This window comes from Neovison vison, chromosome 8 (genome assembly GCF_020171115.1).
Source record: "Neovison vison isolate M4711 chromosome 8, ASM_NN_V1, whole genome shotgun sequence".
Taxonomy (NCBI): Eukaryota; Metazoa; Chordata; class Mammalia; order Carnivora; family Mustelidae; genus Neogale; species Neogale vison.
Genome location: NC_058098.1, coordinates 86,057,142 through 86,201,320, shown reverse-complemented (window position 1 = coordinate 86,201,320; position 144,179 = coordinate 86,057,142). Strand labels below are relative to the sequence as shown.

The 144,179-nt window shown below is 38.0% G+C and overlaps 1 protein-coding gene across 3 annotated transcripts; it reads left to right on the top strand.

Moving 5' to 3' along the window:
- The first annotated feature begins 82,889 nt into the window (after positions 1 to 82,889).
- On the top strand, positions 82,890 to 140,461 carry PELI1 (pellino E3 ubiquitin protein ligase 1). 3 transcript variants are annotated; one of them, XM_044264086.1, is made up of 7 exons: positions 82,890 to 83,194; positions 126,521 to 126,660; positions 129,827 to 129,956; positions 132,719 to 132,820; positions 137,064 to 137,261; positions 137,357 to 137,545; positions 138,026 to 140,461. In XM_044264086.1, exons 2-7 carry the CDS (start codon positions 126,590 to 126,592, stop codon positions 138,590 to 138,592), a joined length of 1,257 nt encoding a protein of 418 aa, XP_044120021.1. In that variant the 5' UTR covers positions 82,890 to 83,194; positions 126,521 to 126,589; the 3' UTR covers positions 138,593 to 140,461. The 3 variants fall into 3 exon arrangements, with proteins under 3 accessions (XP_044120021.1, XP_044120023.1, XP_044120022.1); XM_044264088.1 differs by lacking the exon at positions 82,890 to 83,194 and adding an exon at positions 110,985 to 111,105; XM_044264087.1 differs by lacking the exon at positions 82,890 to 83,194 and adding an exon at positions 113,429 to 113,508.
- Positions 140,462 to 144,179: the final 3,718 nt, after the last annotated feature.

Genomic DNA, 144,179 nt, shown 5'->3' with positions numbered 1-144,179 from the left:
ACAAAGCTGTCATCATCAAGACAGTATGGTACTGGCCAAAACCAGACACACACACATCAGTGGAACAGAATAGAGAACCCAGAAATGGACCCTCAACTCTATGGTCAACTAATCTTTGACAAAGCAAGAAAGAATATCCAATAGGAAAAAGACTTTCTCTTCAACAAATGGTGTTGGGAAAATTGGACATCCATATTCAGAAGAATGAAACAACCATTTTCTTATGCCATACACAATAATAAACTCAAAATGGATGAAAGACCTCAATGTGAGACTGGAATCCATCAAAATCCTTGAGGAGAACTCTGGCAGCAAATCCTTCAACCTTGGCCGCAGCACTTTCTTCTAGACATATTGTCAAAGGCAAGGGAAGCAAAGACAAAAACAAACTATTGGGACTTTAAGATCAAAAGCCTTTGCACAGCAAAGGAAATAGTCAACAAAACCAAAAGGTAACTGACAGAATGGGAGTTATCAGATAAAGGACTAGTATCCAAAATCTATAAAGAACTTAGCAAACTCAACACTCAAAGAACAAATAATCCAATCAAGAAATGGGCAGAAGGCATGAACAGACATTTCTGCAAAGAAGACATCCAGATGGCCAACAGACATATGAAAAAGTGCTCAACATCATTTGGTATAAGGGAAATAAAAATCAAAACCACAGTAAGATACCATCTCAAACAAGTCAGAATGGCTAAAATTAATGTCAGGAAATAACAGATGTTGGTGAAGATGCAGAGAAAGGGGAAACCTCCTGCCCTCTTGGTGGGAATGCAAGCTGGTACAGCCACTATGGAAAGCAGTATGGAGGTTCCTCAAAAAGTTGAAAATAGAACTACCCTATGACCCAGCAATTCCACTACTGGGTATTTACCCCAAAGATACAAATGAAGTAATATAAAAGGGCACCTACACCTCAATGTTTATAGCAGTGATGACCACAATAGCTTCACTATGGGAAGAACCCAGATGTCCCATGACAGATGAATGGATAAAGAAGATGTGAGATTATATATATATAGGTAGATAGATAGAGAGATAGATAGATGGAATATTATGCAGCCATCAAAAAAATGAAAACTTGCCATTTGCAACAACATGGATGGAACTAGAGGGTATTATGCTAAGTGAAACAAGTCCAACAGAAAAAGACAGTTATATGATCACACTGATATGTGGAATTTGATAAACAAAGCAGAGGATTATAGGGGAAGAGAAGAAAAAATGAAATAAGATGAAACCAGAGAGGGAGACAAACCATAAGGGTCTTAACCTCCAGAAATGGACTGAGGGTTGCTGGAATGGAGGGGGCTGGGAGGGATGGGGTGGCTGAGTGATGGACATTGGGGAGAGTATGTGTTGTGGTGAGTGCTGTGTATTGTGTAAGACTGGTGAATCACAGACCTGTACCCCTGAAACAAATAATATATTATATGTTAATTTAAAAAAACAGGTAGGATACAAATTATTAAAGGCTAGGGAGATCTGGATCCATTGCAACAGTAATAAAGCTGTATTTCTGTACATTTAATTAAATGAAGAAGCAGAAAACAGGGTCAGTAGAATAAGGCCAAGTTTCAATCTTTCGGTAGCTGGCTCCAGACAGGGTAAACTCCATCCCAAAGTTGTTTATAGCATACTGTTATATCTTGGGTTGAGACAGAGTGCAAGGAAGATTTGGCCTGGGGATCTCAGGCATTTTGTATTGCAGGCTCATGGATGCACTTGGCAGAGACCCCCCCCCAAAGACCTGAAATTTCCACGGCCACTAGTGATATCATGGTGATATCCTGATATCATGGTATCACTATTGTAAGACCCAAGGTTAGGTCTGGTGCCATGTTTGAAATAAAAAAGGGAGAGTATGCTGCTCTGAGCTAATAATGCAGACTTGTATGAACCATGCCATGCTCTGACCCAGAAAAATGTGATCAGCTTAGCAGAACAGGAAGAAGTCATTTTCCATACTGGTTGAATTCCAACAGAATTTCCTAAAGGGCAAGAAGGAATCATGCTATGTTTCCCTGTAAACAAAGTAGAGTGGGAAAGAATGATTAAGTACTCAGGAGTGAGTTTTGGCACACAAAGAAATTTTAAAAACATGTAGATGGAGATATAGGCATTCTTAGAGGTGAAATAGAGTCTCACAGAGATGCAAAATGAAGGAGATGTTTAGAATAGAACATCCACAGTTCAGGAACACCAAGCCTCTACTTGCTCTGTATATCACAGACACTCAAAAAATGCCTGGTGACTTGAATTAACGTGCTTCATAGTTCTTAAATGTAGTCCAAGGCCTAATTAGCTAGTCCATGCAAGCCCTCCAGAAAAAAAGTCATTCTTAATGTACCTCCATTTTATATTTAGAGAATGAGAGACATGAAATGGTTAAGTGACATCTTCAGGTCACCCTATGATTTAGAGGCAGAGTCAAGACAAGAGCCCAGATGCAAAAACACCCACCAGCTACCACAGAACTGGCCAGATACTAACAAGGCCATTTGCTGAGGGGGCAGGAACTCTAAGATAAATGAACTCTAAAGTCTAGACTCAGAGAATTTTTAGCTCCCTCGACAGATGAAAGAACTTGAAATTAACTCATCAAACTCTCCCAATGCTTGGCTCAGGAAATTGGAGCTTCCAAGTTCAAGTGAGAAGTTATTGAGGAAGAATTCTAAGATGGCACAAGGAAAACTAATTGACAAATGGCAAAGTCTCGCAGAAAGGACATGAGCTCTGGAGGCAGACAGTCCCGGCTTGGAATCCAACTCTACCACTCACCACCCTTACAGCTGTGACCTGAAGCAATTTATCAACCTCTCCAAGACTCAGTCTCCTCTTCTATAAAACAAAAATTGTAATAACCATCTTACAGAGTTGATGTTGAAATTGAAGGTATTTTATAAGCTCCAAATATGAACACTAGTCCATGATAGGCACTCAAGACAAATCAATAAACAAAATGCCAGTTACAACAATGATTCCATTAAGAACAGCAGATCATTATACATTTAGAAGATGTGTGAAGGTTTCCACCAACCTGATGAAAGGAAACCTAAAGCCTAAAATAAGATACATGGACAGGGAGGCACTCAGTCTAAAGATCACAAGGATAATTTTTTCCATCTGTGAAAAATGCTATGCAGCAACTCATGAGCAGATGTCACCCTGGAGTGGTGCCCTTGACACAGAGCGGGCTGACTTTCATTATCTGTTCTCTCTCTTACTCTTCCAATTATGGTTTTAATATTTGATGTTCATCAGATACACCACATACTGCATGGTGGTATATCCATATGCCGTATAGATTATGTTTCTTTATTAACTGAAGTATAGTTGACAAAATGTCACCTTTCAGGGCGCCTGGGTGGTTCAGTGGGTTAAGCCGCTGCCTTCGGCTCAGGTCATGATCTCAGGGTCCTGGGATCGAGTCCCGCATCGGGCTCTCTGCTCTGCAGGGAGCCTGCTTCCTCCTCTCCCTCTCTCTGCCTGCCTCTCTGTCTGCTTGTGATTTCTGTCTGTCAAATAAATAAATAAAATCTTAAAAAAAAAAAATGTCACCTTTCAGATTGTATTTTTAATACAGAGTCCCAAGATTGAGGAAAGATGTAATACATGCTTAAATTTTCCCAAAGACTTAAAGAGTTTAATTACTTAATGTTGTATCCAATGGCAAGATTTGTGGCAGAATTGGCTACAAAAATGGCCTTTGGGGATTCTCACCTCCCAACCAAAAATTACATTAAACCAACATAGTGAGGTGCATTTAGAATTTTATTTGGCAACATAATGGTGGATATTATCTATATCTCTGCATTAAAGGGAAACCTTTCCTTTCACATAGAACTGATTTCAAGAGGAGTTACATTTTTGAGAGAGAGATACTCAAGAGATCTGTACCTGGAAGCCTTTGAGACTACAGATATTAAATAGTATCAGTGTTGAAAGAACCTCAGTGGTCTGCTGAATGCCTTGAAATATATACCAATTACACACACAACTGCCCTCCAGGTGCCATCTAAAGATCTATGGTTGTACAGTGACCATTTAGAGTAATTTAAGAATTATCTCCAAAGAGCAATCACATTAACAACACAAAACAAAGCAAAACAAAACAAGATAGGGAAAACAATGTGATTCCCATTAAAAAGTTAAAAATCCTTGTAACTTTCTCACTTCTTTAGGCTGATATAAGTCAGAAGACTTCGGGTTAAGGTAAGCCAGGAGTATAAAATCCAGGGTAGGTTTTTAAATTAAATTTACCAATTTACAGTTTCCTTTAACATGATCAAAGCCAAACTTTTAGAGGGACATTTTCCCAATGATAAAGTCTAGCAAATTCACCTTCTAAGACATTTTCATGTCTACTCAACAATTTTAAATTTAATTTAAATTAAATTGAGTTTCATATTTGTAAATTGTGATCAACAAACGAGTCTTAGTTTCCCAGATTTCCTGCTCAAAAACTGAATGCCCTACAGAGGTACTATGAAGTCAGGGAAGTTTGTATGGGATCTCCTTTGTCTGTCTTCCTCTGAATGTTGGAATTTCACTAAGTTCTGTTTTTTCATCTTCCACCCTCTTCTTATCTTACTTTACAGACTCTCCCTGGGTGATCTTATCCACACTTCTCCCTACATGCTGATGACTTCAACTCTCCACCTACCTCTAGCTCAGCTCTCTCACTTGAGCTTCAGACTCCTACCTCTAAATGCCTTCTGGACATCTCTGCTTGGATAGCCCATTCTCAAATTCATCATGCACATCATGAAGCTTTTCTTCTCCAGAAAACCCACCCCTCTTCCACTTTTCTTATTTACCTTACTGATGTCAAGATTCATCTAAGCACTTAGGCCAGAATCCCAAACACGGTGCTATAAGAGCACAGAGGAGATTTAAAGTATACTAGCAATTTACTGAAGGGTAGGAAAGCAGGGGGGCATTCCAAGTGACATACTGTAACACCAAAATGAGAGAAAGCATGGCATGTGTGTTATTAGTTAGGATAGGATAGGCTCTGCTGAGATGAGAAATAAACCCCGTAATCTCAATGATGCTTTATCTCATTTAAAAAAAAAATATCTGATGCCAATTAGTCAGTTTTCTTGCACTATAAACTCAGGGCTAGTCTGTTCTGTCTTGCAACCCACTGTCTTAGACTTCTGCACTTCCTGGATTATAGAGAAGAGCATGATGAACTCACACACCCTTTTAGCTTCCTTGAACCAAAAGCGTCCTATCCCTTCTGCTCACTTTTCTCTTGTCAAGCATTTGATCATTGTCCCAACCCAACTGTAAAAGAAGCTGAGAATATCTTCTCATCTGCCCAGAAAGATGAAATGAGGTAGCAAACATACCATCTCCACCACAACGTGTTTAGGAAAATATAAGAAGAGTGGCATTATCTGGAAATCAATGGGGATGATGAGTGTGGTATGTGTTGTGGGGAAAAGGTGCCTAGACAGTGCCTGGAGAGCCAGGAAAGTAGGTAAGGCCAAAGCCAGCAAAACTACCTAGAAGGCCTGAATGGGGTCAAGAGCCTGAGTGCCATGCTGAGGATAATGGTATTTTAAGGACAAGAATAGTGCAGACACTATTTGTGCTTGTACACAATGTAGTCAACAGAGATGTAGTCAACAGAAAATCCTCAAGCTCAAACTTCCTGACCTGAGGCACCCAATGTAAAGGGCCAGCTCCTGCTCCCAGGGCCAGCCTAAGGTTCCTACTGCTTTAAGAATCAGTGGAGTCCAGACTGGACTGGTTTGGGATTCAGTCTGAAAACAAACAAATGAAAAAGCTCCTGTGGTACTATGATCATTATCTCTGGACATTGCATGATTCTTCCATAAGGGCTTGGTCCCCACACTTCCCCGTTGCTACTCCCTTCTCAGCTGCATTGCAGCTCCCAAAGCAGGTTCACCTCCCTGTTCTCTCTGGGTTCAGTGACTTTCTTTTTTACTTTGGTGGATGTGGTTTCTTGCCCCCTTTGCTTCTGAGAAGGCTCCACCTCCAGCAGTATTTTCCCCAGCTGATTTCCACTCTGTTTTAAACTCAGTTGTTATCTGTCAGTCTTGTCTAGTCAAAAGACAAAATAAAAACAGTAACATTTACTGAGTCTTTAATATATGCCTGGCACTGTTCAAGCATTTTATATACATATGATACACACACAGACATACACATATATAAAAATACATATGATCACCATCAATTAATATATATTATATATGATTAATATACTATGTAATGTTATAATATCATATTATATATACATATGTCAATATACATGGTGTATGTAGATCATTTCATTCTCAAACCAAGGCCATGAGACAGATGGTATCACCTCCATTATGCAGATGAAGAAACTGAGGCTAAAGAAATTAGTTAACTTTCTATGTTCGTGCAGATTTTAATTGATCAAACTGGAATTTTAATTCAGGATTCCTGACTTTTCACCACTCTACTATGCTACTAACTAAAGGATGATGGAGAGGAGGGGAGATAGAAACAAGATGGCTTGATGATGCTAAAAATGAATGAATGAATGAATGTGACTGGCCTGAGAAGGCAGAAGAAAGAGTCTCCATTGGAGAGAATTGCAAAGGAGGAGGTGCCACCAGAGGATAGAAAGCCTACAATTATTCACACAAGGGGTGTTTGTCTTCTTTAAAAGGGACAAACTCCTGAAGAGGATAATGCCTGAATTTTTATCAATGGAATTTCACAAGCGTGGCAGGTGGGAGGCAGGGAGATTTGAGCCCCTCGAATTACAGCTCCTGGGCCCAGCCTCAGAAAAGTCCATTCGTCTTGGCAGAGCCCCTCCCACACACTCACAGTGTGCGGTCTCGGAGGCAGGACATCTCCTCAGCCCAGCACACAAAATGCGAACTGTTTTCCTGCGCGCAGCTGGCGCGCCCTTTCAGCTGGTCCCAGCTGCCTGGAGCAGCGCATGCAAAGAGACCACGCCCCCAGATGAATATTCAAGACTGCCTTGTGCTCCGAGTCTGGAGGATCCAAGCCTCTAAAAGGATTAGAAAGACCGCGGGGGCTCCCTGATAGGGAGTTTGATAGAAGGGGGGAGGTAGGCTTTGTCAGGATTTGCTTTTGAGGACTACAAAGAGGCGGGAACACTTGGAAACTGAAGCCTTCCGTTGCTAATCCAGGCGAGGTCAGGTTTATAAAGGAAGCTTGGTGCTCCTAGTAGTTTATCAAGTCTTTCAATGTCCCTCCACACCAACAAGAGCAACTACTGCTGTTTCATAGACAAGCTCTCTTTTTAGCCCTAGGAACCATGAAAACCAAGAGTAGGCTTTAGCTTTATGAAGTGCTGTTTCACAACTCTTACCCAGGTAAAACTCTGTGTTAACAACACACGTCTCTCACAAAGGGTCCTGGTGCAGTTAGGTTAATTTGTGCAGTCTTACTATCTAATCTATGACTTCTGTATGGGTATCAGTCTACGTCAGAGGCTAGAAACTTTTAATTAAGCTTTTAGAATATATTTACTCTTAGATCGAGCTGGGCCATAATTAGGGAGTTAACCATACCTATTAATACTTACATTTGGCTCTATTATTTTTATTAATGGAAAAATGTCCTAGCACAGATCATCTGAAAGAGTCGATGGTTCCCAAATGCCTTTCATTGACTTATAATACCAGGTAGACTTTTGGGGAAGTACATTCAGTCTTCTGTTGTTGTTAAGTCCCTTAGGAATTCACTTTAGAGTTCACTTGGGAGAAATCACAGGGAACTTCCTTAAGTGTATCTTTCCATTAATCCTTCCATTAAGAGAGAGAACTCTGCTTCTTACCTACAGATTGGAAGTGGAAGAAATAACATTACTGAGAGGAAACCAAAGAATAAGACAAAGGAATGTAGTGTGAAAGCACTTGGCTACTTTAAATGAGGACAGACTCCTCCCCCATCTCACTTCCATCCCAGAGAACTGAACACACAGGCAGATGTAAGGTACGACCACTGTGAGCAGCCATGAGAACTTTCGGGAAGTAGGATGGGGACCAACATAAGGATGCAAACAAAGGTCCCAGTAATTGCAGATTCTGGAAATTATAGACTGATAAATTTACCATTAATCCCCAGCAAAGTTCTATATTGGATAGCTAAACAGGCAACTAGTGAGCACTTAAAAAAGACGACCTCTAGGAACCAATGAGATTTTACCAGGAACTGGTTAAGCCAAAGTCTATTTCCTTTATATGTATTTTTTTTGTCTTCCTTTGAACTTTTTTTTAATTTAATTTAATTTTTTTTTCAGTATTCCAAGATTCATTGTTTATGCACCACACCCAGTGCTCCATGCAATACATGCCCTCCTTAATACCCACCACCAGGCTCACGCAACCCCGCATCCCCTTCCACCCCAAAACCCTCAGTTTGTGTATTTTTAAAAATGAAGTGCTTGACTAATACATGAAAATGCCAAAAACAAAGAACATCTTGACAAAAGGACATTCTATTTATCTTCCCCCACCTTTTTTTTTCCCCCCAATATTTGAGTCAGGATTCAAAATGAGCAAACTGAGCATTTGGCAGCCAAAAGAAAGTACACTATAGAGCCAGAAAGAGTTGGGTTTGATTCTAGGTTCTGCATCTTCCTTATTATGTGACACTGGGCATCTCTGAGTCTCAGTTTTTGCAACTATAAAATGGGAATAGAAAAAAAAAATGGGAATAGAATATGTACTTGACAGATAAGAAAGAAAATACAAACAGTATGCAACAGTGGTACTTGAGAAAGGGCAGTTATTATTATGATATGTTGTAAAACGTAAAAATTCAAATATAATAAATTCAGGAAAGAGAAGGACTAAATTGAGTGATTGATACAAAAATATTTTTTTTAATTTACTGGAAGTTCAGTGTGAAATAACCAAGTAATATGTTTTAAGTGCAGACTGAAGCTTATTAATATAAGTATGTGCAAACCCAAAAGGAAGAGTCACTTGATCCCAGTTGGTTAGATCCTATCAAAAACTTTGCACTTTTCTAAGGAGGATACTTGAAAGGTAGCAAGGAGACGTTAAACAACATTTGGGATAGTGGAAGACCCAGAAACCACAATATCTGAAAAATAGTCAAAAAAACCAGTGGTGTTTATCTAGGAGAAGAGATTACTTGAAAGCTATCTTCTGAGATTTGAAGAGATATGATGTGCAATAGGGTATAACCTTGGTCTGCACAGCTCCAAATGGTAGAATTGGGACAAATGATTGGAAAATGGAATGAGACAGATTTTGGATTCAAAGTGTAAGTTGTTCAACAATGTAAGGAACATTCTTGAACAATAACAAGCTCATAATTACTGAAAGTATTCCTGCAGTGGGAAGAGCCAGCTCTCAAAGATAGTGTAAGAAGAGATTTTTGCACTGGTGAAGAGAGTGGCCTGGTTTTAGATTAGTTAGTAATACACCATATATAGGCCACCCTCCACCCAGCCGTGGTAGACATAACTAATCAATGATAGCTTTTTTTTTTTCCCCCTGTTGAACAAACTCAGCCTGGTAATCTTTTTCCATGCATGCTCCAAGCCGTTACCACTAACTTAGTTTATCAAAATTGACAACCCACCTAACCCAGATGATCCCTTAGTCTTGAAGACCGAATAACTTAGAAATCTCCCCCATATTATAACTAAAATATGTCTGTAAACAAACTAAAAGGAGAGCCCCAGTTAAGTGCAAACATATTTTCATATATCTATGTATGTGTGTGTTTATGTCTGTAAACGTGCCTTTGTGTGTACGTATATGTGGGATAGATCATAGACGATTACACAAAACAGGAATCACGAGGGAAATAAGTCATTACCCACAAGAGCGCTTAAATAGTGAATCCCAATTGAACCACGCAACCGTTAATGGTACTGTTTTATGAAAACCCATCTCTTTATTATACATAAAATTCAGCCCTTTTCTTACCCTCTCTCACCTCCTATAAAATTTCAAACTCACTTTGTGAGCTGTAACTTTTGGGACATCGATGACAAGTTGGTATAAAAAGAGAATTTGAAAGGTTGGTGGAGATAGGGCTGGGGTATTAGTAAACCCTCAAGAAAAGGGGGGGGTTATTATTAAGCAGAAGTAACCAAAGAGGTCAATAAGAAACTAAATTACAGTGTCCAGGGTTAGAGTGACCTGAGAGTCCAAGCTAGTGGGCAGCAGGAGCCTCTCAGAAGGGGTAGTAGAAGACAGTGGTAGCTCCTATTTTCACTTCCCTAGCTAGCAACAAGGAGGAAGAAAGAACCCAGTCAATCTAACTTCCAGAAGAGGGACAAACGTGCAAAGACATTTAGTTAGAGTAAAGATAATCCTTTCAATAAATAGTGCTAGAAAAATTGGGTATCTTATATACAAAGAATAAAGTACCTTGATCCATACCTTTCACCATATGAAAATACTAACTCAGAATGAATCATAGACCTACCTATAAAACTTAAAACCCTAAAACTCTGTGAAGTTTTCTTTTTTAAAAAGATTAAGCTATTTAAATTTTAAAAGTGAGTCTTTTTAAAGAAAAGTGGAGTAAATAAGAGTATCTACAGATGAAAAATAAAGTATCCACAGATGAATTGTAGATACGCAAAACCCCTTTGCGATAGCCTCCTTGAGCTAGGGAGGATGTCATAGCCCCATCCAGGCAGGATGGTATTTAATACAGAAATCCAGTCTCAGGAGGAAAGTCAGCATGCAAACCAGGAAACTCTACCGGAACTCCTGTCATGTGTGCGTGGGAAAATCATGTTGGAAGAGGGTGAAAGGAAGCTGCTGTTTGCAGACGAGCGCTCCCCAACACCCAGATCTCAAGTGTAGGAGACAGGAACGTGAATCCCAGACTAGTCAACGCTTGTGTGGCTACTTTAGAGCAGCCTGGCCTGCCAAAGTGGGTTCAACTGGACAAGCCAGAACATGAAAAGTAGAATTAGCAACACCTGCCGCTAAGAGAGCTGAGAAAGGTAGGGGCAAGTTGTCTGCTGCTCATCTCATGTCATAAATTCTTGGTCGTGAAATTATGACACCAGTTATATCTTCCTTTATCAGGATTCAAACTCCAGTATGTCACAAATTATAAAACAGCTATGTAACAAGTATTATAACACACCAATTGATCTTCTAAGGAAGGAACAAACAAAGTATTCCTTCTTCACCCCTAAAATTCTTCTAAAAACTATATACATTGTAAGGCTTAAAAGCATTAACTATGGGGTGAAGTTATGTGGGTTTGAATTCCAGCCCTATCTTCTATTCAACCTGGAAGCTCAGCCTGAGCTCTGAAACTTTCTGAACCTCAGTTTCCTCTTCTGTGAAATGGGGATGACCAAATACAAAAACAAAACAAAACAAAAAACGCCTTCCAGAGGATCAAATGATAATTCACAGGAAGATGATTCTTTCATGGTACATTCGGCACATAGTAAGCACACAGACTTGTGGAGCCCAGAGCATCTGAAACCTCCTGCCTGCTGTATTCGCAGAGCAAGGCGCAGAGACATGGCTGACCTACCCAGTATCCTACTGCTCCATGAAGGGCAGACTTGCCTTTCAAAACCTGAAGGGCTGTCATTTTTTACTTCAGTTTCCTTTCCTCTCTTGGTTCTTGAGATCATTTTCCTTGTGCCTCTTCTTCTCCCAGCCTTATAACAACTTGCACCATATTATACTCTGATTTCCCATGGCTTCGCTGTGACCCCACATTCTTTTAGCACTCCTACATTGTGAGAGCTGCACACCATCTGTCATTTGATGAGTGTGCAACAGTCCCTCAAGAGCTTAGTAAATGCCTTTTCTATGAAGCATCTTTCCATTTTAAGCATAATGCAATGTTATAATTTAACTTTCAAGATCCACTTGGGATAGAAGGGATGATAAGATGGGTCCATACATAAACATTGTCCCCCGGGACAGCATGACTATAAATATACAGGGATGTGCCCTTCTTGAGCTAACAACAAATTACCTAATGATCTTCCATTTCCAAGCTTTTAAGAGCCCTTCTTTCAGAAAGAAAAGATAAGAGTGTATGGTTGCGACCTCATTTGTTCATATAATGGGCAAGGCTATTACTCCAAACTCATATAATGGGCACAGGCTATTACTCCAAACTCCAAATTCTAGTCACACGAACTAATACAGGTGCAAATCTCCTTTGCCTTCTCATATTCTCCAAGTCTATAGGGTAGAGTCATAAACTACAGCAGGTTTTACTAATAACAGCTCACCAGAAGGACAAGCTATTTGGAAATTAGGTCACATCTTAGGGCTTTCTGCCAGACTCACACACAGGAATAGTAACATTATTGCCAGAAGTATCTTTGAACACAAAGAACAATGACAGATAATGTTGTTCTGCTGGGAAATGCTGAACCGGCTGGATTCTTACAGGGTCTCTTGGAGTAAAGTTTCCTGACAAAAATAAAGGGGTTGTGGGGAATGCTTTCAATGTTTGCCTTTCCAAAATAGACTACTTCTCTATCCAGTTTCTCATTATATTTTATATTCCCTGTGCCTAGAAATGCCTGGCATGGAGCAGGGGATTAAAATGTACCGAATACAAGAAGAACAATCTCTTTTCTTTCTCTTCCTCTTTTCCCCCATCCCCATATTGCCTCAGAGGAACACCTACGTAAGACAAGCTTTACCAGTGAAAAGTTAAGACTCTCCCTTTAGGTTCTGTTCATGAAATCTGTGGGACATTTGGTTAGGGCCTTGTATTATCAAGAGGCCTTTGAGTGCTCAGCACACCACCCTTGCCACACCACCTGTCCTTCCTACGTGGGAAAGTGGTAGAACTGTAGAATCTCAAACCTCTGCGTGTTAATGCGGTCCACAAGGGACACTTGTGCACACATTCCGGTTTGAAAAGCACTAATATAAAGCCTACTTAAATGACGGATCCTCCAAATACACACTTCTTGCTTGTCTCTAGAAATGTATAGCCTCAGATTGCATTTCAAGTAGATAATTGTTTCCAGAAAGGAAAAAAAGACAAGGAGCCCATCATCCTTCCGGTGCTTGCAAACTGACAGCAGTCCTTGGATACATAGCGAGGGACAGAGCATCTGTTTCCGGGGACTAAAGCTCACAGTTGGCATAGGCGGGCAAGTGACATTCACTTCTGTACATCTCAGCGAGAATTTGAAACTAGCCAGGGCCTCTCATTCTTTTTCTTCTGTGCGTTACATAGAAATTGTTACCAAAGCATTTCAAAACTTAAAATTAGGGATGCCTGGGTGGCTCAGTTGGTTGGATGACTGCCTTCGGCTCAGGTCATGATCCTGGAGTCCCGGGATCGAGTCCCACATCAGACTCCCAGCTCCATGGGGAGTCTGCTTCTCTCTCTGACCTTCTCCTCGCTCATGCTCTCTCTCACTGTCTCTCTCTCAAATAAATAAATAAAATCTTTCAAAACTTAAAATTACAACGGATTGCCTGGTTGTCTATGAGAAGAATAAAGGTCTTGGAAGAAGGGGGCCACAAATTCCCATTCCAGAAGAAATGATTTAGAAGTTTTAATCTGTCAGTGATTAATTATTGTATGCATTGATTTCCGTGGCTTTTAGGGCTTTTAGCAGCAACAGGGGAAAGGCTAATTGTTCTAGAATGTGTGTGCACATGGAGCGTAGCCCCAGGGAACAGGGAGCTTGACCATTAGGCAAGAATGTGTTATAAACAAATTATAGGCAAAAATTCCTTCATGTGACAGAATCCTCAATTGCAGCAACTCTTTGGCATTTATAAGGCAGACAATACCAAGGATAGAACAAATGTTTAACAGCCATCAACTCTGCGTGTGGAATTGGACAGACGGATACACATGCAGCCTGATGCTTTAACCTTCACTTAAAATACTGCCAGCACATTGTTCAGTGAAATCCTCTCATCAGCACAAACTTGGAAAACATGCTGTATTAGTACTCTGCTCTCACACATAACCGATAAAGGAGGAGAGAAAATACTGGAAGCATCTATGATACGTGTTCTGTTCTAAATAGAACTTCACCTCCCTCTGTTTGTTCATGGAGTTCCTACTGCCTACAAGCTGCCCCCATCCAGCTCCATTGGTTCAAATTCTTCATATATTCCTCACAGAGCTCGTCTGTGGAACTTTCTCAGGGCTTGCAAATTGGAGTTCTCTTGCTTCCTCCATGTTCTCATCGCAAGTTATGTGATCTTGGAACTCCTTCTACCTTACCTTATAGTTATTTGATGTGCTTTATCTCTGCTACTACACTGCGTAGTTCTTCGAGACTCGCCTTACTAATCTCTGTGGCTTTCCATCCAGCACAGTGCTTGTTACATGGTGTAGAGTCCCTCAGTAGTTACTGACTTGAACAAATGATGGTGTAATGAGTACTCATTATCTAGTATCCCATATCCCAGTGTGACCACAGAGCAATCAATAAGGAAAGCAAATATTCCGGGAAAAGCAATGGGACTCCACTAGAGCCTTAATTCTCTTTTGTCAACTAGTCAGCAAATATTTAACTAGCACTTACTGGGTACCTTGAAAGAAGAAATTATGAAACAAGGAGGAGAGGTTACACAGACGAAATTTTCAGGGCAAATACAAGGCAAAGATATGAAGCAGGCAAAGCTTTCTCTATCACCTTTTCTATACCTTCTGTCCTCCTTCCTCTGATTTCCTGCTGTCTTCCCTCTCTTGTCTCCTTTGCTACATCCTTGTAAGTGCATCTAGTGTAACTCTTATCACTCTATATTGTAATTCAGTCTGGAAATTAAGTTTAAATTTAGGCCATAGTTAAGGTTCATATATTATCTATTTCCCAGCAATGACCCAAGAACAAGGCCTGAGTTCTTAGAAAACAGAGCTGAGAGAGAATCTGAAAAAGGTTGTGATCACCTAAGACTTTGGAGGAGAAGGGGCCCAGATCCTTCTGCATCAGCACCCAGAAAACAGACGTAGCATTCAGTGAAAGGGAGGGGCATTCTCCCCATGTCTGCATGGATCGTAGACAATTGGATTGCAGTGAAACAAGGACTGAAGGACTAACTATATTTTAGCATGCATCCATTCAATGTTCACATGTCTTAAGCTGCTAGTAGATGGTGCTGTTCTAGGCCCAAAGAATACAACATTGAATGAAATGAACATAGCTCTTATCCTCTTGGAGCTTATTCCTGTTATGTGCTGACTAGAAGGTAGTGTCTATGAAAACATATGTTCTTTTAAAATCTACCCCAGGTGCCTGGATGGCTCAATTGGTTAAGCGTCTACCTTCAGCTCAGGTTATGATCCAGGGTCCTGGGATCAAGTCCCACATCGGGCTCCTTGCTCAGTGAGGAGCTTGCTTCTCCCTCTGCCTGCACTCCCCCTGCTTGTGCTCTCTTTCTCTGCCAAATAAGTAAGTAAATTCTTGAAAAAAATAAAATAATCTACCCCCCTAAAAGGAGGGGCAGCTGGCTGAGCTTGGGAAGAAAATACGGTCGCAGTCACTCTCCTGGCCCATTTCCTCCTGTCTTTTACTTCTAAGTTTGCTTAGTGGGTTAAACTAGACTCTTCCTTTTTGGAGCAGTTCAGACTGGAAAATCATAAGAATTCTCTACTCTGAGCTGTTCTCAAGACACTAGCTGCCAGTCAGGCTGCCTACTACAGGGAGGTATTCCCTGAAAAGTTGTTTTCTAGAATTTTTTGAAACCAATGTGAAAAGCTTTAAACCAGTATAACAAGTCATATTGTTTTCCTCGGAAGTCAAAGGGCAAGAGAAGAAAAATGCCAGACTCCTGGCATCCCTGAGTCTGGAAAGTGGTAGATCTCAACAGGCAGGAGGTGAAATGGGAAAGCATAAGTAGTCAGTGTGGGAGACCATGAGAAAAGCCTGGCAGGAGGCTAGGATCCCACGAATGTAAGCAGGGCAAAATCTGGGTTCTTTCTCTTAGGAAGATCCTATTTGTACGTATGGACTGGTGGAGCCTAGACAAATTTGGGTTACATTAATACTTATTTACTTACTTTCTCCCCTTTCAAACTACAAGAACATAGATAATAGGGACTTGATGTCTCCAGCACCTCGGAGAGTGATGGGTGCTTGTTAGGCATAGCTCAGTGCTTAATAATTATGTGAGAAAGGAGAGAGAAAAAGAAAATTCTTAATGATTGCAAACATTTAAGATGTTTGTTTGGTTTTTTTCAAATGGCAGGAATCCAGAGTAAGCCTGGTGACAATGCAATAAATCTCCATTAACAGCAGATATTACAATAAAGTGGGGGAGATTGGGGGAATTCCAAAGATACTTGGAGGCATTTTTGGAATATAACTTTCAGTTGCAACTGCATTTAACGAAACACATTGAGTGTCTGAGCAGCGGCGTGTGTGCTAAAATCTTTCTGATACTTTATAGTCACACCTCACATGTCAGGTGCTAGATTGTGTGTTATTGATCATAAGGCCTGAAGGAATTTTTTAAAAAAGAGCTCATTATCACAGAAAGTTTGCATCTATCCAGTTTTTAAAAGAATCAGTATCGCAATCTTGGCACTGACATACTGAACTTAAGAAATGAAGAACCAGGGGCACCTGGCCGGCTCAGTCAGTAAAGTGTGCAACTCTTGATCCTGGGGTTGTGAGTTCAAGCCCCATGCTGGGTGTGGAACCTACTTAAAATAAAATAAAATTTAAAAAAAATTAAAAAATAAAACAGAGATAGAGAATGGAAAGAAAGAAAGAACACAAAACTGATCAGCACCTCAATCAAAGATGAGGAAAATGATTAAAGGAGTACACAATGTAAAAATCTAAAAAGAATGGGGAGGATGCTTTTGTTTACAAATAACAGAAATGAACTCAGGCTGGTTTAAGTAATAAAGGGAACTTGATAGAACAATAATGGCAGAATGATAGCCAACCAATTCACCCTAGATTGCCATCTATGTGTTTGTGATTGGTTGGTGTTCATGCTGTACTTTTTGTTAAATATTTTGGCCACCAGCTCTGGACACTGGAGTTCCTCACGGACTCCAAGGGCTAGAAGTAGTCAGCTCTCAAAAATGGACTAGAACCGTGAATCATACATGGTAATTTTGGCAACAAGCAAGGGAAAACTTGGACTCAAACTGGCATATAACAGCAGCTGGCAAACGATAACCTGTAGGTTGGACACCTGCTGCACAGGAATGCTTGTGTGGTCACTCATCTGTGTATTACATAGAGCTGCTTTAGAGTTACAATGACAGAGTGGATTAGCTGCAACAAAGACTGCATAGACTACAAATCTTAAAATATTTACTATCTGGCCCTTTAAGAAAAAGTTTGGTGACCACAAACTTCTATAATATTTATTTATTTGTTATTTGCTATTTATTGTCTAATATATTGATTCAGTCTGAGGTGGGCTTAAAATTGCCATCAAAGCCTCAGGCTTTTTGGAATTTTTTTGCTGCCATCCTCAGTATTTCCCTTATCCCAGGATGTTACCCTCATGGTGTTAAAAGACAGGACAATGGCAATTAGGACTATGTGCTTCCTTGTTTGTCTCCAGCAGAAAAAAGACTAACCGCCTCCCCCCATATAGAATATAAATTTTTAATCAGATTGGGCCAACTCAGGATGCATGTGCATCACTGGATCAATACATTTGCCAGAGGATTGCCGTACACATATTGTCTTAAACAAGAGTGGGTGCACCCAGAGCATGATCAGCATTGCTTAGAAGAGAAAAAGTAGAGAGTAGATGTTATGTAGGCAAACAACAAGCAATGGCCAACTATGGAGAGCTTAGGAATCTTCCCACCCCTCCACCTCTATATCTCTGTTTCCTTCTTTGACCCTGATTCACTGTTCTTTCTCATTAAGCCTGTTTCTTCTACTTCTCCCAAAACGTGGTAAAAAATACAGCTGTCAATAGCTCAGATATTAAGTATTATGGTCTTATACCTGAAAGAAACAAATCTCTATTCTCCATCTTATTTTTTAGTTCCTGGAGAAAGATTCGATTGGCCCAGCCTATGTCAGAGGAGTATCTTTCAAGGTGAGAACATGTTCTGGAATTGGAAACTCTCAATAGAACCAAGTGGACAGTGGTAGAGAGAGGGTCAGGTCTGGAAAAGAGTGTTACAAAGATGAGCCAACGGGTGTCTGCTACAGTATGTTCATGTATGTCAGATTAAATAATCCAATACTAATTATAGGTGGTTATATACATTAGGATTATTTTTAATTTTGAGAAAAGCAGACCCCAAAGAGCAGTCATTGGAAACAGGATAGTTTCCCTTTCTTTCATACCAAGTGGCAAAAGTAGACAAGTTGGTATGGCGCATCTATCCACTCATCTGCTGTGTTGCCCTTGTCTTCATGATCAGGATGGATGGATGGAGGAAGGGATGGGGAAAGGCAAGAAGTATACAACAATTTCCATTTAAGGAAAGCCCCAGAAGTTGCCATATAATACTTTCACCTAGTCCTTTGCAAGGGAAACTGGGAAGTAGCCTTTTTTTTCCCCCCCTGGACAGCTGAATGTCCAGTCTAAAAATCAGAGGTTCTATTACTATGGAAGAAAGGAGAACACATATTAAGTGACAAAGAGTAGCGTGATCATAGTCTCTGCATAGTGATCATTCATTTTTAGAATACACAAGACTTTTGAGCTAAAAGGGTTTACTTTAAACTCAGAAAGAAAAAGAAACAGTCATAATTAAGGAATTTAAAGGAGAGTTTAATAATACAACTCCTGTCTCGTACTCCCATAATTGAAATTTAAATGCATTAAAGGAACAGAAAAACACACAAAACACAGCCATTGTTTGCTTATGCCATGTATGGCCTTCGAATAAAGACATTGCTGTGTTCTAGTGAAGAGCTGTCTTCCAGACTATGACAACCCATTCATGTCATTTTAGACAAAATTCTGTGGAATTCTGTAGCTGCTGTGGTGTAAAAGGAGACAGACTAGCATTCCTTAAATTCAGCCTCGGACTTAGAAATATGAAATGCTGAAAAACTATTATTTAAGCCCAAGAACTTCTCCTACTGTCCAAGCTATCAAACTGAAAATGTCCCTAATGACCAGGTGTATTTGCTGGTCATTAGACCAAACAAGAAAAATCCAAACACCACCAACAACAAAAAACTAGTCTCAGTTTTATTTGCTCTAGTGATAGCTTGAAAGGCTCCATCAAAGGATTTGTAACTTGCTTTTCAAATTCTGATTTGAAAGTGTAGGTTCATCAACCTACACTTTGCACTGCCAGTTTGCTATGGAAAGACGATTCAAACCATATTCTCCATGCTACCCCGTCACACCTTAATGGTGACGGTACGAAACTGACTCTGTCCATTTGGATATAGAAAAAATAGTAAAACTCGGGTCTCTTGCCTATGAATGAATGGAGAGTAGAGAAAGGGATTTTTTTTTAGCACCTGGAAAGTTCCAATAAAACCAAGCCTTTCTGCAGAGGGTGTGTCAGTGTTCAGGGCAACACCCTTCCTGCAGTCAGGGAGTACAAGAGCATGTACTCAAGTATTACTAGGTGACAAGAATAGAACATTATTCTGAGCAATAAAGTGTTACAAAGATGAGCCAACGGGTGTCTGCTACAATATGTTCATGTATGAAACAAAGTACACAGATACTGTAACACAGTAATTATTCTAAGAGTGTTTCATTTAGAAATTATCTAACCTTTCCGGTTTCTATTTTTTATGATATTTGTAATATAAATTAGCAACAAACCTGTGTCTCTCAAGCTTTTACATCAAACTTCAAACCTGATCTGCAATTTTATTGTAGTATCAGTGAACCATTTACTAGTGCTCACTCTGTTTCATAGTCTTAAGGCCAGCGCAGGCCCAGGTAATTTGCAGATGAAGGGTGGAGAAATAAAATCAATGAGTGCTGTTGTTTTCAAACAAGGCCAACTTGGACTTTGGACTGTCTCAATCTCTCTGTGCTGCTCCTAGAGATCTGGGCAGAAAAGAAAGTCATAGAACAACTGATGTTTACCAAGTATTGGGATTTCGGCCTCTTGATGCGAATCAACAAAATAATCAACCCAGTGTTGGTTATACTTAATTAACTCTTAGATCCTCTGCAAATTCACTTATTAATCCATTCTTCTGGCAATAATTTTTTCAAGTACCTTCTATACCCAGCCCTGTGCTACACTGTGGGTATACACACAATGATCAGAAAGGGTCTCCATCTCAAAGGGTTCCCACTACCATATGGTGACCCTGATATTCATTTCAGTCACAGGAATAATCAACATGTTTATAGAAAGTGATTAACAGGAAATATTTACAAATGATCAAAACAACTAGATGGAATTACAAGTAATTTGTTAAATTGTCCAAACTTCCTATAATGTTATCCTATTCCTATAATGGTATTATACTCCTCTAGTGCTTTTAATAAAAAATACGTCAGAAATTTCCAAACCCTGGTGTTAAAAATTGAGCGATGAATTTTGATCAAAGTTACTTTAAGTAATAGAGCTGCCACTGTAGATCAGTTGCTTTTTTAAAACAAAAATTAATTATGTAATTATAATAACATTCTAGCTATCATATGCATAACAATTATTACAGGAAATCCACTTAAGGGTTCACCGGAGTAGGGAAAAGCGCATGGGTGAAAACTAGAGAACAAAGTAGCTTTTACTGGTTTAGTCCTTCTGATGAAAAGGACAGTGAGATGGATAACCTTTTTTAACCTCTTTGCCAAGCATGTGTCACTTAGTAAGCACCCATGATGTCATTAGTTAAGCTTACCAGAAAACACTCTTGAGCAGCCTCAGAAATTTTGTCATTAGCACATGTAGTCCACCTTATAGTACCAAGAAAAGTTCTTCTCGAAATGTCTCAGAGAGGGAAGTATTCATATAAACACGTAACAGCTCTTGTGGTCATCAGACCTAGACCCATGGTGTCATTGGTTTTACCCACAAACCAACTTGCTGTCAGAATCCTGCCCACTTTCAGCTGAGGATGCAGGTCACATGAATCCAAGGCCCCTCACAGTGCTATGAATACCAGGTGGATGATCCAGACAGGGCTGTGAATATTATCCATTAAAGATGGTGTAGCATAGATACTGAGTTTTGACCAGGAAATCTGATGAATTCAACCCTTCAACTAAATGCCTTTCCGATGCCTTCAGAGCAAAAATACCCAGGTTATCTGAGTATTTAAAAGGAGGCTTTACCACAAAAGAAGGGATGGCAGGACAAGATGCTTATCAAGTTCTTCAAAAGCAACAGTTGAAGTGAACAAACTGTTGTGGGTGCTTTTACTATGTGAATTTACAAAGCTGTATGCTCATTTCTGGCATCAGGAAGCAAGAGATTAAAATCCCTTTTAAAATCACTGAATCAACACAGATATGATCTTTACAGATTTTTTTTTTTTCATTTCTGTCATTCCTATCTCTGAAGAGTTGAACTTTTATTCATTCAAAAATATTTACTGATTTCCTGTGGCATGGGAGGCAATGATCTGGTGCTTAGAATGCACTGGTGAAGAAAACAAACGGCTTCCTGTCCTTATGGAGATTACATTCTAAGTAGGAAGCTGAAAATAAACCATAAACACAGTGAGTAATTTCAATAGACATTAGAAAGGATACATGTTATTGAAAAGGTAACATTAGACCAGGGTAAGAGGCTCAGGAGTGCTGGGTATGGAGAAGGAAGGCAAATCCTGTTTAAATAGGTGGCAAGGTAAGCCCACTGAGAAGGCAACAACCAAGCAAATGTGTGAGGGTGAGGGAGAGGGCCCTGTGTCTGTTCAGGGAAAGCATTCCAGGCTGAGGGAATAAACATGTCCGGGTGTTTGAGGAACAGCAAGGAGACCCGTATGACTGGAGTGGAATGAGTCAAGGTAAAATTAGCAGGAGTTGAGGCCAGAGAAGTGATGGGGGAGTAGGTCTCCGAGGTTGCATAGACCTTTATAAAGAGTTACACCTACTCTGAATGAAATAGGACATCACTGTGAGGTTTTGAGCAGGGGTGTCACATGATCGGATGTGCATTTTTGAGTGTCTCTCTGATGTAATTCTTGCAGCTAGGCTGTCGTAGGAGTGAGGGGTAAGGGTCGAAGCGGGAGGCTGGTTAGGAAGTGATTGCAATAATCCGAGAGAGGTGACAGTGGCTCGGACGAGGGAATTAGCAGTAGAGGTGGTGAAAAATGGTTGGATTCCAGATATATTGAAGTAGGAACCAACAAGATTTGGATGTGAGGAAAGAAAGAAAGTAGTCAAGGATGACTCCCAAGGGTTTGCTCTCAAGTAATTAGGGATAGAGTTGCCATCATCTGAGGGGGTGGAGCAGGCTTTAAAAGAAGAATGAGAGTTCCAGTTTAGACTTGTTAAGTTTCATACATTGAGTAGGCAATAGGATAAAGGTCTGGAGTTTAGGAGAGAAGTCTGAGCCGGAGATACACATTTGGCAGCTTATAGATAGATAATATTTAAGGCCATGAAACTGGGTAAAATCACCAAGGGAGTGAGCAAGAAAGAGAAGAAGCCCAAGGAGAAAGCCCGAGGCCCTTCAAGATTATAAAGTCAGAGAGAAGAAGAGGCACTAGCCGAGGAGACAGAAAAGGAATGCCTAGTGAGGAGGAGGAAAACCAAGAAAGGGTGTGTCCTGGAAACCAACTGAAGACACTGTTTCAAAGAAGAGGGAGGAGTCAGCTCTGTCAAATGCTCCTGACACACACCTAAATTGTGGACCAAGAACTGACCTATGGGAAGTATAGATCACTGGTATTTTTGGAGAGAGCAGTTTCAATGCAGTGTTCATGGGAGAAACACCTGTTTAGAGCAGGTTAGAGGCAGCAAATATAAATAACCCAGTAGAAAAATGTTGCTTAGAAGAGAACAAAGGAATGCGGCGATAGCCCCCATTTTTCTTAAATGTCTTCTTCATCTGTTAATATGAAAAACTACACAAGAAACAACAAGTCTTGGTGAGGATGTGGAACCAAAGGAACCCTCTTGCATTGTTGGTGGGAATGCAAACTGGTGTGGCCACCACGGAAAACAGTATGGAGATTCCTTAAAAAAATAAAAATAGAGTCATCATATGATCCAATGATTCCACTGCTGAGTATTTACTCAAAGAATATGAAAATGCTAATTTATGCACCCCTATATTTATTACAGCATTATTTACAATAGCCAAATTATGGAAGGAGCCCACGTGTCTATTGATAGAAGAATGGCTAAAGAAGATATAGATATATACATATATCTATATCATATATATATATATATATAATGGAATATTACTCAGCCATAAAAAGAAACAAAATCTTGCCATTTGCAACAACATGGATATATTTAGGGTGTAATCCCAAGTGAAATAAGTCAGTCAGAAAAAGACAAAAACCATATGATTTCACTCCTATGTAGAATTTAGGAAACAAAAAAAACTGAACAAAATAAAAAAGAGACAGACAAAACAAACAAACAAACAGAAAAAAAAAAAAAAACCCTCTTAACTATAGAGAGCAAACTGGTGGTTACCAGAGGGGAGGTGAGGGGGGATATGGGAGAAATAGATGATGGGGATTAAGAGTGCACTAATTGTGATGAGCACTGAGTAATGCATAGAATTGCTGAATCATTATACTGTACACCTGAAACTAATTTAACACCATATGTTAACCAACGGGAATTTAAAACTTTTTAATAAATAAATAAAAATTAAAAACATGAAAAATTAATAATTACCAAATCAATGCCCTATTGTTTTGTTTTGTTTTTTAGGCAGACAAATGTGTCCTAAGTAGTTATTTACTATGGAGTTATTTAATAAACTATTAATACTGCATTCTGTACAAGGTCGTTTCAGAGATTACAAAATTACCCCCACTATAAAAGCTTCTTTATGCCAAAGAGACCTTCTCCAACTGATATATGTTTTGGTATTTCTTACTCCCATCCCTTCTCAAAATGCTACCATTCATCTCAAATGGAATACTGCAGTGAAGCAGGAGGACAGCTACCTTTGCTACTTACACCTAGGACCTTGGCAAAGTCTCCTTGCAGCCAGTGCCTTACTTCTAATAGTGCAAGGGAAAAAGGAGTGAATTAATGTGCAGGCACTGTGGGTGTTGGGAAGACAGGGGAGAAATAGTATCTCTGATGTCAGATCTAATTCTGATAACCAATTTTGCCTGCAATATTGGTGTTTTGTTTTAATAACTAAGACTAACTTCAAACCCAAAGGGTTCTGTATGCATGCACATGTGCATGCGTGTGTGTGTGTGTGTTTTAAAGGTTTCCTTTCTTTTGGAGGGATGGGAACAGCAAGAACCCTTTGCCATTCTGCTCTTTTCCACATTCAAACTATTGTCACTGTCTAAACCATATTATGATTACCTAAGTCACACCCAATATTCTGAAACTCATTTTTAAAAACCTGATTTAATTTAGGGAGCTTTGAAAGCATCCTCAAAAAGAGAAGATAATGTTGAATAGTGCATCCCCAATCATAGGTAAAAATCATCTCTAGTGAAGGGAATATTTTATCTTATACCTTCTCACTAACATGAATCATTTCAACTCACCTAGCTATGTAAGCAGTTTCATTTTATAAAAATAAATATTGAAATATTATTTACTATCTTAAGAGAAGAATTTATATTAAATGGCAATTTTTAAAACTTCTAATAACTACTCAAGTTTCAGAATCAAAGGTGTCCTAAAATACTATGAGGAGAGTATTGCTATCATTGCTGTGCTAATAGCTTTCCAGCTGGGTGACAGAAAGTAATAGCACTGGAGCCCACAGTGACTTTGATGACCTGCCAACGGGCAATGAAGGAGAGGGCACCCCCCACTTGAGTCCACCCGGCACAGCCCAAGGTTTTTATCTAGGAGGCAGCGGCTCCCACGGTGGAGGGTCTGGAAAGACAGATCATCAGGAGGATAAAGGGCCTTGGACTCCCATGCAGCACAGATGAAGTGTGGGCAACTAGGACTCCAGGCAGTGGAAGCTCCAGTGCATGGCATGTTGCCGTGCTCAGGTCATGGTGACCCGTAAGGTGGAGAAAATCCAGGACCAGCCAGTCTGGTGCACCTGCATCACGACAACAAATCCAGCGACTTGATGGATGTTGGGAGCAAGTATTCAGATGAGCACATAAAAAAACATATTACTTCCAACATCAAAAATATAAAGGGTTTTCTCCCTCATTTGTTGGGGAATGAGAAATTTTGCCTACAGGGCCAGCAGGGATGGGAGCAGGAATCCCTTGAAAAGAACGGAACATTTTATCTTTTAAGCAAAACTAAGAAATGACAAAATCAAGAATTGCAGCAAGTTTAAGTAATACGTTAGTTGTCACTGGATGCTTGGCTCCATTATGCATTTTAATCCCTAGAACTGGAAACAGAAGAAAGTGATGCTAAATCTTACATGAGGGCTAACACAAGATTTTTCTAGAGCACAGATTTCATGTAATGAGAGTTTGTTTTGGCACTATGGATCTCCCTTGTCACACCAAGCCAGAGCCCTCTGAGCTACCAGATTGCTGTTGGTAGATGGGTAGCAATGGGCTGGCAGCTTCCCTTAACGTGCCTGTGGTCTGGTGCGGTTTGAAGAAGGGTAGCTGTGTTTGTTGCCAACCTCCCATATTCCAGCAGTACCACCACACCATTTTTCATTGACCATGAAGCAACAGCCATGAGATTATATCTAATGTGAAGAGAAAGAATATTTGGGTGGTATTTTTGTTTTGCTTGGTTTTATATTATCATTTAAGGGACTGAAATTAAGATGCAGAGCTAATGGAGGAGTGGTCAAGATTAAAGCTTTGAGAGGCTCCTGATGGACGTGCCTTTCTTTTTTTCTTTTTTTTTTTTTTATTATTATGTTCAGTTAGCCACTGAATAATACATCATTAGTTTTTGATGTAGTGTTCAATGACTCATTTTATGTATAACACCAGAACACATCACAACATGTGCTCTCCTTAATAACCATCACCCTGTTACCCCCTACTCTTAGCCCCTCCCTCTGAGACCCTCAGTTGATTTCCCAGAGTCCATAGTCTCTCATGGTTCATCTCCCTCTCTGATTTCTCCACTTTCAGATTTCTCTCTCTTCCCATGTAGACCTCTGTGCTATTGCTTATGTCCCACTTATGAGTAAAATCATATGATAATTATCTTTCTCTGCTTGACTTGCTTTACTTAACATAACCCTCCCCCCCCATTTCTGTCCATGTTGACGCAAACAGTGGGTATTCATCCTTTCTGATGGTAGAAAAATATTCCATCGTATATATGGACCGCATCTTCTTTATCCATTCTGGTTGTGCCTTTCTTGCTACTAAGGCATGGCTCTGCTTTTCTTGAGGTTCCTGCTCTTCACATCTTTCAGCCTGGCCCCCACATGATACGTGAGGGGCACAAGTCACATGATTTGGGAAGCAGAGCTTCCCTCTCGCCAGCTGCCGTGATAGCCCCTGAGCCTGTCTTCTTCTGGGGTTCTGCAGGAGAATGGTAGGAAGGGCAGTGACACTGCCCTCGAAAAGAAAGGGGATTTGAATTATAATACGTATCAGTGTCTGGGAACACACAGTATAAGTTGGATTCTTGGCTGCTTAATTAGGAAGAGTTGTAAAGTACTGAATTTGGGAAGACCTGGTTGTTTTGTTTTGTTTTTCCCAAGCAAATGGAACGAGAATCTAAATGTGGCAAGCATTGCTTATTTAGCCCCCTGAAATTGCAGAGCCCCTGCAAAGATGTCCTGGCAACAATGACCATAAGGAAGATATGGATCCCTCAGCTCGAAGGAGGGGCAGGATTTCCTTTATCAAACACCACTTCCTGTCAAGCCAGAGGCCTCTGGGCTTTGCCATCATCCTTCCTCAGCACTTACATCATGCTGATTAGAATCTTGTTCCCTTTCTACTACCTATTACTTACAATAATAACATAGGCTGTATGTTTGATGTTTCAAGCCTATGCTATATTTTCCTAGTGATTAAAAAATAAATAAGGTTTACTATCTTCTCCTCCAATAAACCTAACTAGGAATCAGTCCAGTATTTGAATCCCAGCTCCCCAGTTTACTAGCTAGGTAGCTTTGGGCCAATTATTAAACAGCCAGGGTCATGGTTTCCTCACTGGTAAAAATGAATAGGAATCATTTTGCCAAACTTCATAGGTAAGGAGCGAGTCATTTAATGCAGATAAATCACTTGGTAACCAATAAACTCCCAACCATTGGTGGCTCTCAGAGTTCACTATCTGGATGAAGAGGATATGGTTAGGAACCCACTTGGATAGATCTAGGACAGGAGGACCTGCAGCAAAGTATGCAGCGGTAAAGAGAGTCGATGCGGCAGGTGTGTCTCCTGTTCCTTGGGAACTCCCAGGAACTGTCACATCAGTTCTGGTGCTACCCCCAGTACCCTCACCTGTGCTAATAACTTCTTGGTAGTACTGAAAATACATAGAGAACTTTGCGAGGAAGTCAACTGTGGCTAACTGTGACTAATTATCTATTCCCCTGAGAACCCCATACTGCAAAACACACAGACACTGATCTGACTTCAAAGCAATCAAGAGTCAAAAGTTAGGGCAACTCTAGAACACTATTTTCCTTGGGCTAATGCAGAGTCAGAGATATTCTGGAACCTATCTTCAGGGTAATTATTTCTAAGAACTTTGATAAAGTGTACAAAGCCAGATTAGGAAGTAGCCACATGAAAGCAGTGGTTGGAGAGAAGAGTTCTCTAAGAGAAAGAACTAATTAATTGGTTTGACTGGAGCTTCTTTTATATATTGATTCCTACTACTTTCTTGCTCAGCAGCTCCTTCCAGGTGAAGACAAAATGGTGAACATACAGCAAAAAGGCCTGGCAGGCCCACAGAGCTAAGCTAACAAACATCAATATTGCCCCCTAAAATATTTTTGCCCCTTGTTTTTGGGGAATGCTACTTCTCAGGGTCCTTCCCACTACTTTCCTGGTAATGGCACCTAAGAGAATATGAAACAAATCCCAAATCTGGGTGAAATTTATAGCTGAAAGAATATAATCATAGGCTTTGGGGTGTCACAGAATTGGACCTCTCCTATACTGGCCCAGAAAATTGACTAAGTTGCCTAACCTCTCAGAACCTTGGTTTGCTCATCTGTTAAATGAGTCTTTTTTAAAAAAAAAATATTTAGTTAATTTATTTATTTGACAGAGAGAGAGATCACAAGTGGGCAGAGAGAGAGAGAGAGAGGAGGAAACAGGCTCCCTGCCGAGCAGAGGGCCCGATGTGGGACTTGATCCTAGGACCCTGAGATCATGGTCTGAGCCAAAGGCAGAGGCTTAACCCACTGAGCCACCCAGGCACCCCTGTTAAATGAGTCTTAATAAGGTCACTTCTCTAGGTTGTCACCAGAATCAAATGAGAAATGTATACGAAACCCCCAATACTGTACATGATACACAGAAAGCACTCAGGAAGTGGTAGGGCATTATCATTAAATAAAAAGAGTAATATTCTTTAATGGCTTCTTTTAACATGAATGTTTCTATCCATCCCAAATACAGGAGAGCTATTCTAATAAACCAATCGTTAATGGAATTTGTGATTACGCTGTCCAGCCCCAGTTCCTGGGAATGCTGAGTGTAATCAGTCTGAAGCCCTCAGCCAGGTCCCTGGGCCTGATCTTTAAATCTAGTATCACTATGGCAAAGAACTGGAGGAGGGGAGAACAGCACCACTGTATCAGATAGACCCCCCCCTTCCCTTTTTCCCTAAAGCCTGTCTGCCCCCTTCTCTTGATAACTCTTCAGTTCCCAGGGAGCAAAGACTCTTGGGAAACAGGAAGTAGCAAAAGGCCTGTGAGAAAATCCCCAGATGAAGATCAGCAATAATCTCTCCAGACAACAGTTTGGTCAGAGGAGGGAAATTCCCCACAAGCCCTCAAAAACAGTCCCTCAAGAAAGCTGAGGGAAGGTTAATTTGGGAAATCCCCTCAGAGGCAACAGAACAGAAACGGAAATCTGCCTCTTCAGAGAAATCTAAATGGAGTAAGACAATTAGTGGCTGCCTGGGGCACACTCTGTTTGAAGTCACACTGCAGCTCCTGCCTACCTTCCTCCTTTTCATCCTGATCCTAGGGTAACCCCGAAGGTTTCCAGTTGCCAGAGCCACTTGATACCCACTCTTCTCCAGGCTCCCAATGCAGGGGAATTAATGGCACAATTCTTAGCCTCTTGACATGAGCTGCTGCTAAGCCAGATTCACTTCCAGTTAGGACCTTCTGTAAACCCTCCCTCCTTCACTCCTCCCCCTGCCGCATGGTAGTCTATCTAGCCACAGTTGTCATACTGCAAGTTTCCCATCAGGTTTAACAGAGTTCTAATCTGAATGTGACCTCCGGGTCACATTTCTGAGCTGCTGCTAAGCTCCAGGAGGCAAGGAGAAATCCTTCCCACAGGGAAGGGGAAAAAAAATCACTAAACCTTGTTCAATGAAGGTCTGAGAATGGAATATGCACTGCTGAGCTGTAGCAGAGAAAGTCTATAAACACTGTAAGAAGGGAACCTGGGGAGGGGGTGGGGGACTGCTGGCTCCATGACTCCCCCATCTCCATGTGCAGCTGAGGCCCAGGTCAACCAGGTCTTCACAAACCATTCCTTTCCCATAGGACTTCTATGCAGTGTTTTTTTGTTGTTTTGTTGTTGTTGTTGTTGTTGTTTTTGATCTGTGACTTAAAATGACAACTTTAGGAAGACGACAAAAATGAGATTTTAGTAAACAAGAGAGAAAAGTAATCTTCGTGACAGCTGAAATTTCCTTTACTGTACTTACCCAAAATAGGTATCAAATTTTGGTAAAAAGGAGTTTTTAAGGGAGGAAAGTACTCTGGGTTTCAAGTCCTAGAAAATATTGTGCTCGACTAGAGTGGGTGCCCTTTTCCATAGTCAGAACCAATCACCGTGTGATTCACAATTACAGATTGTACTTTCATGTATTTTTTGACTCCTAGAGAACAACCTTGCCAAAAATCATTTTCCTGGTACCTTCAAACAAATATGGTTCTTACTCCAATTCATGTGGCTTTGTTAAGATTCTCTTTCTGAAAGTTGTAAACATTCTCAGCCACCTACTTTTCCCCAAGCTTAGAGTAAGCCAGAAAACTCCAGCCTCGGGTTTGCATGTTTCTAAGCAATTAGAATAGTCTTTAAATTCATTCTGTATACACAAATAATAATTACAATAGTTACATTCAAATGACTATCAAAGTCTCCTACGCTTGCAAATTCTAGACAGATCATCAACATACCCTCAATAGGTATTATTCCATTTTTCATTTGAGAACCTAGGAGGTATTCAGTTCACAGTTCTAAAAAGACCAGGGAATATTTCTGATTTCAGGGGAAAATTATCATGTGCTTTCAGCTCTACTGTAGTTATGAATGTGAAATCAATTAAATGATGATGCACACTGAAAGAAAAAAGAAAGAAAGATAGAAAGAAGGAGAAAGAAAGAAAAAAGCTCTTTAGTGCAGGCACAAATGTAACAGATTCCAACATGGGTCTGAGAGTAATAAATAAACTAATAAAAAAAGAAAGCATGGAGCAACTTTGATGGAAGTAAGCTGTTTGCCTTTGCCCTGGAAAGTTTATAGTGTTTTAAACAATTGTAAACATGTCAGTATACATGGATACCGTTTCCATAGCAGCATAGCAACAGTTAAGAGTTTCTCCAAACATACCCAAAAGGAAACTAAAAATAGCTTGTCTTCAATATCAAAATACATACATATACATATTCAGACAACAACACAGAATGATGTGTAATTAAAGTTCTGCGGACACCAACTTTTCACAAAAGCCCAAGGCAGGTAGCTTTAAAAGCCAATGAGTTTTGTATCTTTAGAAATGGGGTGGAGACCGAGGAGTCCAAGGGAGGGAAAGGCACATGCCAACTTGAATTCTAAGATCAGAGGCTCTTGACCCTAAATGCCTCCAACCATCATTTTGTTGCTCCCCCGTATCTCTTGCAGCCAAGGGCCCTCATTCTCACATCCTGTTCACTTCAGTCTCATACCAAAATTGGAGTTGAGGGTAAGATACATGTTCTTACCTCCATGTATTGCACTGTTGTCTCATCTTCTTAAGTGTTCTAGCCAACGTTCTCCATCCTCCTGATAGAAGGAGAATAGTAGTTGCAATTTAAAAAATAACATAAACCCAAATGCCATACTTTCCCAATGAACTTACTTCACCTGACACACAGTGACAGAAATAGTGATTCTGAAATCAAGACAGCATGTCAGTAGATTTGGGGCCTTCACTATTTGTGCTTTTTATTTATAGCCAAGTATTACAAGTAGTTCAAAAACATCATCTAGAGGGAAATATTATTATATTTATATAATATATATAATAATATAATATACATAAGTAATATATATATTATATATATAACTTATCACTCAAACTTGGAAACTTTTTAGAGTGAAAGGGGGGGGCTATTTATAATAACACTGGGGAAACAGTTATACCTAAGATAGACCAGGCAGGTCCAGACGAACAATCACACAATGTCACATACAAGTATAAATGTCTTGAGGGCAGGGATGATGTTTTAGTTACTTTTGTATCTTCAGCACTTACTACCATCCTTTAGGCCTAGAAAGAATTCAATAAATGATCATTAGATTAAGAAATTCTATAATTAGGGTTTGGTTTTATAAAACATACACACTTTTAGAAATACTTACATGTAATACTACTGTAAACCATGAGCATTTTTTTTTTTTTTCAGTCCACAGACCATGTGCTGAGGTTAAATAAAATCCCACGGAGCACTACGGGATGAATCTTACTTCATCATCTAATCTCCTTGAAAGTAAAGAGGCTAAAAATGGAGACGCAAAATATATCTCTGAGTCACAAAGAAAATAATTCTATCAGTCTGGGGTGGTGTATGAAAGCACTAGAAGTGGGTTGGAGTATGAAGGCAGATAAGAAGCAATTTCATAATCTCTACAATGATTATTATCCTGGTTTCATTTTCTCTGCCAGGAATGTTGGTCCCTGGGGAGAAATGCAGATCAAGTATTGGATGAGTACACTCCAGCTGGGAAGAATGCTATTTGTCTTTCATGAGGAGGAGTTGAGAAGAGTATTAGCCATTGGTGAACTCCCAGGAGTGAAGGTAAGAGCCTCTTTACTTTCTGCCTAGATCTCCCAGCAGCACAAGGGAATGTCTTACGCAAGTCATTTTCCCATTTGATGGACTGCCAGTTCTTGGTTTATAAGCTGCATCAAAGGATTGCCATGGGAAGTAATCATTACATTCAAGAGAAGCACTTAGCAGTCCTCCTATGAGAAGCACTATAAATCTCCCTACCACTCCGTGGAGAGGCCACAGAGTTTGGGAGGTGGTGTGGCCTGTCGTTATCTAACTCTGGAGTTCTGCTGTTTGTTTGGGTTTGCAAGACATATCACCCTACAGGAAGCTGCATCAACTTTCTGGGCCCCCATTTTTTCATCTTTTAAAGAAGGAAAATAATAATTGTACCTGCATGAAGGATTGTTTGTGAAGCTTAATGATATTCGTGTGAAACACCTAGAACATGAATGTGAGCTATTATTCTTAGCCAGCTCTGTATTTCTTTAGGTGTTAGGCAAGGGAAATATTGGAGACAAATTTTTAATTAAAGGCAGAAATTATGCTTTTATTTTTCCAATCCAAATCAACCCGAATGTGTATATCTAATGCCAAGAGGAACTGTCTAGCCGAGGCACCTCTTATACCCCTCCCCAGAATTTAATTGCTTGTCACTCTAACATCAAGGGGGCTTTGCATTTATGATTATGATTATTATTAATTAAATGTCATTAGATTCGAGCCCGTTTATGGGCTGAGCTATAACTAGCCACTCCATTTCAGGGAAAGCTGAAAACCTGCACTAAAAAAATAATATCTCTTTTGAAATATCTAATTTAGAGGTTAGGAAAGCTCCAGAGAATTGAGGGGTTTTTTTTCACAGAATTATGTAAGGTTTTATATTTAATGCATCTCTGATGTCTGAGCTGGGGGGAGGGGGTGGGAAATAGGCCCTTTATAAATATCAAATCATGTTGTTATCTATGAAGAGTGTGCCAGTTGGTTACATAGAGCCAAATTCTGTTCAGTTTGATAATTACTGAATTTGACATTCATAGAGGTTCTTTTTAAATTCTGGAAATAAGAAATTAAAAAACTCACTAAATTATGAAATGTTTCAACCCTATTTTCCTAATATAATCACCCCATGGGCTACACTGCCACAGGAAGTCTTTGGGACTGCTCCCGGTGTTTGGAAAGTCTCAACAACAGGGATTCAATTCATATAAAAGCCACCACAGTGTGGTTTTAAAACATGAAACACCTTATCCAAGGTTATAGTTAATTACTCCAAGGAAAGATATAGTTACTCATGCCCTACACAGAGTCTTCTGTCTTACAAATTCACACTGGTGTTCAAATAGAAGGACAAGAACCCCCCCCAAAAAAAACCAAAAACCAAAAACCAAAAAAACAAAACCTGTTTAAGAATACCAAGGGAGAGGAGAATTGACCACAACATCCGTCTGTTTCTTTTGAGTAGTAGTAGTAGTAATAATTCATTTACGTAGCTATATTGCCGTTTCTTCCTTAGCCACATCAAGGGAAATCTAATTATTTCTCACAAAATAGGAGTTTCTAATGAATCTTTTATTATCTAACACATTTAACAAACAATGAAGGTCTACATAACACCTAGATTTTGTCTTTAGAAACCCTGTCTTCATGTCCAGCTTAAAATATTCCTGCCCTAATAAATGGAACAAGCATGGTAGAAAGAAAGTACTTGTGACAGGGAGTCAGAATTCTGTGACTTATAGCACGGACATGGGTGAGTCACTCAGTAATGAAATGTTGGACATTCACATAGTCTCAAAATATCACCCCATGAAGTACTTCTTCATTACAAAGGGGAAAGATGCATATATAATGGACATCACCTAGCCTAATGGTCAAACTTCATCATCAGTAATGGGCAAACTGACATTATATGAGTTCATCTCATGCCCATAGCAGGTATCATGAATGGTTCTCAGCATGGTTTCCCATGAAGTCAGGTCACAGCCTCACAATCTTTCTTGAGACTGATGGCATCCTTCTAGAGAAGGAATCTGAGACCCTAACATGGGGCTGATGTCATCCCACTTTGGCCTGAAACACTAAACACAGCATAAAGTAGTGCCACTTCCAACAGTCACATGGGCCTCTGAGACATCTCCCAGGTGGCTCTGAGATCCTTGGTAGAGGAAGGATTGTAGATCCCACAGCCTTACAGATAGTCCAGTGAAGATGGCTTTACTTACTGAAGAGAAAAGAAACTGTGTGTGTGTTTATTTTTAAGCCAAAAGCAAAAAACAAACAAACAAAAAACCCCAAAGCCCAAAAACAACAACAAAAAAACTCACAAAAATAAGCCAAAAAAGTGAGCTGCCAAGTGAGACACAATCTATTCAGTATCACAGATTATTTGTGATAACTGTTATTTTTTAGGTCACTTTGCTGATAAGGATCACACTCTCATATCCTACAGAAAGATTGCTGTGGGAAAAGTGAGTTCTGCTCAGTCCATTCAGGTTTTAAAATTGTCCTCCAAAATTAAAGCTTAAAGCTTACTCATTTGAATACTCCCAGTGGACACCCTTTTAAGCCGAATTCCTGAGTAGATGTCCCTTTTCCCATCTAATAAGCTGGTTTCTTCTTGTTACTTCTCAGTTCAGCTCCTTATCTGTTTCTGTTACACCATTTATCCCAACTGGCAAGTATTTTTTACATTTGTTTGTCAGCATGTTGTTATGGGGGTGGTTTTGGTCTGTCTTTCCAATTACATCAGCTCCAACTGAGCAGGGTCCGTTTCTGCCTTATGCATCACCGACTCTTCAGCTTCTAACACACAGCCTGGCACACGGGGCAGTCAGTGGATTTTTACTGAATAAATAAATCAATAGATGAATGAATAACTGAATAGATCTGATTTTTTTAATATCTCGAGTTACTTGGCATTAAGTCTATGGAGGAGAAAAAGAAGTAATCAACCTTCTGTGACATGGCTAAAAATTTAGATGAAACACTACATAGTTCTAAGTGATTCACAAACCCTACCCCTGCTTATAAAGGCAACTCTAAAATAAAAAGTTTCAAAATGCTTTGAGCAATGGTGTCTTTGTGAGAATAAGTATATGTCTCCCAATGTGACTCCGGGAAGGATAATACTAATTTGAATGTATAAATTGTGTCATTTTTTTTTAGTTGTGTCTGTTTTTAAAGCAAGTTTTATTCATTGCCTCAGAGTCCTGCATGCCCCAAATATCTTACATAACACATGGAGAGGAATGTTCTCACTATAACCCTTACTTTAGAAAACTCTCTGGTTGTCAGCTGAAGCCCATGAACAAAGTGTTCTTTCAGTGCTGAGCAAGACCACAGCTGAATAGCAGATCAGATTAACCAATGCCACCATAGCTGTAATGACATCCTTAGAAACACGACAGTCCTCACTAAAAGAACAAAGATCAATATTTAGTTTCTTATATTCCTTCTGGGCGTTCCATCACATTTATGGCCTCCTGTTCTGCCACTTCCCTCATTTCAAACTCTATATTGCTCTTCTGGGAAAATGAAAAGGCCAGACTAGAAATAATAGTCAGACAGATATAAAAACACTTTCAACAAAATGTAAAATTAGATCACAATATTTATGTTTTGTTAACACCAAGGTTTGTCTTTTTTTTCTAAATACATTTTTTGCTGATATATTTTCAAACCTTTCTGCATATTTTTAGTACAAGCCAGATGGACTTTACTCTTGATTAAGTCTCAGGTGAAAGGAAGAAGTAAAAGTAATTACCTAATTATTTTATATCCATTTTATTCACTGAACCCCACAATCCTAAGCATTGCAATTAAACCCTTGGCCTCAACTATTCCCAGATATAGACTTTACACACTGCTGCCAAAGTTCCAACTCACGCAATATACCAACCTCCTAACTTTCACACATTTAATTTAATTTTTTACATGGGCTGAAAACATTCTTTTATTGAAAAACTATATCCAGACATATAAAAACTATATATTTATTATAAACACCTTTCACTTATGTGACATTACATAGTGTAATCCATGAACTGTGCTGCAAACACATTTTTAAAGAAATAACACGGCACTTATTCATATCCAATACTACCTACCATCCTTATCAAAATCTGGCATGAGCATTCAGATAATCTTAATTTAATTTTTTAATGCAACAAAAAAGTTAAGACTAGTTTTGGAATAATAGACTTAAACCATCCATCAAAGCATTTGGGTTTGGAGCTGATGGTACAGTGGCGGGGTCAGGGGGTTTGCTGATGGCCCATGTAATGTGACATAATGTGCCATGAGGACCTAAGCCTGGTCCTGGTCACCATCCACCTTTCCTGTTTAGAACACATGAAATAGTTCTGAGACTCAGTTTCCAATGGAGGAGGGGGTTTCCCCCTATATCAACAAACAATTCTCAGACAACCTGCTGGTTGTCAGAAAATCCTGACACTACCTACCCAGAGACAGCATCAGATTCCACAGGTGAAGGATTTAGTCCCACAAGACCACCCTCTCCCCCACCTCACTTGGGTGGCAAGCCCAAGTTGTTACCTGTGCTTCTGACCGGCTAACTATAAATCAGAAGTTCCATGAACCCCTCCTTAGGTTCCATTAACTTGGAGAAATATTTATTTTTAATGTTTATTTTAAAAGGACATCATTCAGGAAAACCAAATGGAAGAGATGCATAGGGCAAAGTATGGGGGAAGGGGGTGGAGATTCCACAACCTCTCCAAGAGCACCACCGCTCCTATACCTCTGTGTGTTCACCAACCCAGAAACTCTCTGAACCCAGTTCCTCTGGATTTTTATGGAGGCTTCATTGGTGGTTAATTCAACCACTGAATTAACCAACCATTGGTGGTTAATTCAGCTTCCCACCCCTTTTCTCTCCCAGGAGGTGGGAGGGGACTGAAAGTTCTAACTCTCTAATAATGTGGTTGGCTCCACTGGCAACCAGCCTCCATCTTTAGGTAGGGTCCAGAAGTCACATCATTAACATAAAAAAAGACACTTTTGTTGTTCTCATTGCTTAGGAAATTCTAGGGGTTTTAGGAACTGTGAGTTAGAAACCATGGGCAAAGACCAAATACATATGACAAATATATTTTGGTCATCCAAATGACCCAATATGTATTTCTCATAAATCACAATATTACACAACATTTCCATTAACATCATCAAGAGTTTCCCAGGGTAAAAATAGAAGTTGTCTACCAAACAGAATATGTTGAATGAATGACCAATACCACCTGAGCAAGGCTACAGCCAGAGGGTGATGAGACAGGGCCAACTAGATTTTCAAAAGACCTGACTAACACATAGCCCTGAGTGTGACAAGACTTCTCATCCCACATTCTTGTGGCAGATGTGGTGGAGAGCATGGAAAATGGCAGAGCTAATGGTTGCAACGTTCTGCCTTCTGCAACTCAGTCAGACATCACCGTGGATGTTTTTGTTCTCTAGGTGGTGAATAATCGTTTTTATGCCTTCATTATTTTCCACACATTCATCATTTGTGGAAATAAATTCCCTGGTCATGATAATGAGATAAATAAAAATGACGGAATTTTTTTCAACCTACTGGATCACATTTCATTTTTTTTCTTATGACACAATCCATTTTTATGTTTTTAAATTATTCACTTCTCAAGAGCCTAACCATCCTGTTGAGCAAGAGAGAGATAGGGTTCCTTGTCCGAGGTGCCCAGGCATTAGCTGATTGGGCCTCTGGGCAATGGTACCACTGTAGATCTGACACAAACTTTCCTCTCCACCTCTTCCCACAATGCCCTGTCCCCACATACCAACCCAGTATGCTTATCTCGGAGGGCTTTGGATCTCCAAAATGATCTTATCTTTTTTTTTTTAAGGCTCATACAAAGAGGCCAGCCATGTGAAGGGTCCAGCCTCATGCAAAAATGAGAAGTTGAAATGTTCCTTTGTTTCTATCCCATCTGCCCTTCTGCCTCATATCCCTCTCCTCTGACATTCCAACAAGGAGGAGGAACAGGGAGAGTGAGGTGGTCCTGGGGTTGCAAGGAACATAGACTCTTAGTAGGATCATCTCTTTTTTTGGGTCCCTGTCTACCTTTTCAGAATCTACCAAAATTTTCTTTTGGCTGGAGGAGTCAGATAGCTCAGTGGAGCCAGAAGGTGGTCCCACCGGCTTAATGATTTGTTATCCAGTTTGTGTTTAAAAATTAATTTATTGATTTGCAGTTTCACTGGTTGTGAGTTGCCAATTAATATTTAATAAGACTTTTAATTCTATTAGAGTATTTCATGTTTAACCATACTTTAAAAGAATATTTTATATTTTGTTCACTGTTGCCCTCTCTCCAGTTTTCCACACACTCAATTCTCTCAATTTCAGAGTATATTAGTTAGGGTAACACTAACGCTATGCTAGATAACTATCAAAATGTCAGTGGGTTAGCACAATATATCATACGGCCTTTGCTGGGTTATTCTTCCATGACAATCCCCAAGTCAACAGCCAAATCTTATTTTTTGATCATGGTATATGTTGACTGTGTGTTAGTTGCAGCCCTGCCCCATACATCTTCTTCATCTGGAACCCAGACTGAAAGCCTCTAGCCTGAACGAGCAGCTTCTACATGATGCTTGCTGTTCTCAGGGCAGAACAAAGAATAATAGTGGAGCCATGCCTCAACTCTTGACGTTCTGCTCATGTGTGGTCTATATCAATTCTGTTGCATTTCACTAACCAAAGTGAGTCATATGGCTGAGTCCAATATCAGTGAACAGGAAGTACAGCCTTTCTCAGAGAGACTCACCTACATAGACCCCTGCTATACAGCAGCAGATAGTTGGGAACAATAGTACAATCTATCAAACAATAGAATTTTGTTTCTCACTCACATAACAGTCCAGTACCAGTATTCCTGGTTTGTAGGCAGCTTTCCTCCTCGTGATCATTCAGACTCAGGCTATTTCCATCATGAGGTTCCACCATCTGTATCCAGCCAGCAGATGGGGAAAAAAGAATGTGAAGAAACTCCACTCACTTTTAAAAAGCCTGGCCCTAGAAGAGACACATATCCCTTCTGTCACATTTATTGATGACCACCCAGATGCAAGGAGTCAGAGAGATGGGGCCTGCTGAAAAATGTAGCCTCTGCCTAAATGACCACCTCCCACAACTCCACTGGGGACGGAAGAGGATGAATTTTTGGTGATCTCTTCATCATTTCTGCCACACAAAATTTCAAGCTTCCTATCCTGGACATGCTTAGGCTTTGTTTCTAGATCTATTTTTGCTGAAACTTGAATGGCCAAAAAATATTCGGATCTTGTGGTTTGGTTTTATTTTTCTTGTTGTTGTTGTTGTTGTTAATATAGATCTTCCTCAAATAACAAAGCTTCAGCTACTTAGAAAACTGCTGTTCCTTGTCTAAGAGAGACATTAGTCCTATCTATCATATTCCAAAGACCAGTATAGCAGGAAAATATTAGTAATAATTTTCACAGATTGCCCACTAATTTTCCATTATCACTTTGGGGTAACACAACCACTAAATGGTTGTGTTTGTCTCCAAACCTCTGAATTTGCACATGCAACTACTCAGTTGCTTACCTACCCAAGTGGAAAGAACACTGGTTGGTTATTTACAAGACTGGTGAGTAGGAAGAGGGGACTCACAGAATCAGCGATGCAAATATATAGACTAAAATTGAAAATTGGCCTCAATGACCACAAATACCTTGTTAAAGTAGATGCTTCTGCAGTCAACTGATAATCTCTTTATCACTAAATCCTCCAACTAACTGCAGCTCACTCCCTAACGAGCCGTCTACTTTGGCCTTCTCCAAACCTTACGGTAACCCAGATGTATAAGATATTATTTCCAGAGTTCTTTGCAGACATAGCCCAGGACTCCCAAAGAACTTTGTTTTTACTTCTTTAACAGCATAGTCACATTCTGTCTTGTACCTTAGTGGTTTGTATACAGCCCTTCCATCTCCTTCTAGATAATAAGCTTCTTGAAAGCAGGATCCATACCATGTTTAATCTCCCTATTTCCCACAACTCTTACTGGCACATAAGCAGTCCTTAATGTTTATTTGTTGATGTGAATTAGGTCAAGTTATAGATTAATCCAGGCCCAAACCTGCAACAGAGGCCATGTCCAGATGGTGCTTCCGCTAATTTAGCTGCTGGACACCCACATTGCATTTGCTAGGTTGGGGGCCTTCAGGCTGCTAATTCCCTTCTTACATACCCTCCACTTCTGTCTTCCTTTTCAACAAAGATGCTGATGTCACTGAATCTTGCTTCTACAGCTTCACGTGTAAAGAAGAGGAACTTGAGAAGGAAAGGGAAATCTTTGTTCAGACCTCATCCTTAGCTTCCTTTTTTCCTTTTTTGGTTTCCATTTTGGTCATGTGACAAACATAGGAAAATGTTTTAGGGTTCTCACTATAAAGTTTCTGAAAATATAGAGAAGACTCCTAAAACTCTGAGCCTCCTTTGTGGTCTCTCCATACCCTTACATTCAGAAGCCAGGTCATCCTGTCATCTTGTTTCCTTCAATTCTTTAGAAAATTGGAATCTAAACCCAGCCAGACCTTTCAAACTTCTCTACTATGAGACTTTACATGTCTCACTACTATCTGTGAAGAGACCAGAATCCAATGTTACAACAAAGGAAAGGGAAGGAACCATGGGAAGTAGCAATGACATGATGGAAAGAACCATCTAGGCAGGAAGGAGAGGACTTTAGGTTTGATCTCTGGCTCTTCTTTTTTATCTAGCTAATTCTGGACAAACCAAGTCACCCTTCTGGATCACACTCCTCCATATAAAATAAACAAGTTCATTAGGCTACCACTACAGTCCTTCCCAGGCTAGGAAGTAGGAGTCACTAATTAGGCAGATGATGGCCATTACACTGGACCCACCACCTCCAGCCTACCAGACCGAGCGCTTCTCAAGCCAAGCATCCGCCATCTGTCTTTTTGCATGTTGGCTGCCAACCCATCACCTGACCTAGACGTGAAAACTTATCCTAGAAATTAAGTGACTTTTCTCCCATTTTCCATTTAGAAGAAACACAAAAATATACATCTCATCCCAATAAAACAGATTTTCATTTTTTAAAAAAGCGTGACTAGTGGAACAAGACCTTCCCACCTGATCGTATCTCTTCAAGCTGTTTACTCTGGTGGGACCAATAACAAGGCCTAAACTCCCTCTCTTCTGTATTGAGCTCAAAAGTAAATAATGGTCCCAAGCAAAGAAAAAGTTTTAATTTTTGAACTCTAGTTGGAGCAGGGGGTTCTGTTGTTTGGCAATTGTTCAAGTGAGGTTCTCACAGTGGGAGTTAGGGCATTATCTTGGCAACAGGAGAAAGGAACTGAAAGTGTTCTACATAAAAAAATGTAAAATTCTATCTCCCTTGTGGGCACAGGGATTTGGGCATATATGTTGTATTTAAAAGGGAAACAAGGTAGGGGGTGGTTCTTACTCTTAATTTGAATTTAGGTTACTCAGTCTCTGACAATTGTTGCACTTGCACTGATGTATGTGCTTGTGGTGTGTGTGTGTATTGTGGGGAGGAGGAATAGAAAGGAGAGAGAGTCTCCTGTTCAGTCATTCAGAGCCTGCACAGAGAATAGGAAACATCTGTACATCCCAACAGTGAAAGAAACCATGGAGAGAACCTTTCCAGGAGGGCCATGGCCTCCTACTGACCTTCCTACAGAAGTTCCCACAGGGCTGTTCTTAACTGAATAACTCACACCTTGGGAAATGCTGTTGTGGCATTGTTAGACTACCTGGTCAGACAAAAGGAAGCATCTGGTAGTCCATTTAAATTGAGTTTCCGCCTTTGGTGGAGAGTTTCACCCCTCAGGCCAGCTCGTAGAGAACTAAGAAGGAGAACATAAGGTTATTGATTTCTTGGGTGGCGTTACTGTCTCTCTTTCCATCTCACACCTTTTAGACCTGAGGGGGAGAAATGGGAATGGGTTTTCCTAAAAATAGGAGGGTCAGGGAAAAGCTGGACGTAAGCTCTGGTAAAAGTAAAGAATGGACCCCTCTCAGAGAGAAGAGACAAGACAAGTGCTTCACCTTGAAACACTAGAGCAAGGTAAAGAACTAAAGTGTGCCCACGAAGAAAACATGGACAGTTTAAATTGCTTTAGTAATTTTACCTTACTCTGCTAGAATATGCATCCTTTAGCAGGGGTGGTACCACCCCAAGAAGACAAAATTGGTCCTTGGTAGAGATAAAATCTTGGTGTAAAATCTTAGGTATTACAGTGGTTTAAAAAAGGCTACAGTAAATAAACAGATGTACAGTGTATCATAGTGTTTAAATTTCATGGGCAGGGATGAGGAATGGGATGGGGTGTAAGTAGGAGGAAAAAAAGGACTAAAAAGTCTCCTTAGGGGGCGATAATGAAAAAACGCTAAGGAACGGAGTACTAGAACAATCATACTTACCATCAGTTTCACATTATCCACTTCTGTTTGTAATTTCCCTCCTATCCTTCCATTAAAAAACACACAAGTCTTGTATTAGGGGGGTGTGGGGAAGTGGGCTCCATTCACATGGGCTCCCAGCAGGGACACGTAGAGGGAGCAGTTAGAGGCCAAGGATCTCAATGCGGACATGCAGTGATAGAAGCAATGGCCCAAGGCAGAGATAAATGATGATGGGGGGTTGGTGGAGAGAATATTATGGGACAATTCAGGAGCTGGCTGACAGGAGGCCAATTTCCTCTATGGTTCTCAAAGTACAGTCCCAAGATGGTCAACATCAGCAATCACTGGCAAATTGTTAGAAATGCAAATTCAAATTCTCAGTCTCACTCTAGACCTGTGAAACAGAAACTCTGGAGGTGGGGCCCAGCCATCTGTTTTAACAAGTCCTCCAAGTGAGTCTACAGTGAGTCAAATTTGAGAGCCCCTGAGCTAGAGGCAAGTGACCCAAGAGAGTGGAGCCATCCTTTGGGTGATAGAAGAAAGTACAAAGTAGGGGCTCAGTAAATGAAAATGTTCTAGTCTCTAGTTTTTAGTCATCTTTTAAAATTTTCTTTCAGGTTTGATTAAAATAAACATTGCTCATTTTCATAGGCAAGGAAGACAACTCTGCAGTCATATTCGCTGAGTACAAAATGGAGGGAAGTCTACACGAAGCTGACTCATTAAGGCCACTTGATTAGTTACGTAATCAAGGCAAGCAAGTCAAGGACAATAAATCTCATCTGTGACTTGTTCTGCTGTCTTCACTGATCACCCAAACTGAGTGATCAGCAATCGCTTCTTTATTTTCTGCTATGTAGACATTGACAAAAAACATTCAGAAAGTATTTCTAATTTATAGCAGAAAGATTGAGGTTTTTTCTCAAATCTCTCTGTAGGGAAACTAAGTTCCCTACTCAGGATCACACCATCCCTGATGGCAAGATCCAAAATTCTGATTCTAAACTTGCAAAGTTATCAAGTTGAAATTTTTTCTTTCCCTTTTAACTCTTTCCTTCTTTATGAACTAAAAGAATTTAATGTATAGCTCTAATTTGCTCTGTTTATGAGACATTCATCGTCTTTGTCCTGAAAACATACTGCCTTTTTAATAAGAAGTAAACTAAGGTTGAATGCAAACAATCTGGTAACAATAGACTTGAATTTGGCTCATCCTGCTCCTTAGACCCCTGCATATTGTATGAGCTTGCAAAAACCCTATATTAAAACCCAGGTTCCTGATGATGCTTTTTCTTAGCATTAACAACCATCAGGGACCTACTAATCACAGACTGATAATAGAAGAAACCTTAAAGAATAAGGCCTTTCCACCACTCATTCCAGTATCAGTCCCTCCCACAAATACACTATGAAGGTAGACTCCAGTGAAAATACACCAAGGATATTTTTTTCTTGACCCAAACTAGCTAGGTCAATAAAAAGTTGTTTGCTGTGATTAATGTTTAGGATATAATAATTATGCCTCCATGTTGTTCCTGGTTTACATTTAAAATGACCTTTTATCAAGGTAAAGAGGTATTCCCATAGTAAATAGGTAGTGGGAATTAATCTAGAAGGTTATTGACTTCCCCTGCACCCCAGGATTTAAATTTACATTTACACCCCAGGATTTTAATTTACATTTACACCCCAGGATTTTTTTTTTAAGATTTGATTAGTTAATTTATTTGACAGAGTGAGAGATCACAAGCAGGCAGAGAGGCAAGCAGAGAGAGAGGGGAAACGGGTTCCCCGCTGAGCAGAGAGACCGATGCGGGGCTCAACCCCAGGCTGCTGAGACCACGACCTGAGCAGAAGGCAGAGGTCCAACCCACTGAGACACCCAGGCACTCCTCCGGGATTTTTTTCTTTTTTTACATTATTTTACATTACTTTTTTACATTATTATTCCCCTTTCTCCTACTGGGCCAGGTGACGTATCACTTTTACAATAACTTCTCCCCTGTGTTTCTCCAAGGCTCATCCTGGCCCACATCACACATTGAATTTCAGATCCATGTAGTTATTTGAAAGCTCACAGCATCTTTCTTCTTCTCATGGACTTTTAATCAGATCCTGTTGTACCTGGATACAGAGGTCTGCCTCAAGCCAACACTCACACCCAAACCCCAGATACAGACTGACCAACGACCTAATGAGAATATATTCCTGCAGAAGAAAAGAACCCCTCTTGAGATGTGCACTCTCTCTTTTGTGAAGTTCTTTAATTGCCTTTTTTTTTAACAAGTGAGACAGTGAGTCACTAAGTGTTCTATTATGTTATCAAATGAGTACAGATGTAAGGAAAGCCTTTTTTTTTGCATTCTTTTTTATTTGTAACACTGAATTAACCAAATAATTCATAGTTAATGGCAGTTGTAATCCTCCTTAAGGACATTTCTTAAGGATCACCATCCTTTAGGTGTACCTGAGTTTTTTCACTATGAAGTGATATCCAGTGGGACCTCTATACACCCAAAGAAACTGCCTTGGTACAAATCGTCAATAAACAAGTCAAACCACATCATAAAAGCAAGCCTGAGCTACAGATAATAAGAGCTAATGTTTATTGACATTTTTAGCTTTTAGGGTTTTTTGGCCAGATACAGACCTATATGTTTTGTTTTGTTTTGTTTTTTTGAAAATGTTCACTTTATTTTTATTTTTATTTTTAATTTTTTTTTCTTTTATTTATTTTCAGCATAACAGTATTCATTATTTTTGCACCACACCCAGTGCTCCATGCAATCCGTGCCCTCTCCAATACCCACCACCTGGTTCCCCCAACCTCCCACCCCCGCCCCTTCAAAACCCTCAGATTGTTTTTCAGAGTCCATAGTCTCTCATGGTTCACCTCCCTTTCCAATTTTCTGTTTATGAATTTGCCCTTCTTAACAACACAATGACATAGGTGCTCTCCTGATCCCCACTTTAAAAATGAGGACAGTGAAGCCCAGGAAGGTTAACTTAGACAAGGTCATACTGCTGGTGGGTGACCAAGCCAGCTCATATGAGCTCTAATATGCCGCTTGCAAAGATCTCTCCCTCCCTCGCTCTTCCTTCACTGCCTCCCATGAGCCCTCCTTCCCATACAAACCCTCCAACCCCCGCCATGCATTTTATACTGTGGGGTTAGCCTGGAGCCTTGGTTGCCTCCAAGCTCATTTATCTCCCCAAATCCTGTGTTCCTGGTAGCCACATCCCTGTCCCTGGCTGGAATCACACAGAAAGCCTGAACATCTGACACACATTGGTCATGCCTCCTCCCTTTGGGGACTAATTTCATGCTGTGCTTAATGATGCATACAAGAGCATTATCTCCTGCTGCAAGCAGCAGTCTCTAGGGTGTCGTGTACTCTGCCCATGGCTAAACTTGGGGAAACTGAGCCACACTAACTGCAGGAGCAACTTAATTCTTCTAATGCTTGCCGATGAGGTAAGGATGAGATGGATATATTTGAATCTACGTTTCAATCTGGTGGCTCGTCTACCTCACTGTCCCTCCCCTTAAACCTTTCTCCCCTGAGGACTTCTTGGTGGTGAGTTGCCCAGTCCACACCCAAGCCAAAGCTGACTGACAGAGCACTGCCAGGGCACCACACCATTTCTAATAAAGGCAAGTGTCTACTGCTCCTTGCTCTTTCTCCTTACGTGAGTGCCCAGTAGATACAGGGTATCTGACCTGTGTATCTTACCTTAAGCTAGTTATCATTAGCTGACAAAGCCTACAGGATAAAAATGAAAAGAGTCTGCCCATGAATAGTGAATATGCTGTCCTCCTCTGCTCCCTGCCTCCACAAAATACTTGTGTCAAAAGCAGCTGGAGGTAGCAATTGTTCCATTCAACATTTGTCCTCTTGAGCCCATCTTGGGGTGTGCCTTATCTCTGCCAGCAACTGAACCCATGGGGAGTTTTAGGATGGGTCCATACTAGACCAGGTTTATCTTTGCCACATAGGACTTGGACCATATTGAGGTCATCCTCCAAAACTTACTTGAGGAACGTGTACTGTAACATCCACAAGTTTTAGAGCTCACTTAGAGAGAGCTTTAACAGGAGGATGAAGCACAAAGCCAGGCTCCTGGTATGGCTGAACTGTGGCATAAATAATTTCTCTTCATTCCACAGTCAATACAGATTTATGACATCTGCCAAGTGCCAGGCCCTGGGCATGCAGAGGTGAGTGCCATAGACAAAGTCCCCTGTCCTGATGAGACTTTACAATGGTTTATTCTGAGAGGATTCTTGGACATCAACTATTTGCTTTCAAAAGATTCAGTGGGAATTATTTTAATTTAAGAAATACTCATGACAGCCGGTTCGGGGGCAACTTTTCCAAACATGCTGTAACAAAATTGGCAATTTTAGCTAAATCACACCCTGTTCTTCAGACACTTGACTTAGATTTTTCTTTACTACAGTAAATCTGTGTTCAGAACGTGGAAACTTGTAGGGACCAGCCACTCCAGCTCAACCTTAAAGACAACTTTTCAGGCTAGGCTGCATTCTCTAGAAGAACAAATCCTTTAAATGTTTTTATTGAAAAAGGACAGTAACTGACAGGACTGACCAGACAGGTAGGCCATTAGTGACCATTGGCGAAATGAAGGGAATTCTGTTCCCTGTCTCCCCCTCCACACACAGAAGCCTGTGCAACAGGAACTCCTTCATATAAAAAAGGTAGGTCAGAAAGAGTCAGTGTAGGGTAATAACAACTTAGGGAATCCCCTAGAACCAATGCCTAACGCTGGGAAGAGAATGAGCACATATCCTGATGAAAGCAGTCAAGTGTAGATTTTATAGAAAATTGAAAACAATCAACAAAGCACAGGGGCTTCAAGGTATCTGCAGACTTGAAATTTGAGACAGTATCCCTTCCCTCTGATCACTCATGAAGATCTTACAGGAGGGCACAGGGAGGGGTATGTGTCAATATTTGTAGGTGACATAAAACCATCGTACTGCATCAACCCAAGAGTTCTCCATGGCTCCATATAACACACATCTCCAGAATGTTCCATAGGTGTGTTATGTAGTGATTTCTGTGAATGAAATGTAATATAATTCTGATGAAGGCCTGCCCCTAGCCTAATCAGATGCTTTTGGACACATTGGGTAAAGGGTGGGGGGAAGGAAAGAGCTCAGCCATCTGGCAACATTTCATAAAACCGGACAGATTTATTACAAAATATGGCACTGGCAGAAGTGGTAGAGACAACTTTATACCCTTTTGAGGTTGATAGAGTATATTTCCCTTAGATCCTGCCTGGATATTTTACCAGGGTCAGGATGTTTTGAAGAGGCATTGCCACCCTGACTCCAAACCCCAAATTAAAATTACAGCAAGTAAAATTACAGAGTGTCACATGCTATGTTAATTCTGAGCCGCCGTACTTTAGTGGCTTCTTACTTAAGAGTGCATAATTATTTTCAAATTATCATTTATCATTTTCACGGTTAAATTAGATTATCAGCTAGAACTTTCAGGGAGATTGAAATTCTACATGCAAACTAGATTCTTCTGTTCACTATTTATGCTCCTTTTGGTTAGCTTTATTTCCTGAACCCTCGGATCATCTGTTTCACAGATAACCATCCTAGGGCACTGGGAAATATTCAGATGGGAAAGATCAGTCCTATTTCTTATGGCATATTTGCAAGAGATATAATTTGTCTATAATAGAAACTTAGCATTCAGTAGTGGTCTAGGTTTCCAAGAATATTAAAATATTTCTTCAAAGAAATGTAATTTATGTGACCTCTGACTTCTTAATTATACCCAGATATGTGCACGAGTTTTTTTTTCCTACACTTTATTTTAATAAAAGAGAAAAAAGTTCTTCAGAGGGTCTCTGCCTTTTTGCACTGAGACAAAACGACTTGGAAACTCCCTGGATATCCTCTAATCAACTGTTCTTCTTGCAATTGTGACAACTATAATGTTCCTTAAAACACCAGGCTCCTGATGTTCTTCTCCTTTCTAAAGAGAAACAGTGATTTTATTTACACATACAGTCAGTATGATAATTTTCTAAATGTGTTTCTACCAATCCTGCTTGATGTCTGTAGTGTCAACTGATAAAATCTATCCATTTCATAGGGTCAAACAGCTTTTAGATCCCAGGTCAGAGGTCACTTCCTTGGGGGAAATCAGAAGACTAAAAAAGTTGAAAAGCCTGGATTTCCTCAAAGAAATTGGCCACATGGGATGATCTTATAACCTTCACATTTTCCTAATTCCCTCCAGCTATGTGATTATTTGATTGGTGTTCATCTATTCCATGAGGCATTATAAATTCCGTGAGGGTAGCGTCTGGGTTAGTTTTGCACCCCATTATATTCCTAGTGCCTGAAACAAAGAAAGAGCCCAAAAAGTATTTGTAGAATTAATGAATGTAAAATATATATATGTGTGTGCATTGATAAATGAGTGAAGTAAAGAAATTGCTCAAAGAGGCTTTATCCGTAACACTTAAGAACTGCACTCTCCATATAGTAGCCACTAGCCACATGTGGCTATTTAAATTTAACCTTAAATGAATTAAAATTAATAAAATGGAGAATCTAGTTCCTCACTAGCACTAGCCACATTCCCAATACTCAGTAGTCACACACAACTAGTGGCTATTGGAATAGCACAAATTAAATTTGACAGTGAAGATTATAGGGCATTTCCATCATTGTAGAAAGTTCTAATGGACAGCACAGCTCAAGTAATGCTAACATTCTGGTGAAAGGGGAGTCTTATTCTCCCAGGCTCAATCAGCTCATTATTATTGCTGCTATTGTTAATATTTTTTTAAAAGATTTTATTTATTTATTTGACAGCGAGAGATTACAAGTAGACAGAGAGGCAGGCAGAGAGAGAGAGAGAGGGAAGCAGGCTCCCTGCTGAGCAGAGAGCCCAATGCGGGACTCAATCCCAGGAACCCAAGATCATGACCTGAGCTGAAGGCAGCGGCTTAACCCACTGAGCCACCCAGGCACCCCATGCTATTGTTAATATTAACTGGGTGACTTAGCCCCCCTTTCCTATAAAACTGTTCCCCACTTGATGATTGAACGTAATCTTCATCTTCTTCTTCCAAATCATCAACAAATCATTTGACTGCTTTGATTTCTAAGGTCCAAGCACCTTTTCGGTTCTATATACTTTCCAGAGTACTCAAAAGAATCCTTGAAATTGAGAAAAATCTACTGTTCCAAAAGTGCATTTATTATACAGGCCAGGTCTGTATGTGCTATACTGAGAATAAAAATGGGAAAGATGTAATGTGCTCTGGAAGTCATCATTAGTGTACAAGGAATTTGGATTTGTATTAACTTAATTATGTTAAGTGCATGATTGCACACATTCCAAAATTGTAATTATGTTTTAAACTGGTATAGACTTCCAAATGAATAATATTCAATATGTTTATTGAGTTTTTTTGTTTCCACAACTAAACATTTTTAAAAACCTAAGACTGTACTTACAGCCATTTTATTCCATACACTATAAGCAAATATTTTGTCTCTGTCAGCAGAGACTAGAAAGTTGCCAGGGGGTAGGATAACAAAACTATAACATTTATACTTAATTAAAAATAATAATTTGATTTAGGGCTCCTGGGTGGCTCAGTTGGCTGGACGACTGCCTTCGGCTCAGGTCATGATCCCGGAATACTGGGATCAAGTTCTGCCATGGGGCTCCTCCATGGGGAGGCTCTTCTCCGTTTGATCGTCTCCTTTCTCATGCTCTTTCTCACTGTCTCTCTCTCTCAAATAAATAAATAAAATCTTTTTTTTAAAAAAAGTAATAATTTGATTTAAATATCCATACAAGGGCACCTGGGTGGCTCAGTGGGTTAAGCCGCTGCCTTCGGCTCAGGTCATGATCTCGGGGTCCTGGGATCGAGTCCCGCTTCGGGCCGCTTCGGGCTCTCTGCTCAGCAGGGAGCCTGCTTCCTCCTCCTTCTCTCTCTGCCTGCCTCTCTGCCTACTTGTGATCTCTCTCTATCAAATAAATAAATAAAATCTTAAAAAATAAATAAATAAATACCCATACAAGCAAAAGCATCTTTAGTGATGACACAAGTGCTAGAATGAAGGTAAGGGGCTGGTGAAGGTGATATGCTCAGATTGAGGACCACAAACCAGGAAACTGAGCACACTGGGATAAATACGAAAATTTCTAGGAAGCTTTGTCTTTTGTAATAAAAAACCAGTTCCTATGCCTCCTTTTAGCAAGCTAGATTCTATATAGTCCCATTTTTCTCCATATTGCTGTTGTAAAGGTGTTCTCCAATAAATACTTTGGTTACCTTAACTACACCCACATGTTTTAAATTATATATCACAAACTTTTGTCAGTCTGTATTGTAAAATACCAAAACAAGCTTTTGAACCAAACTCACTTACCACACCATCATTATCATGTCTCAGGTTTCAGTGACAGTTAATAAATTCAATGAATACTAGCCCTATTTTTAACAGATAATTAATCTCAATCCCAAACATGCTTGTCAACATAGCTAAAACACTACCATTTATCGTATTCTGATAACTTCAAATTTTCATAGCACAGGTGTTCCAAACCATAGGAAATCAAATATTTCCCTTATACCACACTTCAAAACTTCAAGCCCTACAAACTGAAAAGTACACAATTAACTTTCTTCCAGGCGCATTTGCAGGGATTGAACCTGTGTCTAACTATGAACAGCCTCAGATTTTCTGCTTCACTCTCGGCCTTTATGTCTCAGGACTTTTTGTTTACAAAATGCCTGTCATGTTTGGCAAAGGTGAAATTGTGTGGTTCCACTACTGGGCTTTTAAGCAACTCAGATATTCTTTCTTAGAAGGCAAACCAAGCGGTTGTCAGAATGCCACATAGCAAGTTTATCAATAAAGAGCTTTAAAGAATGGGTTCAGAGGTGAAAGGCCAGAGGAGTAGGAAAAAAGAATTGAGAGGATTCATGCCCCTCATCTCTGCTAATTTCCATGTGGAAATCCAAGCCCAGCCAACCCCTTTGAAATCTGTCTTTTTAGAGATGGTTATTTTGCAGGAATTAGACACTCAGTGTCTTCTAGGTTAAAGGATATAATATTCGAGTGAAGTAAGGCTGCTTGACAGATAAGGACAGATGAATGGGAACTGTGATAAGCCTCACCCGAAAACATTAAATTTTTTTTAAGGTATGTAAAAGATAGCACAAGCCCATCGAGTACAATCTATGGAGGAGCAGATTTGAAGTTTCCGCCTGAGCTTAGGCCAGAAGCCAGAGTTCCTTGCTGGACTTTGCATTCCAATAAAAGTCACAAGGCCATGCTTTAAACGGGGCCATAGAGTTCATTTAGAACAAGTTTTTCAAGTTTTAGGTTGTAAAATTATATCTAATTACAAACTAACTTCAACCTTTCTTCAACTTTTCACCATCTCTCAAGTCCCTCAAACTTCTATTGGCTTGATCAAAGCTGCTTCACCCAACACTGGCCCTCCCAAGTCCTTTATGACCACTGGTGGTATAGTCTGTATTGTGGAGAGCAGATTTAGGATTTGCCCCAATTTTGTGTGAAACAATAACAACAGAAAGGGAATTCTGAGATCCTTTGTAAGTTCTGAAGGTGCTGTATTCCCGACAATAATCCTCTGACAGGTGGTATTCCCACTTCTAATGGGAACAGAATATTTAAAAGGGCTGGGCTTGCATTATTCCACTGTAAACAAACAGGTACTGCATTCCAGTCTTTTTTGAGATATGGGGCAAGAAAATAATCTTTCTACTTCAATTTCCTCAACTTCTAACATGAAAGATGATAGTTGCTAGCTCATAGGGTTGTTGTCAGCATCTTATGTGTTGATGCATATAAAGGTGCAGTCATATCACCTAATAAGTACTCAATAAAATAGTATCTATTTTATAGCCTGTGCTACCCACTTCCCACATCATTTGTTAATAATCCGGAGCATTGATGATACAATGCCAATGGCAGTGAGAAATCTGGTTATAGGGCCTACGTAGAAGATACAACGTAAGAGTAAATGGATTGAAAACAAAGGAGAATTTATTTACCGGGTGCTCACAATATATCAGACACTGTGATAAATACTTTCTTTATATATATTAAGTCTCATCTACTTTTCACAACATCTCCATGGGTTATGAATTCTTAAAAACTACATTTTGAAAATGACTCATATGGTGGTTTGTACTGCAAAAACCTGGTTAGCTTAGACTTAGTTTCCCAGAACCACTTCCCTGTATGGTTCTAGTTTGATATGGCCAAAAGTGGAATTCACATGAGCTTTGGAATGCAGAAGTAAGCAGCAGCCATCACTCTCTGGAGGTCATCATGGTTAGAAGCATCAGTGGCAGACATAGAGATGCCAGTTCGTTCTCCTCCACTCCACATCCTGTTCTTTGGAGGACCTCTGGTCCTGCTGATGAAACGCAGCATCACTGGATACTTGCATGCAAACCTTCCAAGGCTGCAGCTCCCCCATGGACTTCTTTACAGCTCCCTACTCACAGGCCCATTCCAGCAATTGGTCATGCCTGTCTGATCTTCACTTCCGCAAGGCCTCCCACACTAGCAGTTCTGTTTCCCTAATCAAACCTTGACTGATCCAAGGCAGTGGCATCAGGACAAGATTAAGTAGCTCACTCACCCAAGATCACTCAGTGCAAGTGATGGAGCCAGGATTGGAAGCCTTAATCTGCTTCCAGAGCCCACACTCTTAATCACCAGTATTCAGGATTGCCCAGGAAGAAGAAGGAGAAGGAAGGGAAGAAAGAAAAGAGGATTTTAAATTAGGAGGGAAGGAAGCAAAGGTAACATGGCTAGACAGAATGAGAAGGAAACAGGGAGGAAAGGATAAGAACTACATCGTAAGCAATGGGGAGAGGGAGAGGAAAATGCAGAGGAAGCACATACTAAGCAGGGACAGGATAATCGCCTTCCCAGCTCTTCTTGCTTTGCCAGTATGTCCTCCTCAGCACAAAGAGGGAATTTTAAGCATGGCTAATATATGCCAGAGAACTGCAGAGTTCTAGTGCTCAGTTGTTAAGGAATCAAATGCCCTTTATGTTTTATTCTTCTATTAGAAACTGAATCTAAATTTTTGTAAAGGTTTCTTTTTTAATTTTTTAACAGAGGACCTAATAATATCTCTAATTATTCTTTTCTTTAGCCTCTGCTAATTGATTTTTTATAACCTTGCATAAGTCTCGGCAAATATCAACTCATAAGCCAGCAACCTTTGTTATAGACTTTGTCCATAAGCTGAGAAATCCAATATTTTTATGCAACAGAATAATGACTAATAATTTAATTACAGATCATCATGTTCAACTGGGGTGAAAATCAATTTAACTATGTGATATTCAACATGAGGGATGTGGCAAACTTCACACATAATTCCAAAATAGATGTGTGAAATATAATTTTCCTCTGTGGCTACTTGGTTTACCCTAGATATTTACTATATTTAATATTATAGCTGCCAAGGAGACATAGAAATTAATTTAAAATCTTGCTGGACTTTATTTTCTACTTTGAAACAGCTCAGACTTTTAAAATATCCTGTTCAGGGTACAGAACATATTCTCCAAGTGTCCTGATGTGCATAGAGGTGAGAGGACATTATGCCTGACTTTGAGGACAAATCATCTCATCCCACCATCCTCCTGCCTGATTGCCCATGCATTGATCCTGACTTGCATTTTAAGCATTTGTCAGCATACTTTTGGCAAGATTGTGCCAGGAGAACAGGTTTTATGAGAGGACAGTGATAGAAGATATGATAATCTGACCCTAATACCATCCTTTCTCTCCTCTGGGCCTTGTCCTCCTCTGAACTCCATGATGTCATAGTCTCTGGTTAAGGGGCCAGGCTATAAAGGGACAAGGGGATGCCAAACTTTTTTTTTTTTTTTCAACTGGTTGCCCTCTTCCTGCCCCAAGATGAGGTTAAGAAGGACAGGGCTAAGTCAACATATTTTTTAAAAAATTTTTTAGATACTGGATTCATTTCACTGGATTTTGGTGAGTTTTGTCTCTTAAAATATTATCACAACCTCAAAATGATATCAGAAGGCAAATTTCCATTCATTATTTATGTTGAATTTATTTTATAAATCATTAACATAGGAAGTAATTTTCTTATCATTATAATGGGTAATTGTTCATTATTTGCTATCACTATAAAAGAAGGGGCAAGTCCCCTGGAGCTTCTGGGGCCAGGCCTGGAAAACCACCTGAACCTATCCAGCTCACTCATTCAGCAGCCATCACCATGTGTAACTGGGCACATGGAGCCCTAACACTTTCAGCCTTTGTCCTACACCTTTTCAGGTATCCTACACTTACATCTTTTTTCTTTACTAGTTCTCAGACTTTCTAGATTTTTAGCCTTCTGGGTTATTTCCTTGTCTGTAGCCTCAGGCATGATTCTGCTGACAACTTCCTGGTGCTAACCTCTGCCTCTCCCTCTGTTCGCAATCTGGATACCCAATAAGACCATGGGTTCCCACTTTTCACCATGGACCTTCCTACATAGCAACTTCCCAGTTCACCCAGCACCAAGGGGGACTTGGACACAAAGGTAGAAAGCAGAGAGACATGCTATTCCCTTAAGTGAGCCTCAGTTCTGGGGGTAGCTATTAACAGCTTGCTCTCATACCTGCATTGTGGCTCTGGGGGATAGTGGAGCCATGGTGGTGTCAACATTATACCTGCACTAAGCTTTCCTCTACCTGAACCCTGGAATACATGACAGGGCAGCGGGGAGCAGTGGACAAAAAATATGGGGGGAATTGCAAAGCAGGAAGATGGACATTCAGAGATCCAGCATGTTTGCTTTGCTTGAGCTTATGAGCAGCCAAGTTTTCCTGTACCAAAGAGGCAGGGCCCAATAAAGACCCAGCTCTGTTACCTCATTCAGACTTCAGTCAGGACCTTTCTTACCCGATTCAACTTATACTCAGCTTCCACAGTTGGTTTTGGTTAACTGATATTTCTGAGTTTCGGCCTCATCTCCTGACAATAGTTCAAGCTCTTGGGTTAGATTTAGATGTGATGGTGATCTTCTGTTATAGACATTGATTTGCCTTCTCAGGGATACTTCAAACATGCTTTGTAGAACACATGTGTTATGTAGCTAGGCGACAGCAATAACTCCTATGCTCACTTCTGCATGGGGCTCTAGCCCTCCACCCAGCCCAGTTAGCTCTAATCCCTAAGAAAGGGATTTGAACAACTTCAGAGCAAGTATAGTAAGAGGGAGAGGGAAGAAGTCACTAACATTTATTAAGCCCTTGTTTATAAGCCAAGTATTCTTCTAGACATTTTGTTCATAGTATCATGAACATAGTATCATTTTGTTCATAGTATTTCATGATTCATTAGAACGTAATTTCCATGAGGTCAGAGAACTTTGCTGTTCCATCTCCAGTACCCAGAACAGTTCCAGGCTGATAGAAAATGTTCAGAAAATATTTGTTGAGCACACACAGGACCCAGATTTTGTTTTCTAAATGCCATTCCCTAATAAAAGGAACCAGGGCTCTTTGGAGAGATGGCTGACTTTAGAACTGGAGCAGAGAAAATACAAGATGAGCCTAGAACATCTTATAGTCCCAGAAAACAAAGAAATGCTCAAAACCACAAAAGGGTCAGAATATGTCGAAGGGGCACAGGAAATAACCTGAAAGTGTTTCCCCATGGACAAAGCTGGAACAATTTGAACAGCAAAATAAACAACATAGCATTAGATTACTACCTAAAATATAAAATATTTGTAAGTCCATAGTAATATAAATAAATGAATAAAAGTTAATTAATTAATTAATTAATTAAGAAAAAAAAACAACAAACCTCTTCCTTACAAAAGAACTCCAAATATTATTTAAGGACATTGCCCCTCGAGGAGGCAGAGCTTAATCCCCCACTCCGCACTCCCATCTTGACTGTCTGCAACCTATGCCCAGCCTCGTTCCCAGAGCTCCCCATTCTAGCTAGGCATTTACAGCTTGTAATGACCTTGTCACTATAGGTGTCCCAAATTAAGACAATCGTAATAACTATTTGCTGCTTAATATAATCAAGTCAAATTCTGCCCCTAATATACATGATCTGTATTTAAAGCATTTAAGTATTTTATACAGTTATCCAAGGGCTCAGAAAATATATATACTTTTAAAGATATTATTTATTTATTTGATAGAGAAAGAAAGAGAGACAGAGAGAGCAGGAACAGAAGCAGGGGCATCAGAGATGGAGAAGAAGACTTCCTGCCAAGCAGGGAACCTGACGCATGACCTGATCCCAGAACCCTGGGATCATGACCTGCGCCAAAGGCAGATAGATGCTTAATGATTGAGCCACCCAGTTGTCCTCAGAAAATATTTTCTTTTGTGTCTTAAGGTTTGAGTAATAACTTATATTTGTTGAAGTCATATGTGGGGGCATAGATTTCACTATAATCCTGTATTATTATGGCTCATTTTCACAAATAAGGAAACTGAGAGTCAGTGAGGTTAAAGAACTTCCCTACACAACTAGTAAGTGGTAAAGTCAAAATTTAAACTTATTCTGATTCTTATGCCTCTATTTTCCCACTGTGCTATCTGCCTCACCAAAAAACAAACAAAACAAAACAAAACAAAAAGACCCTAAAAGTTCTATAGATTCAGTATTCCATATGCAAAGTGCTGTGAAAACAGGTAGAGCTAAAATTAAGTCTTCCAACTTTGTTTCAGATTCTACATGTGTGCTGAGCTTATTGTTTCTCGCCTGATGATTTACTTTCTATACTTGCCTGACAGAGAAGGTAACAGATGCAGTGTGAGAGCAAAAGAGTAACAAAATGTGTCCTGATGCCAAAGTCAAAATTAATAAGAGGGAAAAGTTGAAAGAGGGAATTTTCTTTTTGATGAGTTTTGTTTGGATCACCCATGCTTCTATAACAATTTACAAATCACAGAATATTTTGGTACTCTACCTTTTTTTTTTAATTGTTTCTTTAATGGAAAGTTTTGCAAATTTTAAAAGAATAGATAGTTTAATTGTTCCCAGTTATTTGGCTAGATGCATTTCTTTTTCTACCACGTTCTGTGATCTGCAGAGACCACCATGTCTTATTCATTTTTTAAATCCCTACTGCCTGACAAAAAGTAGGGACCTCCAAAATAATGGCCGAGTGAAGGAATAAGTGAATAAAGGAACAACAAGCAAATTATTATCAAGTCAGAAATAGTCCAAAGGAGTCGGGCATTCACCTGAAGTCTTCCCTACCAACCAGAGAGTTCTTTCCAGTCTTCTATCAATCCTTTTGATAGGATAGATTTTCTTTCCTCAAGACTACAGGGTGCTTAAAAAGCAGATTCAAATTCAGTTAACACCCACTGAGTACCTGCCATGTGTCAAGATAGTTCATGCACAAAAACTTATGTAAAACATCTAATAACCTTGTAGCTATTATTATCCCCATCTTTCAGATGAGGATGCTCAGGCTCAAAGAAGATAAATGCTTTGCCAATGGTCTCACAGCTAATCAGGGGCACGACTGGAAGCTGAACCTGGTCTTAATTACATTTCAGCACTCACTCCACTCCCCTGCCGTTTCCTTACAGTGTACCAACCCAGTGCCACATTTTGGTAGAATTTATGGAACAGCTTTTTTTACCACTTAACATCCCTGAAATAAGAATGCATATTATAAATGATAACCTTTAAAATTCCTTGAAATGTGGTAATGGTTTCTCAAAAAATATTGAATTCGCCACCTTATTCTGTATCATTACCTCTGACCAAAAGCTAGTATTGGAGACCTCTATTCTGTTTGTAATGTCCAAAGAAAGCTGAAAGAACTTAACTGCAATAATTTAAAGAACTGTAGGAAAACAGTTCTGATCAAATACCTTTTCTGCATTATTTTTATTTTGTCACTTAACTATCAGAAATTCTTAGCTTAGTTAATAGCAGTTTAATTCGCTCTTTCCCTCTTAACCTCAACTGAGATCACCTCAGATGGAATGAGGGTTTTGACTGGGAGTGGAGTGGAGGGTCAGTGAGGGAGTTGATACCATTGCAGAGGAAAGATAATAAGGTTCCTCAGGAGAATGTTAAACAATAGGGACAGGTTAAGGAGTGGAGCTTAAAATGAAATAAACATTCTAAGACAGTAAATAAATACACTCTAAGTAGAGACTACCATACATCAATAAGAGTATTTGTAAGAAACTATGGCAGGTAAGCAAAGGGAAGCTGTTATTTCACATTTATGAATAAGTCAACCAAAAGCTCAGGTTGAAGTAAAATAGCCCCTTATTTATTTATTTATTTTTCAAAATTATTTTTATTAACATATAATGTATTATTTTCCCCAGGGGTGCAGGTCTGTGAATCATCAGGCTTACACATTTCACAGCACTCACCATAGCACATATACCCTCTCCAATGTCCATAACCCAAAGTCCCTAATTTATATTCAGACATCAAAACCACCTTTAAATCACTGATTTAAAACACTGCTCTGTTTTAAACTGTTGCCTTTTGCACCTATTACACTGCTCTAAAACAACTGTTGCCTTTTGTACCTATTACCAACCAAAACACTCTCAAAATTGATTATCTAGGTCTTGATCAAAAGTATCTAAGAAGCCATCGAGTTCCTGCATTTGACCCAGGGTCATTGGATCCAGTTTTTCTGTCTCATTTAGTAAGATTCATGGTCAACTCAACAAAAATTTTGTCCTGACCCAGAAGCCCCAGGTCAATTTCCAGGTCAAGACCGAGGTATTTGTACAACCAGTTCAATGTCCTGTGGGTACAGCAATGGAGTACTATCCTCTCACTGGCCTGCAGGGTCTGTGTTCCAGTTTACTGGACCAACCAAAATGGACTCCAACCCATAGTTCCTCCTTTTAAGCATGAGGGGCCATGTTTTGTATCTCATAACCCAACTCCATGGTTGTTAGTTGGATCAGGGGATGGCAACTAATTCAAGGAAAGCCCCTTTGTAGACTTCCCAGAAACATATGTAGTCTGGTTCAATAACACTTTCTGATAGTGACCTAACTTGGACGAACTGAGTTCTCTCTCTTTGGAAGATGAATGTTTCAGGGATGAAGAGATGCAATGATGCAGAGAAAATAAACTGGCCATTGGAAGTGGGGGAAGAAGACAGACACAAAAGAGAGCATAATAAAAGGGAATAGCTAAGTTACTCTACTGTAGAACAGCAGAGTAGATGTGGGCAACAAGGATCATGAACAACCTTCCAGTTCTGTTTTCTGAGACAGCTGGCCACGGTTCTTTTTCCTGAGATGTTTTGTTTATTCAAATTTATCCTGAGTCCTCATGAGCCCCAGAGCTTTGGTCAGATATGGTTAAGTTTTAACCAAATGGTTAGGGTAATGAGTAACATGAGTACCTCAGCAATTTAATACAATGAAAGATTATTTCACTTTTTGCAGAATTTGCTCCAGATTTAAAAGACTGTACAGGGAATATGTTTTTCAAAATTCCAGATTTCTAGCTGAGAATTGGTCACTGACTCAAAAGTCCTCCTTATATATGATGCAACACTTCTGCTCCCAGTAACTGTCCAGAACTTATCACAGGGTCCTGTTAATGACAAGGGAACTGAGAAATGTGATTTTCCAAGTACTGGGAAGAAGAAAATTGGAAATAGGAGTAAATTAGGTACCTAAATATGGGATACCTTGCTACCATACTTTTAACCTTTTCTTGGTGCTTTATGTTAATCATTTTAGCCCTTCTTATGCTTCACTGAAACCCACCAGGTAGTGTTACATTCATGTCATTTAACTCACCTTTGATTCACTGTCAGACATACCTAGTCATGCCTCTCTAGTCACTAGCAAGTTTGATGCTTCACAATAAATTTAACAAAACTTATAGCAAGCAGGGACTTGCACTGTTGAGTAGATGCTTTCAGTAGATACTTTTTTTCCCTACTAAAATAAGAACAGTAGCAGAGAATGACGGATTTTTGCCATGTGTCAGGGAAGGCAGGGGAGTGGGGTGAGAAGATAATGAGAGCTACTGGAATCATCTCAGTAAGATCAAACTGCTGTAATTTATTATTTTGTAATTCTGTAATTTACTTCTTCTCTAGGAAGAGTAAGTTCAATCTAAAAAGAAAAAAGGCAGGGGAGGAAGATGGAGCTAAAATTTACTGAGTATCTACTATGTGCCATTATTTCATACAGATATTACCTCATTTACTTACAACCAAGGAGTATCTATGGGTTAGATATTACTATTGTCCAGCTGGTAAAATTGAGACATGAAGAGGTTATATGATTTGCCCAAAGTCACACAGTTATGATGACTGAGAATTCAATCCAGGCTCCTAAATCCAGATCTTCAAATCCATGCTTCAAATCCAAATTCACAATTTCATGAAACACAAATAGGAGCAAACCTAAAATACATCTTGGAAGACACAGTCCAGATTATCGGGGTTATTCCTAAAGGAAATAAAGTTTAGGGAGGATTGAGTTGATTTTAGAAAAATCCCTGAGGAATTTGAAGATGGTGATCTCATGCATTTAATTACTTATTCATTTATTCAAAAAGATTTAATAAATGAAGACATAAAGGAAGTGAAGGTAAAAAGACAAAATGGAAAATCCCTGTTCTCAAGTTGCTCATGGCTCTTAGGCATAGCCCCACAAGTAAACAGACAATTTTGATGAATATAGTGGGATAAGAGTTGTGATAGAAATAAGCAAGTGATGTTGAGAGTCCTAAGTCAGTGTTGCTATGTAGTTCCCTGTGGAATAGTCTTTAAGGTGGATATTTGTACATAGGAGTCTTGCTTTCAGGATTGATCACCTGTAGGGAAAGTGAAAGAAACTGAGCAGCAGAAGAAGTTGGGCTATGATGCAGTCACAACAAAGTTCTCAGCCTTTTCACAGGAAGATTATAGGGCTAGAATGCCCTGCAGAATTGTCCCAACGGGGTCAATGGGACCAAGTCTCTGTACTTCTGTATCAACTAGTCATTGCATATGGGCTGCCCATAGGAAGGAAGGCATAACCTTAACCAAGTGGCTCTCTTCAACCAAGGTCAATCTCCAAATTGAAACTTGGCTGAGATCTATCTGTTACCAACACTCTCAGAAGTAGGGAGTGAATTTTTCAGTCCTGAGGCAGTAGAGGAATCCAAGCTATCCCACTGGAATCCACTGGACCCACCATACCCATTTTCTGGAGAGAATGGCTCTGGAGCTAAATCCATATGAAGATATGACAGCCTGGGGAAAGTTTAGGACATTTTATCATGCCCTTGGGAACAAATAATGCATAAGAGAAAGCAGCAAGTGCTGAGGTTTAGATGTAGAGGTCAGATCCTGCAGAACATGGCACACTATGATAAGGAGTTTGACCTTCATCCTGCAGGCAATGGGAGGGCATTCAAAACTTTTATTCAAGGAGTGATATAATCAGAAAGATCATTCTGACAATAGGTGGAGAGTATATCAGATGGGATGAAACTGAAGGTAGAGAAGCAGACTCATTAGGAAGCTATGACAGTGATCTCAAAGAGAAGAATAATACCTGAATTCACAAGTAGCAGTAGCAGTTAGGACAGATAAAAGTGAATATTGAGGATATTGAAGAGATATTAACTGGGCAAAACTGAGAAAACTCAAGAAATCAATTACATGTTGTGGGTAGGGAAAATTTTAAACAGCTAATAGTGGCCACACAGTCTTTTACAGATTACATTGGTCAATCACATAATATAGTGTGTCGAATGCAATGAATAGACACAATGATAATATTGTGATATGTAAGTTTTTATTTTCCCATTATATGTTGGATGACATTTTATCCAATAAAGGACAAAAACATACATGAACTTCAGAACTCACTAAAATGTCAAAAAAGAGAATTGTCCAAATTTTAATGGACAGTATTGTCTGAAAGTTACACTCTTAAATAGTTCCCTTTTTCACTAAATTTGAAAATACTATATACTTTTATAGTGTGTTATTTTAAATACCTAGAAGAAAATATATTCAAATCATGGGTCCCCTTGAGTTACTAGGGAAAAAAAAATAGTAAAGTAAAACAACAAACTATTTTCTCCAGAGTGAAAAACAGAAGGGTCTTAGCACCACATTTAATTCATGTATTTTTAGTCTGTCTAAATGGTCTGTGCAAATTAGTATCATACACATCAGAAATAAGCTCAAACATTGCACTGTATTTATTTGACTAGACAGAAAAGTTTATAAATTACAAAGATAGACATCTTTAATATACCTTTTCATGAACATACACATACCCTCACGAAGTGCTTGGGGAAGTTATGGCTGTTGGCCACAATTATGTGAATTTGCCTCATTTCTTAGTTATATAAAGACACAGCACCAGGAAATCAAATACAAACAGAAATGCTCTCTCACTTCCAGTCCCCTGATGTGAATGGAGTTTGGGGCTTTATGTGGCAGTTTTTAGATTTACCCTATATAAATATGTAGGTGGTTATAAGAGCTCTCCTGTTGCATACATGTGTATGAACTTGTCATTAAAAAAACTTCAGGATCATAATATGAGGTGGTAATAATGACACTAATAAACTTTCTGTGCCACTATATGCATTAACCTCAAAAGAAGTAAATTTAAAGTCTATATTTGGCAAGAAATATGTCATAACCATCATAAAAGATGTGTAACACTAGTATGACACAAAAACAAGTATGTCTTAGGAAGCGCCAATATCACACCCATTGTGTGTGCATGGGCATTCGATATTGAGGATAAGCCACATTCAAAATGAGAGTTCAAATTGTTCCCTGAGGTCTGGAACATGTGAACCAATTAAAAGTTGTAAAGAAAAAAAGGAAGGAAATTAAAAGATTGGTCTTCTCTGAGAAGCTGTCAAGCAGGTGGAGATAAGATTCCCTTTCAACATTTTCTTTGGTTTTTTTTTTTCATTTTCTTTTACTTTATTTCTTCTCAATGATCCAAAATTCACTGTTTATGCACCAAACACAGTGCTTCATGCAACATTTTCTTCTAATAAGCAAGGAATAGTTACGTCCCGTCTTTACACTGCTGCTGCTAGAATGCTTCCTTTCCTTTAAAGGGGAAGAAAACAGGACATTGTGTTCTTTTTTTTTATTATTTTTTTTTATTTTTCCTTTTTCAATTTATTTATTTTCAGAAAACATTGTGTTCTTTTAATGAATTTACTATCTGAGACTCATCTAGGTGTGTAAAGTACTGTTCTAGGCCAATTGCTCAATTGTTGCTTTGACAAGGCCTGTCACACTGATTGAATGTTTAAATGACTTCTTAGAAAATAAGATTAAATGTTTTTAAAAGGAGATTAAATGTTTTTAAAAGGAGAAATGCTGTCCTAATAATAGATGGACTCTTCCCAACTTACAGACTAATCAATATACATGTGCTACTTGAAGCCTTAAACTGGAAGAAAGAATTTTCAGAGTATCTCTGGTATAATACAGCTTCATAATAGATCTCTCTATGTTGTTATAAACTCAGATCATATTTCATAAAATATCTGAAGCCCATCAGAAGACCTGTTCACAATCAGTTACTCTTTATTAATTAAATGCTCTAAGTCTCCATGAGTGTGGGATCCACCTATAAAAATTCTCTGATGTTCCTAAGCACCGTTTACAAACAAAGTCAAAGTAAGATTTTCCTAAAAATATTGATTATTACTCTCTATGGTGTTCAAACACTTTGAAACAAAAATCAATATGAATGGTTTAGCATGGTTTTTAAATGGAGCATTAAAATTGGAACTGTCTTAGAAACTCTACAAAAAGCAGTTATAGCTACACATCCTCCATCTACTGTGAATTTGTCCGGGGAAGAAAATATTTTCCTTTTTTCTTATACTTTAAACTACATCCATTTCTTTGACTTTAAAAAAAAAATAACAAAAGGGCTTGAACAAAACTAACTTTATGCATAATTATGTTTTTGTCATTGACATAAAGCACCACATCTGAGTGAACATATATATATGTCTAAATTAAGTAATTATCTCCCACACAAAGTTTTCTTGCAACCCCAACAAAATGTTAACGCTATTCAGTAACAAATGGTATTTTTTTTGTTTGCTTGAATATTGTCTATGATCATTAACCAATTGAAAATTTCTTATTAGCTATTTTTAAATTGTTAAAATTTTTCATTAAATATACATCAAACACCTAAGCAGGACATGGGACTTTAAAAGAACATACAAGTCAATAAAAGTAATGTGCAGTAAATGAAAACATTATTTTCTTATATTTCTAAGAATACTTTTCATAAATATTTTTTCAAATGTTTTCATGAATAGACTGGAGAGTGAAATTTTCTCATTAGTATTTGAGTTATCTGAAAGATACTAGCTAAGCAATAGTTGGCTCACTTTAGGTGGTAATCGAATCTATTACTCTCAAATTACATTGAATGTAGTTTTTAGGGTTTTTTTGTCTTTTCGTAGCTCAGGGTGGACACTGTGGATCATGATTAACATCATGATTAACATGATTAACATCATGATCCACAGTGGTTGATGAAACCATTCATGGTTGATGAGACTATTCATCAACACAGCACTATAGGAAAGTATAGGAAATACAGTTCAACATTGTATGTTAAGACTTACCATATATATTACTCTTTAAAGTAAACTCTTCATTTATTTGGTGCTAAATACATGAATTTTTTAAAATTATTTTTATTAACATATAATTTATTATTTGCCCCAGGGGTATAGGCCTGTGAATCATCAGGCTTACGCATTTCACAGCACTCACCATAGCACATACCTAACCCAAACACCATCTCCCTACCCATCCCCGCACCCCCAAGCAATACTCAGTTTGTTTTGTGAGATTAAGAGTGTCTTATGGTTTGTCTCCCTCCTGATCCCATCTTGTTTCATTCTTTCCTTCCCTACTCCCCAAACCCCCCCGCCCTGCCTCTCAAATTCCTTATGTCAGAGAGATCATATGATAATTGTCTTTCTTTGATTTACTTATTTTGCTTAGCATAATACCTGAATTTTAAGTTCAGAGATCTCTGAAGAACATCTGGTATCCTTTTTTTCATACAGAAGTATAGAATGGGGAGAAATCCAATTATTTTACTTTCCTGATAGCTTGAATTCCTAGCAAATTATAATTTCTTATAACTTGAACGAACACATTTTAGATACTGTATGATTCAGTATTAACACATAATCCAAGTTGGTATTAAAGTGCTGGGACTGTTTTGTTGGGCTCTATGACACAAAATAGTGTTAACCTTTATTTATTATCTATTTGTACTGTTTCCCAATATAAGAAACTTCAGTTATCTGGCATCATTAGAAAAGAGGTATTATTCCACATAGGAAAATTTTCCAGATACTTGAAGCTCATCCCTTTAAATGCACGTTTAATTTTAACCATATCTATTTTTAAACTTTTTAAAACATGCAATACTTTCCCCTGTTCTCTTAAACAGAGAGTGATCAACATAATGTCACTGATTCTTGATTACTGGGGTCTTAATTGTACACATTTTATTGTACCACTGTTACATTCAACCACTTTATGTATTCAACAAAACTCTCAGGCTGGTGTTGTGTGTTCAGGGCTCTTGCCTTTTATACAGAATTGTAGACAAAATGCTTTATAAGTTCCTGTGTTCCTTGGGCTTGTAAGAGGGGTGAGGTGTAGGAGAAAGAAATGAAGTTTCATATCAGACAGACATGCATTCAAACCCCAGGTCCACTGTTTACTATGCAATTTGGGGGGGAATTTATTTAATGCTTCACAACCTCAATTTCTTCATTTTAAAAAGGGCTGCTTCTAAGTTACAGAATGGTTGCAAAGAATGAATTCAATAATAAATGTAAAGGGTCTGGTGCTCCCAATCCTCAGCCTCCTGCTGTTGTGCTATTGACGTCACTCCTCTTACCGTTCCCCAGCCCCCATAGACCTTGACAGCAGGGGCCTCCCCAACCTTTCATCACTAGATTCACAGTTCCTGATGTCTGCCATTAATGTCCAAAAGGGTGGTCTCTGGTAAAACACTTGCGTTGGAATCCTGACCCTCCTGGGTTCTGTGTGATTGTGGGCAAATTTAACTACTTCCCTCTACTTCTGTTTCCTTGTCTGAGATATGAGGGGAATCATAATACATACCTCATAGGATTAAGTTAGCTATTTATGTAACTATCCCTCACACACAGTAAACATAATAAACACAATAAATGTTAGAGTCTCTAATAACTGGGGGTTAAAAAATATTGCTTCTAATTTTCTGTGACTAGGGGAATGAAATATCAAGTTTATTTAGATGAGTTTAATATTAGCACATTTTCTACTAATACAGTTGTGAGTTTTGGTATATAGCTTTTTAAACATTTTTTTGCCTTTTTTTTTCCTAGCAGCTCAGAAGTTTTACCTTTGGGTTATTGGGTCCTATTTTGATGGCTGGATAAATGATCTCAAGATAATTGGGATTTTTATGCTATAGGACTATGAGATAACCTATCTTTTTCTTCTCCCCCCTCAATGTCATTTGGTTTCATTTTCTCTGTTCCATTTATGAAAATAGATTTGAAGTTTCTTCTAGGCTAACCAGTTTACCTGTGTGCAGGTATAGAAATGTTTGCCTTTTATTCATGTGTGGTTGACCACATCAAAAACAGACACATAGACCAATGGAACAGAATAGAGAGCCCAGAAATAGACCCTCAACTCTATGGTCAACTAATCTTCGACAAAGCAGGAAAGAATGTCCAATGGAAAAAAGACAGCCTCTTCAATAAATGGTGTTGGGAAAATTGGACAGCCACGTGCAGAAAAATGAAATTGGACCATTTCCTTACACCACACACAAAAATAGATTCAAAATGGATTAAGGACCTCAATGTGAGAAAGGAATCCATCAAAATCCTTGAGGAGAACATAGCCTAGGTCACAAATGGCCATGTCATCAGTAAAAATTCATAGCAGTTGTATTTCTAAATCTTAGTGTCTAACTTATTTCAAAATGGAATGCTTACATTATGTATTACATTTCTTTATGTTAAGTATCATCTATTTGTCTTCAACTCCTAGCTCAGTCTAATCATCCTGTTGAATAATCTGTTGGAATTTGAAATTGGAGAGTGAAAGATGAGGATAGAGAGCTATGGTTATGGAATGAATAGCAACAAATTGCTTTGAATAGCAAAATAATCTCATGAGTGTTATTATATGGTTCTAACTGAACAACGAAATTTAGAAATTAAATAAACAAAAGTTCAAACTGAACCTGCAATTATGAAAGTTTTTTTTTAATTTCATATCAATTCTACTACTTTATATGTATAGGACAAAGATTTGTTGTTTTTTTTAAAGATTTTATTTATTTATTTGACAGAGAGATCACAAGTAGACAGAAAGGCAGGCAGAGAAAGGGGGGAAGCAGGCTCCCGGCTGAGCAGAGAACCGGATGCGGGGCTCAATCCCATGACCCTGAGATCATGACCTGAGCCGAAGGCAGAGGCTTAACCTCCTGAGCCACCCAGGCCCCCCAGGATAAAGTTTTTATTGAATTCCTATTTATTCTTCTCAGTGAGCAAAATCACTTCTGAGTGGCAGAGCTTTCCTGAATTCTAGTCTTCAGGGGGATAAGAATTACTTTTCAGGATTTCCCTAAACGTTGTTAAGTCTGGCAGTAAGAAACTAAAATGTAGATGTCTGTCATAGTAATGATAATCTTCATATGAGTCAAGTTGCTTTCTTTAAAAGTATATAATACTAATGGGCTTTCCAGTACCATTTCCCCCTCTACATCAAGAAGGTTTTTTTTCCTACTTCCTAGAGATGATCTTTGAAATTCTTAAAGCCAGAGAGAAGCTAGTGAGTGCAGGCAAGATGTTCAATAAGCAAAGGGAGACCCAGGCTAATGACCCATGATTTAGAATATGCTGTTTATGAGAGCGTCTTAGGAGAGGGAATTATAGAAGGGGTTTATGGGAATCCTGGTTGGGGCTGGGAAGGAGGCTGGAATTTCTCACCATAGGGATATAAGTGTTGTGGTCAAGCACTAGAATGTCTGACCTGACTTCAAGAAGTATCTTCAGCCTGATATCTAACCTCGAGAGAAATGTTAAGGGCAAGTCTGAAGCAAAAATCTAGTGGTATATTTTCTACTGTTGCCTCTCAAGAGAATGGTATTAGGGATAAGAGATGGAAAAGTAATTGTTATGATATATTTAGAAAATATGGCCATTATGCAATGTGCTGCCTCTAGTATCTCTGATAGTTCTTTATACCAGCATTTGCTTAATTTGTGGAGAGCCAAATGTATGACTATAATTTACAGAGACCTTGGGGAGCAGAAAATCTATCTCAATATGTAAATCACCAGGCATTCAGTTTTATTTATTATGCTGATCTGCTGCCACTTATTAATTAATTAATCAGACTCTTTACAAATTGTTTTTGAGGTTCATACCTAGAATAAGACAATTTTTTAATCCATATTCTGAACTCACTTGGTCTATTTTTACTATTTTCCCATACATTTTATAGGGATACTATTTTATATATTTTCCTATACATATACCCTCAAATCCAAGTCAGAGCTTTTTTTCTTTTCATTAGTGAGGCAAAGGCTTTTCTGTTTCTATTACTTCTCAGCTCCCAGGTAAATTGATTCTTCTCATCACCACACATCTTCATTAGGTAGTATGTCTCTCACTCCCCATTCACTAAAATATGTTAGAACTATATTCTTTGCATTCATTATGGATTGAGCTCTCAGTCTTTTCTTTCTATCAAGTCAGATTTTAAGCTAGTTTTCTTAGGCACTTGTACATTTATCTTTCTAGACCTAATGCCATTTCTACCTCTACATTATTATATTGTTTTTCTCACCTAAGCAGGTTTCTTTTTTAGTAAAAAAGTTAGCCTATCTAAAACCCAATCTACCTACATCTCCTATCACAATGAGTTACGGTTACACTTAAATATACACATATTTTGAGGCAGGATACCCCCATCAAGCCTAGTTCTCATGGGACTATAGTTCTATTGAGCTTACTGAAAAGAATAAGTTTATTCTTCTTTTTAGTTGCCCAATTTCTGGGGGATTAGAAAGGGGTGCTAACCCTGTTTTATGTATAGAGTTGATTTTCATTCTTCATGGAGTATGTATTCATGAATTAACCCACTAGCTAAAATTTATTTGAACCCCCCAAATAAATGCTCATAGTGCCTTCACAGGTCATTCATGGACATGCAAACAGCAGTCAAAAATTAAAGTTACCAGGGCGCCTGGGTGGCTCAGTGGGTTAAAGCCTCTGCCTTCGACTCAGGTCATGATCCCAGGGTCCTGGGATTGAGCCCCACATCAGGCTCTCTGCTCAGCGGGGAGACTGCTTCCCCCCCCTCCCCCACCTGCCTCTCTGCCTACTTGTGATCTCTGGTTGTCGAATAAATAAATAAAATCTTAAAAAAAAATTTGAGTTACCTGGCACCCGCATACCTAGTTGAGGCTGAACAAGGCAATGCTCTGCCTTCTTGTCTCAGCTCTCATAGTGGAAATAAATATACTTTTTGTGGTCTGGTTAGCACCAAACTGTTCAAATTTTTTGCTTTTTTTATTTCAGTGATTTCAACATTTAAAATGGCCCACAAACATAGTGCTGAGGTGCTGTCTTCTCTTTCTAAGTACAGGACAGCTATGACGTTGCCCTCAGAGAAAAGATGCATCTTAGATAAGCTTCATTTAGGCATGAGTTATAGTGCTGTTGGCTGTGATCTCAATATTAATGAATCAACAATATATACTAAATAAGTTGTCTTTAAACAGAAGTATACATAAAATAAGTTTATCTATCCCTCAGTTGACTAAAATGTTGTGACCAGATGCTCACAGATCTTAATCTTTTATTTGAAGAGGCATGGTTCAGTATTCACTAATACAGTGTTTGCAGCAACTTTATAGATCGTAGCTACTACGAATAATGAGATTCAACTGTGCATGTATGTACGTAATTTCTATGTAGCAAAATTACTGCCACTGGCTAATACCAGTTACTGAACCGCATATTATAGTTTATAATACACCTCTGAAAATCTTCTAAATTAAATCTTGTGAAATTAGAAACACATTTACCCTTTGATCCAACAATTTTATTTCTAGAAATCCATTCCAAAGTTATAGTGACAAATAAAAGAACACCCATAACTGTGAATCTTCTAATGAAAGCACACAACACCACCTTTGAAACAGTCTTGACAAAATTGAACTTGAATCTTTTATGCCTCTAGATCTAACTATCAATTTACAGAAAATTCAAGGGACAGAGGAATATGTAAAACATGTGTAGATGCACCTGGGTGTCTCAGTGGGATAAAGCCTCTGCCTTTGGCTCAGGTCATGATCTCAGGGTCCTGGGGTCGAGCCCCACTTCGGGCTCTCTCTGCTCAGCAGGGGGCCTGTCCCCCCCCCTACCTCCCACCTGCTGCACTGCCTACTTGTGATCTCTCCCTCTCTCTGTCAAATAAATAAATACAATTAAAAACAAACAAACAAACAAACATGTAGATGCAGTTAACAGAATCCAGACTAGACATTCTACCAGACAAATGACCTTATTTCCACAACAACAACCAACCCCCTACAACCAACTACACATACACACACACACCACTTAAACCTTAAAAGAGACTTAAACACTGGTAGTCTTATGGAGGAATGTTCATAGCAGCTTTATTCTCAATAACAAAAACTTTCGTTAACCAAATATCCATCAACAGGAGAAAAGAGACACATATTATAGGAAGTAGACTAAATGAATCTCACAAACATTATATTGAGAAGAAGCTGGACTTAAAGAGGAGAAAGGCCTAGAACACACACTAATGTAAGGTTCAAAAAAGTCAACATAGAAGTTTCCTGTGAAGGAGTAAGAGGCACAAGAGGACTATCTAGAGAGATGTAAATTCCTATGTGATGACAGGGATATGTATTATATTGACATATCCATTTATCAAAACCGTACAGCTAAGATTTGTATGTTGAAATATATGTAGCATTTTACCTCAAAACGCTGTTAAGAAGATAAAGGAATGGAAGTTGGAGAGTGGGTAGAAGTAGAGATGATAGAAGGAGATAGATCGCTGGTCATGGTTGAACTGGGTGTTACATATATATATTACACTGATACAAAGCTTTTTTAAAAAGAGAGACTTAAGCGATAATAACAACCAATGGCATTTTGGCCATTAACAACTGTCTGGATAAGACTACAAGCTCTATTACAAAGCTGTAATCATTAAGACAATTTGGTACTGGCACAAAAACAGACACATCGATCAATGGAACAGAACAGAGAGCCCAGAAATGGACCCTCTACTCTATGGTGAACTCATTTTCAACAAAGCAGGAAAGAATGTCCAATGGAAAAAAGACAGTCTCTTCAACAAATGGTGTTGGGAAAATCAGACAGTCACATCCAGAATGAAACTGGACCATTTCCTTATACTACACACAAAATAGACTCAAAATGGATGAAAGACCTCAATGTGATACAGGAATCCATCAAAATCCTTGAGAAGAGCACAAGAGAACATAAGAGAAGAACACACAATCCTTGAGAAGAACGAAGAACCTCTTCGATCTCAGCCAAAGCAACTTCTTCCTAGAAACATCGCCAAAAGCAAGAGAAGCAAGGACAAAAATGAACTATTGGGACTTTATCAAGATCAAAAGCTTTTGCACAGCAAAGGAAACAGTCAACAAAACCAAAAGACAACAGACAGAATGGGAGAAGATATTCGCAAATGACATAACAGATAAAAGGCTAGTATCCAAAATCTATAAAGAACTTATCAAACTCAACACCTAAAGAACAAAGAATCCAATCAAGAAATGGGCAGAAGACATGAACAGACATTTCAGCAAAGAAGACATCCACATGGCCAATAGACACATGAAAAAGTGCTCAATATCACTTGGCATCAGGGAAATACAAATCAAAACCTCAATGAGATACCACCTCACACCAGTCAGAATGGCTGAAATTAACAAGTCAGGAAATGACAGATGTTGGCAAGGATGCAGAAAAAGGGGAACCCTCCTACACTGTTGGTGGAAATGGAAGCTGGTGCAGCCACTCTAGAAAACAGCATGGAGGTTCCTCAAAAAGTTGAAAATAGAGCTACTCTACGACCCAGCAATTGCACTACTGGGTATTTACCCTAAAGATACAAATGTAGTGATCCAAAGGGGCACATGCACTCAAATGTTTATAGCAGCAATGTCCACAATAGCCAAACTATGGAAAGAACCTAGATGTCCATCAACAGATGAATTGATAAAGAAGAGGTGGTGTATATATATACAATGGAATACTGTGCAGCCATCAAAAGAAATGAAATCTTGCCATTTGCGACGACGTGGATGGAACTAGAGGGTATTATGCTTAGCGAAATAAGTCATTCGGAGAAAGACAACTATCATATGATCTCCCTGATATGAGGAAGTGGAGATGCAATGTGGAGGGTTTGGGGGGTAGGAAAAAAATAAATGAAACAAGTTGGGATCGGGAGGGAAACAAACCATGAGACTCTTAATCTCACTAAACAAACTGAGGGTTGCTGGGGGGAGGAGGGTAGGGAGAGGGTGGTGGGGTTATGGACATTGGGGAGGGTATGTGCTATGGTGAGTGCTGTGAAGTCTGCAAACCTGGCAATTCACAGACCTGTACCCCTGGGGCAAATAATACATTATATGTTAATAACAATAGTTTTTAAAAATTGTCTGGATATTTGAGTGTATTAAGGAAATATTCAGGAAGTTATTTTTAGGTGCGGTAATCATGTTATAGTTTTGTTTTTAAAATAAAGATTCCCAGTTTTTAAGAGACATGTATGAATATGCAGATAAAATTATATGGCATCTGGGATTTGTTTTGAAATAACAAAACAAGTGGGTGTAGTGGAGGTAGAGACAAAACAAGGTTGGCCAGGAGTTGAAATTTCTTCAAGATGGATGATGAATGCATGGGATTCATTGGACTACTTTCTGTTCTTCTGTATATTTTGAAATTTCTTATAATAAAAGGATCTGTAAATAATGCATTAAAAACATTCTCCCATAAACTGAAAAACTCCAGGCTGCTAAGTCTGGTCGAATGGATGGAACTATATGACTTGGCTAATGTGCAACTCTGATTTTATCAGAGAAGAGACAGGCTGGGGGCAGGAACCCCGGCTGGTAACACTAGCAGGGGGCGTGTGGTGACTCAGGTTGGGAGGTTGGGAGTTTTATACAGTGACACAGCAGGGTGGGGTTGTGAAGAAACTGATCTTGGAGAGCTAACTGTGGAGGCAGGACAAGCAGGAGACAGATGCTTAAGGCAGGTTGTGAAACTGAATGGGGGAATCATCTGAGAAAATATTAAAGCAGTACCAGTTCAGGAGACCTGATTAGGAGGGATCAATCCTGAAAAAAGCAGAGCTTAACTAGGAAAAGTTTATTGGCAAAGTCCAGGATTCCTGTACTCAGGCCTACAAAGAGATGTTAAAACAAAATGAAATGAAACAAAACCCAATGAGTTTGGAGAGTAACTTGCTACTTTACTTACTAATTCAAAGAACTAGAGAAAACTACCAAGGAGACATTGGGTTGTGGGGCACCAGCCTAGTTGGGGGGATGAAACAAGGAGACTTAGAGTGAGCACCATGAACTTACAGTCCTATAACTTGCCAACTTTAAATATGGCTATCTACCCTAAATTCCCTCCATACCCCAGCCTGGCTCCCCAATATTTCCTAATCATGCCTTGAAAATGTATATACTACCACTCCAGAGATGGTAATGCTTCACAGTCAGTGTATTTCTTTTGTACTTGAACGTGAAGGAAGTAGTATTTTAGAAAGTCAGAAATGTTCTTAAAGGTATCAGTAAAAGATTTTTAAAAAGAAGAATATAGATAGTTGTGGCAAAATATTTGAAACTGCTTTTAAAAATGAGTGAAAAGTTAAAAAAAAAAAAAGTGAAAAGTAGACTTCCACAGCATAGCTGACTGAGCTAATTGTAGCCACCTTTTCTCATACAAATACGTAGACAATACAAATAGGTAGACATCCTGGGTAAATGTAACAACAGAGCGGAACTGAAAGAAATCCTTATTGCCAGGGGGAAAAGTGTTGTGTCAGGAGAAGGGGACTCAAAGCCAGAGACCTAAATCTCAGTTTTAAGGGCCTGGGTCCAGGGTTTTAATGCCCATAAGGGATTTGTAGTGGTCTGGCAGTGCTGAGGTTAGAACTGAGACCTCTGCTAACAGCAGGACTTTCAGATAGCTGAAAGCCAATGTCCAAGCTCAAGGCAGTCAGGCAGGAGGAAATTCCTCCTTATTTGTGGAAGATTCAGGCGTTTTGTTCTATTCAGTCTTTCAACTGATCAGATAAAGCCCACTCACATTAGGGAGTACGATTTGCTTTACTCAGTCTGGTGATTCAAATGTCAGTATCATCCAAAAACACCCACAGAGACACACCCAGAATAATGTATAAGCAAGTATCTGGCCCAGTCAGACACATAAAATTAACAATAGCTAGTACTTATCTATAGAGTTGTGTCAAAGATAAAATGAGATAATAGAGCAGGATGCTTGGTACAGGTAAGATCTTAGTAATGCACTAAATGTTAACTGTTGTTACTGTTATTACTCTACACACTATCCCTGGGGGATCTTTTTAAAAAGATTTATTTATTTATTTGAGGGTGGGCAGGGGCAAAGAGAGAGGTGGAGAGAGAGAGAGAAGCAGACTCCCCACTGAGCACAGATCCCATAGCGGGGCTTGATCTCAAGACGTTGAGATCATGACCTGAGCTGAAACCAAGAGTTGGAGGCTCAATTGACTGAGCCACCCAGGCACCCCTGTCCCTGGAGGATCTTACTTCAGTGACGGCTATTTATTTATCTCATGTCTACTGGATATCATCACATTCGCTTCAAACTCTGTTGTCCAAAATGAAACTCCTTATTCTCTACAAAGTTGCTTCTCCTCCTGTGTTCACTATTTTAATGAGTAACTTCAATGTGTAATGCCCAGTTAAAGAGCCAGGAACCTCAAACTTATCCTTCTTTCCTCTTCTCCTCACTTCCCACATCCAATCAGCAATCAAGTCCCATTTATTCTATCTCTTGAATGTCTTTGGTATCTGTTTTCTTCTTTCCATTAACCACAGCTACTTAGTTTGTCCATCATCTCTCACCTGAATTATTACATATTCTTTAACTGGTCACCCTGCTCAAACACAAATATGATTTATACCACTCCTTGGTTTAAATTCTTTCAAAAATTTCTCATTGCCAAACTCAATGGCATGGCATGGCATGGCATAGAAAGATTTCTGTGATCTGATCCCAGAAAAATTTACCTAACCTCATGATTCAGAGTGCCCAAATCACCCCCTATGATCTGGCCTGAACTGCTTATAGATCTCCAAGTAGGCTATGCTATTTCATCTTCCGTGTTTTTTCTTATAGTGCAAGCTGTATTGAAATGTCCTTGGTCACCTGGTAAGTACCTAGTCATTTTTCAGGACTCAGCTCAACCACTACCTCCTCTTTGAAGTGTTTTCTAACTGTATTCTCTTGTAAAACGATTATTCCCTTGTCTACATATCCACTGTTTCCAAAACATACTTCTAGAAAAGTGGTAAGATTTTGTTTTACTTATCTATTCCCTGGTTTAGAAGATTTTGGAGTTTTGGAAATATGACTAATTAATCTTTTACATCCATAGCTTGGCACTATGATCAATGAGTATTCAATGCATGAAATTTGAAGTATAAAAATACAAGTAATTATTCCATGAACATACAAATCAATAGGGGTGGAAACGCAATCTAAATCTTCTCTCCATGAATTTTCCACTTCTCTCATTATTTAGTACTTTTTAAAGTTCCAAAATGACTGCTTGCATATGTGTTGGTTGGCCTAATACTGAGAATATACAGGCTGCATTCTTTGGTATAAAAGCATACTCCTTTAAAACATTAAAATCTTAACTAGCTTGTCGTTGACATTTTCCAAATATATCTAAAATGTCAGAGACAGCATTTGGGGCCTACAAATCTTTTGAGTGAAAGCCCAGGCCTTCAAATTGTGTGCCATTCACAGGTTTAAAATAGGAACATGTTCCATGTTGACTGTGAGCTATTTGGAGACTCTGAGAACATTAAAAGAGAATAATTTTATTTTAGGGAGGACTATTGGAAGGTAGAAGTTTTAAGAGTAACCTACATAATATATGAATATTAAAATGCATGCCTCCTCCCCAAAACACACATTATTACTCTCAAATCTGAGAGTCTTAGCAAGAGTTCAGTACGTGGTCCAGGTCTTCCTGATCCCAAAGAGAAGACTGCCTGCATTTCTAGTAAAAACAAAACAAAACAAGACATAAAAACTTTTAACATACATGAACTAACAGGATATAATCATTTGTCAGCATATGAGAAATTTGGACAAAACATGAAAAGGTACATTCCTATGCTGCAGATGAAACATTCGCAATGAAAGGAGAAAAATAAGTTTGTAACAGTTTTTTTCAAGGCATAAGGAAAGATTGGTGTATCTAATTCATGCTACATCATTTACTAGAAAATTAGATTAATTGCATGATGTTTTGGAGAAAGGTATCAATATTGTGATTTCTTCCTTTATATTCATATTCTAAATACCATTGTCATGTATGTTTGGAATGAGGGTAGAAACACAGTTTTAGTTGATTTTTATATGGTCCAATAGTGGAGGAAACATTGGAATTTACTGAGCGCATTCTCAAGATCAAGATTTTTTTAGAATTTAAGAGATCTAACAAAACCCAAGTTATTAATCCTCCAGGATTCACTTTCTTACTGAAATGACTAGGTATTTGAATAAACCAAATTTGAAAATGCAGATAAGCAAAAGGATAGCTGTTTTGGTCAAGGAAATGTTCAGTATTAAACTAGATACATAGACTGAGTAGATGCTGGTAAGTGAAGGTGCACTCATTTCCTGTGACTAAAGTTTCCTGAATTCAAAGCAGGGCAGATTTTGAAGAACTATACAGAAGTGTATGGTGAACACAATTTCAAAAAAGAGAATCACTGATTTTCATATATAAATGAATGCCACCTTGATTTTCTACCTGACTTTAAAGTACAAACCCCATAATGTCTAAATTGGGCACGTTATTATGGTGGCTGTTTCAAAGTAGTATATATTGACTGAACATTTGCTCTATTCCAAGAACTTTACATGTATTTCCTCTTTCAAGAAAAATTGAACTAATAATAAGTGATGATCATACAAATGATAAACTATTCCCGCAATTTTAGTGACAAGTACACAAACTCCAGAATTATGCTGAAGTTGCTGCCAATGAAACCAAATTTTGAGCAATGTGTGGGTCTACCTGATTATGAGAAATATACTTTATTTCTTGAAGCTACTTTATTTCGTGAAACAGAAGACCATGTAGCTCTTCTGATTATGTTCAGCTGTACATACATAGAATACAAAATAACAATGCCTATAAATAAGGAAGAAATTTACTTCTGTCTCACTTAAAAGAGGTGAAGAGATAGAAATTCCAGAACCCATGTCAGCTCTATGGTTATTAAGGATGCAGATTTCTTCATATTTCTGTTTCTACATTCACACATACTTTTTTTAAGATTTCATTTTATCTCCACTATTGACTTATTAGCTATACCTGTTTTATTTTTGATGGGTGTTCTAAGATTTAGAATGCACATTTTTAATTTATCACACCTGACCTTCAAATGGGAGTACAACATTTCACATATAATTTAATTCTAACAATATAATTCCATTTCACCTTCCATCCTTTGAATTACTATTGTCAAGCTTTTAACTTCTACATATATTAATGAACCCTATAAAACACTGTTTTAAGTAGTAATTATCACTTACTTTTTTTTTTTTTAATGTGGGGGGGTCTTTTGTGTTTACTTACATAGTTACCATTTCCAGAACTCTTCATTCTTTACTATAAATCCAAGTTTCTGTGTGTGTATGTGTGTATTTAATGCTGAAAAAGTTGCTTTATCATTTCTTGTGGTGCAGTTCTGCTAGCAACATTCTCTCAGCTTTGGGTTTCTTTAGCTTTTATTTTTGAAAGATATTTTCTCTTGATAGAGGATTCTATGTGACAGACTTCTTTTCTTTCAGCACTTTTTAAAATCCCCTTTTATTGTCTTTTAACTTGCATAGTTTCTGATCAGTAGTTTATTGGATTTTTGTCTTTGTTTCTCTATACTTAAAGTACTTTTCTTCCCCCCCCACCCCCACCCCCCTGGCTGCTTTTAACATTTTCTTCTTATCACAAGTTTTCAACAATTTAATGATGATGTCTTTTGTGGTGGTTTTGTGAGTATGTGTGCTGACTCTGCTTAGGGCTCATTGAACTTTTTGAGTCTTTAAGTTTATAATTTTTATAAAATTTTTAGCTATATTACTTCAAAGAATTTTTCTTTTTTTTTTAAGATTTTATTTATTTATTTGATGGACAGAAATCACAAGTAGGCAGAGAGGCAGGCAGAGAGAGGAGAAAGCAGGCTCCCTGCTGAGCAGAGACCCCCCCCAAGATGCGGGGCTCGATCCCAGGACCCTGGGATCATGACCTGAGCCGAAGGCAGAGGCTTTAACCCACTGAGCCACCCAGGCACCCCTCAAAGAATTTTTCTGTCACTCTTCTCACCTTTCTCTCATCTGGAACTCCAGTTGCACAAAAATTAGAATACTTGGTATTATTCTACCAAGATCACTGAGGTTGTTTTCCTTTTTTGAGTTCTTGTTGTCATTTTTTTAGTTTTTTCCTTCACATGCCAGACTCTACTGCCTGGTCTTCAAGTTTACCAATCTTTTTTCCCGAGCATCCAATCTGCTTGAGTGTGAATCCCACCCAGTGAAATTTTTATGTTCATTGAAATTCCACATTTTTATATATTTAATTTCTCTTTCAGTATATGGAGCATATTTATAATAATTTTTAATGTTGTCGACTGCTAATTCTGCCATCTTCGTCATTTCTGTGTTTATGTTGACTGACTTTTCTCCTGGTTATAGATTACATTTTCCTACTTCTTTGTATGTTCTAGTTCTCTTGCTAGTTACCCGGCATTTTCATGATCTTCCTGCCTACGCCTTACATGCTGGTGTTCCCCAGGATGCTATTATTGATTCTTCCTTTTCTGCTCTACATACTCCCCCTGGGATTATTTCATCCATCCCCGTAATTTTGACTGCCATCTTAATGATGGTATATTCCAATTATAACTTCTGCTGTCCAGATCTCTCTTCAGAGCACTAGAGTCATATATATATACATATACATATGTATATATGTATGACTGCCTACTCCACTTCTCCACAGAGATGTCCAGAATTATCTCAAACTCAACATATCCAAAGTGAATTCATCAATTCCCCCTCAAAAGCTGTTCAATCTCCTGTATTCCTTAACTCAGTGAATGGCATTACTAGCTCATAAATCTGTGACTCATCCTTCTCCTTCCCTATAATAGATATTGTGGATCCCCCCCATCCCGTCAGCCTTCGTTCTTCATTTTCTGGGCAAGCACCTCAGTTTTCATTGGGATAGCCATACCTTCTCATCACAACTTTGGGAATCTGACTCCTTTGGGTCTAGGGAAAGGGTATATGTCTTTATCCTTAAATAATTAGCCTCATATCATCCCCTGGCCATGTAGAGACATGTGAATCAATTCTTAAGGCTTCTGGGAAAGGTGTTTTCTCTCCTTCCTAAAAGAGTTTTCAAAAATTACTCTTTTTGGGACGCCTGGGTGGCTCAGTTGGTTAAGCAGCTGCCTTAGGCTCAGGTCATGATCCCAGGGTCCTGGGGTCAAGTCCCGCATCGGGATCCTTGCTCGGCAGGGAGCCTGCTTCTCCCTCTGCCTCTGCCTGCCTCTCTGTCTGCCTGTGCTCGCTCGCTCTCTCCCTCTGTCTCTGACCAAAAAAAAAAAAAAAAAAAAAAAACAACTACTCTTTTTTTTCTTTTCATGTACCCAGATGGTAAAACTTAAAACCATAGGAATTTCATAAAACCACTATCACTTGATCATAGGCTAATACTAAGGAAGGAAAAGCAATGAAACTGGAGAGAAACATGACATCTCTGAACTGTTGAATCATTCAGCTCTGTAGCTCACCTTTTCATTGGACTCTCTATCTAAGACAGGTAATACCGATTTATTGGTTAAGCCAGTTAGAGCTGGGTTTTTGCTGCTTGCAACCAAAAGCATCATAATTAATAACTTTCCTAGACCTTTCACCCCCAAACATAGGCAATCGTTCACTAGAGTCTAATTCTCTCTTTTAAATAGTGTCTGATTACCCTCGGTTCTGTCACTAGTGTCATTGTCACTGCCAATGCCTTAGTTCAGGCTCTCCTCTTTTTTTAAATGCATAAAATGCATTTCTAAAATACATATCTTATCAAAATTTCATCTGCTTACAGTCCTGGCACGAGTTTCCACTGCATCTAGAAAAGAGTCCACATTCCTTAGCATATTGTATAAGATTCTTCATGATCTAAGCAGTTTTCCTTACTTTTTCTGTGTCTCCTCTCACCACTCCCTTGAACCCATTCTACCAACAATGCTGAACTCTTTGCATAATCAAAATACTGAACAGTCTCCTGCCTCTAGCACTTTGCTCTTGCTACCTTTTACCTCCACCCCCAAGGCTCCCACCCACTTCTCTCTTCCCCTCCTCCACCAAAATGCACAAGCACGTTGACATAGTCATCTTCAGGTTCGAATGTTTTGGAAGCATCTCCTGATCTGGCTTGATTCTGGGGCAGCTGTGTATTAAAGTACCTGGTGTATCTTGCTGTTACTGTATTTATCACATTGAGTCCCTTTATTTACCTGTGTCCTCTGTGTATGGCAAGCACTTTCAAAACAAGGGAACTTTCTTTTACATTCTTGTATCTCTACTTCTGAGAACTAATAAAGTGCCTGGAACATAGTATACTCAATAAATGTTTTTTTGAATGAGTAATTATGTGGTCTACAAGCATAAGGATTTCTGATCTTGAGATTCTATTTGAAAACCTCAATTTTTCTCTCACGAAATGTGTTTCTGATTTATAAACATTAATCTTTTTTCTTCCAGGATATGGGTTTCTAGCTAGGCAGAGCAGGAAAACAAAAGAGCTTGCTTGGGAAAGGTTGCCTTTAGTCCTGTAGAGATCCAGTAACTGTATCCTGCCTTTCACCACACTCCACCACTACCAATTTGCACCTGGGTGCTCCATATGGGTGTAGACTTAGCTGACCAGCCCAACAGCATACTCAGACCTTAGTTCAGACTTCTGTTATTGCCAAATGAAAGTTTGCCAATATATGTACAGTAAACAATTTTCAACATCCCACGTATTGTTTGAATTTATGTATATTTCTCAAAAATCGTAGACTGTAAAATAAACAAATCTGGATTATTTTACACTGAGCAAGTAAAAAATACCAATCCAATCCTGAACTTTTTTACCTTTGCTGGTCTTAAAGTTTGATGTGACTAATTAAGTGAAAAAAATAACTATGGGATTCCGACAGTGTTAATAATGGTTTCATCACTTGTTAGGTTACTGGAAGGCAGCTACATTTCTACAAGTCTTAGGTAAAACAAAACAAAACGAAACAAAACCTTGAATTTAAAGCAGAGAGGATTCGTTTGAGGGAAGGAAAAGAAAATGGTATGTGTGATTCAGAATTTTGAAAGAAAATTAAGCAGCAAGGAAGACCGAAATAGCGACAGGAAGTCAGACTTCACTGGGCACTTGTGAGTGGTGAAGCTAGGAGCTGGGGGTGGAGCAAAGTAGGAACGACTAGCTGAGGGCGGGATCCCTAACAGCACCTTAAGACAAGAAGGGCCTTGTTCAGCCCGCTGCAGCAAAGAACACGTTCTCTTCCTCGGTGTGTCGGTGACCATAGTAACAGTGGGGGCCGACCCTCTCTCCTCGAGCATGCGCAGTGCAGAAAGAGCGGGCAGCATCCTCAACGACAAGGTCTCCCTCTTTTCTTCAGTCGGAAAACTACAACTCCCAAGAGACCACTCCGCGAAGCGTCACCGCCTCCCGCCGTGGCCCTGCCTAGTCCCCTCCCTCCTGCCCCGCCCTCCTGTTAGTCCCCTCCCCTCCCTCTGAGTGTGTGTCAGTGACCCAGAGGCGGTGTGAGGCGGAGGGACCGTCGGGGGGCGCCGCCGCGGCCGCCGCCTCCACCAGCACCCCAGCTGTGCCGCGCGTTCGGATTTGCCTCGAGCCCTCCGGGAGCGCACCACAAAGCGGGCTCCGCGCTTTTCCCTCCGCCCGCGGCTCCTCAGTACTCGGTTCCGCGGCCAACTTCCCTCGCGGGGCTTGGCCGGTTGGCGAGGAAGGCGGCGCAGAACGCTGGGCTGCCTGCTTGCGCTCCTCGCGTACGCACACTTCACCCCCTCGCTCCGGTTCTCGGGGCCGTGCTGGGATTGAGGCCACCAGCAATTGTCCGGTGAGTGTGGCCGCGGCGCGCCGCGGGAGGGATGGTGACGGGGCCGGCGAGGGGTGCGGGCAAGGCGGGCGCGTAACTTCCTCGGCGGCTGCTTGGGGCGACCGGCCGGCTCTCCCCGCCCGCCTGCGCGCCCCCGCGCTGGAGGCGGCCGAGAGCGGAGTTTGCGGCGCGGGCATCCCGCGCCCTCGCAGGAGGAAGCGCCTTTGTCAGGAGCCGGCCCGACGCGCCCTCCCCCTCCGCCTGGGAGTCCGGCGCGCGGCGGCCAAATCCTAGCCCCGCGCTCTGCGCGCGGCCGCAAGCTGCGGGAGGGGAGCTCGGCGGAGGCAGGGAGGAAGAGAGAACTGAAAGAGAAACAAAGGGGGCGGTGGGCTTTTCTTTTGTTTGTGTGGATCTGCTAACTTCTTTCTCCTTCCTTACATAACGCAGACTTCTAAGTTAGTCATTCTTTTTATTGTTGTGATTATTGTCATCTTCTCTGCGTGTCTCTCGGATTTCCTTTCATCTCTGGATCTTAGAACGTTTAAAAACACTAATTAATTACACCTCTGGGGTCCCTACGAAACAAGTTAATATGCCCGTTTTCGTAAGTGGGTAAACTGAGGTCCGGAAGAGCTCTCTAATTGAAGGATGCTCTTGATCTTCTGCCGCGCCTAATGTCCGAGGACCTGAAAGCATTTATGAGTAAGAACTCGTTCTCCAATGCCCCGTGGAAAAGTTAAAGATGCTCATTTTAGTTACAGGTTAACTGAAGTCTAAAAGAAGTCTGGGTAATTGTTAGGTAGTTCAAACAATAATTCTTCTTAAATAGTATTTGAATCTTAAAACCTCAAAGGACTCTTGGAAAATGCTGTAAATCATAAACTCACCTCAGCATTTACTTTTATTTTTGTACACTCAGGTCTCTTATGAGAGCAATGATGGGGGGCAGGAGGGCAGAGTTGTGTTATTTTTTTTTAAATTTCATTTGATAGATATTAATCACTACACACAAGGAAATGTGTCTTGGTTTTAACAGCATCAACAGCCTTCCCTTCGTGTAGTCGTCAAACAGTATGTTAACAAAAAATTGAGGGAACATTTCATCCATAAGGTGCTGATTGTGCCATGGACTGAAGCTTTAAGTGTTTGAAAAGGTTTTCTGTTTGTTTTGGTTCAAGGCTGTGTACTTTTCCTCTGCAAAATGTTTTGTTTTCGTGGCAGCTGATCTTTTGTTTCAGAACTGGCTTTGTCTTTTTATACATTGAATATGTATTATAATTGAGGAGAGATGTAAAGTGCTTTTTTTTGTTTGTTTGTTTGCATTGTAGTGGGAATTTAAATTTTTGAATTGTGGAGAAGGTTCAGTTTTTCAGTTCTTCTGTTACAGTTTATGTTTCCTTTAAAACAGGAAATGTTTTCTCAGAGTGATCAGATTTACATCTCTCAAAACATTGTCCTTATTGTACAAATATATCATATGAATTCCTTTTGTTTTTAATTCACACCAACAACCTCTTCTGGTGGAAAATGCTTAACTCTGAGAACAAGCTTGTTTATTCTGGTAGTTGAACCAAACTGAAGGGTACCAAAAATTTAAATTAAGCATTGTTTCTCTTAGTTATTTCCTGAAGTGAATAATGATTAGAACTGTAGTAACAGTGAGTACTTTCACTTATCCTAATTACTCCTAAATTTAACTTTGTGTAATATAGTTGTCTCCAAATTTTAGATTCTGGTGGTTCAATGAGAAAAGGAAAGTGAGACATGTGCTCTTTTCATATTTTTCTGTAGTCCTCTAACCTGCCCCCTTCCTGTAGTATATTTAAAGAGGTCTTGAGTTTAAAACAAACAGTTGGAAATCAAACAGTTAAGTGTATGGAAAGTTGCATGTAGTGAAGCGGTTTTAATGCCTCATCTAATAATCTTACACCTTTTAAAGGGAAAACTGTCATCTGGGTTTTAATTATGTATTAGAGGTGCTGTATTGCAATAATGATATTATTTATTGACTTAAAGAAAAAGCTAGAAATTGTGTCTTAGTGACAGATCTGGGGTGAAGGAGGAGAAGCTGTGCTCTCCTTAAAATTGTCATTTCAGTGACTTTGCAGTTAGTTGGTTATGTTGAACTTTTTCTGAAAGCTTTTACAAATCAGTTTTGCCAGAGGCATTTGTGCTTTAAGGAAGCTACTGACAAAACATCTTTACTCAGTCACTGGAGTCCAAAGGCAGAAGCTAGTGTTGACTGGGAAAGGCTGGCATTGCAGGTTTCCTGATGTCTTTGGGGGAACCCTGAAAGAAATGACTGAAAAGCACAGGTTAGGGAATGAGTCTGGTACCACCGAATGCTAGTCGGGCATGTTTCAAGGGGAAGCCTCTATAGACTGCTATTTGACTTTGTTTCAGCTTCTTTTCAGATTGTCATAATGTCACTTGTATATTCAGAATCTTGTGATTCAGATATGCCTTATGGTAGTTGTCCAGTGGGTCAGATGATAAGGACTATACTGTAGTAATCCTGCTTTGTGAACAACTGTTTACAGACAGAAACTTCTGGGGCTGATAAATATTTTAAGCCCGGGCTTAGAATTGAAAACTATCTTTCTAACATTCTCACACACATACATCTTACCACTGCATATCAATATAGATCTATCCTTGTATTTATTAAATCAAAAAGATTTGTGTGGATTATTTTATTACATGTATTTTAACTGTACAGTATATATTAAAATTTCAAAATGACAGGTATATGATGGCACTAAGATGGTCCCAGGAGTTTCTTTGGAAAAATAATGTTATTCCAAAAGTTATATTTCTGTCATTTAATTTAAAAGAATGTAACAAATTTAAGAGCCAGTGGAAAGAAGGAAGAGGAAAATCAACAGAAAGAAGGAAACCTGATAATGTTTTTAAAGAGTACAATATAAAGATTCCTGGCAACATTATATAAGGGACAAAATTCTAGCTAAAATCTATAAACAGTGAATTCCACTTAGCACTTTCTGTTTATAGATTTCTAGCCATCTTTTCCAGATTCCTTCTAAATATATTACACAGAAAAAGTAAACAAATCATTCTTTCAAAGGATTTGGGTTGTTGGAGATTTTTTTTTACACATGTGTTAAGGGGTGTGGGTGGGTTATTGTTGTTTTTCTTTAAGTTTGACTTCTGCCAGAAAAGATTTCCCCCACAGTAATGTGTGGGAATCTCAAAACAAGAAATATTGGTCACTGAAACTAGACATAATTTCAAGTTATGCCACTAGCTTTTTCTCACATTGTCTTGAAAGACCACTTCTAGTTTTCCTTTCAAAGATTGAAAATAATTGCCTAGCATATTACACTTAGTAGGCCCTACTTAAGTTCTGTTGTTGTTGCTAAATTAATTTGCAAGTAATAAAGAAGCAGCAATGATTTCTTGAGGGAATATCAGGGAATTTGTGATTTTTTTTTTCCTTTTTAAGTAGAAATAAGTAATCAAAACATGAATATCTGATTGGAGCCTTTCAATTAGCATAGCTTCCTTCAGAAGTAAACTTGGGTAAAGAGCTTCATCAGGTAATTTAAGAGAAATGAATTGTAAATGAGTTTAAGAACATGTGATTGTTTTTTCAGAATGTGTAGGTAGATTTTTTTTCTTCGCTTCAGTAAACTCTGTTTCAAAGAACAAGAATCTACCTACATAGTATTCCTTGTATTACCCCTAAAGACTTTTATATACCTCAAAATACAATTTACAGAAAAATAGAATATGTTGCTATTGCCTGTAAATGGCAAAATCCAGACATTTGTCATTCCCCAGTTAATTTTGACCATTCATGTAGTTTTAAAAAAAAGTTCTAAATTCAATACGCATGTAATTTACTTCCTTTTCGAAGAATTTATTACTGATTTTTCTTTTATAATGAACCCTTGGGATGTTGCTAATTCTAAAAATATGTAGTACCCCTAGTTTCCCACCATCTTCTGCAGTTTCTTTTCCTATCATTTTTTGGCTACAATTTGCTTTTTCCCCTAAATTGCCTAAAATGAGCTAAGAAAAGTTTTCACATACTTGACAAGAAATATAGTTAGTTATTTATGATGCTAAGCTTCAGCTAAATTTCATCGTACAATGTGCATTAAATTTATTTTGGAGATAAAAGTATGCTTACTTTGAAAGAGGGAAGGTAAAGTAGGTATAACAAATTTCCCCTTGGGTACCAAATCTGGCTCCCTGCACAATATTTAGAAAACTGGGAGTCCCAGTTCAGACTCAGTAGGAAAGAGTGCTATGATTAGCAATCTCTGCTATTGGGTGGGCAATGGACTTTTGACATGAATGCCAAATATTCATTCGGTATTTATTGGATGTCTTTTATATATTGGGCCCTGGTCTAGATGCTAATATCACTCACACAGACTAAAAGTAAAATCTCTACCTTAATGGTGTTTACATTCTAAACCAAGACACAGGCAATAAAATAAGTAAGTAAAATACTTCATGTTTTAAGAAGAAATGGCCTCATTTCTTCTTCTTTTTTTATTTTTTTAAAGATTTTATTTATGTGCCTATTTGAGAGAGCTAGAGAGCATGAGTGGGATGGGGGAGGGTGGAGGGAGAGGGAGAAGCAGGCTCCCTGCTGAGCAGGGAACCCTGGTACAAGGCTCAATCCCAGGACCCTAGGACCATGACCTGAGCCGGAGGGAGATGCTCAACCCACTGAGCCAACCATGTGCCCCAACTGACCTCATTTCTTCAAAAAATAAATAACGGGAAATAAGAAATGGAGAGGAAGCTATAAGATTAAAAGAGACTTCAGAGGCATATCCACCAAATGTATAGTGTATGGACCTTAGATCTGCTTTGAGCAAACTAACTATAAAAAGATGTTTGTGAAAATTGGGGAAATTTGGACATTAGATATTTGATTAAAAGCAATTGTTAATTTTTGTAGGTGTGATAATGTATTATGGATTTTAAATACTCCTTTTAGAGATCTAATATATTTATGAATTAAAATACCATCTCTGGATTATTGCTCTAAAATAATTTGGAGGGGAGAGGAGCATAAATGAAACAAGATTGGCCATATATTGAAAGTTGTTGAAGGTAGATGATGGATACCTGAGATTTTTCATAGTCTTATTTTTGTGTATTTTTGGAATTTTCTGTAATGAACAGTTTATACACAAACACATACACACACACACACACACGTGAGGTAAGGGAGTAAACCTTGCAGATAATCCTGGGGCAGGACACAGGCAAAGAACAGCAAGTATGATGGCCCTGAGGTAGAGAATCTTCACTAGAATGCAAGAAACTATAAGAAGACGGATGTGACTGCCTTAGAGTCAGAGAGTAGCAGAAGGTTGGGTAAGAAAGGTAAAGGGAGGGACCAGGAGACCAGATTGTATAGGACCTGCTTGGTTATCCATCCTTGGTTTAAAGTAAGGACATTTATTTTATATACTTGACTTTAGTCACCCTGAAAGCTATAGACTTATTTCAAGAATACTAGCATTACTCCAAATATTTTTGGGAACTACCTTTTTTTGGTAATTGCCTTCTAAGCCATTTGAAGAGCCACACACAAAAATAACTCAGTACTTTATATTTGTTCCTTGTTTTTAAGGAAAAAGGGGGTATTAGCCACATGATATATCATTTCATTTATCAGATATGATTCAGAGAAGATTTTGGACAGAAAGAAAAAAAAAAAAGGAAATAACTTCAGACTGTTTCTAAAATTCACATCCACTCTGAGAATGCAATTACTATTTCTAAAAATCAGATCTACCCGTAGACTGAAAAGGAATTTTAATAATGTTTTGGACAATTGTAGCATCATTTAGAATAAGGAACTACCTCTGAGAGTGACTAATATGGAAGAGGCTATTACACTCATTGTGATATTTAAGTTTTGTCTGATGCATTATAGCACATATACACACTAGACCATGCACACTTCTTAATAATTAGGTCCTCAAAACAATCATTGCAGGTAAGTTTCTGTGTTCTGTATTCAAGACTGAAGAGATGGCATTTATAATGTACTGAAGTTGTATAACTTTCTTGTTGGCTATGGCATATACTTGGGGAATTGAAAGACTAGCAAACGTTTAGTGTTAGAGACTAATCTGATTATTAAAGTCTTTTATATTCATGCTTTAGTTCTCAGATTAGTAGTTGCTTCTGGAACATGATGATTTGCCATAATAAAGAACCGATTTTAAATCTTTTATTACTATAGAAAAATCGATCTCATCCTCCAAATGTTTGAAAGTCCCTTTCAAGGAAACCCTCCATAAGTATAGATTTTTAAAATATTCTATTTGTGGGACAGTATACATGTGGAGATTACTAACTTTGAATGGTTTTACACTAAATTACTTAAAATGATAAATGATTCTCATTCTCTGTAGGGATAAGTTTTCCAACCTGAGAAACTAAACTTATTTCAATGAGTTTTACTGTGTTGATAACATTGAAGTTAAAAACAATTTTTATAGTTAATTATGCATAATAGGAGGGCACAATGTTTTCTCTTGTATTTTTCATCAATAATATGTAGGATTTAATGAGGTAAGTAGAACTTGTGAACTTTTATTATATAATAAATTGCAAGGGCACCTGGCTTCCTCAATCAGTAGATTATGCATTTTTTATCTCAAGGTTGTGAATTTGAGACCCATGGTGGGTATAGAGATTACTTTAAAAAAATAAAATCTTAAAAAAATAATAACAAAAAAGTTGCATGAAGTGACCACTGAGAATATAAGTATGTAACAGTATACTTTAAAAAGCTCCCTATCTTAAACATTTTTCAGAAAATAATTTAATTTCTTTTATTCAACCAGTTTTTGGTCCTTTTGGTGTGTATATATGCATAGGTGTACATATAGATAAATAGAACCTTCTTCCTTCATATACTGTATATATTATCAGGATTTAGATGTTAGGTTGGGTTATTTAATGTATTTTAAACACTAGTCTGTTGACGTGAAACAGAGAGCCCATGTTTAATTCCTGGGCTTTCCATTAACTCTGAAGATCTTTACAGGCTATATTTGATTCACCTGTAAAATACAAAAAAAAGAAAAATAGTTTTTCATGAAGAACTTTGAAATTCTATGATGGGAATTTCTTTATTTTTTTTTATTATTTTTTTTTTTTTAGATTTTTTATTTATTCATTTGACAGAGAGAAATCACAAGTAGATGGAAAGGCAGGCAGAGAGAGAGAGAGGGAAGCAGGCTCCCTGCTGAGCAGAGAGCCCGATGTGGGACTCAATCCCAGGACCCCGAGATCATGACCTGAGCCGAAGGCAGCGGCTTAACACTGAGCCACTCAGGCGCCCCTATGATGGGAATTTCATTGTGTATGGCTCATCTTGGAAATTGTTTTTAGTCTGTTGATTTGGTAGTAGGATTATGAATCTTTTTCATTTCCCTTTTTGTGGAATAAATAACTTATGATGGAGGAGGAAGAGTAAGAGGGGGAGGGGAAGAGAAGAAAGGAAAGAAAAAAATTGGCTCTCACAAAACAGTAAACATGTCCATAGATAATTCTTGTAACTTGGATATACTTAAGTGTCCATGACTTAATGAGCTAAGACTCAAATTTATAAATTAAGTAGAGAATAGTAATAATAATACACCTTCCATTTCAAGAAAAAAAGTTGCTTTGCAAAAGGGACATCTTAAATTTCATATTGGCTTAAACTTTTTCACCATGATAAAGCCTGTATTTATTTTGGGAAATAATAACAATGAATTGATAATAATGTTAATAATGATGGTGATGATAATTAACAGAAATAAAGAATTATTGAAAACTCACACTTGGGGCACCGGGTGGCTCAGTTGGTTAAACATCCAACTCTTGATTTTGTCTCAGGTCGTGAGTTGAGTTGAGCTCCATGCTCACTGGGAAGTCTGCTTCTCTCTCCCTCCCTCCCTCTGTCCCTCTCCCTTCTTCTGTCCCTGTTCACCTGCTCACACGTGCACATGCACTTGCACACTCTCTCTCAAATAAATAAACCTTTTTCAAAAAAAGAAAGTTCACTCTATTAAACTCTGTAGATTTTTATAGCATCAGGTTCCAAGATGTTCTTTTCAACTTGTGCTTTGTAAGATATTAGTATTCCACATCTCTGCAGCTCTCACTTCATCTCTCTCTTACTTTCATCTCTTTCTCACTTTGTCACTGGCTGTGTTTATCTTCCTTTGCTTGCTTTAGTGCCCATTGCTCCTCCACCATGTTTTCTACATGTCTGCCATTTTTTATACTTATAGAGTGGGCTTGGAATGAATGAAGAGTGTTAAAGAAGTAACAGGTAGGGACGCCTGGGTGGCTCAGTGGGTTAAAGCCTCTGCCTTAGGCTCAGGTCATGATCTTGGGTCCTGGGATCGAGCCCCACATCGGGCTCTCTGCTCAGCAGGGAGCCTGCTTCCTCCTCTCTCCCTCTCTCCCTCTCTGCCTCTCTGCCTACTTGTGATCTCTGTCTGTCAAATAAATAAATAAAATCTTAAAAAAAAAAAAAAAGAAGAAGTAACTGATACTTAGTCAACAAAAACAAAGTCACAACTTGATGCTTGTGTCTCTTTTAGAAATGGTATACCAGTTTATTTGTATATAGTTCACCTCTTAAAGACCAGTCTTGAAAGGCTTTAACCAGAATCTGCCTCCTTAAGCTATCTGTAAAATGGCTTCCAAAAAGGATTTGCTAGATTTCAGAACTGAGTAGGTTGTTAATGATTCAGTATGCCCCCTCATTCTCCTCCTACTTCTTAAATTGAAAGCTCCTTCATAGCATCTAGGTGCCCTGAGTCATCATGTCCGAACTCTGAAGAATTTTAACATGGAAAAACTCACCATGATGTAAAATTGTCAGAAAATAATCTGAGTCAGAAATCATTCACTGATCACTATGATACAACCTAGAGATTGTGGGCTTCATATAAATCTTTGAATGTACTTACATGTAAGTCGTTGTTATAGGACTTATAAATCATGAGGACTTGTTTATTCTCAGTTAAATTTTAATTGGCTTGATTTTTGCTATTACACCAAAAGGATTTTCTCTTTCATTGAATAAATGTATCAGAGAGGAAAAGCAGGTGGATTCTGGATAAAAACCAGTATACCAGAAGTCAAGAGACCTAGAGTTCTTGTCCATTTATTTGGTGTATGACTCATATTTCATTTAACCTCCCTAGGCCTTAGTTTCCTTATCTTTACAAGGTTAACAGCTCTATGATAGCCCTCTTTGGGACCAACCCATGGCAGATATACCTTAATAGCTGACCCCAAATCAGCTCATACTCCCTTTTTGGTACTGCACTGTCAGCAGCTAGATAGTTGGCAGTCTAGATGAAATCTGTCACCTCAGCCTTGTAAGGTGTCTGTTAACTCCGTGATTTCATGATTTTAAATGACTTGCCAATAGAAAGTCTTTTTCTTAGTCTTTACTGTTTTTTTCACGTTGAATGATGAGAGTTGAAACTTACTCTGTGAATTAAGAATTCTTTGTAGTTCTGAGTACATGGCTATCTCTGGATAGCATGTGTGTGTTTCATTTAGGACTATAGATTGAATGTTTGTATCTCCCCAAAATTCACGTGTTGAAACCTAATCCTTAATACAATGATGTATTTGGAGGTAGGACTTTGGGACAGGGTTAGGTCATGAGGGCCGCCTGGGTGGCTCAATGGTTTAAAGCGTCTGCCTTCAGCTCAGGTCATGATCCCAGGGTCCTGGGATCCAGCCCCGCATCGGGCTCTCTGTTCAGCGGGGAGCCTGCTTCCCCCTCTCTCTGCCTGCCTCTCTGCCTATTTGTGATCTCTATTTGTCAAATAAATAAATAAAATCTTTGAAGGATTAGATCATGAGGGCAGAGCCTTCATCAATGAGATTAGTGATCTTATAAAAGAACTCAGATATCCCTCACTCCTTCTGTCAATATGAGGACACAGTAAAAAAAGATGACCATCTTTGAACCAGGAAGCAGGTCCCTCCCCAGACACCTAATCTGCTAGTTTTGATCTTGGACTTCCCAGTCACTGGTACTGGGAAGTCACTGGTACTGGGAAGTCACTGGTACTTATAAATCTGTTGTTTATAAGCCATCCATTCTGTGGTATTTTCTTAGAGCAACTCAAATGGCTAAGGTATATTGTGATGTTAAAAACAGGGGTTCCCCGGGTGGCTCAGTGGGTTAAAGCCTCTGCTTTAACCTAAAGCCTTGGGCTCAGGTCATAATCCCAGGGTTCTGGGATCCAGCCCCTAGCCCTGCATCTCTGCTCAGCAGGGGGCCTGCTTTCCCACCTCTCCCTCTCTCTCTCTCTGCCTGCCTCTCCACCTACTTGTGATCTCTGTCTGTCAAATAAATAAATAAAATCTTTAAAAAAAAAAAAAAATTGGCAGGGGCACCTGGGTGGCTCAGTCTGTTAAGTGTTTGACTCTGGTTTCAGCTCAGGTCATGATTTCTAGCCCAAAGTTGGCTCCACGATCAGCAATGAATCTTCTTCTTTCCCTTTCCCTCTGGCTTACCACTGCTCTCGCTCTCTCCCCCTACCCCCTCCTCCAAAATAAAAAAATAAATCTTAAAAAAAAATTGGAGAAAATTCATGGGAACACTTAAAATTCCAAGTGAAGTGGAAACATTCAAAAGGGTTGGTGAAGACTTGTTTTAAACTCATTTCTACTCCTAAATGTTGTGATGGCAAAACTGCAGGTTAGTGAGGTTCAACTTGATGTGTCTGTTTGAAAGGTACATAGTGAATCAGAATTAATACTAGCCTGAGAGGCAAAAGGCCTGACTTCTAGCTCTGCAAACTGTTTTTTAGCCTGGTTAGTGTCTTCATCTATGTAATGGTATCAGACCATTGCTTCTCAGGCATCAATGTGTTATGCAAGTTATCTGGGGATCATATTAAGATGCATTTTCCGATTCTGTAAGTCTGGATGAGACTTGAGAGCCTACATTTTTAACAGGCTACCAAATGTGTTGATGCTGTATACCATGGAACATATTTTATAAAACTATTATGACAGTTTGATGTTCTTCTGGCTGGGTCTTTAAATCTTAACTCTACTTCTTTTTCTCCAGCTCCTTCACATGAAATATTATTAAACTTGTTTTTGAAGCCTCATTTCTCTAGGTTCATTCCCTTTTTTCTCAGTCTGATAGCTCCTTTAATTTTGTTTTTCCCTTCCCAGAACCAACTTCATAGGTGGTCATTCAAGTTACAAGAAAGGTAGTATATAGAAAGAGGCTTTGATACAAAGAAAACTGGATTTAAATCCTTCTGCCTCTGATTTTAACAGCTCTTGCTGCCTTCGGCAGTTGACTTAGTTTACTTAACCTCTCAAAGCTTTGAATACCTTCTTAGTAGGGTTGTTGAAAGGATTAGAAATACATAAAACCCTCAGCACAATGTAAGCATAATGTAGGTCATCAAAAATTGGAAGCTGTTTTTATTCCTCCCGACATCTTGATTTGTAGAGGTGGAAGAAGAGAGGAAAAGATCTGTTCCCCAACCCAGGACCTCCCTCCCGTGTGCCACATTTAAATTTTCAGCTGCCTACTAGACCTATTAATCCAAATTCTTCAAACTTACCATTGTCAAGAAGATCTCTTCATTCTTTCAGTATCTGTTCTATCTCCTTCAATCCTGATGGAAGTTAAGGTTTCACTCTAAATGCCCAAGCCAGGAATTTGTCAGTTCCACCTTGGTTTCTCAAGTACTACTATTCTCTGTCCTCATTTCCACATTCCCCTTTGCCTGGGCTCTTTATCCTTTCACCTGGGCTCTTTTTATCTGATCTTATCTTGTTGGTTCTAGTCTCCTACTGTTTTTCACACCCTCTTCCTCCTCACACATCCTCCATAGTGCTTTCAAAGTTATTTTCCTAGAAATTATTTTTTTCTTACAAAGAGTGTTTCTTAAATGCTTTACTATGTATAAGGCAATGTTCAGGCATCGACTATATGGTGAGAGAACAGAATGAGACAGTTCCTAATGAAAAATCACAGACTAGGAAGGGCAGTAGGTATTAAAAACAAGTAAATATACAAGTAAATACAGAACAGGGTGCTGAGAGAGAATAACAGGAAGGCACCTGTGTTATATTGTATATTGGATGGTCAGAGAACACTTTCTAAGGAATTAAGATTTAAGCTGCTATCTCAAGAATGAGGAGCCAGCTAGGCAAAGAACAGGGAATATTGCTTCAGGCTGAGGATATAGCATGAGCAAAGATGCTTAGTATGTTTTAAAAGTTATATGGGGGACGCCTGGGTGGCTCAGTGGGTTAAGCCGCTGCCTTCGGCTCAGGTCATGATCTCAGGGTCCTGGGATCGAGGCCCGCATCGGGCTCTCTGCTCAGCAGGGAGCCTGCTTCCTCCTCTCTCTCTCTGCCTGCCTCTCTGCCTGCTTGTGATCTCTCTCTGTCAAATAAATAAATAAAATCTTAAAAAAAAAAAAAGTTATATGGTAGGGCATGGTTGTAGACAGAATATAGAAAATGAGGAAGAAGGAGTTATTAAGGACTTTCAGGTTTTTGTTGTGAGCAATTACTGGGTTAATAGTGGTTGACCCTCATCTACCTTTAGCTTCTCTCTCACTTCCCTTCATTACTGTGCATAAGTCATATGAAATTCTCATTGTTCTCAAAACAGTTTTGAACCTTTGCATATGTTATTGCGTAGAATAAACATCTTTGGCTGAGACCTTTTCACCCTTCAAAGCCAATCTTCAATATTACTCTTACATAATTTTCTCCAAGTTCTCCATGTTTAGATTAAGGTCTCAGGCTTTTTTACTTTTTATTGTCATTTGGTTAATATTTGTTTAATACCTCTGTTATAGCACTGATCACATTGTATTAGAATCTCTCTTTTGACGTATCTAGACACATTTTACTAAACCATGAGCTATGTGGATCCAGAGATCTAAGCTTATTGCTTTTGTGTTCCTGGGGTCTAGTGCATAGGAGCTGCTCAAAATGAATGAGTGGATATGTTTCTTATACAAAGCAGTCTGACCGTACCCCTTGAACTGGGATGAGTATTGTTTGCTTCCATGGGGTGCAGACACTACTTTTACCATATTACATTGACTTTAAATTGTTTTATATACATTTCTTAAGGACAAGAACTGAGTCTTGGTTTTCCTTGTTTACCTAGTGCCCAATACTGTGCCTAATGTGCAATGAGGAAAATTACAGTAGGCTTATAGTTTCATGGCAGAATATCTCGCCAATATAGCCTTCCTTGGATGGGCATTATGGGCGTTGGAGGTAGAAAGAATGGAGACCCAATATAATATCAGCATATCTCAAATGTTTGCTTGCTGTTTTTGATAAAGAGATGTGTTAAGTGTGTTTAAAATAAATCCCATTATTCCTTTGAAATGGCTGTGAAGATCATTTACTATCTCCCTACTGTATTAGTGATACTTTTTTTTTTCCCCAGTATTTATCTTACTTGACCTCTCAGCAACATTTGACATTGCTGACTACTTCCTACTTTTTGAAGCCTTCTTCACTTCCAGGATGCCATACACCATAGACCAGCACTTTGATGCTGTCGCTTTTTAAAAGCTCTTTTAGGAAGCACCTGGGTGGCTCAGTGAGTTAAGCCTCTGCCTTAGGCTCAGATCATGATCCCAGGGTCCTGGGATCGAGCCCCGCATTGGGCTCTCTGCTCAGCGGGGAGCCTGCTTCCCCGACACTCTTTCTTTCGCTGCCTGCCTCTCTACCTACTTGTGATCTCTGTCTGTCAAATTAATAAATTTTAAAAAATAAAATAAAATAAAATAAAATCTCTTTTAGGAGGTGCTACTGTTCTTTCAGATTCCTAAATTTTTGAACTCCTCAAGGCTTAATCTTGGGCTTTCTTCTCATACTCTATACTCATTGCCTAGGTAATTTCATTTGTTTTCAGGTTTGTATTTCCAGCCCAAGCACCAGACCTGTATGTATAATTGCCTCTAATGCTCTATGGATGTCTCCAAAAAGGTACCTCAAATTCCCATGCTCAAAGTCAAACTTAACAGAAGCTTCAGCAGTACCTAGCTATAAAAGTTGTTGAAGAGTGATTTATTACCCTTCATAAAAATTAATTTCCAGGGCTGTCCTTCTACCCCACCAAATTCTCTTTAGCAAGAAATAGTTTCTATACTAAAGTAAATATTTAACTGACCAAAATCCAAGTACCTAGAAATTGACTATCAAAGGAACTACAATAAATCTTTATTGAACTACTACTATAAGCTAAGCACTTGGTCTAATTCTCAAAACAACCCTTTGAAGTAGGTAATATTATATTGTTGTAAGGTAATAGACTGTAGTGTTTATAAGTGTGGACTCTTTAAGACCTCCCAGGTTCCCATCCCAAATGCCAGCCCTACCACTTATTAGCTGTGTGACCTCTGGTGATTTACTCATCTGGACCTCAGTTTCCTCATAAAACAGAGAAGGTATTATTTGTCCCCCAAAAACATAATTAGGAGTTAAAGAACTAATATGTAAAGTTCTTTCAAAAATACCTGGTACCTATTATGATAAGCACTACATACATGTTAATATTATTACTATCTTAGGCTTATGGGTGAGGAGATTGAGCCTCAGTAGGGTTGGTCCAAGACTTATAACTATTAAATGACAGTGCCAGGAGTCAACATAGACAGTCTGACTACAGAATTCCCTCAACCACTCTATTTTATTTCATCTCAACTAATAATAACATATCTCATCCTCTGGCATACAAGACTCCATATATCTCACTGTGATCATACAAGTATTGTAATTCATTCTAGTACTCATACCTGGTGTTTAAAATGTAAAAGATCTAAAATATTTAGTTAAAAGCTCACTTGAATATGATTTGGGAAACACAAGGATATACATCTAAATTCCATATTACTCTACATGCATTGTTTTTCTCTTTTTCTTGTTAGCCGTTAAGTCTCCAAAATCCCTAGAAAGGAGGAGTACTAATTTTAAATATTAAAGTATCTTTAGTTGTTGTGAATTACTTACTCTTTTAAATCTTTTGCTAAATATTTTCAGAATGACTTGGAAGCTCAAAAGCATGTCATATTCAGATATTATGCTTAAAATCAGTAATTTTTATGGTTATGATGAACTATACCTTTTGAAATCATGTAGTTATTTGCCTATTTTTAAAAGTCATAGACATTTCAATTTTTCAAGGAAAAGTTTTCCTTTTAATTTTTTCAGCTGCTTTTTGAATCAGAACTTTGACTTTAGTATTTTGAGGTCTTGTATTAGATTTTTATATCGTTGAATCTGCTTAATTTTGTAAGTTTTAACCCCTGACTCTCATTTAGGGCTTTGGTTAAAAAAAAAAAAAAAAAGTACATCTGGTTATAGTTTCTATAGATGATTTACTCCCCCACTTCCCCATTGCTTATTATTTCTTTTTTCCGTTGTTGGTTTTTTATTTTATTTCTTTGTGGCCAAAAGACAAAGACACCTTTGTGTTAAGACAATATAAAGGCAGAAGATAAAAAGTCTTCTATAGGGTGCCTGGGTGGCTCAGTGGGTTAAAGCCTCTGCCTTCGGCTCAGGTCATGATCCCAGGGTCCTGGGATCAAGCCCCACATCAGGCTCTCTGCACAGCAGGGAGTCTGCTTCCTCCTCTTTCTCTGCCTGCCTCTCTGCCTACTTGTGATCTCTGTCTGTCAAATAAATAAATAAATAAAATATCTAAAAAAAGAAAAAAGAATTGCCAACCTAAAAAAAAAAAAAAAGTCTTCTATAGCCTTTGAACTTAGCAAGAAGGGGATCTTGAGAAGAAGAGTGGACTTTGAAAAACAAAATCATTTATGAAGAAGAGTGTTTTGCCATGTTTTTGGAATGGAATTCTGTGGCGTAGTGTATTTATTCTTGGGGAAACAAACTCTATTGTGACAGAAAACTCCACTCAAACTGGCTTAAGAAGGGAAAAGTTTTATTGGTCTGTGTAAACTGGACCAGGATAGGTGTGGCTTCAGGAATGGCTCCACCCAAGGCTTTAATAATGTTAAGACTCAATTTCTGTGCTTTTCCTGCCTGGCACTACTTCCTCTCTGTTGGCTTTATTCTCCAGCCCTACCTGAGTAGAAGATAACTTTAACCCCTTCAGCCCCTAAATCCCTGCAGGGTGATTTGTATCCAGAAAGATGTGACCATCTGTTTCCTAGAAGGCCCAGCAAAAGCCTCACTGCATCTTATTGGCTCAGACTGGCCTGCTCTGTGGCCACAGGAATGTGAAGCTTGGATTGTCTGGGAATGAGCTATATGCCTACCCATCAAGTTTGAAGGCATATGTAGTCAACTCCACCAGATATATATAGACTGTAATTTCCAAAAAGGAAATGAGGATACCATTATATTGCAGGAAGGGTGATGTATGCTGGGCAACAGAAAATAGATGTTCTTAACTCTTGTTGTATATTTTCATTTTAAGAGTTGGGACTCAACTAAAGAAAGACCAGTTTGATTGATTGATTGTTTTTTTTTAATTTAGTATTCAGTGCTAATTTGGAATTTGTATGACTTCCCTTCCAAATTACTGTTTTAAAGCAATATATAAATGGGAATTGCTAGGATTTTTCAACTTTGAAGAGCTTTGAGAATATCAAAATTTTAAAATTGGGGCTACTTTAATAAATTCCATACTACTAATTTTTGTATTAGTTATGGAATCACATTTGCTGATAACTAGTTCTTGTGATATGCAAGTGTCTTTAGGGATTCACATGTTTTTCTAGGTTAATACTTCTTTAATGCCTTAAGCAGACTGGGCTTTAGACCAAAAAGTTCATAAACAACCATGAAATCTAAGGTTCTATTATAGACACTCAGGGCCTTGGGGAGAGGATGAGCAGTAAGTGGTGATGAGGGACACTAACAAAGGCTTCATGTATTCATTACTGTAACTGATTTTAGTCTGAAAATGGAAACTCAGTTATTACTGAAAAGGCGAATAAAGTACCTGTTGTACTTTTATTCTTTTTGACACCAAAAATATGAAATGAAGTGGAAAATTTTATTTACAATTTGGTCTCTAATATAATTATTTAGATAGCTCCTCCTATTTTTTTTTTTAAGCTTTTATTTATTTTGTCAGGGAGAGAGAGAGAGTGCACACACAAGCAGGGGGAGCAGCAGGCAAAGGGAGAAGTAGGCTTCCCTCTGAGCAGGGAGCCTATTGTGGGACTGGATCCCAGGACCTTGGGATCATAACCTGAACCGAAGGCAGAGGCTTAATTGACTAAGTCACCCAAGGGTCCCACTCCTTTCATTCTTTATGTTACATTCATATATATGTGAATGATATATATCCCCCAAAAGCTTTACCATCCTATAGTATTTAGAAAATTTTAGGTTTTTTCTTTTAAATTTCTTTCTTTCTTTCTTTCTTTTTTTATTTTTTTATTTTTTTTTAAAGATTTTATTTATTTATTTGTCAGAGAGAGAGGGAGAGAGAGCGAGCACAGGCAGACAGAGAGGCAGGCAGAGGCAGAGGGAGAAGCAGGCTCCCTGCCGAGCAAGGAGCCCGATGTGGAACTCGATCCCAGGACGCCGGGATCATGACCTGAGCCAAAGGCAGCTGCTTAACCAGTTGAGCCACCCAGGCGTCCTTCTTTCTTTTTTTAAAATTTTGTTTATTTTAGAGAGAGAGAGGGGCAGGGAGAATCCCAAGTAGACGCCACACTGAGCACAGAGCCTGACTCAGGGACTGAGCCCAGAACCCTAAGATCATGACCTGAGACGAAATCAAGAGGTGGATGCTTAACCAACTGAGTCAACCAGATGGCCCCAGATTTCTTGACACCACAGAAATATTAATGCTTTACTCACCAAATTAAAATGAAGACTTCAGGGGTGCCTGAGTGGCTCAGTTGGTTAAGCACCTGCCTTTGGCTTGGGTCATGGGGTTCCCTGCTCAGCTGGAAGCCTGCTTCTCCCCTTCCCCTGCCCCTCCCCCCTGCTTGTGCTTTTTCTGTCTCTCTCCAATAAATAAAATCTTTAAAAAATGATAACAAAATGAAGACTTCATAAGCTCTAACTTAAACATACATTTAGCATTTTCTTTTCTTTTATTAACAAAGTTCTGCAAAATGAGCAAGGCAATTTTTCCCTTAAAAAAGTTTTCATCTTTAATAGTGGGTGGCACAAGACCCATATCTACTATAATGCAAAGCTGGATATAAGGATAAGTATTTAGGAAATAAAGAAAGACTTCCTTTCTGGAAAAGGCATATCAAATGGGTCTTGAAACATTATCAGAATTTTTTACAGGTAAATAGTGACAACATTAAAACAACCATTGTTTACTGAGCATTTAATTATAATCAGTTTCATTTTTTTTAAGATTTTATTTATTCATTTGACAGACAGAGATCACAAGTAGGCAGAGGGGCCGGCAGAGAGAGAGAGGAGGAAGCAGGCTCCCTGCCGAGCAGAAGCCCATTGTGGGGCTCCATCCCAGGACCCTGAGATCATGACCTGAGCCAAAGGCAAAGGCTTAACCCACTGAGCCACCCAGGTGCCCCATAATCAGTTTCATTTTTTTTGTCAGAAACATGTGATATATCATTTTTAAATCTGGGGGAAAGTTGGAAGAATTTGAATTATGGTGGATCCTAAAGACAAATGGTTTAACACTTAAAAACCAAAAGTAATGGATCTTATTGGGACACATCATATGGGAAGCTTTCTATTTCAGCCACCACAGTAACTCTTTGTAGTATAAGTTGAAAATCATTTCTAACAAAAATTACATTGTTTCTCAAGATGTAATCAATGATTCGAATAAAAAAATTCTACACACATTTCCTTAGAAGGGTCTAGATTAATCTTCTAACATTGTTAAAGAAATTCCCGTGATTGTATATGGATCAGCAATATTAGCAATTGTAGTCTGTACTCTATACATCTTCTAGAATCAACAACATATTAATGTGCTTGGTTTTTATATATGTATTAATGTGTTTTTCAAATGTAAGATCATTCATTTAAAGTGAGCTTTCCAAAATACAGTGTGACTTTAAATGAGTGGTCTTGGAAAATTTATAAATACTCTAAATGTTTATTGAAGAACATTTTCATAATACAAAGAAGAGAATAATAAATTTCATAGTTTTTAAGAAGTTAAGTCTTCTTTTGGAGTACTAAGAGGAGTAATTAGACAAAACCTATTCAAATATTATTTTAATTGCAGTTTATTGAGTTACATATAAAAAAGAGGCCAAATTAGTTTAAACAAATAAGATTTGAATTTATGGTATTCTGAGTCTCGTATTTTTTCATTGAATGTCAGGGGTATGTTAAAGTTCCCACATATATGTTTCTAAACAAAAGATTGTTCTGACAGTAAGTTTAAGTCATTTTCACAAATTATCGCTGTCTAAAAATTTCCCTTGACTTCACATTTTGTTCTGAATGTCTTGGTTTCTTTCCTCCTCCTACACAATGTAGAAGGCAAGTGAAGCAGGAGTTGCAAAGTAACACAGTAAATTTAAGAATGCTGGCTTTTTTCCAAAACAAAAAAACCTTTATTATAAGAATGCTTTTTATTGATACCAAGTGGGGGGGCTTTTGGCAAGTGTTCAGTAAATGTGTGAATAACCTAATTGATTTAGCTGGAATGAATAGTAGAAGCTTTGCCATTTGTCCTTGTAGATATTTGGCTCAGTAAACACAGTAATAGACCAAACACTTTATGGTGAAAGGTTAAGATAAAAAAAAATCCACCAAACTTAACTGATCCAAATATCAGCAATTTTATGTCTGTGTCAGGGACTTCAAAGAGAAAGAATAATATGTTAATTAAAATATGTTTTATTCTATTATAAAAAATTGTTAACTTATATAAAACCCAATTTTTTGACAGCTCTTAATATGTGAAAATATTAATAGAGGAGATCCTTGCTGAGAATTGTAAGCTATATGAATTTTAAAGATGTGTGTAGAAATTTAAACATATTGTCATATTCTCTATAATAAAACTCCAGTAAAAGCAGGAGTCATTATTAGGACAAATAATTAAAGATGACAGTAGAAGCAAATTAAAATTTTTTTAAAAATTCATTATAGATGTCACATTAGTTTTAGCTCAGTCTTTAACTGTTTAAAAATGTAAAATTTTAGGGGATTTTTGAGATCCTGTAAAAAAATATTTTCCCTAGTGAGAGGAAGAGAAGAAGAAATGTTGATGGCAATTGAAATGCATACAGTACTTTTATTCATTCATTCATTCTTCTCATTTATGTGAGAGAGAGAGAGAGAGTGTGCACAGAGCCAGGGGTGGGGAGTGGGGGATAGAGGGGCAAAGGGAGAGAGAGAATCCTAAGCAGGTTCCATGCTCAGTGCAGAGCAGACCCCGGGCTCAATCTCACAACCCTGAAATCATGACCTGAGCCAAAATCAAGAGTCGGATATCCAACAGACTGAACCACCCCAGTGGCCCTACAGTGCTTTTTTTTTTTTTTTTTAAGATCTTATTTATTTATTTGATAGAGATCACAAGGAGGCAGAGAGGCAGGCAGAGAGAGTGGAGGAAGCAGGCTTACTGCTGAGCAGAGAGCATGATGTGAAACTTGATCCCAGGAGCCTGAGAACATGGCCTGAACCAAATGCAGAGGCTTAACCCACTGAGCCACCCAGGCGCTCCCCTACGGTGCTTTTAAAAAGCACCTGGGCTCCTGGGTGGCTCAGTCAGTTAAGTGTCTCCCTTCGACTCAGGTCATGATCCCAGCATCCTGGGATCCAGATCCATGTTGGGCTCCCTGCTCTGTGGGAAGATCTGCTTCTCCTTCTGCCTGATGCTTCCCCTGCTTGTGCCCTCTATCAAATAAATAAACAAAATATTTTAAAAATTAAATATTAAAAAACAAGAAGTGAATCCAGTCTTTCAGTCTTTCAGTCTTCTAAAAGCATAGAAGTAGGGACACCTGGGTGGCTCAGTGGGTTAAAGCCTCTGCCTTCAGCTCAGGTCATGATCCCCAGGGTCCTGGGATTGAGCCCCACATCGGGCTCTCTGCTCAGCAGGGAACCTGCTTCCCCCTCTCTCTCTGCCTGCCTCTCTGTCTACTTGTGCTCTCTCTGTGTCAAATAAATAAAGTCTTTAAAAAAAATTTTCAAATCCTCTTAAAAAAAAAAAAGCATAGAAGTATATCATGTATAACTTTATTTGATTGTAAAACTATCACGTGATTTAGAAAGGATATCTCAGAAAAATTCTAGTGGCAAAAAAAGGGTGTTTTTCCTAATTTTAATAGTTCCTTTTGGAGAGGAATATTTCTCATTTAATCTTTGTATCTGCGACTCCTTGCACAGTGGCTGACCCATTGTAGGCACCATGTAAATGTGGTAAATGTGTACTGAACTAACCTCAATTTTAGAAATTACGGAATAGGATAGTGTTATCTTTCTGGGCTTTTAAAACTATACTTCTCCCCTCCCCACACACCCACTTTTGTATCTCCATTTTGGTGCAAATAGGTTCTCAGTTTTGAGTGTGAAGAAAACTGGTTGATATTTTCATCTCCCCAATCTTAGTTTTGAGCTGAAAGTACTTAAAAGAGAACTAGATTTAACAGCATACCATCTTTTCAGGTATCTGCAGTAGAGAATATAGTTTCTAAATGATATGAATGGGAAGAATCTGTTTTTATCTGAGATGATTGATGGAAAAAAGTCAGTCAACCAAGGAGAGAAGCTTTCTGAATAAAGGATCTACTCCTTATCTAGCAGTCAGTCCTAATGAATGTAATTAGAGGGAAGCTAAATTCTGATTTTCAAATGTTAACTGAGGCAAAAACCTAGATTTTCCAGGTAAGTTCCAATTTCAGGTATAGTAATCCTTTGACAACAAGGAATAGAACTGTGGTTAGCAAAGTTGCAGTTGTTTCAGTCAAGCTCTCATTGGAAATAGACTTGGAGAAAAACAGTTAAAACCGCATTAAATGAATACATTTTTAGTACAACAGAGTTCCGGAAGACATCCACTACCAATTCAAGCCATATTCACCAGAGTCAATCAACTCATTTAACATTGTTTCGGAAACATTGCTATGGTATCGTAATCTACTAAAGCATAGTCTCCCAACAAGTGTATATAGAAACGTGCCTTTGAAAAGTTTTCAAATCAGTTTTTTTTTAATTTTAAGATTTTATTTATTTATTTGAGACAGAGAGGGAGGGTGACCCAGAACACCGGCAGGGAGGATAACCATAAGAGACTCGTAATCTCACAAAACAAGGGTTGGGCGGGGGGGTGGGTAGGGAGAGGGTGGTTGGGTTATGGATATTGGGGAAGGTATGTGCTTTGGTGAGTGCTGTGAAGAGTATAAACCTGGTGATTCACAGACCTGGGGCTTTAGTACCCCTGGGGCTAATAATACAATTTATGTTAATTTTTTAAAAAAGGGAAGAAGAAGCAGGCTCCAGGTTGAGCAGGAAGCCCAACTTGGGGCCCCACCCAAGACCCTGAGATCATGACCTAAGCCAAAGGCAGAGGCTTAACCAACTGACCCACCCAGGTGCCCCTCAAATCAACTCTTAATGGCATGGAATTTGATGAGTTTAATGCTTTAATTCGACCTTGTTGTATTGTTTTTGTTTAATAAGCATCAGCAAAAGGGTTAATAACAACCTGGGCTTTTGCAAATTAATATGTTTTGAGGAAATGTTTTTTCTGGTCTTGGTAGTCCATCATTGAAAAAATATGAGGTAAAAAATTTTCTCTATTGTGAGGCTATAAAGGGGAATCAAAATTTTTGTTTGCACTAAATTTTTAAAAATGAAGTGTTTTATTTTGGTGTATAATACTAAAAGTCATAATTGGTGATTTCTTCGGTTTTCTTCCAACTTACCCCACCCAGCTTCTCAGTAAACTCAGACTTGGTCAAATTTGTCCTGGTTCTCAGTACCTTAAAGTATAAAGACCATGTCCAACATCAGAGATTTCTTTTGATCAATTTTGACCTGGCTGGTTTCAGGTAGTTTCATAAGCATCTTCTAGCTCCATATACAGTTTTTTATTCCTATTACGTATTTGTATTGCAGAAGCATCTATGCAACTCACCTCACTTGAGGAGCCACATTACTGGCCTGTTCTTAATCCATTCACCCTGAGGAAAAATAGAGATATAAACCCATCCCTCTCTGGTAACCTTCCTTAGGAAAAGAGCCCCCACTCTGGGAGATGTTGAACAATACACAATAGTACACAAATGCTGAGGGATCCCACGCCAGCCCCTTATATTCATCAATATAGATTTTTCTAAATAGTAAAAAATTGATAAGACATGTGAGGAGAATCAGTAACTAGAAAAAAAACGCCATGCTGCCTGTGCCTTTGGGGCTTCCCATAGCTTACTTCATCCATTTTGGCTTAATGCATATGGCATATATTTCCCTCTCTATATTCAGATTGCCTTCTCATACTGTTTTATTCTGAAAGAGAACTCGTTTTTTGAGATGACTTCCCAAGAATCCCTAAAGTGAGTTTCATATCTGCTACTACAGCCTACATTTTGGGTCATACTATTCCAAAATTCCACCCAAATTTGGCAAAAACCCATTTTTCCATAATTTGGTAATAATCCAGACTAAAAATATGAATTTGACATAATACATTATTTTTATTGTAGGTATTTTTGGCAGATAACTTCTGGCCCTGGTTTGATTGATTGACCTTTTCTGTGTTAGAATGATGGAAAGGACAGGGGCTTAAATTCAGATCATAACTTTTGCCACTCAGTTTCAAAATGACCTTGAGCAAATTATTTAGCCTGTTTTCCGTATCTGTTATAAGACAGTTATAAAGTTTGAGTTTAATGTATATAAAGTTCTTAATACCTGTTACCTAGTAGATAATACGTTTTTTCGCCTCTCTGAAACCTTGTTTAAAGAATTTTGATTAATTCCAGAATAAAGTTCAATCTCTTTACCTTACCCTGATCCTTAAGGCCCACTATATAGGGCACTTCTTTGCCTTTTAGCTGTATCTCATTCAGTTATTAGACATTTATTCAGTGCTGGCTGATAGTGACTGAGCTTATAGAGACATACTGCTTTGATTTCCAGACTTTTACTGTTTTTTTGGTCTAACCAGTCCCTCACTCGAGGGAACCTGCTTACTTGTTCTTTCTTGAGACTCACTATAGTTTTTACTCCTTGCCTTTTTTTGTCTTGATGTATGTGTTTCTTCTGACCTGCCATTTCTCTGGTCTTGTCTGTCCATCATCTATTTCACAAGGCACAACTCAAATACCCCTCCTATGAGGATTTCCCTGGATGTTCTTCCACTGAAGTGGTAATACTTTTCTTTGAGGTCTTACAGTACCTCTGGTCTTTTGCTTTAATGTAGTTATCTGTCCTGTACTGATTTGGGTTGAGCTGATTGATTTGTACCCTTTTTCCTAACAATAAGGAAATAAGTGGTGGTATAGGGAATCACACCATTTGCACGCATTCGAATACTCCTGTAGCTTCTGGTATTATAGTGAATGCTCACTAATAATTTGTTGGATTAGTAATTGCACTATTAGTTATCTAGATGCACAAAATTAAAAGTAAGGAGAGGGGTGCCTGGGTGGCTCAGTAGTTAAGTGTTCAACTATTGATCTCTGCTTAGGTCTTAATCTCAGGGTTGTGAGTTCAAGCCCTGCATTGGCCTCCATACTGGGCATGGAGCCTACTTTAAAAAAAAAAAAAGTAAGGCGAACACAGCCCTCAGTATGAAAACTGTTAACATCTAAGTTAATTAAACTCTAAGGGAAGCCTACAATTACTGTTGTAAGTACAAAAAAAATCACAAATAAGCATTTAATGGAAAATACCAATCTAGAATATTGGAAGAGGGATGGCTCTTTATAATCTTGTTGTGTAGCTATATCATCATCTGGTAACCTAGAAATAATAGCTTTTAAACTATTTTTAGTTATTTAACCAAATAGGACTGTAAGCTAATATTTGTAGCTAATATTTCCTTTTATAAGAAGGTGGTAAATATAAGTGAAGTGTATTCCTGAATTGTGTGAGTCATATTAGTAAATTATGGAACATGTGGAGTGGGACATGGAAACCCCCGATTTATAGTCTGTTAGTCAGAAGTAGAAATAGCCTGAGATTTGCAACTGTTTTTGGAAGTGGGATTGTCTTTTGGGACTGAGCTCTTTAACTTGTGGGTCCTGAGTTAACTCCAGGTAGGTAGCATCAATTGAATTGAATTGTTGGACACCCCCTTGGTGTCAGAGAATTGATGAACTGATTGATGTCAAAGGAAACACTGTGCTCCATTGCATTCATTGAAGGTGATATAAGATGTCAGCAAAACATAAACCAAGAAAACTCATGTCTGCAATTAAAGCCAGATTGAAACAATATGAGGTTAGAAATTCCAAGCCTAATTGTGTATTTTGTGATTTCTGGTACCAAACGCATTTGGTTTGGGAAAGTCTTAAGCTGTTTGTAAAAACTTGTAGAATGTTCAAATGATTACTTCCTTCCATTTCTCTGGTTCAACAAGTAATAGGAGTTAAAATAGGTATAGTTTTTTAATTTGCAAATTCTAAAGTTGCATAAGTTCTTCTGATCTTTTATTCTTCAAAAGATCAGTATTTGAATTCCAGATGTACTCCAGTATTCAGTAATCTCAAGTTTATGGCAGGGTTTTGTGTTTTTTTTTTAATGTGGTACTATTTTGTTTCTTTGTTATTTATTATAACAGCTTTATTGAGATATAATTTATATACCATACAGTTTACCCATGTTAAAGTGTATTCTTCACTGGATTTTAGCATAGTCACAGAGTTGTGCAACCATCATCACAATCAATTTAAGGACATTTTCATCAGCTGGAGAAGAAACCTCATAGCCTTTAGCCATCACTCCTCAAACCCCACTTACCTGCCCTCATCCTGTTTCTGGATTTGCCTATTCTGGACATTTCATGTAAATGGAATCATATAATAATGTAGACCTTTGTGAGTGGCTTCTTTCATTTAACATAATGTTTTCAAAGTTCATCTATGTTGTAGCATCTCTCAGTACTGTCAAAAGTTCATAAAGAAAACAAAAGTAATATCAATCACTTATGTAGAAATTAGTAAAAGTTTATTGAACACACATCAAAAAGACAATTTGCAAACCAGGAGCGCTCAAACCAAAACATGGAATGAGACTCAGACGTATATTGTTATAAAGCACCTTAGATAGTGTGAAGGCATGAATGTTTATTCTTTACGGTGACAACTTGCAATTTTGGAATTTTCTTAAAGATAACTGGTTACTGCTCACCCCTTATCAATTTGGGAGAACTGTTTTGCTTATGATTTTTAGAAGTGACCCAGGTCAAGTTACCATCACTTATCTTGCTTAATAAGCTAAGTTAAACTTTGTATGACTGTTCAGGGAGTTCTCAAGTCTGGTCACCATTTGTGTTTTATCCTAACAGGTCTTTATTCCTTTTTATTACCAAATATTCTGTTGTATGGACAGACGACATTTTGTTTATTCATTCATCAGTTGATGGACATTTGGGTTGTTCCACTCTGACCATATGAATAATGGTGCCTTGTACATTCATCCATAAGTCTGTATGTGAACATATATTATCGTTTCTCTTGGATATATACCTAGGAGTAGAATTTCTGGTCGTATGATAACTCTTTTAAGGAACTGCCAGGCTGTTTTCCAAAATGACTGCTCCGTTTTACTTTCCTACCAGCAATGATTGAGGGTTCCACCTTTTCCACCTCCTTGCCAATACTTATCTTTATCTTTTACTATGGTCATCCTAGAGGCAGTACCTTTGATATCTAGGTTTCTTTGATTTGTTTAAGGAGACTTCCAGATTAGCAAAAGCCCACAAAGTGGGAGAGTGAACAGACAGTTCAGGCAGGCATAGCCCCTCTGATGAGCAAAAAGAAACAAATCTCCATGGTATGCCTGTCATCACACTTTTATTTATCTAATTTTCAGCTTCCTCTTTATGATATAAATTATTATACCAAGCAGCACAACAAATAATAGAGCTAAAGGTGAATACTTGGCTGTCTCATATGATAATACTTGCACAGTATAAGATATGAGTTACATGTTGGGTTACTGTTCTGTTCTTTAGTGCTTGTGGTCTTGCCTCCAAAACTAATGAAACTCCAAAACTAATGAAACAGAAGTCAAAAGATCTGGGGGTGGGGGAAGAGAAGAAATCAGAAGATCTGTTAGCTAGCTCCACAACTTAGTCCTATAACTTCATCAAATAACTTACCCTCTCTGGGTAGATTTTTCTCATCTATAAAATGAGGGAATTGAAAGAAAAATTGTGCAAGTTGAATAGGAAGGATATTTTTTATCCTTCCTATTTTTTAAGGTTCTTTCCAGCTATAGAATGTGATTATATGGTGCAGTAGTACCGGTGACTTTCTTTTCCTTCTTCTTCCTTTTCTTCTTCCTCTCCTTCTTCTTCTTATTCCTTCTTCCTTTTTCCTTTTTTCTTTCCCCCCTCCTTGTTGAAAAATCTTTGGCTCCATTATGTCTTTTTCTCAGAAGGATTGGAGGTAGATGGACTTGGCAAGTGAAAAACCAGGAACATGTAGATACTGACTAAAGACGTTACAGAGTAGCCAATGCCATTTGTATGAATTTGCTTATGTGGTAGAAGAACATGACCTACACATCATCAGTGAGGCAGAACTAAAGGATGAAATAATTTACACACCTGCTGTAGGCGTGGCTAGAGGTAAAGGGAGTATGAGGAGTAAGTCCTTAATTGCTTCCGTGGAAGTTTTCAGAGACCATTAGAGAAGAAGCACGCTGTCAGAGGTTAGTTGTGTCCAAAGGTGAAATCAAAACCTAAACTTACAAGAAGAAAAACAGGACCATAAGAAAAGAAACATCTGAAAAGATCTAGAAATTATGAGGTAAGTATACTTTGTTTTGTTTAGCCTTTTTCCAGAATGATTTTTAAAAGTTCTCAGGGTACTATAAGTTTATCACTGGTCCTGAAGCTCAACTGAGATACTTGCCTGAAGTTCAGACATTGTAGATAGAGACCAGGAAGTTTAAGACACCTGTAAACCAAGCTATATAGGGGTAGGGGGAAGGTCACTGAAATTCAGGCCCATTTGTCAACATTTGGAAACTTTGATTCCCACCAACCAAGAAAAGTTCTTAAAGTTTTTGTTTTTGTATTTGACTGGTCTACATGGTATTATTAATCATACATTCTTATAAATAAAGCACATGTGAAAAGCAAAAAGTAGGGGCATCTGGCTGGTTTAGTAGGTAGATCATCTGACCCTTGATCCTCGCAGTCATGAGTTCAAGCCTCACGTTAGGTGTAGAGATCACTTAAATAAATAAAACTTGAAAAAAATGAAAAGAAAGAAAAAAGTAGAATTCAGACTGGGAAAGAGGAGCTTGGGGATTTCATTCTAGCCCTTCCGTCCCTTATGAATATGGGTCTTTGTCTCATTTATAAAAATAACCCACCATACTCACTTAGAAAATATGGAGGTTTTGTCTTTAATGTTTTCTTAGAATTCTTTAAGAAAACTATATTCCCTCAGGAGACTATTTGGTATAAACACAGAGCTTGAAATACATAAGGACCTTTTATAATCTTAATGCTCTAGTGTTAATCATTAAGGTAGTTCAGGAGCTACTTATATCTCAGTTACCTTAGTTGTTGAGCAAGAAACACACTTCCAAAATTAAGAGAGTTGATATGTTGGTCTAAAGACTGGCACATCCTCAGGTTTTGTTGTAGACTCAGGTTTAAGGCATAGTCACAACTGCATTCTATTTCGTTTGAGTATTTGACCTGTCATGTCTGGCTTCTTGAGCAGTTTCATCAGCCCAGAATCAGATGACAAGGCAGGATCACCAAATAGCAAAATCTTAGAATAGTAGGATATAGAATAGAATAGAATAGATCATTTTTACAGATATATTTCCTGAACTGGACATGCATCTACACTAGTTAAACAAAAGCAGACCACTGGAGCAGATTTTCTTCATGGTAACTGAAGTGGGCCTGCTGCCAGCAGAAGGGGCGAAGGAAGTATTATGCAGATTTACTGAAGAATAGCTTCAGGGGATATGACGCAGATATGGAATGCTGGGAAGCAAGAGAAGTAAACTTGCAGCTATAACATAGAGGGGGGTTTATTTTATGCCAGGGTGTTAGGTAATAAGGTATTATAAGACTTAGGCCAACTGAAAGCACTTTTGTGGGAATATCAGCCCCTGTTAGTGGGTGGAGAGTATGGATGGGTTTGCATATGCAGCTCATTGAACAGGCATGAACTAGCCTTTACTCTTGTGACTTAATTGGCATGCTTTAAAAAAGAAATCTTAAATATAATTAAGTTCACCTTTGACTGTGTAGAGGAATAACTGAGTTCCATGCACAACCCTTAACCTTAAGAAAACACATTTCTTAGAAGGAATGGGGGAATTTGGAGTAGCAGGGAATTAACTCTTCAAATGAAGTTTACAAGAGCAGCTGAAGTCAGTAAGTAGGGTGCCCTCAGTAGCTATTTGAGGAATGTTAAACAATCCCAACTCACCGCTGGGTATTGCTGTTGATTCTCCATGTTCATGAGCACCAGATAAATCTAATTTATTTTAAAATACAAAACTAGAAATAAAAAAACATGATCAATTGAAAATGTGATTGAATGTTCAGCTGTTCTTATGTCTGGGTTAATGTAGTGTTTTGTAACAAGACCAAAAAAGTCTGATTCATTAGATAATACCAAATGGATATTATTTCTTTATATGTGAATTGCATTGATTCTTCTGGGTTTTTTTTTTTAATGGCAGATTTCTTAACAGATTTTTATATTAAATCTGTTAAAAATAGATTATTACACTATCATGGAAAGGTAGTTCGGTATTGTAGTTATAACTCTGACATTTTTAGAGCGTTTTTATAGTTAATTCAGTCAGCCTTTTAAGAAATAGAATACTGTCTTATTCCATAACTTGAAATTAAGCCTGTGTTAAAAACTGTTCTGTGCTTCCCTCTTACTTCCGTTTCTTCCCTTTTGGGCTATAGGCTTCCTTAGGGAGGACATGAGGGAGAACTGAGTTCCTACTTCAGCCAATAGAATTTAGAATTATATAGTGTTTACCTATTTTGCGTAACACGGGCCCACCCACACACGTTATGAGGTGCTTAAGTGAAAGAACACTGAGCAGACAGCTATTCCATGTGTGATTCCAAGTGTAATTGGGAGATGCTTTAATATTGTCTGGATTTTATCTACTGGTGAGAAGATTGTTTATCTAGCTTATGCTGATAGCAATGGAATAAAGAGGTAGGTATTCTGTAGCTTTATTTTAAGTGTCACATTGTCAGTACTTCAGGTTAAAGGTAAGGTTCTAAGAGGAATGATTTGAATCATAATCAGATCGCTTATGTTTAATTTTTTCACATTTAGCCTTAGAAGTATGTTATGTATGAATTATATTTCCTTCTATCTTAGAGGAAGGTTTGAATAAATCTCTAGCTCTGAGGCTTTTGTGTTTTTAGGGAGGCTTTACACTGTTAATTTCACCTCCATCAGTCCTAAGAAAAATATCTATAGGTGTTTATTGCCTCTTGAGTGTTGGTCAACAGAAACCTGCAAACTCTTCATGTGTAATATTTTTCCAATCCAAGCTAGTGTACGTAGCTTTTTTTTTTTACATGCCTTAGAACTTAATGTCCATTGTTTTCTTTTGAATTATTAAATTTGTGAATTCTGTTGCTCTCTGAAGAAAATTGTTTGGAAGCCAGAATGATGGTGCTGTCATTGTACTTTGGTTAGCTGTTGAGAGTTTATTCAGAATCTTGTTGTTTGACCATAAATCTCCTCTTGAATTCTCTCAAGAGATCTAGGCCTTTGATATAAATACAATTTACTATTTAGACATTTTCTCAAGGTAGGAAAAAATAAGATTTTTTTAAAATATTGAGTCTTGCTTTATAAGGATTTTAAGACATGTTCCTATCCTGAATGTTTTGTTGTTCTTCCTCTGATATGATGGGAAGAGATTTAATAATTTTAGATCTGATCTTTGATGAGAGGGGACTCCTTTCTGCTTTAAAATGAACAATCATAAGTTCCCAGTATTCTTTTCTAAAGATTGTGTTTTCATTAAAAGAAAGGGTTATAATTGAGGTTTATTTTTCTTTTTATAGGAAATTTATTAAAACTTGAATCTTTTTGCTAGAATACTGACATGCTGCCTAGTAATGTGTGTTCATTTTTTGTCAGATTTTCTAATTTGTTTGTGAGGGGAAGTATTCAGTCTCTTGTACATATATTAAATGGAAGTAATAGGAAAAGTTGCAAGTTAGGAGGAAAAATTGATCATAGTAATTTTGCATAATTAGGGTATTTATAATGTGATAATATAACAATAATCAGAGTAGAGAGAGGAAATTTGTAAAACTACCTCAGCTGTATATATGTATGTATCATTTTCCTAATGAAAAAAGTTAAGTAGGAATACCACACTGAGTGATTTAAAATATTCACTCTGCTAAAAAATAGATGTTCTTAGCCTCCCACACATAGTGTCTCTAAATTACTGCTATAAAAATTTATGGGGAAAACATGATTTGGTCAAAGAAAGATCAGTCGCTACTTTGAGAACTTTTCATGAACTAAAGAGAAAACTAAAATTCTCAAAAGATAAAACTTCTTTTTGTCACATGAATAATAGTTGTCATCTTGTAATAATGTTCTCTTTCTATAGGTAGCTGACCTTACTTTTAGAAACAATATTGATGATTCATTTGTAATTTGAATTTTCAACTACATTCTTCCTTCCTTTTTAATAGAATTTATAATGGAATTATGAAACTATAAAAGAGTTAAAGTTAACTTCCCTTTAAGAGCAGGGAATACATACACTAACTCTGACTTGACTTAGGTTGTTGTTTTTCCCCGTTTTTGAAAATCAAACATTTAGACCACATTCAACCTTGACACTAATTGCAATGATTTTTGAGGCCTTTGATTGTATTTCAGAGCCTGTTACATGTTATGAGTAGTAGAAAACTAGAAATTGCATGGTGTCAGTTATCTACCAATAGTAGATTATACACATTTGTTTAGATACCAAGAAATCGAGATGAATCTCTGAGAAAATAAATCTGAAATGACGGAGCAGAATTACTAAGTATTAGTAAGACCTACTTGTATGCCTAACTAAATATAGTGGATATTTAGCAAGTACTTTTTTAAAGAAAAATTTATATCACATTAGGTCCTGGAAAATCCCTGGTTTAACCCTCACAGTTTGAATAATTTACCAAGCAGATGGCCCAACATCCAAATCTCAAAGCAGCTTTGTTGTTCTCATTCAGCCCTGGTGACAAATTCTATGAAGTGTGGAAAATACTGTTACCATTTCTATAGGTAGAGCAAATCACTTGCCGCAGAATAGGTTTAATAGAATCAAGAATTCATGAAGGACCCTGGATATAGCCCTCATGACTATCAGGGGCCAGAATTCTCAGGGTTGGCCCTAGGCAGTCACAGCTTGAACTTTTACAGTGTCTTCTCTAATCCGAAGAAAACACCATTGTAATGAAGTGATTTAGTGAATAATTCTGGAAAGTCCTTGACTTTATAGCTTTTCAAGATTTTGTTTTAATGAAGTATACCAGAATTACACTTTGATGCTGCTTTTTCCTAACTCTTCTTCCTCCCAGCTCCCTTTCTATTCCTTTTCATAAACTATTTAAGACGAGGATTCATTCATGTGTGTAGGTGGACAGAACTCAAATTCAAACACTGTTAAAGATTTCTACCTGTAAAAGTACATATATTAACTGAATTTACATGTATTAACTGACTTAATCCACAGAACAACCTAATGAGGTAGGCACTATTATAACCCTGACTTTATAGATAAGAAAAATTAATTCAGAAGCTATGATACTATTGCATATACAGAGTGTTTTCTAATAAAGCACCTACAGTAGATTAATAATAAAGTTGCTCTTCTGTGTCCTAACTTTTTTTTCTTTCTTAAAGAAAAATCCATGAAACATAGTTCTACAAAATTCTAGTCATTGTGGGAAATGGATCACTTTGGGTCTGGTATCACTTAGTCTGTTGAGTGGCCATACTTTTGTATAAGAACCTTCTTGACCAAGGGGCTGTGTGGATTGGCAGTTTCACATCAGAGAAAGGATGGGAGGCTTGGGAGGTTCTGTGACTTGATAGGACCAGCATAGCATGGAAATAATTGTACTTTTAGGTTGTGAGAAGGCTGAAAGTTCAACTTAGAGTATTGAATTCATTCTTTAATGCCTTTTATTAATTAAAGGTGCTATTTTGTGTATTTTCTGTTTATATTGTTCCGTTTTTACTTTTGATTTTGGAGTAATTTTAGCTTATAGAAAAATCAGAAAAGTAATTCGACTAGTTTACATATACCCTTTATTCAGCTTCCTCTAATGTGAACAGTCTATATAATCAGATTATATTAATCAAAACCAGGAGATTAATGTCTGTACAACATGATTAACTAAACTGTAGATCATATTCAAATTTAACCAGTTTTCCACTAATGTCTTTTTCTGTTTCATGATCCCATACCCCAGGTAGTTACTGCATCTCCTAATCTCTGCCAGGCTGGGAATTTCTCAGTCCTCCTTTGTCTTTTATGACTTTGGCACTTTGAATGAGTACTGATAGTTATTTTGTAGAATGTCTGTCAGTTTGCATTGGTCTGACATTTTCTCGTTACTAGATGGACATGATTATGCATTTTTTGGTGACATACCATGGAAGCAGTGTGTCCTTTGGTACAGCCTAACAGAGGATACATGATATCAAATGTCTTCTTATAGATAATGTTATCCTTGATCAGTTAATTAAAGTGGTGTTGGCCAGGTTAAAACACTGCGAAGTTTGTTTTCTCCTGTATAAATAATAAATGTCTTGGGGGAGATATTTTGAGAATGTTGTTGCCCTTTTTTATTATTTATTTATTTGAGAGAGAGAGAGAGAAAGTACACGTGCACAGGTGGGGGGGGGGAAGCAGAGGAAAAGGGACAAACTGACTCCCCAATGAGTGCAGAGCTTGAATTGGGGCTCAATCCCACAAGACCCTGAGATGATGACCTGAGCTGAAATCAGGAGTCTGTTGCTCAACTGACTCAGCCACTCAGGCGCCCCTGTTGTTGCCTTTTTTAAAATGCATGTAACTTGGTCAGTATTTCAGTAAAAATAAAGTTTAGAGAAAACCCAGGTTATTCTCTTCCTGGGAGAAATTTAACTGTCCAAAATAATTATTACATCATACTCTTTTTGGAAGGGCCCATAACCTACATTAGATTAATATGGTTTACCGTTGGAATATAAAAAGATGACGATGGGCTCAGTGTTCCATTTTTAATTTCATAGGTTAGTATACATTTAAAGTGGTTGGCAAAGAAACCATTTTATTCATTTTTTCCATGTTTAAATTTTATTCAAGGGACTTTTAAATTCAGCTTTAAACAATTAGTTGAATTACTGAGAAAATTTAAAATAGCTAGTCAGTATTACTTTATTTCCATGCTAGGACAATAGCATGTAACATGTAGCCTGTAAACTCTCTTTAAAACTTTATATTAGGAATAGTTAAAGGATATTCTTGCTTGTTTACCATTGTAGTTCTCTCTGTACCACCCCCTGCCATGTACTTTTAAATTCCGTATTTCAGCAGTTCCAGAGAGCTAGAGTTATAACTTTAGTTTTCTTATCTATAAAGTAAGAATTGAAATAGTTCCTACCTAATTAAGGTTGTTCTGGGGATTAAATCAGTTAATACATGTAAAGTGCTTAGAACAGTGCTTGGCATAGGGACAGAACCCAGTAAGTGTTAGCCACTATGAAAAAAAAAGTAGCATAAGCGTGAGTTGACTGCCAGTGTTGAGTGCTGACTTGAGAAAATGATAGAATTTTCCATGGATATACTCTTATCCGATGTTTTTGTTCCAAATAGCTGTCAAAGCCTACTGAATTTGCTGCTTTTGTTTGGGATTTTAGTGGTTAAACCTAAGGGAATTTCTGGTCTTGGTTTCTGAGAAGCATATTCTCATTTTAGGAACTTTGGAAATCTGAAAGGGTTGCACACAGGCCAAATATGGGCAGAGACACTAAAAATGTTTGAGGCCTTATTTGAGTCTTTTAAAATACATTTCTAGGTGTAGGGTATTAGGTGATCATTTGAGGTCAGCCAATCAGGAATACTGCCCTGTAGTTTTTTCTTGGTTGTTACTTTTTAGGGAGTACATGAAGGCTTCTGTCCATAAGCTGTCTTGACTCACTTCCAGTATATGTTTTTCTTTCCAATGGTACCAGGAATTTGCCTTAGTCTAATACCTGCTTTTCATCTTGGTTTCCTTTCTCCCTTTCCATTTTTTAAACAGCCATGCAAAGTCCACTTCATTTACTGAAGTTTTTATTGTTGGTTGCTACCAGGAAACAGGATTGACAAATACAGTGAGCAGTGAGGAAGTGACAGTTTCAAACAGTCTCAAAAAACACTAGTTATAGTTGCATAGTTGTTACTATTCCATACCAGAGTGTAACTTGTTTAGTTCATTTCACCCAGGTATACTTTCTAGTCTCTCTCCTAACCCATAGTAGAGTCTCCTGTTCTTATTTAGGAATTACCCCCATCCAATCTTGTATGGGATTTGATTTGTGGTATCAGAAAACCCAGGCTACTTAACTTGTAGGAGCCACAGTTCTCCATTTATAAAATGGGGATAAATGAGTTAATGTATGTTGAATTAATATATGGGTTTCAGTTCTAGCTTTGCCAGATATTACCTTTTTGACCTTGAACCCAGTAGTGGCCTTTCTGACCAACACACTCAGTTCCCTTATCTGGAAAATGGAGTTAATAAGACTTTCCTATCTAATTCACAGGGCTATTGTGAGGGTCAAATAAAATAACCTTATGTGAAAGCACTTTGCTAATTAACATTCTGTGCAAGTGAAAGATAGACTTTAATCCAAGGTTGATTCAAGTTGACACCCCTTTTGATTTAAAAAGATTCCCCTATGCTTTCCAAAGCTTGCTTTTAATTTCTCTAGATATGGGCCCTCTAGGTCAAGAAGATATTTGCTTATCTGGCCCTCATGGATTAGCCTTTTTTCCAAATGTCAGACTATCCAGCACTGTCCTGTAAGACTACTTCTATGGTCACCCCAGCTCCAGTCTCTTTCCTTCAACCACTTAAGAGAGGTTGCTACAATATTAAAATATTTTAGATGCACAGAAATATTAATAATTAATCACTATCAAGGTAAGGTGATAGTTCAATTTTCACTTCTAGCCACTCTTATCAATTCTAAAAAAATACTGAAACTGCTGATACCTTCTAAGCCATTGCCTAACATAAGGCTTAGTAATAACCATTTAAGATATCAGATGATGAGGTAAGAAAGCAAACATTTGTTAATTATTTTACTATGTACCAAGCATTATGCCAAAAATAGGGGAAATTCCCCTCCTAAAAACAAGCTGTCATCCTCAATTTGAGATTAGAACAGTGGTTCTCATAGGGTGAAGGGTGAGAAGGTGGGACATTTTCAATCATCACAAGTAGGGATGCCACTAAGGGGTGGAAAGGCTAGGAGTGCTACCAAGCCTCCTGCAGTGAACAGGCCAGCCACCCCACAATATCAAAATATCGGTAGTGCTGAGGTTGAGAAGCCCTAGTTTAGAGGAGCAAATATTGTCCACGTGAAAGATGTTAACTACTTTCCCATCAGGATGAAAATATCTTGTCCCTGTAAGTGGTAGAATATCAGTGTGTCATTTAGCTATCCTGACGGGGAAAACTAGGTGTTTGCACAGGGGGTACCCTGTATTTTGGGAAGGGGAACATGGACTTCACTTCTTCCATTGCTGTATTGAAAGGCTTAAAGTCATTGACAGGCAGTAGTAACCTCATATTCCTGTTGGCTCCATTGTTTCTTCTATCCTTTCTTTTATGGAAGAATGCTGCTTATTAATCCTGCTGATTATGAAAGAAGGGGATTAGATTTTCACTCTTATCAAGAAACTGCTATAAATTCACCTCCCTTCCATGGTAGCTTAATTGGTTTCAGAAAATGGCTCCTCCACAAATATATCAAAACAGTTCTGTTTGAGTCATCCTTTTGAAATCAACCAAAGGGGAACTCTAGTGTAGATGGGAGTCTGTTTCATTAGAGATAATATATGCAGTCCACACCATTTTTCACCATAAAAGAAGCATTTCATATTTTAAAACATTTTCGGTTTTTTTTTCGGCATCCCTTTGTGCCTATTCATTTCCCCATCAAAATATTATGTAAACATAATATTTTGTATTTGCTCTTTGTTTAGTATTTGTTTTGCTTCTTTTTATTTTTCAGGGCAGGAGTTCTGTATTTAGTAGGTAGTAAGCAAGAGGCTGTGTGCAATGTAAATAAAAGAAAAAAACCACGTTATGCTGAGGGAGCAGTTTGAACAAAGATTGATTTCCCAGTTTTCCTTCTCTAAGTGAAACTGACAATTATATGTTAAAGAAAGTCATTCCTTTGGGAAGAGTTGATTAAAAAAACTAAACAACAAGTGATTGGAATGTTTTATCAAATTAATGAGACTGTTCATAAGAAAACTATATAGTTTATAGCTCTTTTTTTATGTTTTCCCAGCCTACACAGAAAATAACACTATTTTAGAATGCGTTTCTTTAAAACAATTTAACTAGGGAAGGTCCCTGCCAATGAAAACATGCTTACTTTCTAAGGATCAAGTGGAGTTTTAAAATAATAGGTATTGTAGGAAGCAACCTTATTATTAGTAAGATTTTTTTCTTATCATTTTTTCCCAGTCTCAGGTAGAATTGTGCTATTTAATGTTCTTTTTTTTTTTAATTTTTTAAGATTTTATTTATTTGACAGGCAGAGATCACAAGTAGGCAGAGAGGCAGGCAGAGAGAGAGGGAAGCAGGCTCCCCACTGAGCAGAAAGCCCAATGTGGGGCTCGATCCCAGGACTCCAGGATCATGACCTGAGCCGAAGGCAGAGGCTTTAACCCACTGAGCCACCCAGGTGCCCCATGTGCTATTTAATGTTCTTTTTGTTAGATCATCACATTGGGAAAGAACTGAATATATGAGATCAAACCAGCTAACTTAATTGAGTATCAACAGCTCGGGCCAGTAATTGAGGCACTAGAATATACTTTACAGAGATATCCTTTCACATTCTCAAGTGAATTTAGGAATGACTTTAGGAATTAATTTTGAAGAATTCTGTATTTTATTCAGATTTTAAATATAGAGAATACAGAAGGAGGGTGGGTACAAGAGCACCATCTAGCAACTTGGCTTTGTTAAAGATTCTAAACCACTCAAAATCATCACTCTTCAGAGCATGTAAAGATTCTAACACTTCTTTCCAACAAACACCTGTCAACATGTATTAGAATTACAATGAAAGGTTCCACAAGTTGCTGTCATAGCATATGCTATTCATAGTTTAAGAATGCCAAGTTATATATCATTGGTTATATGCCATTTTGAATTTAAGAAAACTTTATCTTGGGTGATTTAAGTGTATAAACAGTACTGCTAAAGTGTTTTATTATGGGTTTCAGATTATTAGATACAGAAGTAAAAGCCAAGCTTGAGTGTGTTCCCGTTATTGAAACTTTGATATTACTAATAAAATATCCCAAAATCTAAGGGGCCTAAGAAGAGTAAGAATAATTGAAAGTCTCTTGATTTTCCTTGGCTAATTTGGCCAGGGTCTCTAGGAAGTATGAAATGGTGGATGTATGCTAGCCCTATTCCAGTTACTTGTCAAAGCTAAAAATTGTTCCTTTTGCTATCAAGGCGATGGGACTAAATCTATAGTCCTACATGTACATTCCTTATAAATTCTTATGTTAGAACCAGATGGTCTCGTATTTTTTACAGCTCCAAAATTCTCTTCATTCGACTTTAGTCCCTTCATTTTTAGAAATGAGGGAACATTGCTTTGTTCAAAGAACTAGAACTAGAACATGGGCTAATATTTGTTAGCCATGCTATACGCTAGTATCAGCCAATTATGGGCTTTCATATATATCATTTTCAGATTTCGGCCATATATGTGTACTTATTGATACTATTTAATACTATTAAATGACTTACCTCTTTAAGTAAGTGTTTTTAAAGGAACATTTTACTTCTATAAATGGAAAATTATCACTTCCTAAAAATAGAAAGTAACTAAATAGTAGTCTAAATCAAGACGAAGCCATAAAATTTAGTTTAAACTTTAAATTTAATTATTGTTATTAAATTTTTAATTTTTGCTCTTCTTGGTTAGAAATGTATCAAAGCAATGTTTTTTGTGTTTGGTGGCAGTACTTTAATCACTAACCAGAAAAGCACAGTTAAAGCTTCTAATTAAGCTTTGCTCAGCTTTTTGTAATGGGATGTTTCTGTGGGGGGGACTAAATGGGTATGAATTCTTGTTTGTATATTAAAATCTGATTTAATATAGATCAGAAGGTCTTGGTAAATGGACCAAAATTGTTCTTTGGTTAATTTGAATTAATTTGTTTTAAAACTCATCAATTTTTTCATTGAAGGTTTCAGTTAGCTTCATGTTATTTCTTTTTCTCCCATCCAAGTACTAACCAGGCCCGACCCTGCTTAGCTTCCAAGATCAGACGAGATCGGGCGCGTTCAGGGTGGTATGGCCGTAGACCATGTTATTTCTTTTTCTAAATGGAGGATATGATCAGTATTGTTTATTTTACTGAAATAAAACATTTCTTTGGGGAGTTGAGAGAATTTTTTTTTTTTCATAGAATTGTAGCTCTTTATTTTTTTTTTTTTAAGATTTTTCTTTATTTTTTCAACAGAGATCACAAGTGGCAGAGAGGCAGGCAGAGAGGGGGGGAAGCAGGCTCCCTGCTGTGCAAAGAGCTTGATGTGGGGCTTGATCCCAGGATCCTCAGATCATGACCTGAGCCAAAGGCAGAGGCTTAACCCACTGAGCCACCTAGGCGCCCCGAGAGTTGAGAGAATTTTGTAGAGTATTTGAATGGAGGAAATTTTTAAAAACTAGTTCTTAAGCATATTTTATTTATTTAAAATAACTTCAGTGTTTCTTAAATTTACTAACAATAAAAATTAGTGTGTTTGTCTGAATTGCTGGTCTAAATGTGTATGTCAGTTATGAGGGATAAAAGAGGGTCAGAATGGTTAAGCCTTCTCCTTTTACTTGTTCTTACTCATTGGGCTACAAATAGTCTGTGTTGCCTTCTCTCCAAAAGTGCTGCTGTAGAAGCAGTATTTCACTGTACTACAGAAAAAGACAAATAGGCATTTTTTATTCATTTTGTTTCCTGTGAAACTTGTTGGTGGAAGTATAAAGTCAGGAGACTGTCATGGGTTAGCTAGTAAGAGTTGTGAAAACCTTTGTAACAGGTTTAACAGGAAGATCATAGAGAGAATAGATGTAGGAAATAATTAGTCCCATTAAGCTGCTGATGAAATAGATATAGTATTATGGGGATTGTTTATTGTAGTATTTCTTCTGGTTTATCAGAAATATTAGTCTTGTTTTTCCTCTCAAATTTATATTTCTTAATTAAGCTTTTTAATTTGAGATCATTGTAAATTCATATGTGGTCATAAGTTATAAGACAAGAGATTCTGTGTACCCTTCACACAGTTCCCCCCAATTGTAATATCTTGCAAAACTATAGTAAAATATCACAACCAGAATATTGACACTGGTAAAAACAGAACATTTCCATCACCACAGGGGTCCTTTCTGATGTCTTTCTGTTGCCACGCCCACTTCCCTTTTGCTCCTACCTACTCCTTAACATCCTAGCAAGCATTTATGTTTTTCCCATTTCTGTAATTCTGTCATGTTGAGAGTGTTACATAAATAAAATCATTTATGTAACCTGTTGACGTTAGCTTTTTTTTTTAACTCAGCATCATTCTCTAGAGATTCATCCTTGTTATTTCTTCTGTGTTCCTTTTTATTGCTGAGTACTATTCCACAACATGAATGTACCACAGTTTAATCATTCACTCAGTAAAGAACATCTGGACTATTTCCAGTTTTGGGCTATTATGAATAAGGCTGCTATAAGACATTCATGTATAGGTTTTATAACATAAATCTTCATTTCATTTCTCTCGGATAAATGCCAAGGTGTGCCATATATAATTGTCTTAAATATTCCTTTACATACATTTGAAACCACCTCTGACAGTGTTAATAATTTTTGCTTGACTTTCAGACATACTGTAGAAATCCAAGAAAAGGAAAGTTCATTGTATTTACCTGTATTTTTACTTAACCATGTTCTTTCTTCTTTTCTGATGTTCCGGGGTTCTTCTATCAGTTTTCTTCTTAGAGAATTTCTGCTAGCTGTTCTAATAGAGTAGATCTGTGATGACAACTTCTGTTTAATTTTCTCTCACCTGAGACTGTCTTGATTTCCCCTCCATTTTTGCTGGGTATAGGATTCTGGGTTGACAGTTCTTTTCTTTCAACACCTGAAAAAGATATGTTACTTTCTTGGCTTCTATGAGGTATTTTGACATGGATTTTTTTAGGTTTATGCTCTGTGAGTTTTGTTCAGCTTCTTGAATCTGTGGTTGTGGTTTCTCTTTCCAAATTTGCCAAGATTTCAGCCATTATATGAATACTTTTCAGTCCCATTCTCTTTCTTCTTTTTCTGGGTTCTAGTGATACGAGTATTAGCTCTTTTCCTGTGATCCCACAGGTTCATGAGGCTCTGCTCTTTCTTCATTTTTTTTCCCCTCGTCTTTCTTCTTGTCCATTTTCCCTCCTCCTCCCCCTCCTCCTCTTCCTTCTTCTTCTTGTCTATTTTCCCTCCTTCTCCTCCTCCTTCTTACCGACTTTCCCTCCTCCTCCCCTTCCTCCTCCTCTTCTTCTTGTCTGTTTCCCTTCTGTTGTTCCTCTTCTTCCTCTTGTCTGTTTTCCCTCTGTTGTTCAGATTAAGTAATTTCTCTCTTCTGGTTCACTGATTCTTTATTATGTCACTTTTATTCTGCTGGTAAGCCCATCCTAAAAAGTGAGCATTTAAATTTTTGTCTCTTTGTCCAGAATTTTTTGTTTGTCCCAAATATGTTTGCATCTTACATTTTTATCATGATTGGTTTAAAATCCTTGTCTGGTAATTCTGATATCTCTGTCATCTCAGCTTCAGTATTTATTTCTTTTTGCATTGTCTTAAATCTTTATAGTTCTTAATACAATGAATGGTTTTCTGTTGAAACCTGGACATTTTGGTATTATGTTCTGAGATTCTGGATGTTACCTAAACCTACTATTTCCACTATCTTTTTCTCTCACTGCCTTGGCTGGGGAATAGTGGCTGCCTTCTTTTTACTGCCAGGTAGACATAGAAGTCCAGGTTCCATACTCAGCCTTCATTGACACCCAGCGCAAGGGAATCCTTGTTACTGCCATGTGGCGATGGAAGTCCAGGCTTCCCTAACACTGCTAGAGTAGAGGTGGGGGCATGTTACCAACCAGCAGGGTGAAAGTCTTGGATCCCTACTTGGCTGCCCGACAGTACCTTGGCTGGGGGCAGGGGGCTAGGCTTCTTTATTATGGCCTTGTGAGGTAGAAGTCTAGGCTCCCCACTAGGCTCTTGCTTGTGTGGGCAGTGGTAGGACCAGTGTTTTCTGTAGTGGTTGGCTATAGTAGAATAGTTATTGTCAAAAGTTATCTCTCTTACTAAGGTTGCCCCTTCCTCATTCCTTTAACTGGAGAGGTAAAGCTTTTGGGGTGGCTTTTTGTTTGTTCATTTGGTTTTTGTCTCTGCCAATTGCTATTTCCAGGTTGCTGGATTGTTCAGCTCTAAATCTGGGATATAGTAACCATAAAGAAAACCCAGAGAAACTCAGCACTGTGTCACTCCTTGTGCCCCAAGGTCCCTAGCTGGTCTGTCTGCTCTCTATTTTTCAGAGTCTTCTTATGTTTTGTATGTAATGTCCAGAGTTTGCAGTTGTACTTAGTGGAAATAATAGGGAACAATTACTCCTATTCCATTTTCCTAAAGTTACCAAATTTACATTTTTAAACTATTTAAATAGAAGAACCAAATATATAACCATTATTGGGGAAAATATCATGCACTTTCTATATTATATAGAAAATATATAACTTTGCATAATATTGTGTGTATATATAGAGAGAGAGAGAAAATTATATAACTTTGCATAATATTGTGCTCACAAGGACTGCTGGAAGATAACATCTTTATTTAAACTGAAATTCATTGTTCACACTATTAATGAAAACTTTTTGCCTCTAGGAGATAATGCAAAAGGTGTCCCAAGGCTCCTGACCAGTGAACAAAGATTTGAGAGAGACAGCCAAGCTCATGTTTTCTCCTGATCAAGAAAATCATCCATCCAAAGCACCAGTAAAATACGGTGAACTCATTGTCTTAGGGTAAGTTTTCTCCATCTGATGACACATAAATATAGTGACTTTAACATCCAGATTGAAATTACTTTTTAGATTGTATATCCTATCTATTTCCAAAAATGATTTAAAGCTACAGGATGATTATCTCAAAATAATATTGATAATGTTAAATCAAGAAACTCTTAATCCTCATTTTTTATGCCATCTCTTAAAAGTGCTCATGTATGCATAAACTTTGCCTTACCGTTACTCTCAGAAAGAACAAAGCTTCTTAAAGATGAAAAATGTAGGGGCGCCTGGGTGGCTCAGTGGGTTGAAGCCTCTGCCTTCGGCTCGGGTCGTGATCTCAGGGTCCTGGGATCAAGACCCGCATCAGGCTCTCTGCTCAGCGGGGAGCCTGCTTCCCCCTCTCTCTCTGCCTGCCTTTCTGCCTACTTGGATCTCTGTCAAATAAATAAATAAAATCTTCTAAAAAAAAAAAAAGATGAAAAATATAAAATCTAAATGTCTGAAGTCATATAATTGTTTCATTTGTCTTCCCTGTCCCATCTTTTAGAAAAGTATGACTCAGCTGCCTTTACCAAAATCCCTTCCCTGTTTAGGTCATTTCATATAAGTTAGTATTTATTTGTTCCTTTGTCCTTCTGAGATGGTTGTTGCTTTATGCATATGGTCCTATTCTTCTTGTGATAGAGTTGTACAGGCTAAAGATATGATGACTCTGAAGCCCAGAGTCTCACTACTTGTTTGCTTCCTAAGTGTTCTTATCCATACAACTTACATAGACATAATCTAAAGAATAAAGAACAGATGATTCCATATTTCAGTTTATTCAGTCTAAACTTGCATTAACTGTCAAAGCTGAGAATATTAGTCCATTAGCAAGAGATTTCAGAAACTAGAGATTGCATATTTTACTTTCCCCCGATGTTTCTTTTCTTCTGTCTAGAAATCAGCTCTAGGAACAATTATATGACTTTAGATATTTGAAACAACAGGTTTTAGAGTCATGTTGGTACAAGTTCTTGTTTAAGTGAGAATGTGTCCCTTGTTTCAGAGGGGAGAGAGAGAGAAAGTCAGAAGATAATATGGAGTTAATGAGCTTGACTAGAAGTCATGAATGCCAAATTCCAGTGCCTATTCTACCATTGCTAGTTATATGACCTTAGGCAAGTCACTTCACCATTCTGGGTCTTGGTTTCCTCTTCAGTAAAATGACGGACAAGATCATCTGAGGCCCATTGAGACCTAAAAATCTTTTTTCCCAAAAACAACTTAATACAACTTCAGATCACATAGATCTTAATATAGTAATGACTAACAGCTTCTAATTTCCAAAAATTATTCAAAGTTAAATTCTTCTACTAGGAATTCTGAGTCATTTGAAGACTGGAATTTAAAATTTAGTATATCGTTTAAACTGCCTTTCTTAGCCCAGCAGTTTCTCATCGTAGTTGTCTCTGTATCTGGCACTTGATTTCTTAAAATACAAATAATACTTTTTTCCAGCCCTCAGAAGAAATAAAGCTGGATAAGGTTGTCAGTTTGGTGTTATTGCTACTTTAGAATAGAGTTTTGAGCTACAGAAACACAGTGTTTGGGAATAGAGAGTATATCCCCAGAAGAGAAACCAGTCAAGTAACTAAGCAGACAGAATAGTCAGGATTCACGTAGGACCGGTGGCAAAACACAGCCTAGAATTGTTGTATTAACTAAGGGGTGTGACTCTGAGCTCTTAGCAAGGCTAGCAAGATTAGCAAGGGCTTTCTCCAACAGAAATCAGTGTGTTTTATTTTTTGTAAAGAATCAATATAATTGGGCGCCTGGGTGGCTCAGTGGGTTAAGCCGCTGCCTTCAGCTCAGGTCATGATCTCAGGGTCCTGGGATCAAGTCCTGCATTGGGCTCTCTGCTCAGCAGGGGGCCTGCTTCCCTCTCTCTCTGCCTGCCTCTCCGTCTACTTGTGATCTCTCTCTGTCAAATAAATAAATAAAATCTTTAAAAAAAGAATCAATATTTCTATATATGGCAGTTTGAGTAAAGCCCCTTCTCTTCCTTGTCAGCCACTACTAGAGGCCATTTTACAATCACATTCTCCTCCAACCTCAAAACTCTCCCTGGTCCCTCGTTCATTTTCCCTCAAGACTGACCAACTATATATAAGAGACCAGGAAACAAACCAAAGATTTGTCAGGGGGCAGGGGACAGTGAATGAGGAGAGATTGTTATTAAGCCACTACTCAGGCCAAATGAAGCAAAAAAGAATTCAAAAAAGCATGGCACAAACACCTGGATTTAAATTCTAGTACTTCCATTGCCACTTGTGTGACCTTCAGAAAATGACTTAATTTCCCTGAAGGAATTTTATTCCCCTGAGGAATAACTTAAATTCCTAACTGGTAAAAGCCGAGTGATGCAAATCTCTATAATTTTTATGAGAATGGATTAAATGAGGTGCTATATGGTAGAGAACACAATAGTGCCTAATACACGGTAAACACCCAAATGTTTTCTTGTGAACTTCTTTCCTATCCAATCCTCATTTACTTGCTTATTTTTAGGACAGGTATATAGTATCATGGAGAAATGGTTATAAGATCTGAATGACAAAAATGTGTTTTGTCACTGTTTAGCAGGCATCTTTAATTAGATAGGTTTTCCCAACATAATGTGAATGTGTATGTGTGCATTCATGTCCTAAGTCTTATCAGACTTATCAAATGAGTCTAAAAATTTCTTATTTCAAAAGTTAAGGTATTTAAAGTATTTAGTTGACAATTAAAGGAGATTCTGTTTTAGACAATTCATACTGTACTTTTAAAGGTTGTATTAGCACATGCAAACATCCACCTTTAAAAAACATAGAATGAGTCATAAGGAATCAGACATGCCATTAATCAGCTCTTGATTATCTTGAATAAAAGAGGGAAGAAAAATACAGATAATTTAAAGCTATTTATAATCCAAAAAATACTTCTTTGTGACTTGGAATGTAACCAGAATATCATTTTGTTTCATACTCAGACAGCTGGTCTAGGGATCAGTAATTACTGAAGGGAATTTGAGATACTTACAGTGTGCTAATAGATAATTAATTGGAGATCGATCCATATTTTAAGACAAAGTAAAACATTTGTTTCAGAATTGTGTGGTTCTTATAAGACATCACCTAAACTTTTTTCCCCCCACCAGGTATAATGGATCTCTCCCAAACGGTGACAGAGGAAGAAGGAAAAGTAGGTTTGCTTTGTTTAAAAGACCTAAGGCAAATGGGGTGAAGCCCAGCACTGTGCATATCGCTTGTACTCCTCAGGCTGCAAAGGTAAAAAGCAAACAAACCCAAATTAAACTAAATAAGTTAACTTGAGAAATTGAAAGACCCATACATGTTGTTTATGTTCTCTAGGGTTCCCTTCACATTCTGTACCAGAAGTTTCCTTTTGTTTCGATGGGAGCAGACACTTTGGAGACATTACTTGAAAGGCTGCCATATGGAAGGGCATCAGACTTTTTTTTTTTTTTTTTTTTTTTTAAATGACAAACCAGGTTCAGTGGGTAGAAATTAGGAGGAAACATTCCCTTTCAATAAGAAATTTTTAAAAAGGTAGGTTGGGACCAGGGCTTTATCTAGTATTTAGAATTATACAGCTGTCTACCCTGAGAAGTAGGGAGTTTCCACTGTTACTAGAGGGGCCTTGCCAATGAATGTAGTATATAATAAGCATACTCAGGTAGTTGAAGCATTGTATAGATGAGGTGATATTTTTAAACTCAGGGTTAATTGTGTGATTCTTACAGGAGATCTTTATCAAAGATTCTGCTTATGCTCTTATTTTTTTGTTTGCTTGTTTTATGGGCCTCAAAGCTTTTAACATAGTGCCTTGAACAAAATGGACCACAGTTAACTATTAAATTGAATCAAAACTATAAAAGCAAATACCCAACTGTATTGGCTCCTTTATCTTTCCCTGCCAAAATATCCAGAACCTGAGCCATCATTTCAGGACATGTAGGCTTTTCCTGGAGTGATAGACAGTTTAGGGGGAATTTTAAATCTTTGCATTTCTGTGAATTCTTCTACTTCCAGTTTCATAATACAGAATTTGTATAGGATATTGTGTTGTATGAATAAAAATTACAAAGTCTCTCACCTTCTGGAAGTAATTGTATCTTTAGCTAGGCAGCCCCAACATGTGCATTAATATTATACCCCTGAGATATATCTCTGTATGTTAAATGAACAATAGATGGAGAAATTGGCATATGGTGACTTGTTTTAGGTCATAGCTCCAGTCCCTGAAGTTAATTGAATTTTTGTATCCCACATGGTGTCTAGAACAGTCTTCATGTCTTGATGCGGCCTCTCATCTATTACGGTTTGAAACCCTGTAAATGTAGAAAAGGGACAGTTTCTTTCGAGTGTTTCTTTTTGCTCCTTTGCAGAGAAAGGTTGTGCTAAGCAGGTAGTGAGAGTGAATGAAAGCTAATGACCCAACCCGAGGAGCTCGATGCCAGACCTGCCCCGGCAGCAGTGCTCTTGCATTGGGTGTATGCCACTTCTTTGTGCAGGGTTGTTACATCTGTTGTCCCCAACCACTAATGCCATGTAAACCTGCAAATCACAGCCAGAAAATGCTCCTACATATTTCCAAGTGCCTCTTTCACAGCTACTACTACCTCTGGTTGAGAACCACTAGCAGAGGGAAAATAGTTATAATCTCTATATCTAAAATACCCTGTTCTGGCAGTCATCTGGGATAAGGTTAAACTCTGCTTTTCAGTCCAGTGAGAACTTAACTAGACATAGTTCTTATTCTTAATCTAAGACTAGGTTTAATTGCTAATAAAGCCAGAGATTACAATGTCAAAGTACACAAAAACCTGTGTTTTTTAAATCTCTAGCCATTAAGAACACGTTACTTCCAAGATTCTGGGCAGTTATTTGATTGAAAAATCATTGCTTTATGCTAAGTTAAAGTAATTATAGGTTTTAAAAATCTATAAACAATTTTATATTTATTTTTACAACATCAGCAAATGCATGGGAATGATGTACATGCATTAATGAGGTTAGATACCTCTATGAAGAGAACAGAGTGAGAGAAACATGTAAGCAGCCTTGACACTGTTGAATTTAAGAAACCAGAAGCAAAAACGGCATTGTTATGCTTCGATAAAGCTTGGTACCCAGGTGGTTTTTTAAAATTTTCTTTAAATATTTGAAAATTTCATAGCCTTAATTAACTTTAAATCTATTATTTTAAGGCTTTATCTATTACAGATTACCTACAAATTGAAACCAAGTGAGGTTTTATAATGCCACGGTTGTAATTAAGAAACGTTTTTTGAATTTAGCTTCTTTGCTTTACGTCTTTGTATCCGTTTTCCTTTTACGCAACCTGTTTCCACTTCCTTTGTGCAGGTTTTCCCCCTTTCTGATATTATCTTCAACTCAAATACATAGAAAATGCCCAAAAACAAAACCAAAAAGTTCTTTTTAGCAATGTTTTTAGTTTTAGTTTGGCATAAGTCAAAAGTACAATCATAAGCATTATGTCCATTTCCTTTGGTGTAAGGTTTAATCATTCTATGAATTTTTCCCTGTTTGCCCAGCATATGGCAAATATTTGTCACCTATAGAGTCACAGAATGATTAAGAAAAACATTGAACTCTGCATGTTGGTAACTTGTTTATAACTCTTTGAATTACTTTAAATATAAGAATCTTATCTTGTAAAATTTTGTATTTTCTCCTTAATAAAGTATAATCGAGTACTATTTTCAGTTTCTACATGGGGTTTCATTTTGATTACTTTATAATAAAAATATTTATAAGGGAAACCCAAATTTTACAGTGTTTTTATACAATGAAATTATGTTTACTCTAGAATCTTCAAAGTATTCTTGTACACACCACTCAGTCTGAGTAACTACTATCACAGCTCACATCACAGAAAAGTTACTAATTTCTACCTTAAATTTTGGGAGAAAATATATCAAACATGTGATAGATTACTTTTCTTCTTTGAATTTGATTTGATTGGCCTACCAGCTAATTTTTGCTATTAATATTTTCTTTCTTAGGCAATAAGCAACAAGGACCAGCACAGCATATCATACACCTTATCTCGGGCCCAGACAGTGGTGGTTGAATATACTCATGACAGCAACACTGATATGTTTCAGGTACTATAACATCTGAATTTTTTTTTTTTTTCTTAAAAAAACAAAAAAGTTGACAACCTGTTGTCAGTGACTTTTGCTGTGGTCGGTTTGATGATGAACATATTTTAGTCAAGTATTACATTAAAATATATATTGATTTCTAAATCTCACATATAGAAGTCAGCATACATGGTTAAAAAATGGGCTCTGGTGAACATTACTTAATCACTATGCCTCAGTTTCCTTCTGTGAAGTGCAGATAATAGAGCTTCCTTCATATGACATTTAGGAGGCTTAAATATGTTAGTACAGAGGCGCCTGGGTGGCTCAGTGGGTTAAGCCTCTGCCTTCAGCTCAGGTCATGATCTCAAGGTCCTGGGATCGAGCCCCGCATCAGGCTCTCTGCTCAGCGGGGAGCCTGCTTCCTCCTCTCTCTCTGCCTGCCTCTCAGCCTACTTGTGATCTCTGTCTGTCAAATAAATAAATAAAATATTTTTAAAAAATAATAAATTGTTTAAAAAAAATGTGTTAGTACATGTAAAGTGCTCAAAGCTGGGCCAGGGAGCTTTGGTAAACACTTAGCAATTAATAATAGTGGTTATAAAAATAGCTTAGTTAGCTGTTATCAGGAAAAAAAAAACAAAACAACAAATAGTCTGCACATACTCGTGACTTTTTTTTGCCACTGTTTCCCACCTTCCTCTCTAGGTAGCAAAATGTACAGGCAATCTCTAATTGTCTCTATAATGTTTGTGATCAGACTTGTTTTTTAGCTCATATTTTCTGCTACTAATGCAGTTAAAGTTTTTTTTTTTTTCCTGTCTCTCATTTTTGTGCCAATCCAGTGCTGATGTTTTCATAAACTTAATAGATTATAGAACAGTCAAACCCAAAGATATAAACAGGATCCATGATGTCTTCTCTTGTTTGGCTTTGTAGAGCCTGGATTTTTGGAAACTAATAAGACATAAAGTACCCAATAATGTTGCTTTTGCAATTACTGTCTCAGTAACTTCTCAATTTTTTTTTGTTTTGTTTTATAAGGTTGAATAGAAAAGGCCTGGAGATGTCTTTAATTATAACCAATAGCAAAATATTTCTCATTGAAGTCAATTGTTCCCCTCTAGCTCTTCTAGTAAAATACTGAATTTTTTAGAATAGTGTCTCTATAGTTAATATCAGAGTATGGATGTATGTTTATCTTTCTTGCTTTTGCCAAAAAAAAATTAAAATAAATAACACTCTTAATGAAGATTAAGGTTGGGATCTTAATGAGAACCTAACACAAGCTTTAGGATAATTTTCCACATTTTATTTCACTGACAACCAGTTAAAATAAATATGCTTAATTAGCTTTTTTAAAAAGTCAAGATGTTACCTAGATGTTTGACCCCAGACTAGAAGTTTTGTTTCAGAAAATACCTTGTATTCATTTGTTTACCGCTTGTTTTTTGTCAATAAAGTTACTGAAGTCTTGTGAGTTAAAAGTTACAGTTATTTGGGGGCAGAATTGGGATTAAACCAGGCATTCTGAATTATAGAACAGTGTCTTTGCCATTTTATGAAGGTCCTTAAATAAGTTTCAACATTTTTTTTCCTTTTCATAAAGGAATAGAGTTTTTCTTAAATAGTCTTCATAATGTTCTTTCTACAAAGCATGAGACCAGTGAAAAATCCAAACATTTCTACATCAAAAAAAAAACAGAGATATATCTGAAATACCCTGATAAATTAACCAGTCTTTGAGGAACTGGTTTTATAACCATTCTGGGATTGCCTGCCTTCCACACTGAACAAAGAATATTTATTGTTCAATTCATCAGCTATTCAAACTCTGACTCTCTGCATTGGTTAACACTATGAAGTAAATAAAGGAGACATTACAAGTTGCTTATATTCATAGGTGGTACACTGGCAGTCTAAATATGAAGTACAAGTTTCTGATTGGGTTGAAGAAAGGTAAGGGAAAGACTTCATAGTAGTGCCTTTTTATCCAGATATATTTGGGTTTTTTTGTTTGTTTGTTTGTTTTAATGAGTTTGAAGTTTTATCAGTCCAGCCAGTAGAAGGGCATTCTGACAAAAGAGATGGCAAAGTGTAGTAGAAGATTGACCAATGAGGGGCACCTGGGTGGCTCAGTGGGTTAAAGCCTCTGCCTTCGGCTCAGGTCATGATCCCAGGGTCCTGAGATGGAGCCCCGAGTCAGGCTCGCTGCTCAGCAGGGATCCTGCTTCCTCCTTTCTCTCTGCCTGTCTCTCTGCCTGCTTGTGATCTCTGTCCGTCAAAATAAATTAAAAAAAAAAACAAAAAGAAGAAGATTAACCAATGAGCTGCTTGCAGCTAGAATATACTTTTTATGTGAATAGCAATGATAGGAAATTAAGCTGCATCAGTGGGATGCAAATTGTGAAGTCAGTTTCTAATTATTACAGAAATAAGAAACTAAGAAGTTTGAATAGTCTGTAAGGAACCATTAGGGTTTTTAATGAGCGTGGGAGGGAATGACATGGTAAGATCTATACCTTTAAAGCTAATAGTGGCAGTTAGAAAGAGGAGGAATTACTAAAATTTATCTTATCACATAGTTATATTTTGGCAACTGATCATGATCACATAGGTTTTTTTCTCTTTGTAGATACTTAACATATCTTCCTTCTTACCAGTCTTGAACAATATTGCTTTGAAGTCTTAAATCTCCTCTAAGACACAGATGAAATATCAACTGTTTTGGAACAATCTCTCCTTCCAAATAAGTGCCCCTTCTGAATATCTTGATTCTAAATACCAATCCTCAATCCATTCCTGGGCCTACATCTTTTGGATCTAAAGGAGTCTTTTATTCTTAGAACTATTTTTAGTTTCAAAAGGCTGAGACCATTTTCTTTGGATATCATATCTTTAAAAGCAGGAAAAGGGACATCCAATCTTAAGTTTGTTAACCAGCCAGTTTTCTTCTAAAACTATCCAAACTAAAGAAAGACTTATACTTGATAGGACAAAAATGCTAAAAGGATCTTATCTAAAAGTATGTGGTTATGAGGAATTCTTGAGACTCAACTATGCTAAGAATGACTTTGAAGTGTCATCATCATTGTAGAGGGTCAGTGTTTTTTCTCAGTATCCACTTTCTTCAATTTTATGATTACTTTATAATCAGTACATGAATGAACTCATCATTTTTAAATGTTTGCTTTAAAACCCTGTGACACTTATCAGGTCTGTCATCTATTCCATAGATTTCCTTTTTTCTTTTCATTTTTAAATGTTTACTTTAAAACCCTGTGACACTTGATCAGTTCTGTCATCTGTTTCCTTTTTTTTTTTCTCAACTTTCATCTTTCAAAATGAAAATTAATTTATTTACTAGCTAGTACCTCTGGAGATTTTTAATTTGCTCACCCATCCACCAGAACTCTGATCTGGGAACCTTGTCTCTCTAAAACATGGCTGAGAACCAGGAAGAAAATAAAAAGGACATCTAGGCATATAAAATAAAGGCCATGTAGGCCACACACTAAAATTCTTTTTCTTTGCTCCCTGGAGAATCTTTTAGGTATTTACCAAGAACCTTTTGAAATACTGTTCTTTAAAGTTTAGTTTTTTTTTATTTCTCAACCCACAGCAGAATAATAGTGACTAGTTAGAAGGAGGGGTATGCTGCTAGAGTCAGGTATGCCCAACCGCAAGAAGTGATAGCTGACAACCTCTCAGAACACACAAGAATATCTATAAAGTATACATAAGACCTCAAAGGAAGCTGTGTAAACCCATAACGTAAGGATCAGCCTTCTTGTACATTGCTATAGCACCTGAATACATCACTGCATTTAGTGTAGTATAAATGGTATTCATAGTTTAATGCCCTGGAGTCGTCATAACATAGTGTATGTTCACTATATTCTGTTAAAGAAGGTAGAATAATACATGGTAGCCGTATTTCCATCCAAAGGGATTAAAATTAAAATCTGCAGCCATCTAGAAATCTCAGCCATCCTAAATTCTGCATTCCCTGAGGGTTTCATATATTCTGGATGGCAAGTTCCTACTTACTCCTATGCTCTAAATAATTATTAAGTCACAACAAGTTTGACAGATTAATTTTCTAGGGTGTAGATGCTCTCAGAGTTATGTTTGCACTTTAGAAATCTCAGAGGCTTAATGATTTCATCTTCTTGTACCTTTTTTTTTTTTCTTGTACCTTTCTTGAATGGATTTTCCACAGTGTTCCTTTCAATAGGTTTATAGATATTTTTTTTTCCCTTAGATTGGTCGGTCTACTGAAAGTCCCATTGATTTTGTAGTAACTGACACAGTTCCTGGAAGCCAAAGTAATTCTGATACACAGTCAGTGCAAAGCACTATATCAAGATTTGCCTGTAGAATCATATGTGAACGGAATCCCCCCTTTACAGCACGGATTTATGCTGCAGGATTTGACTCATCAAAAAACATCTTTCTTGGGGTAAAGAGCTTTTTTCCTGAATGGTGCATTATTTTTAACCATTTCTGTTTCCAAATTCCTAAGAACTGGAAGCTCACTATTTTTATTGCTACTAGGAGAAGGCTGCCAAATGGAAGACATCAGATGGGCAGATGGATGGTTTGACAACTAATGGCGTTCTTGTTATGCATCCACGCAATGGGTTCACAGAAGACTCCAAGCCTGGAATATGGAGAGAAATATCAGTGTGTGGAAATGTATTCAGCCTGCGGGAAACCAGATCAGCCCAGCAGAGAGGAAAAATGGCAAGTATTGAGATGTAGCTTCTTACTTACTTCCACTAAACACATTGGGTGTGTTGGATTGAATGCATTACATAGTTCCAAAAACTTAAATCGCTTGCTGACACAGAGTACTTAAGTCTGACTATCAAAAATGCTGCCCACTAAATATTATACTACAGGGTATTATCTTAAGGTTTCAATCAGGACCTTTAAAAATTTGTTCTTTCATGTTATGTTAATATATTTTAAAACCTAAGCTTTCCTAAATTAGATAACACTGTGTATTTTCTACCTCTTTGGCCAAATATATATGTTCCTGTTCAATATTTTATCCTTGATTTTCAGACTTAAATTTTTCATGACTGCCAGTAGAGCTTCTTATATTTAGTAATAATCATAGGAAATCTCAGTTCTTGAGTAAGGAGCATATAAGACCAAAACTCTCATGTAAAAATTGAAAACATAGTGGTGAATGTATTTTTTGATTCTTGTTTCCTCTAGGTGGAAATTGAAACCAATCAGTTACAAGATGGCTCATTAATTGACCTCTGCGGTGCAACGTTGCTGTGGCGTACTGCAGAAGGCCTTTCCCACACTCCTACAGTGAAGCATTTAGAAGCTTTAAGACAGGAAATCAATGCAGCACGACCTCAATGCCCCGTAGGGTTCAATACACTAGCATTTCCTAGTATGAAGAGGAAAGATGTTGTCGATGAAAAACAACCATGGGTGTATCTAAACTGCGGCCATGTGCATGGCTATCATAACTGGGGAAACAAAGAAGAACGTGATGGAAAAGATCGTGAATGTCCCATGTGTAGGTCTGTTGGTCCCTATGTCCCTCTGTGGCTTGGATGTGAAGCTGGATTTTATGTGGACGCCGGCCCTCCAACCCATGCATTCAGCCCATGTGGGCATGTGTGTTCAGAAAAGACAACTGCTTATTGGTCCCAGATCCCGCTTCCTCATGGTACTCATACTTTTCATGCAGCCTGCCCCTTTTGTGCACATCAGTTGGCTGGTGAACAAGGCTACATCAGACTTATTTTCCAAGGACCTCTAGACTAACAGACAGTTGTCCTCCAGGACTACATTATAAATTTATAAGCTAAGTGAGTTGGGTTTTCCAACCTGTTGTCCATGTCACAGTTTCTCTGCTCTGGTCATTTGCATTAAGATGAAGAATTTTTTTAAACATTTATAATAAAAAGTAACAATTTCTGATCAAAAAATCTGGGAAACTCAAGGAAAAGAATTTCTGAAAGTACCAGACTTCTGAATTCTGAGTTTTGGAAATATATTTTGAGGATGAAAAGACACAGTCTAATTTGTTGCCTTCCTTTTAGTGTTTTTGAATCACCCATCCTCAGTGTTGAAAAATTGTTTCCTATAACTGAGGGTACTGTTGGTTCAAACTATGTTAGTTTACAGTTTGTTGCAAACATTGTAAAATACAGCAACATGTATATTAACTTTTTTCTATTTATCTTTATTATAGAAAACATCTTAGAATGTTCTTGATAGAGTAGCATGGTAACGATGGTGTCACACTCTTGGTGTGAATGGTAGTTTAGTGAGCACAGCTCAAGGATTTCTAAGCTTAGAAAGAAGGACAAGAGAGTCTCTCTCCCTACTCCCTTCTAAATACGGAATTTGGTAAATTAAAATACTTTGTAAAACCAAATTCATATTAATTATTATTGTGTAAGAGCTGTTTGTTTTTAACCACATTGAATATAATCAGGAAGGTTTTTTTCTTAATGTTTCTCGCAAGTGTAGTATATAACAAAAAATGCTAAGAAACATTTTTATATGCTCCTTTGAATATGCAATTTAATCTAGATTATCTATTTTTCTCCCATGATAACTAATCTGTTTTTAGTACCAGCAACATTTGGCAAGTTTATTTTTTAGATATAAACTGTGGTTCATCTGTTCACTGTTTCTAGAAAAAAAAAAATTCTCATGAGAAAACGCATAAATTAACAAGGAGGAGAGTGACTTGATTTGCTTTTAGAAAAATAAATAAATTGATTATTCTGTGTGTGATCTTATCCAGGCATTAAGAAATGTAGAGAGATATAAAGGGTTCAATGACAATAGTGCCCCCTCTTTTTTTTTTTAACCTAGCAGACCAGCCTTAACTTTGTGGGCTTTGAATCCTAAGGAGAGTTGCCACCGTGTGACTCAAGGAAATGTTTGGTTGGCAGATGAGCACCAGTGACAGCCGAGTAGAGGAACATACTTGCATGGTATGTTTATTCTCTAATTCCAATAAGTTCTTTGCTTAAAGAAGCAAGAAAACGTTTCTTCACTCCCTCCCCTCCCCTTTCTTTAATACACCTAATACACCACAAGAGAAGTATAGACAGTTGCACTACATCAAACCCTTTGTGACACTTGTAGAAATCAGTACACTTTTAGAGTAGACAGAATTTTTTTTTTTTTAAATCTTTTGATTTGTTTTTCCTTTAGTTCAAAAGTTGTATAATAATTGACTCTAGCAAATTTTCGTATGTGGTAGTATAGCTTTAATTTATCATAACTATTACTATGCTGTTCTGAATTTTCTTTTGGTTTTAAAAAAAAAAAAAAAAAACCTGTTGCTTAGAAGCCATGAACTATTTTACTTTAATTCAACTTGTCAAAATTTCCTTGTTTTTAAAAAATGATCATTTGGGTTCACTCAGGAAATGCATGTCAGGAAACTTGTATTATAAGTTTACTAGTTGTGATGTATCCGTAACTGCTGTTACCCCCTTTTCAAAGAAATATAATTGATTTTGAAGTTTCCTAGTCACATGCTTTGTGACTAACGCAAGGAAATCAAGCCCTGTGTTGTATTTGTTCTAGTCATTTCTATTCAGGCTATATATTGTAGCTAATTTTTATTTGCAATTAATTTATTCAAACTAAGTAAATACTTTTCAAAATAGATACTTGAATTTGTCTCTGTGAGTTCGTTTTTGCATAACTGAGAATGGGAAACCAGAAATGAAAACTTGTGGGCAAATCTACCCCTGACTTCAAAAATATTCACTTGAAATAGATAAAGAATTTGCATTTAATGTAACACTTCAAATCTCTGGTTCTTTTGGGAAAGCATCTCTTACTTATTAATAAAAGAACTTTGTTTAGTGGTCGAATAATTGAAGCTTTAGTTAAGTCCTGCTACGGAGTTGGCTTTCTGCAAGAGTGTGATACTAGACTGTTGAAACAGTGCTTCACTGACTATGAAAAGCCAGGTTCATTTTCTACCAAATTCAAGTTTTGAAAACTCCAGTAATTTAAATCATTAGGTGTATTTCTGTTAAGCATTTTGAATATTTGTTCTGTCAATTTGCTGATGCCTAATGGAACACTTTTAGTTATTTAGTTGTATTAAGGGAATATCAGTATCCTGGCCAAGGAGAAAAAGTCATATTTAGATCTCCCAAATGTACTTGAAAGAAAGATCATCTTTATGGCTTAACTCTTTTATCAAAGTGATCTTACCATCTAAATGTTCCTTAATTTATATAGGGAAGTTCCCATCATCTAAAATATTAGGGTCTTGATGTGAGATAGGCTAAATAACCCAAAGGAGGAGTCTTTTACCAGGCTATCTTCTGGAAGCTATAATTGCTTACTTCTACCATTTTAAAAATATTCTGGAACATTTAAAATAGGATAGGAATATATAATAATGTAAATAAATATATAATTACATCTAACATGAGTACTCCTACTCTACTTTTCTCTCAGGATACCTCAAGAACCATGGGTGATGCATGATCTTCTGACACATAGACTGAGTGAGTGAGGGCACCAGTGAAAGTCCATCCATTATTCTTTAGGATTATACTTTTCATATAAATTTAAACACTTGGGCCCTCATCCTGACGGGTTATCTAACTGTTCTATTCCACTTTAGAGACCACTAGCTAAGAGATCTGTGATCCATTCTTTTGTAATTTGTGTTCCAAGCATTAACCCTGTAGCAAGTCAGATTACCAAAATACTGCTTAGGAAACTATATTATTCTGTCACCCACTCCCACTTTCAGAAATAAGTATACTTTAAGACCATGCCCTCAAATTTTATCTACACATTCTTGAAACAGATATTTGAATATCTGCTACACACCAAGCCACACTGGGTGATTTAACAGGAAAAAAATACCTGCCTTCATGGGGCTTATATTTTAGTGGGGAAGATAAAAGTGAATAAGAAAAATAAAAGACACAGCATGATAGATAGTGAATAGTGCTGAAGATCAAATAAAGCAGGAAAGGGAGATACAAAATGTCATGGGTGATGTGTGTGCAATGTTTGCAATGTTAAAGAAGAGAGCAAGGGAAAGCCACACTTAGGGAAGAGCATTTAGACAGAGGGAATAGAATTGCAAGAGTCTTGAAGTAAAAGTGTGCTTGGAATATTTCCATAATGGCAAAACGGCAGTGTAGCTATATAGTATGAGAGGGAGGAGTAATTGGTAAGGCTAAAGAGGAAAAGGGATGAAACTAGATCATGGAGTGCCTCCTGAGGCTGGTTTTTATTCTGAGAGAGATGGGAGCTATAGGAGGAATTTGAGCAGGGTAACATGATCCGACTTAAAGTTTTTTATAGATACAGATAGACTGAAGTGATCAGGGGGAGACCAGTTAGACCAATGCAGTAACCCTGGAAGGAAATGATGGCGGCATGGGACAAAGTGGTGGCGGTGGAGCCGGTTTGAAAAGTGACCAGAATCTGAATATATTTGAAGACAGAGCTGACAATATTTGCTGGCAGATCAGACATAGGGTGTAAAAGGAGAGGAGCCCAGAATGACTTGGCCTCACCAACTGGAAGAATAGAATTACCATTTAAATAAAGTGGAGATTATGAGAAGAGACGTTGTTGGGGAGGAGGGCTCGTTGTTGGGGAGGAGGGCTCGCTACTTAAGAACCAGGAACAGAGCCCTGGACATTAGACTGAGACTTCTCTATTAGACAAGGTACTTGCCAAAGGTAAGCTGGCTCTGCTTTTTTTAAGCTGCTCTCAAAGTATTTTGGTTTGTTGTTGTTGTTGTTGTTTTAAGATTTTATTTATTTGACAGAGATCACAGTAGGCAGAGAGGCAGGGGGTGGGCGGGGTGGGGTGGGGGAAGCAACCTCCCTGCTGAGCAGAGAGCCCCATGCGGGACTCAACACCAAGACCCTGAGATCAGAACGTGAACAGAGGACAGAGGCTTAACCCACTGAGCCACCCAGGCGTCCCTGCTGTCGAAGTTCTTAACCATCATGAACAAAGTTCTCCATACATGCTCTGTTAGCTTAGAAACAAAAAGTGTTTCTCCTGATTAATGGCAAACTTCCTGTTTGGTAGAGTTGGGACCTCTCATGTTTGTCTCTCTGCTTTGGCTGCCCTCTGAGGAAATGCAGTTCTGTTTTCAACTATAGTAACTTCCTTTAACCAATCTGTTTTAATACAGTTTTTCTCCCTTCTTTTCATGTACATCTTTTTTCTGTTGCTCTTGCCTTTAAAAAAACAAAAACAAAAAAAAGTCCTTTGGCTAAGAACAAAATAAGTCCTTTGAATCTTAATATTTTGCTGCTTCAAATTCTTTCTGGCAAAGTATAAGTTGTGTTTTGTTTTTAAAAATGTCAAATATTCAGATGTTTACAGAAAATAAATCTTGAACCTATAAATCCAGATTTCAATATTCAGCTTCCCTTAAAGAAGTATGCCTGTATTTGATAATACTGTCAGCAGAAAACAGAGGAAATGAGATCAGAGTATCAGAGTTTCCCTAGTGACTGTTGTAAAGCATCATGTCCAAACATTCTGTTAGATGATATGGTGGAAATACTGGTCTGTTTAGGTTGACATTAGATTGTAAACTCAGCTACGTGTGTTAAAGTTCAACCACAGCATAAAATAAATTCCTCACAACTAACATATGACTATTTGTTATGTGTCAAGCACTGTTCTAAATGCACAATTTTACGTATATTATTTAAAGTTGAAAAGAGCTCTGTGACACAGGAATTCTTGTCTCCGTTTCATGACAAAAACCAGGTACATTGTATTCTAGTATCTTGCCCAAGGTTCACATGGCCCATGACTACAGAAGTTGGAATTTGAACCTTGAAATTCTTGCTCCAGGGTGCCTGGGTGGCTCAGTGGGTTAAAGCCTCTGCCCTCAGCTCAGGTAATGATCTCACGGTCCATGGATCGAGCCCTGCATCGGGCTCTCTGCTCACATCGGGCTCTCTGCTCAGAGAGAGGAAGCCTGCTTCCCTTCCTCTCTCTCTGCCTGCCTCTCTGCCTACTTGTGATCTCTGTCTGTCAAATGAATAAATAAAATCTTTTAAAAAAGAAATTCTTGCTCCATTCCTGTGTACACAGCCACCATGTTTGTTCCTTACCCCTTTTTTATTGAGTGGAATTTGAAGTCTATTTCTTTCACTGTTTTTAAAATGATTTATGGTAGCTAACCAAAATTATAATGAAGAAGATTAAAACATCAATAACAAAAATTTTTAAATGAACAACAATAAAAAGAAAAAAAGGGTTTGAAATTAGAACGAAGTAAGATAGAACCAGAAGTGGCATGAGTACATGAATGGATTTAATGAAGACCTATAAACTTGTTAGATGAGAATCATAAATCAGTCTAGCACAAAGGTGT

Excerpts from the sequence above, each read along its gene's own strand:
- PELI1 (XM_044264086.1), top strand. The coding sequence starts at position 126,590 with ATGTTTTCTCCTGATCAAGAAAATCATCCATCCAAAGCACCAGTAAAA. Across the intron at positions 132,821-137,063 it reads GCAACACTGATATGTTTCAG|ATTGGTCGGTCTACTGAAAG; the intron begins GTACTATAACAT and ends TTTTTCCCTTAG. Across the intron at positions 137,262-137,356 it reads CAAAAAACATCTTTCTTGGG|GAGAAGGCTGCCAAATGGAA; the intron begins GTAAAGAGCTTT and ends TATTGCTACTAG.